Source organism: Pipra filicauda, unplaced genomic scaffold, assembly GCF_003945595.2.
Source record: "Pipra filicauda isolate LSUMZ 115617 unplaced genomic scaffold, ASM394559v2 scaffold196_size3971931_pilon, whole genome shotgun sequence".
Classification (NCBI taxonomy): domain Eukaryota; kingdom Metazoa; phylum Chordata; class Aves; order Passeriformes; family Pipridae; genus Pipra; species Pipra filicauda.
The window spans coordinates 1,792,932-1,936,553 of NW_024104305.1; the positions used below are offsets into that span (position 1 = coordinate 1,792,932).

Consider the following 143,622-nt stretch of genomic DNA (forward strand, 5'->3'; position numbering starts at 1 on the left):
ACATGTTTCTTCCTAACAAGAACCAAAGTTCATCCCATCCGGTCCTCACCATCTTTCAAAGCCAACTGGATTCAGAAGCTTTTCTGCCCAGTTTAATTCCACGGTTACAAGTAGGCAACCACACGCAAAAGCACCTTCAGAGCACTTCTTGGAGCCTTCTACTCTCCATTTTTACCGCTAGAAAACTTTGGGAGATGCCTGTCAGATCATGTCACACTAGCTCAGGGGTTATGACAGTGCAAATTTGCTCCAAGTATTTTGCAAGACTTGGATGTATACAGGCTCTCCAGTATGGTGTTTTCTCCTACCAAGATCACTGTTCAGATATAGATCACAAAAGGTGCTATCTCTCTGATTTCTTCCTAACAGCATTAATAGTATTATGAACTTGTTTATGACTTTACACAGCTTTAGAATTATGTGCAATGTGTTCGGCCCTATCAGTGCCCCAGACTGAACTGTTAATAAGGGTAGCTGACCAAGTATTCAAAAGATTCATATTCTTTATCAGTTTTGTTGGCTACATTCATCACAGGCTAAATATTCCTTGTTTTCTTAATCACTTTTCCTTGCATTCAATACACAAAGTAAACAAATCTCCTGATGCTGGGATTTTAAAGTCACAATATCATTTTCTGGGATAACTTTCTGATCCAAAAAACCCCTTTGTGCATTGTAGCAACTGTTGTTGGCTTCCCTTCAAATTTATTTACCCAAAATACATCACTAAAAGATACAAGGAGGCTCAGAAATCATCTATTTAATCTATTCAAGCAGTGAATTATTATTCCACTACACAGAATTGGTCTCACGACTAGATTTGAATGGATTTACATTAATTTACATACTTATTAAGCCTCCCCCTTGAAAAAATTAAGAGAATGCATACCTATAAAAACACATGCACATAAACATCTTGTGTAAAACACGGTGGTTTACTATCAAATATTTAATTTTGAGCTCACACATACTAATTTCTTTTTAATAAGAGATTAAGAAACAATGTTTAAATTCTCAGAGAGTTTAGGAGCATTCACAGAACTGAGTAGGAGGAATAAATTGATGACTTCCTTTGTATCTAATCCTTCCTCCTATTTTCTGTAGTTCAGGGAAGATGACTATCATCAAAGGCAAAGGCCAAATTTCCTAGTAATATGGAAAAAGTTCTGCCATTTGCCTTAGTTTCAGAGCAATACTCTAACCCCAAGGGCATTCCCAGCCTGCATGCATAACCAGGCACCTGGAAATGGCCTTGTTAACTGGTAATACTAATGAGAGCAGTGAGCAGAGTGCAAGTGCTCCAGGAAATGTACTGATCAGTAGATTTCAAATCTGTTTTACCTCTCTCTTGTGTCTGTGTATAATACCAAATAGTAAGTTATATTTCACCAACAGACACATTACTTGGTAATTGCAATTACATTACCTGGTAATTGCAAAAATTTTCATTGACATTTCCAAAAGTACTTATTTATAGACAAACGTACATATACGCACAAACATATATATAATATTCATATATATTTACAGGTTACTCCATTCTTTTGGCCAAATAGAATTTGCCTATTCAAATTTTCTAAAACTTTTTACTTGCCTGAATCTGTCTTTTTCAGCAAATCATGTTTCACCAGGAAGTATGTAAATAAATTTTCCAAAATAAACTTACACTCACAGAATTTTGCTTAAAAGACTTGAGTAACTTTGCACCTTTTTTATTTGTGTAACAAGATATTTGTATAACAAATAGCTGACGCAGCTATTTTCTTTTATTACTCAAAAAGAGAACCTTAAAGCTATGTCCATTACAAACAATCAAAGTACATTATGAACAACAGACATCCTAAAACCACTCTATGATGGAGATTAGATAGCATTGTTAATAAAAAACTACTGTTAATACTTACACCAGAGAAACACTCACTAAACTTCTCTGGTTTATATTTGGAAAGAATTGAGAAGGTGCACTATACTGCCTGGGGAAGACACTGTTTTCTAAAATAGATCCGGGCAAGTAGGATGATGAATATAATGCATAAGGGAGAATGCTTGTTCAGATCAGCAAGATCAAATCATTTAAGCCCCCATCTGAGAAGGGGTCTCTTTGGCTTGCTAATAATCCAGTCATATTGCATTTCTGAGCCTTGGAAAAATTCTGAAAGAATAATTCAGGTATTAACACTAACTATTGATAATAAAACTCCAACTATAGATCATATATGTCCTAAAAGACCAGGGTAAAGGCTGGTAAGGGTTTCAGTCAAGAAATTAATGCTAGGAATAAAATACCTGCAATCAATTTAAAAGAGAGAACAGTTGAACTCAGCGTTGACAAATTACTGGGCAAGTAGGTAGAGATAACTGTAGCTGTAAGATTTTACAAAACTTATCAGAATGCTGAATATATACACATATACTACACCTGGCAGCTCTGGTCACTTGAAGCTATGTCTTCAAGACAGGAGCTTCTATTACCAACCTTCAAAATGTTTTGCACAACTCAGTGGTCTATTTCTTGCATGCTTGCAAAACAGGGTTGAGATATGGAAAGTTGCAGGAATAATAACTGCTCTTGGGTGATGATAGGTCCTGGACACTGATCTGGAATGCTGTTTCTGAGAGATGCTATAGCCTGGCTATGGTGCCAAACACTCTCACACAGAGGAACTGCTATGCAGGATCATTGTGAAGGTTCGCAAGACTGGCCGACAGGGTTTTTTCAAAGTGATGGGTCATGATCTTACAGGAGTATTCTTCTGCTCTTCTGTAGGGACTAGTATTTCAAGTCCAAGCATTAATTGATTCTGTAATTACATAAATGTGAATCAAAACTGATTAAAATTTGTGGATGACAAAGAATGGTGAACAGTAAGGATATATAGCAGCTCTGGAATGTGATTTACTTGATAAGTCAAGCACATCTAAATATTTCAGAGGAGTAAACTTCAAATTACACTTAAGAGTAAGAAATATAAAACACATTCATAACAGTCTGGCAACAGTATTTCTAGAAGCATCGAGAGATCACAAAAGATGGATAATGACTATATTTTCCAGAGCAATGCTTAGAAAGAAGGGTAATGGTTAAGAGCAAGGACATGATTATATCACTAAAGTGATGTTAGAAAGAACAACCCGGACACACAGTTCTGGTATCTAGAGCTAAAACAAGACTGTGAAAACTCAGATACAAGCCACAGGAGTGATTTGAGAAACCGAGGAAATGCCTTACTGCGGAGACGATACAATCTGGTCAGATGGCGAAAAATACATCATCATGGCTGGGCTTCGCCAACAAAGATTTGGGGAGGGCTCTACCCACGTTTGTTACAAGTGCGCTGTGGCTAAAAAGGCCAATACGAGACAGGCATGTCTGGTTGCAAAAGGCACAGTAGAAAGACTCCTTAGCTGGTATATTCTGCAAGGCACAATTCTTTCTGCGTTGTCTTTTCTCCTCGAGAGTGATCCTGCGTGCGTTCTCAAAGGCATCAGCAGTGTTATAGATGGTGTGTCTCCAGGCCTCCTGATTGGAGGCCAGATTAGACCAGTTATGTTGATCAATATGGCCAAGGCTGAGATGTTGTTTCATATTGATCAACGTAACTGGTGAAAAATACAATTGAAAAGCAATTTAACTACTGTGTTTATTACTTTCACAGATAGTTTCAATAATGTAGTTTTTCAACAAAAATGAATGTTAAAAATCTAGAAACATATCACGTTTTTCTTTAAGATTATCATAAAACATGCAGCATTTATTAGAAACTGTGAAGAAAACAAATGAAATCATATGATCTGCAAATATAATCATAATACCAATAATTATTAGTGTCTTCTGGCAACCTGTGCTTTAGTGTAAAATAAACTGCCTTCGTTAGTATTTCACATCAGCCACCAGAACCAGTTGATTATTTTGCAATCCTAATCTTAACAATTTATTACACTTTTCAAGTTTCCATGTTTTTTGACATAAACCCCCCAAAATTAATTCATTGCTTTCATAGGACTTACTTATTGCCATATCCAAAGGGACAGTACAAACTGTTATTTCCCATAGATGAGCTTTACTTAAACTAAACTGGACTTTCAGGAAAAGATTATGTGATGGAAAATGTTCCTTCCACACTTATTTGCCTATCTTACCATGTTTAAAATTGTCTCCATGTTAAAGAGGATGAAGGACGACTGATTGTGTAAGATTTTGTTGTGTGTTGTGAAGACCCAAAACTGTTACCCATACGTTGCTCTCATTTTTTTCAGTTGCACAAAAACCTCTTTGTTTTCAGAACTACTTTACTGTCTCTCTCACTAAATATGGGAGAAATCAGTAAAGTCTTATTTAATAAAGGCCTAAAATATCAAAAATGTAATTGCCTAACACAGTTCTTTAAATGCACAAAAGTTACGAAGCAATGAGATAGATCGTTTACTCACCATACATTCAGTAAAAAATACAAGGTTCTACATTTGAAAAGGTGGTGAGCCGGTGGTAAAATGCAGCTCGACCTAGTCCTGCAGCAAAACAAAGTCCGTGGTTTTCAAATGCAAATTCCTGTGTTGAGAGTTCCAGTACACTCTTTTTTTTTAGAAAAAAAAAATTTATAAAGCAGAGCTTACAGAATTCTCTAGGGATTTATTAAAGAAAGAGGATAAAAGGAATTATGTGATCGCACTGTACACTAAGGATGTACATAAAATAACCAAAAAAACTAAAATAGCAACGGCTGTGAGAAAAACATGGATTCAAGTAATGAGCAAAGGTCCAAAAAAACCCCATGCATGCTACCGCAAATGATAATATAACCATTACAATTGCATTGTTTTTTTTAAACCTCTTAAAGAATGGAATATACATTGCCAATCCTATCAAACTTTTAGCACTCCAGTGAGCTTTCCAATAACTGAGACACCAGGCTTTTACAAATACCTTTACTGGAATATTTCAGAAAGTGGTTCATGGGTTTGCATAATTTTGCAACAGTGTGTGTGTAGGCACAAGCCAGTGGGCTGAGAAGCAGTGAATAGAATGATGCACACAGGGAAAATCTGAAGCACTGAAAGCTCCTTGTGCTTTTAGGCTAATGGCTCAGTAAAATAAAGCTAAGTATAGCTGCAGCTGCAGGATGGGAGTGGGAGTTTATGGGTTTCCCTTTCCCCATCCTCGACGTGGGGGAGCCCAGCTCTAGTTCCTTCTCCGTCTGAAGAACCATTTCCGACGTCTTGTGGGACGGGGAAGGGGAACTCCATACACAGGGTTTTTCAGGCCCCGAGCCTGGAGGGGAGAGGTGCCCTCCCCTCCCCCCCCCACCCACGTGGCTCCATGGCAGGCACAGAGACAGCACACCGGGCGTGGAGAGGAGGCAAGAGAGAGTTTATTGTTGGGAAGGGGTTTATAAGGCTTTTAGGAGGGTCAAAGGGGAACCAATCACGAGTTCAGGGTCACACAAAAGAAACCATCAGGTAAGGGGTCAACAGCCAATAGGAAGGGGTTTAACAAAGGACCAATGGGACACCTCAGGACACCTTTCCCAGGACATTGCTGCATGGGAGATAACAGTTGCTGTGGGGGGTGTTGGGAAGAAGAAACACGTGTTTGCAAAGGGACCACAAAGAGCCATTTTAAGACATGTTTAAACAAGTTTCTCATCAGGTATAGTGCTACAGGAGTTGACAAATCAGAGGACAATGGCCATCTTTAAAATCTGATTAAAGAGGTCACTTCCACCATGGAGAGTTCAGGCTGGCAGGGCATATGGATTCAGCAAGTCTTAAGTAGCAGTTCCCGCTAAAAACTGAACAATACAGGGATTTCAGCTTCTGTTCACCTGCCATAGTCAAATATTTTTACTTCTTTTTAGAGAGAAGAAGAACACTGAATTTCAACACTGGGATATAGGTAGAGAAGTAAAAGCTTGTACAAAAGACATGCAGAAGAGGAATCCGAATTACTGCCATATTTCAAGTAACATTTGAGTCATTCCTCATGTCATTAACACTTTGATTTTTGTTAGAAGCCTGATCTCATCTGCACTTTCAGTGGAGTACCTGTTTTGAGTATTATACCAGACTGTGTGTGAAGCAGCATGAAAATTCAGGTGTGGTCTTAAAACACTGTAAAGTTCTCTAAAGGACTTATAGAGTAGATGAAGTGGCATTTGAAGACTAAAGAGCAGCTGATATGACAGTATAAGATCTTTGCAAGGGTTTAAGCCCTTCTCAAATACTTTCACTGTTATTTTCTGTGCAACAGACAAACATTTAAAGTAGATTCAAAAACATTTGACTACTGCTTCTGTTCCGTACAACTCAAGTAGTAGATTTTGAGATTCTGCTTGCCATCAAGCTGTACCTTGAGAAGGCACTCGGCTCAAAAGTTGTTGCTACATTGAGCAGTTACGTATCCAAGTCCTCCAAAGCACAAACCAGCAGAATTTACATGCTCTCCATTTCTTACTGCTCTCTCTGTAAGTAGTTTAACAGACAGAACTGCTGCAAACTGTACTAACAAATAATGCTTCTTCCTTAAAGAGATGAAGAGTAAGATACTATATCCTACATGGGTTTTATCACAGCTTTGTATTAAAAAGCATATGAAAAGTATAATTCATAGATCAAACCAAACCACATTTATTTCATCAGTCACAAGTGCAAATATAGCAACAAGTCAGTTCAGCAAATTACAACACATAGAGAAGAATGTAATGTAAATGCTAAGTACACTGACAGACCAACTTCAAAAGAGCAGCAAAAACCAGTTTATTCAAATAAAAACTTCTATTCTTTTTACCTGTAATCTAAAATAACATCATAAATCTAGATCAGGAATGTCTCTGCTAACTCATGTTTAACCAGATATTCTGTTATAAGCAGTTCACATTATCCAGTGTGCAAAAGACCTGTTCAAGCTTCCTAGTAACAGATGTTTTGGTTTTAAGCAACTTTTATTCAATATTTAAATAATGCAGTGATTATACTAGTTAATATCTCCTGCTATTTCATATTACAAATTTAAGAATATATATTAAAAAAAACTAAGACCAACTTCAGTGTACCTGTACAATTCTACCTGGATCCAAAATGGGTAATATCATAGATAAAATTGATTTTTTTTTTTTAGTCAAAAAAAAAAAAAAAAAAAAAAGAAAAAGATAGACACAAGTCATCTTGGGGTTTTTTTCCATCATCTTTAAATCTGTAGTTAAAATATATGCAGTACTTATGTATAAAATAGAAAACATTCCCATTAGAAAGATACTGCAGTTTAATTAGCTGTTTTCCTCTACAGCTTAGCCAAGGAACAAGATTTATGCTAAACAACCAATGACTATTTTGCTTTACAGAAAAGCAAAAGTTGATTTTTACACTGGAAATTTAGTTAGCCTTCTTCTTTGTTATGAATTGTTTCTTCTTCTCTTTTTCTTGATAGGCAATGAATTGAGAGTCTGTACCAAAGATTCTGTCCCACCACGTGAAGGTTGAAGCATAGTTGCCAATAAAGTTCATGTGATGGAAATCATGAAAACGGGCCCCAGCGTAGAAAGGCACCAAATGAAGAGGGTTCAGCGGAACATCATAACCACTACAGGGGGGAGAAAAAAAAGAAAAGCAGCTATGGTAAGGATTTTCCCAAGACATAGACAAAATATAGACACTAACTTGTAATTTTTATAAAATAAAAATGTTTTTTTGGTATTCTAAAGCCCTGAGGTAATCACTGTGATATTGGCTCAGTATGAAAAAAAGATTCCTCCAACCCTAGCCAAATGATTCTGTAAACTATCACACAATGGCTTTGGCACTTGCTTTTCAGCTCAATTTACTAGGCAATACAAAAAAATTTAAGCAATTAACCTAAAAAAATCACAGTGGCTGACTTCCCACCGGCTTAGCAGTTTTAACTAAGAGTGACACCGAGAAGGAGGAACAAAAAGTAACACTATCTTTTAGTGACAAGCTACGGACATCAGCTCAGCAGCTCATCAGAGAGCACCTCAAATCAACTACAGTTATGCCTACTCTTATTTTCAGCTTACTGCAAGTTCTTCAAATATTTAAAATTCAAATATACAGCTAAAGTAAAATTAAAGCAGAACAGTTTAGAAGGATTTCAACTCTTTTGCTTAGCAGTACTGGAAAGCAACCTACTACCACCTAGTGGGGAGAGCACAAGGTATTTGTCATTTTAGTTCATTGTCCACAGGAGGTGTTTGTAACAATTACCAGAGGAAATTAATGTTTCACATCTCCTGCTTTATGTCTCAACATATACTTTGATAATTCTACAAGCAATATATAACTAAACAAGCAATGCTTTATATGATGCGTGTACTAGTAGTTCGTGTTCCACTAAAACACTTGACACTCAATTTGCAATAAGACACTATATGCTTCATAATATATTTACAAATACAAGGTCAAGTGTTAATACTAGCATTTCAAAAATGAACTCTTAGTGACCCCTTCCTTTTGAACATAGGAAAGAAAGCTCATTCATTTGTAGATGAACTAAACTAAGCCTAGTGGGATTTACCCTAGCATTTTGGAGCCAAATTTGAAGTAAGTCAGTTTTACTACAGAGACATGTCCTTTTTATCTACAATAAATAAACAAATAAACAGAAGAAATTTATGCATTTATTTTAAAGAGAATCAGTGGTCATATAGCATAAAGTTTCTCTTGCCCAAGAAAATAGTCTGACAAAATATTAAACAGAGAGAACTCTTGGCTGGAATATCACTTTATGTAATTGATTTTTGGTGTTCTAATGTGCATAAGATCACTTGAGATAGACATACGAGGCACCTAGCTTCTCAAACCCTCTTTGAGATGCTCTAGCTGATAGTCCACACCCTTTTAATCAGCAAAACCTGCTGTTAACGCTACCTCAAAACAGAAAACAGTGATTACTGTTCAGGTTGTGTCATTCTTTGTAAGACACATAAAGGCATTTCAGTGCAAAATAAACAGTACATCTCAGTGAAAGAGACAGGTAAGTTTGAGACAGACTCAGGGACAAGAGAAAAAGCAATCATTAAGAAGCAATGAGCATTTCACCTGTGTACATCAATGGTTTCCATCAAGCGACATATCACCCATGCCCACAGAAGAACCACATGGTTACAGAAAACAACAATTCCAATAAAAAAGCCAGCTCCAAGGATAAGTGTTTCCAGAGGATGAGCATATTCCGCTTGCATTCCAAACGGAGACTAGAAAGAGAGAACATACAGAAACAGTCACCATTTTCAACTTTATATACCCCCAAATCAGAATCACCATTTTTTGACACTCTCCCCTTCCCACTACTGCACAAGACTACAATAGGACACATGGAATGATGTCGTGGGCAAAGAAAATGGTATGACTGAGTAAAGGCCGTAACACATGTACTCAGCTCTTCATAGGGAAAACAGTATTCCAAGGTCAGAAGGATTATCATTCCATTAGTAATTCCACACACTTCACTACTAGTTGAAAAGTTGAAAACTTTTATTTAGGCTTACCATTACCCCAGGTCAAAGCGTTATTTCAGGAATATTAAAGTGTTTGGCAAGCTCCTATCAGTTTTGCTATACATCCAGTCTTGGAAGCAGAAGAAAGAAGGAAGCCAAAATATTCTCAGAAGCAGGACTCATTTAGAAATTTATTATAAAAATTAAAAATCCCTCACCTTTGATCATTTTTTTTAAATAAATTCATATCACTCAAATGTTATTTTGAGATTGATATAAAACATTTTCTCTCCTTTACATATATATATGTATATACATACAGACACCAGTCATTCCTACATTTGATTTACCAAAAAAAGACACTCCACAGAATTTTCAAAAGTAGAACACAGAGAACAATTTAAAAAAAATTAACCTAATGCTGAAGGTTATAAATAAAATAATCAGAAAAAAAATAAAGTCCACTTTGTCTTAAGGGATCTTTTAAAATCACCCCTTTTTACTGTCAAGAAAAGTTTTTAGTGAAACAGCCATTAGCCAACAGATCACTTCTGTGAGAACTGCTAACCTCTCTCAAGAATAATGGCCAAAAGCTGCTCCAGCTAGAGACCTGAGGGGCTGCCAAGAGCAAGAGGAATAGAGCAACTGCTGCAGCAGATGTCTGTACATACGCATGCATCCATCAATACCAAGCTCCTCTATTACTGGCAGCATGTATAAACCATCCCTGACCCAGCAGCTTGCAGTTTACTTTGGCACAGTATAGGTTATACACTGAAACACAGCAGTGCACAAACGCAGTAGCACTGACCCCTGTGATCCAGAGGCAGTGCCATCCAAACAAACACAGGATATTAACTGTAAGGTGCAGGTACTGCTGACCCTACCTGTCTCACAACAGTGTCTCCTCCAGCCAAGCGTGGCTCATTACCTGGTGCTCAATGCCAGCTCCAACACCACTAAATTGCAGAACCACCCAAAATCTCTGTGCTACACTGTGCTCTTGATGCAGTATTGCACCAAGGGCTATATTGCTCCGGAGGCCCACACCCGAAGTACAATCCTTCCCTGAATCACACGTATGACACACACGCCCAGGTTGTGCAAGAGCTGCCTGTCTGATCATGTGCTGGGGATTCATATGCTCTAGATAACAGCACAGGTGGTAGGAACTGACAAACCACCAAACCCAGAAACTTACTACTTTCCTTCTCCTGACAATGAGACCCACATGTACACTTTTAAAAGGCTTCTTCACCTTGCTCAACAGATATGATCAAACTTCAGCAAGAATGTGATCTTTCATTCCCATGAAATGAAATAAAATTACTGGAAATGTTTTCAGAAACAAAATGGATGACTGTTCTTGACAAAGAAGTCAAGAAAAGACATATATCCAGCTGTCAGAGGGATGCAAATTTCTTAGGTCTTCCAAATAACATGTTTAAATAGGTTGCATGAAACATACACCATAAACTATTATTAAAGAAAAAAAAAATCAAGGAATACATACAACAAATTCATGGTGAACCTTATGGATATACTTGTAAATTCTCTTGTGATGCAGCAATCTATGCAGGAAATAGTGCCAGGCATCCTCAATCACTGCACATCCAAAACACTGGGCAACCAGAACATACCTTTAAAAACAGAAAAGCTATTATCTATAGAATACTCTAGCAGATGCACAATCCTGGAAAAGAAAATCCTAGTTTATATGCTAATAATGGTCAGAAATGGTTATACCTTTTACTGACTGAACAAGAGCGCACTGACACTACTTTAACATGCTAAAAATACCAATTATGAGGTAGAAAGGCTATTGTGCTTATCAACTCATCTGTTGATACGCTGAAGTGAGTTAGCACACAGTGTAACGAGCTGTCATTTCAATATTACACATGCAGTCTATAGTCTAAACACAGACTGTGTGAGACCTTGATATAAAAATACAGAGCTGCATCAGCTCTCTAAACCAAGAACAAATGGCTTTCCAAGAAAGATGACCTTGTGTGGTAAAGAACCAATATCAAGGTGCAGAGTGGGGGAGTAGGGGGCACTAATAGGTAATTCAGTTTTATTTAAAAGTGTATCAGTTTAGCGCAAGAAAAGAAGACTGTGAAGCAGGTGGTACATTCTCTCCTCTGAGGAACATCCTACTGCTATGATATAAAATAAGTGAAGGAAAGAAACACCTAGAAGAAATAAAAAAAATTGGATAAATAAAACCCCCAGAAGTCCAACATTTAAACCACACCACCATGAATCTTGCTTCACTTCCATAAACTCCTCCTAATTCCCCTTCTTCTGAGGATTAGAACAATTTGGGGCCATTTTAAAAAAAAAATCTAGAAAATTCTAATTATCTCTTATAGCAGTTAATCATCAACAGAAGCTTGACTAACACACAGTTTACGTTGCCAAGAAATTATTGTGTATTAGACATTAATTGTAATATTCTGCCTCCAACTGTATGTAACTCAGGACTACCATATCAGAAAAATCTACGTACCATCTAGGCATCTCTTCCCACTCATATGGGATGTTAAAATACTCTGTGAAGTAATAGGTACCACAAATCAGAGGAAGCTGAATGAAGAAGTGATTGAAGATGAGTGTTTTGAAACACTTCCACTGTTTTTCCCAAGTTTCTGGTTTATCCTAAAAAGAAGCAAAAGGAATCACTTGTGTTACATGTTTTTATTACACATAACTAAAGTGCTGCAAAAAATTCCCTTGGAGTCAGTTTCATTTCACCTTGGAAGACAGACAGTACCTCTTCCAACAATGCAAATTAAGTTGGGCAACACAAATGACAAAGGACTAGATTCAGTTTCATCAAAATCTCTCATTTTTCTAAGGTAGTGTTTTAATATAAGTTGTTTTTACCAGTCACCCCAAACTGTTTTTGTTATTTCAGTGTTTAGAGTTAGCAGGAACACTTCATACTCAACAGTTTAACACAATCCAAGTTTGCTTTTCTTCTTCACACCACAGAATGCATTTCCATTGCTAAAATAATACAAAGAGAAGCTGAAGAATAAATAAATGGTCTTGAAAACATCAGTTTTTTGCAGGAGACATTTTACTAACCCCTGTAATAATTTCAGAAGTTGGTGTTATTAATTTCCAATTCAGATTACAATGAACTGGGAGAAAACCTTTAGATACTCGTACACACTGTTATTTTACTCTGTCATTTTCAGGATGACCAAGTGACAGATAAAATGGGGCCATATACATTGGAAACTAGGATATTGCACTTATATGCTCTACTTGATGTGTTCGAAGACAAATCAGGAAGTGTATAGTTCACAACTTTTTCTTACCTGCTGAATTTTATACTTTTGCATGTACGGTATAAACTGAAAGACAAATCCAGGTACACAGAGCAAAAAGTATGAAACTTCATGAACTATAAGTGATCCCCAAGTTGCAATCTGGAACTTCGTGTAGTTATCCAGCATGTAATTCCAGGCATTTTTAAATGGTTGCTGCAGGGGATTGTCAGGCAAGAAAGAGTCTATATATTCCACTGCCAGATAAGCAGAGTTCAAGATATTAACACTGTCGTTCATTGCCATCGTTCAAGCATAAAACATCACAATTACAGATCTTCTATAGTTGTAAGTAACCTGCAATTTAGATAAAAAATTACCAGCAGTTAATCTTCAGAGAAAAAAACACTACCTGTCATAGCTGTTCCATAGTTCTAAAGTAAAAACTGGGAAGTGAGGGGAAATATAGATTCTCTTTCTATGTAATAGTCTGAAAGTACAAGGCTTTAGGTTGGTTTGAGAGACAATTGGCTCAAGTTTTGACGTTATGTCAAGGGAGCAAAAGGATAAAGAAGTATTAATTATTAGTCAAATTTATTTCAATGTTTTTGTGGGATAATTGTATTCTATACTAAAAGAGCAGATAAAGGTTCACATGAGATTTAATAGATGAATTAACTGTGATCTCTTGATTATCCAGTCCCATTCTTCTCATAGCTGTGAGACAAAATCCATGCAAATTACATTAACACTCAAACTGGCTTGAGGCAATTCACCTTTCTCTAAGTAATGGACTTCCATCACAGCTCCCAAAAGCATAGAGATGCATTCCTGCAGGTGCCCTGAACATGTGCCATTTTCACAGACTAGGCTGCTTGTTGGTTTGGGTTGGAAGGGACCTTTAAAAGTTATTTGTAGCCCAACCCTCTTGGGATGGGCAGGGACATTTTTCACTAGATCAGGTTGCTTAAAGCCCCATCCAGCCTGGCATTCAAACACTTCCAGGAATGGGGCATCCACAACTTCTTTTGGCAACTTGTTCTAGTGCCTCAGCACTCTCATTGTGAAAAATGTCAACCTTATGCTCAACTTAAACCTAATCATTTTTAGTTTAAAATCGTTGCCCTGTGCCCTGTTGCTACAACCCTTGGCAAAAAGCTCCCTTTGTGTACCAAAAGGCTACACTACAGTGTCCCTGGAGCCTCCTCTTCTCCAGGTTGCTCAACCCCAACTCTCTCAGCCTCTCCCCATAGGTGATGTCTCCTCTGACCATTTTCGGGGCCCTCCTCTGGACCACCTCTAACAGATCCATCTTCCAGTCTCAAACATCCTTGCAACTCACAGGACATGGGTCAGTCCCCAGCTGTCAGGCTTAGCCTGGGTCCAGTATAAATCAGAGAATCAATTAGGCTGGAAAAGACCTCTGAGATTATCGAGTCCAACCTATGATCAAACACTTCCTTGTCAACTAGACCACGGCACTGAGTGCCGCATCCGGTCTTTCCTTAAACAGCCCCAGGGACGGTGACTCCACCACCTCCCTGGGCAGCCCATTCCAATGTCTAATCACCCCAACATACCGAGTAACATACTACGCCAGCATCCAGAAACATTATTAATTTTTTTGTTTCTCAGCAACAGCATCACGATGCTGCCATGTCTTACTACCAGCAGAAGCATTCCAGCAGAGGCCAAGGCAGCTCGCAACCCGAGCTCCTGAGCCGGCGGCAACCACGGCAATGTACTCCCTCCCCCCGACCCCCGTACAAGCCCCCTGCCAGCCGAGGGTCCAGCGACCAGGCCGCACCGGGACCAGGCTCGTCCGTCCCGCCGCGCCCTGCGAGGGAGCGGACAGACGCGGGCACACGCCTCCAAGCGCGCGGAGCGCCGAGGGGAGACGCCCGCCCGGCGGCACCCGCGTTCAGCCGGGGGCGACCCCGGCAGGAGCTGCGCAGCCCGCCTGGCCCCCCCCCCCCGTCCCCCTGGGCCGAGCAGAGCCGCGCCCGCCGCACTCGCTTCTCACCTGGTGACGGTGACGGCTGCGGCAGCACCGGCGGCAGCAGCGCCCTGAGAGCAATAACACCCGCCGGGCCCGCCCGCTCCCCGGCCGCGCCCGCCCATTGGCCGGGCGGCACCGCCCGGCGCGTCGCCCATTGGTCGGCTGGGGGCGGCGGCGCAGGGTCAGGCGGGCGGGGGGCGGGTCCAGAGCTGCGGCTCCCGCGCCGCGATTGGCTGGAGGGGTGGAGTGAGGATAGTGAGACCGCGGCGCGCGGCCAATGGGGCGGGGGCAGGCGGGTGACGCACACGACGCGATGGGGCGGTCCCGCCGGTGGCGGAAGCGGCCCTGAGGTGGAGCCGCGGGACTGGGGGAGGCGGCGGCCGCGACCCGCTGCCCACCGGCTCCCGGCGCTGCGCTTAAAGCGCTCGCCTGCAGGAGCGGCGTGGGTGCGGCCGGACGCATTGTCATCCCTCCAGGTTCGTGCGCCCGCTTCCTGCTCCAGCGCTGATGAGAACAGTGAGGTACCAAGGCGACGGTGTCGTCATGGTAGCAACGGCCCCGAGCGCCCCATTCCCCGAGGTTGTGTCATTCGGGTAAAATCCTACAGTTCAAACATGAGGTTTCCAGTCCAATCCCGCACCGCGCCGCAGCCAGCACAGCACAAGGCAGTCACACACCTCGCTGAAGCGCCTTCGTGCCTCTCAGCCCTTTCACCCGTGTCACAGCTCAAACGCTTTCACGGGGACTGAGCGGTGGCCGGACAACCAAAGCTTTCAGAAACAGGCCTGCACCAAACCAATGATGTTGACATGACTGCTTCCTAAACCCTTTTTTTTTTTTGCATTCAAATCTTTAGAACACTAGCCCCCCCCTCCAACCCCCAATTTTTTTTTCCCTCTGATGTCAGGACTTGTATCGAGAAACACAAGTTTTAAGCGACCTGTTGGCATTAGGAAACAATGTACAAACTTTTATTTGAAGAAAATGTCCCAAATATGACAGTAACTTTGGTCATGTTAAAAGGAGGCCATCCAAGAACAAATAAAAATGAGCTGCTTTACAAGCATGGCCACATACAGTATATTCAGATACTGGCTAATAGAAGCTGAGGTTACACGCATAAATAGGCCTTAGTACCATGCAAGTTCAACGCAATTGCATACATTCACTATAAATTTTCAGTTATTCTCATGCCAAATCACCTTTTGGTTAAAAAGGTAAAAAAGAAGTAACATCTAAATGTGACCAAAATTGAACAGGAAAAAGATTAAGTACAGACAACATTTTTATTAGAAAGATCTTGAAATTACACCTGTTCAGGAAGTGTTATACCATCTCTGATCTCCTTCAGTGGGAATTAGTAGTGTTAAGCATTGTTACATATCAAAAAATACAGCTCTGTTTTACAACATAGTACTGACATATTCAAAGTACTGTGCCAAATTATAAATAGTAAAATCAGGTTTTGAAGAGTTTCAATGGAGAGCAACAAACATATGCACATAGTATAGTTAGGTAACAAAAGTTTTATAAAAGGAAACAAATTTACCCCATGCCAGCTTGAATTACTGAGGTGGGATTTAATACCTACTATGAAGACTGACAGTTCATTTCCTTAAATATATTTATTAGTCTCTGGAAAAAATAAGACAAAAATTTACTTTCACCAGAATACACACCGTTCTTCACTGACAATCCGTTTCTCAGTCATGACTGACATAAGTCGGTCCTTATGAAAGGTGGCTTTTTTTTTTTTGAAGATCTTGCAATTAAAAAAATGGTCCACTAGACTTCAAAAATTCAATCAGCTTCTGCTCAGCTGCAGAATAATCCTACGCATTGCTTCTACCTAGAGTAATCTTCATCATCTGTCATCTGTAATTGTAGACAGTCACATCTTCCACTGTGACTCAAGGTGCAGCTACAAGTAGAGAAGTGCTTAGATACTCAGTCACTTCAAATACACTTGCTGAAGACTGCTCCTAGTGCATAATCAAGTTGAAAATCCCATTACTGATCATAATGGTTTGTCAATAACTGTAACACCTAGAGTGGAGTGAAAAAGGTATAAATCTTTAGGTAGTATTTTTTTTAATCATGAAAATATATATACATATGTACCTATAATTTTAATATAATATGTTGCAATTAGCATTTAGCTGTACACCAGCATCAATGTACATATTTCCCCCTAATATATCTCTGACACAAAGCTGTCTGAATCAGTGCAAAATTCTGAAAGTTTCTGTGACTTGAAAAAACTTGCCATTAATCAAGTTTAATTTATTTTTGTCATCAGTGAGATATATCCTTAACATTCACTTAGATAACTCAGTTGAGAAATTGCAATTATTGAAGGAAAAGATTCCTGAAACAGCTCGTTTTCTAAATACTAAATCCGAAAGAACTTCCGAATTGGACCCCTAGATCGAGACAAATTTCTTGTTAAAAGAACTGATCATAACAGAATCATCTTTCTGTCTCACCACCTTTGTGCTAAATCCCTTGAGTACAGTTTAATACCTTTTTTTTTTCTTGCAGTGGATAATTGTTTGAAGTCACCATTCAAAATATGGCTTCAAAAGATTCTTCCTATCCATTTTAGTATCTTAGGTTTTACCTTAGACAAGACTGTTTGGATGCTTTGCTGAATTTCTTGTCCTAGCTGTTATACTGTAAAAAGTCTATTAAAAATATCTATATGCATTACCTGCATAGCTCCTTCCTGTACTCATACAGGATGACACAACTGTCCATTTATCAGTTGTTGGATTATAATACTCCACTGTTGATAAATTACAGGAACCATCATCTCCTCCAACTACATACAACAGACCATTTACAGCACAAACACCTAAAAAAGGACAGGAAACCAGTATGAAAAATAGCAATGGACTTCTTCACCCCCCAAAAAGCACAGGTTTTATTCTGCCACATCATGAAAGCAGCAGAAATCCAGGAACATTGACATCCAGTGCCATTCACACCAAATGACATTAGCAAAATTTTAAAGTCATTGTTGCACATACCTGCATTCCTTCTGCACATGTTCATGTCTGCGACCTGCTTCCACGTACTGGCAATGGGGTCAAACACTTCAACACTTTTTCTTACCAAAGGACCATCATGACCACCTACTGCATACAATAAATTGTTTAACACACCGACACCTGCAAACATATGAAAATACACAGAATTAACCAGAGAATAGTTTGAATGATACAAAAGAGAAACAACAAATATGTCCACTAACATAGACCCATCATTAAGTCAATGCTAGAAACTCTTTCAGAAAACATTTGGGTCAGGATGCATTAAAGCAAAGAGACAGTAACTATAGCAGGACACCGATAAATATAATATAGCAGGACACTGATAAAGTGCCTTGCATGCCCATCTACCATATTGCACCATACAAAGACCAGAGCTGTTCTGCAACGGAAGTTTTAGAAAATTTTGGACAAAAAATGATGTGCAGGAAAATGAGGATTGTTGAAATTTAGGACTAATTAGAAGTGACAGTAAATGAGACAGTGTGCTCAGCCAGCATAACGGAAATCTGACAAGATGATAAAGTGTAAGTGAATTTTTAGAAAGTAAAAACTGTGCAGTACAGAGGATAAAAGCTGAATGGATAGACATTATACAACAGGGATGTTTCCACTGAAGTGTTGGAATAGCTTGTAAACATATATACAAAACAGAAGGAAACAGTTAAGAGTGAATACCTTCTCTGGGATTTGAAGGAGAATACCAAGCATCTTTGAAACAAACTTCAGTTATCAAAATATCCAAAAGGATATCAAAGCATGTCCTTTAATCCTAAGGTCTCCTTTACTTTACAACAGAAGTTCATAAATCTGTGGGCTTGGAACGAAGGAGTGAATAAAGCTAGTTCTATCTACTTGCTAATTGGGCTGCACATACTGAAAAGATGGTAATGGGGGAAGCAGAAAGAAAGGCCTGTTTATTTATTCCTCATTTTATAATGCATTATTAGAACCCAAAAATAATGAATTTAAGAAATGTAGAGGGGTTTTGGATTAAAACTTTTGTGTGATGGACCATAAAGACAACCAAATGGCAGCACTATGGAAATATATTGGAAAATCTAATATATGTCACATTGGAGATTATGAAACTCAAAGCTGAGATACAGATTTGCAAATACAGTTCATAAAGGATTCCATGGAAAGGGCACAGCTTAAAAATCTTTTTTTAAAGGGAAATAACAAATATGAATGCACAAGATCAGTTAAGTCCTTTGGAGGAAAAAAAATACTCCTTCAAAAAAATAAATAAAAGAGAACCCTGAGACCTTAATAACCAGCTGAAGTATCTTTGAAAACATATCACTAATATTGTATATAACAGCCATTCCTATATGGGGAGAGAAACAACTCCTGCTGAAATGCCTAAATTTTCTTATTAAAAAGATTGATTTTAATAATTAAAGGAAGAGAGAAAGGAAACATGGAAGTTAACTGGTAATGTAAATCTGAAAAATAGCTTTTTGATAGGACACTTTTATAAATCATCCTATCTAATACTTTATCAGTGATACTCACTACTAACATTTCCCCATATCCTTTCCAGTTCATTTAATTCCTCTTTTATTGCTATTATTTCCAGCTGTCATGTCACAGTATAGTACGACAACTTTTCTTTCTCCCACTCTGATCACACATTATTAGACAGGATAATACAACACTCAGCTTTTGTAGAATCAAACATTACAGAGCTAGAAGGAGGGCTACGATTTTCAGTTTAAATATGTGATGTGATATAAATCCCCCCACCCATGCTTTTGATGTAGTTACCAACCTTCCTATTCAGTGTGTAGAATATTCCCTCTGCCGCATTGCCTTTTTTTTTTCATAGTTCCTTATTTTTAATAATGTCCTCCACTCCTCCTTGGTGCTTCATTTTCCCTTAATCCCACACCCAGTTTCCAGGTCCTACCTTATTTCTTGCTTCCGTCTGTATCCTCTTGTTGCCGTCTTCTGAGTTCTCCTTTCTTTGTTACATTTCTTTCCTGCCCATTTTTCAGGACCCTGTCTTATATCTCTCAGCCCTCCCAAATGGCCTATATCTGGATCTGAAGTTCCTCATCCCAATATGTTGCTGGAAACAGATCTGTCCCCATATTGATCAACTGAGAAGCAGTTGGTACTAAAGAAGAGTAACTGAGGGTTAACCTCTGAAAAGTTGCTTTTGAATGAAGCTGAAGCAGTAGGAACAGAAGAGATGAGCTTAAGTTCCTTGAGATGACCAGAGATGCAAAACTTGAACACAGGAACAAAATTCTTTTTAGTTAGTACCCATAACACCATCAGCACTGATCACCAGTTGAGACAGTTCTGGTGGGTTTGGATATTTGGCCTTTACAGCCAAGCCAAATCAACAGTCACGATTTTCACATTACCACCCACTCCTCTGCCACACAAAAATATAATTTTCCATATATTTAACAGAGTGGCACAGAAGAATGTTCATTACTTTACTCCGTTATATGAATCTGAAATAACTGACTATATTTACTTTTCCTTTCCATTTTTTTTTTTTTTAATCAGAGGACAAGGTAAAAGGCAGAAGAGAGCTGAGTAAGCAAACACAGTCCTGAACTCAGGGACAAGGGAAGAGAGGAGAGGGACAGAAAGATCCCAGTAGTCAGTGTATCTAAAGAACTAAAAATTTCAGAGTTGTAGAAGAAATTCAACATTAAAAAAAATTCTGAAAATATCTACTGTATAAATAGGCTACAAGCACAATAACAGTTTGCAAAAACAGAATATCAAAAAATAAACCCCAAATGCTGAAACAAAATGTGTGTGCGGGCAGACTGCAAAATGAAGCTTTGTCACAACACACCAACACTCTTTGTCTTTATAATGATACTTGTAATTTGCCCATTTTATAAAAATATTTTCCTCAAAAATTGCCAATATTACACAGGAGTATTTAACAATACCCTTACTGCAACTCTGTCCAGTTTTAAATCTAGATTTACTTCCAAGATGCACAGACGGAGTTACTAGAAGTTTCACAAGACAACTATGTTTTCTTGAGGTACAATATATCATGTTTCCTTCATTAACATCATAGTTTTAGTTTAGAAACACAATCAAAACATGACTTCTAGTAATAAGAGAGATCAACTTGCTGATTTTGTAAGGCTTTAATGGAAGTAACACAAACTATCTTAATTTTAGTAATGAATTTAATATTTTGATAGATTTCTTTTGAAATTATTTAAACTTAATTTAGACGTTATACAGATAAAAACTGTTCAGAGTTAACAAAGAATAATGAAAGGCAAGATGAAAAGTTGGGATAACTACTAATCATCTACTGAGCATACTAGAAGTCCATCCAGATTTATTTGTAGCAATAGCTCTTCCAATTATGAAGCACATTAATGCAATCACCAGTAGATACTTGAAGGGTGTTGCTAAAAACCGCCTTTGAGTACTTGGCAAAAAAAGTGATTTAAACTATTAAAAAAATTAATGCAGAAAATAATATCATGGAATTTGACTTGAAAAAGTCCTTGGGAATGCATCTAGAGAAATAAAATAACTTCTGCGAGTTGAAAAAACCTGAAATACCAAAAGACAAATAGAGGACAGTGAACAGTAAATGAGATTCAAGTCCATAATATAAATAGATAATGAAAATGCTAAAGTCAATTTGGAGCTGTGGAAGCATCATTTCATTAAACAAAAGTGTAATACCACAGGCACTTTTGATGTCTTTAAAGAGAAATATACATACCCAGAATCACAAGAAGTAAAAAAAATCCATAAAAAATAAAGAAGGGATTTTTAAGGTTATACAGAAATAAATGGATATACTTAGGCTAAACAATAAGGAAGGATAACATGTAGTAGGCTGTACATGTACAGAGGATGTAAACACCAGGTGATGAGAACTACTGAAGGTGAAATAAAGGGTACGTAAGTGGAAGTAATAGGATGGAATCAGTAATACAAACTTAAGAATGAAGAAGGACAAAATTTCCTGAAGTGAATCAGAATGCAGAACAAGTCCTCCAAAGAGGTGGGAACCTAGTCACAGTTCACATGTAAAGTCAACCTGAAAAATCAGCCCTACACTGGCAAAGAGGTATCTTTGAAGAAAAGACATTTTTTCATCCTAGAAGTATAGATTTTGATACTTCAGTATTTAGGCGACAGTGATTGTTACAATCCATGAGTATTAGTCTGTATGTTAAAAAACATCAGAAGTCATGGAAAGAGGAGGAATATGAAAGTATGAAAAAGCAAAGAGAAATATTTACTATTAACAGACTGAATCTTACTCTGTAGGACAGTTTTGTTTTTATAACCTGTTTTATATCAGCCATTTAGGACTAGTACATTCCATTAGATTCACAAAAGCTTACCTTTTATATTCTTAGATACATTTTAAACCCACAGATTTTCAGTTTTGCAAGGATAGTTGATCCTTGTCCACTCACCTGCTCCGCTCCGTCTAGTGCTCATTTCTGCAACATAGCTCCACTCATTCGTATTAGCATCATAGCATTCTACTGAACTAAGGCACTGACGTGATGCTCCATCGTAGCCACCAACAGCATACAGTTTACCTAAGAGGGTAACCAACACAAAGTGACAAATTTCTAATGCACACAGACTGTTTTGGTACACAGGCAGAGAAGAAGTCCTCGTTCTCTGAGTCAGCTACTAATCAGTACTTGTCACCAGTCAGTTACTGAGTTTCTACTCTGTAAACAGTTTAAGTTAGCAAACCACAGTTCTTGTCATTTTTAGGATGTAAAAGGCAGCCAGTATCTAACAAGAACAATGCAAGTCAAAAGATTTTAAATTGCCTCGCTGAAATACAAACGTAAGGTTTTTAGTTAAGCATTGTTCAAAAGCAAGCTAATTCAAGTATGTTTAATACTGGCATCTCACAAATAGGCTTCCTAGAAATATCAAAAATTCAGGTAAAAATTACTTGTACAGTCTGCATTTTCAGATTTGACACAGCAGTGGTTCCTATGCAGTTAAAACACAGACACCTAAAACTTTTAAGAGCCAGCCCAGGCCTGCATTGTGCAAGTGACATCCAGGCTGACTGGAAAGTCAGCAGTTTTCCTGGCACTGTCCTTAGGATCATCCCCAGCATGCAGCCAGCAAAGTCAGCCACAGACAGATAACAGAGCTGACAATACAACAGTGCTACATCACTAAAGACCAATTGATAAGGTCATCACTTCAGCTCTCTGACCTTGCTGACATACATAACTGAGAGTACACATGCTTAGAGAGCTTTTCCTCAGTTAGTGTCAGGCACTGTTGAAGCTCTGAAAAAAAATTTAAAACTATTATGCTAAAAACTGGTCAAACCCAAGCGGAGCGATTACATATTGTCCATTACCATTTGAATGAACAAATTACAAGGTTGAGCAAAAACATAAATCCGAAGCATGTTTTCAATAGTAAGAAAAAGTAGTAGAGTAAATGATTGCATTTCCCCACCTGTTCTTTTTAATATAATTTGTCAACTTACCTCCAACAACACCTACGCCAACACTACTTCTTCTTGTGTTCATTGGAGCTACATGAAACCACTCGTTAGTCTTTAAGTTGTAAACTTCGACTGATGATAAACCTACGAACACAACAGAACATTATTTTCTCTACAAATCTAGGTGCAACATACTGTCTAGCTTTCAGAAAAGTCTTCATATCTCAAAATTCAAATTATTTCATTTTAAGGACTGTTAGTTACTGTACAAAAAGCACAAATGATGTCCTTTAGATAGCCAGTTACAGTCAACATATTCTTGGTGTTTGAAAATGGACAAATTACTAAAAGCTTTTATTGAACTCTGAAAAATTCTTCCCTGATTTTTTTCCTTTCTTTTTAATTAAGTCACATGGTTTATCCCACATATGCTTCTACAGCAGTTACTAAGCAGAAGGATCACCTCTGGACAAATGGTTTAATACATCTGGGAAGAGAATGAACAGTGTATGTCTAAAGCCTTCCTACAGGTCAGAAAAAGCTGTTTATAATCCTATTTACACTACATGAAAAAGCAGAAATAACTGCTCACATCCTCTAGAAGTTAAGGATTCTGACTACAGAAGGAATACTGAATGGGAACCTGTCAAAAATTCACTAGTCATTAAATCTGAACTCTTAGATGGGAGCAAACAGTCCACTGTTCTGGTAGAGGGATGTGACCACTAAAGTGCATTCCACATCACAAGACACCAGGCTACCCTCATGCTTCGTTTCATCACAGCTACCAGGAAAGAGACCTTCAAATTCAATACAATTATGTTAAGAGTAGTCAAAACTATTCAGAAGTGTATAAGGCAAATATACCTGTACTCCCATCAAATCCTCCCACAGCATAAAGAAGGCCATTTAATACAGCTGCTCCCAGTGTGCTTCTCCTGTCTTGCATGTTAGCAACACTTGTCCACTGGTCCTTCACTGGATCATAGGAATCCACTGTGCGAACTCTCAAAGAACCATTGAAACCACCAACTGCGTAAACCATGCCTCCCATGTACACCATTCCTAGAGCAGGGAAGCGGGGAGGAAAGATGAGTGTTTTAGTCTCTTTGTCAATTAATTTTATTGCATACTGTCCTGAGTTTGCAGATACTTGACACAATTTACAGTACTCAATACACTTGTCCTGCTTTTGACAGACTCCTAGAGCCACACTTCATTCAGATTAAGCACTAGATATTCTGACACTTTTTGTTACTAATAGCTCACACTTCTGAATACCATATTTGCTGAAATTCTTCTTGCTCAGATAGCTCAGCTGCTTTAAGATCACATTTTCATGTTTTTAATAGCAGTCGATCGCTTCTTCACATTCTTGATTTCATTTAGTAATAGTAGGGTATTTTAATAGTAAAATTAGTCATTATTACAATGCATTAATATTTAAATTTATTTATCCCTTGTGTCTAATGAAGGCAATAAAGCAGTTTATTCTACAGATTACAAACTGAAGCACAAATTAAGCACAGTTTATCAAACTTGCATTGTTCCAGATTAGCAAGTAATTCAAATGTTGGAAGTCAAGGCTTAGCCCTTCTTAGAAAAATATCTTTGGTACTGTTCCAAAGAGCATACAATGCTTTATACCGATGCCTAAATTCTGAAGCATTACCAACCACAACAAAAAAATAGGCATTGCTAACCTGCTCTACATCTTCTGGAAGGCAATTCAGCCACCTGATGCCAGCGTTCTTCTTTAAAATCATAGCATTCAACACTTCGAATTGCCTTTGGTGCCTGTCCTCCAACTACCATCATCAACTAAAAGGGAGATAATAATAATTGTTAATTATCTGCATTTATGAGAGCACCTGAAAGATCAAAAAAGTGTTAAAAAAATAAAGCAAGCCTCTGTACAAGAAATAATTAGAGGATGGTTTTCCTAAATTAGAAATTTGAGTCTTGAGAACCAGGCAACACTAATTGTTTGGAGTTTTTTTTAAACAAATGTAATTCATAATGATTGTTTTCAGGTGCAATTCATGAAGTAGAAAAGCAATTTGAATCTAAGGAAACCTCCCACAAACAAGGCAGATCCTTCTGTATCTTCACATCCTACTCTGACTTCAGGTATAAGAATTCAATGTCTGTGATGTGTAATGGAACTGTGACCATCCATCTGCTGAACAGAATCTCCTATTCCATTATTGCAGTTGTCACAACAGTACTATGAGAAAACTTCTTTACTTCACTGGAAAGAAGATAATCTCTAATGTTTGTTTTGTTTTCCCCTAAAATGAATGAAAGGCAACATTTAGCTAAAAATTGAAAAAGATGTCTCAACTCAGAAGCTTTAGTCAGTCTTTGTTTTGTTTCAGTTTTGGTTTTTTTTTTAAACAGGCCTATTTCCCCATAATTGTATATTTCTCAAATGCTGAAGCACTTATTAAAAAAATGTTTTCTGGGAGGGGACGTAGTGGTGGTGCTGTGTGTAGGTTGGAGACTAAAACACCTATATCCTAAGTAGCATGGAGTGTAAAGCTAATTACTTTTTATATTTTTGTGATGAGCAATTCCGGTACAAAATTTTTACTGTAATACCCCAAGACACAGTCATGCTCTTATGAAATCTTTTAAAATGGAGTTTGAAATAGTAAGTACATGGAAAAGTAAGAGTCTTACTTTTGGGAGGCTAGCAGGTGTTCTCAATTTTGTTCGAGTGCTTTTCATCAATGCTCGTTGCTCAGTTGGTAGCAAGTGATACTTCATAGCTTCAATGAGGTAATCTTTACAAGCACTGCTGTTCTTAACCAATATTTCTTCTTCAACTCTCTGTTTATTAATAGAAGTTTAACAAGGTCTGAGCATGTTAAGGAAGTAAAACACAAATCACAATCTGAAGTGTACTAAAGCACAAATGCAGATTAATCTAATTGTTTAGATTATCATTTAACCAGTTAGACACAAATTTATGTGTTGGCAATATGCAATCCCCAAAAAGAAAAAATAAATTAGGAGATGTTAATTCTCAATTAGTAAGTGGAAGAAACAGTATTAGGCAAGGTACAGCACTTTTCTTACAATCCAGGCACATTTCTTGAATTTTCAAATACAGAGAGTACAGAATATTTTAAATAGTGGAGAATAATTTAACAAACTAGTAAGCCACCCCACAACAGTAAAAAACACAACAAAAGCAAAGGGCAAAAAACCTCCAAAACTCATCCAAAACAACCCACACAAAGTTGAGATTTGTATCACAAAACTAGAATTTCTAAAATAAACACCTACCAACATACTACTGACCAATGGTAATACTGAACTCAATTTCAATTACCAAAGTATCAAAAATGAGCTTATAAAATTGGAAAAAATGTATTTTATCTGAACCAGGTGAAGGAATGTTTCCTTTGTCATTAATTCCCAATCAACTTAAACAATAGATATGATTCTGAAGTTGAAAATTCACTTATGAAAACAAATCTTTTATACAAGATTGTGTTACAAATGAAAAGTAACCTGATCTCAGCAAATTGCATTGTTGAAATCATTAGTGTGATTATGACATGTAGTCAGCCAAAAAGATAAACTACTTATATAAGCCATCTTCTAAGTGGCAATCCCTCACCTGGCTCAGTATGTGCATGTGCACGTGCACATGCATATGTGGTAGTGGCTGTCTGTTCAGTTTTACTGTCAGTAACAAACTACATTACACTGCTGCTTAAATTTAAAATTATCCACTTGGCATTAAAACAATGAACAGAAATTTTCATGTGCAGAATAATTAGTATTCCTTTTTGCTTACCTGAACTAAATATTCCCGAGAAAGCAAAGGCAGCCGAACGTGCTCCATCAGACGTGCCATCAACTCCTGCCTTACATCTTTGTCATGGTTTACCCAGGCTATCACTGCTTCAAATACCTTCCAGAAAACAAACAAATGCAAATCCCCTTACTTACAAGTTCATAAGTATGAAACATCAGTGTGCCTCCAAAAACAGTTTTGCTTATACTAAAATTTGTAACATAAGAAAAGTTGGAGCAGTTACAACTCCCATTATTTCCATATTTATCAACTAAAAAATTAAAAAGGTGCATTAGTTAGTCTCTTTTTATATTGCTCCTCTACTGGTGTTTCAAGGATAGCTGTGTTACATTGACAAAATGCACACAGTAACTTCACTGACACTAAAAATCCAGTAAAATTAGGTTAACAAATAACACAGCAGCACCAGTATTACAGTCCTCATACTTTTCTTCCTTTCTTGGAGAACTGGCCTGCCACATCACCATTCAAATGACTTGTCATCACTGAGTCTTAGTGGGAGAAGTTATCCCAAGCCTAGTTTTAATTCCATTGCACAGTAGCACATCATACAGTAGAACATTAAAACCTTAATCATACTCCACAAAAGCAGCATCACATGGATCAAAGTGACAGAACTGCACCTTCAGGGTATTACAGGAATAACAACAAGACTTTGCTAGTTGCAGTTTAAGCAGATAGTTCTTAGATTCAAAGTATCAAAAAGGTTTTAACATGAAACACTACCTAGCCATACAAATCAGTATTCAAACATGGTTTTGAACACAATTTAGCCTCATTTGAACAGAGGTGTTGGTACAACCACGTACTCCGTGGAAAAAAGAAAACCAACGTATCTCGAATAGATCATAACTGAATAAAAAAGCTCAAAATTAATACCTGAAAACCATTAGAGGTTTGCAGGGATGACCTGGGTTTGCTGAAGACCACAGTGTTTCAAAAAGGTCTTTAGAAGACTGAGATCTAGCTAATACACATTAAATTCAAGTTAGGTAATACCAAGCTGCCTAGTCATCTCCTTTGCAACCTACATTTGTTCAGTCAGGCTAAACAGCTCACATATATATACAGAGTTTTAATACCTCTGTGGGACTTCTGATGTTAAAGTTAGTAAATGGCATGTACTTGCTCTGCTAACTTTGAGTTATTTATCCCTTGGTAAATCAAACTCCTGTGTATGTGACTCAGCATGTGTTCTGTTTGTTCTGCATGAAGACGAGAAGGAATTTCCGTTTAATGTAGTTTGTTTATTGGGTTTTTTTCAAAGAACAAAGAGTTATATGAGTTAATACAGTTTGAGGATTTGTAAGAGTTGAGACTGATTTTCAACATCAGAGTGATAACACTTTTGGAAAAATTTGTTTAAACTTGAGCACAATACATGCCTAATTTCACTAAGGAAACAAAAAACACATCCAAAGAAGTGTACAAGAGCAATATGAGTAAGCTTGCTCTCTCACCCAAAAGGATAAAAAGAATAATGGGATACAGATGGTCTTACCTTCTCCTCTGAGGCAATTGTGAGTTTGTCACTGGATATAAGACTGCACACCTGCTCTACACCAAGATTGAGGTATTCTTCACTAAGTACAACATCGGAAAAGTGCTGTTCTGTTTGGAGAAAAAGAAATATGCTAACATACACTGTGACATATATCCCAAAACAAGCATTAATGCAGCAAGGGAAAGCAGAGGAAAAGGATTCAATATGCATGCTATTTTGTCATAGCTAGAAGCAATACCTTAACTTAAAACCTTTTCTATTTAAAGCTTTGTCTCACAAACAGTTTTCATACTTAAAGATCTTTTAAAATAACTGAAATATTAAAACACATTTTACTAAAAGTAGGAATTGTAGCAATTTTCAGCATTGCTTCATCTCAGTACTTGTCCTTGATAATTACTTGAATCTCATTTTGCTAACTTTGTACACGCAAATACAGCAAAAAAGATTCCAGATAAAGAACATGCTCTGTGTATTGTTGACAAACATGTTTTAAACCTATAGTTCCACATTGATTCATTAGAACTAACAGTTTGACAGTAGTGTGAAATAACAAGTCTGGATCCTCTGCATCTTTCAGAACTTCTCCTAGGTCATAAAATACTTCATACCCCAATCTCTACAACATGTAGAAGGTCTGCAATTTTTCCTCAGTTTTTTTTTTTTTTTTAAAAAGTCTCAACCTAAAGTAAACAAAACTGACAAAATTTAATACTTTCAGTTGTAGAACCAAATAATTTCTTTTAACACAGAACATATCTTTATCAGGTTGTTGTTCAATTATTCAGTTGCCCCCTCTCTTCCTTAAAATTGCTTTTTAAGCCGTTCAGTTGCTCTAAAAAGTAGTTCCATTCAGTTAGATTATTTTCTCCCCTTCTGCTATTCTTAATAGAAGTCAGAAGGGACAGCTATTACTGGGAATTTAAGAATTCACTCAAAATTAGAATAAGTAAAAAGAGGCCATCAAACATATTCAAACTAAAGCACATTTTATAACCTTTTTTCTCACTCTACTAGTGCTACTATGGTTAAGACTCCATACTTGAGAAATAGTTTTAAGCTGTCAAAAAAAAATTAAAGAATGCTGAATGTTTCCAGCTCAAGAAATCTAATTTTTTAGTTCAACTTTGCAGGGTACAACAGCTTTTTTGCACTGTACTAAAATCTAGATAGCATAAAAAGATAAATATAACTCAGTATAATTCTCACCCTTTATCTACTTCAGCATGCTGTTCCTAGAAATAGGCAGCACAAATTCCTTCAGACAGAAGTCCAAGAATTTATATGAATTTATATGAAAAGTATGATAATGAAACCTCCTCCCACAAAGGTCTCACTATAACCATGAAAGATTAGAGATTGCTAGCGAGAAAGATGGTATTTTGCCTTAATCACATTTTACTAAACAATGAGTTTACTTAGATAAAGACTAGTCTCCTTGAATCCTGTTAAATTTTTGACTTTATTATTTTCCCATAGTAATAATCCCACAGTAACACTGGGCAAAAAGCCATGCATATAAATTTAACACCCAGTTACTCAGTTTTCAATTTCAATCTATGCTGAATCCCCATACTAATGCTAATATGATAGGGAAAGTGGACCTGTCTATTCAAAATCATCCATTACTCTATTTCCTTTTCACTCTTCATCTCTAAAGTAGATGGTCCTTGTGTTTTCAGTCCCTTATCCTACCAGCCTTCTCATTCATGCAACCATCATCACTACAAGTCCCTCTAATTCTGCAGCATTCTCTTATGATGGACAGGTAGTATTTTCTGCAGTACTTCAGGCAACAGGAGAGAAAGGATGAGGAGAAATGCTATTGATTTTTATAACACCCACATTTCCACTCTTTACAAATCTTTTCATACCTGCTTTTCAGACAAAAAATATGCAGTTTCTTGAGCTGAATTTTCTGAGGTATGCTTATTGAAATAAATATCTGACAGGTTTTGCTGTTTGCATATGGCAAATAGAAATTGAGAAAAGCAATTTGCAAAAAATAGTTTTATCATAAACTCCAAATTTCAAGTGACACTGACACAAACCACAGGCCTGACTGTACTGAGAAGGTGAGTTAGGAAGTAAGCAGAAAGGGGAAGCAACACACATTCAAATCTCAAACAAATCTGAGGTTCTGAAGTGTTGTTCATCTTCCCTTGAGAAATCTGATCCAACAGTGGATCACATCCAACAGGATATACTTCATAAATTAAAAATACCCACTTGATTTTATAGACTCATATATAAAAGCTTTGCTTTTTAAAAGTTGTTTTAGATTTATGTCATGAACTAAACAGGAAGAGATTTAGCCTCTAAACCAGGAGAGTAAAAACTGAGAATTTTCAAAGTAATACAAGGACTGTCAGACTGTCTCCTCTACAGAGAGGACCATAGAAGAAAATCCAAAAAAATAGACAGTACTTGAACAAAAACTAAGACTGTTTTGCTGGATGTCAGCCTCTGTACTTAAAGTATAAAACAATGCACACAGTCAAGAGAAGAAGGAAGAGTGAAAAAGGGAGAAATTAAAACAAACTACTCAGTCAATAGCTACAGATTCTCAGCTGAAGGAATTACAGAAAGAGAAATAGGAGATTCCTAAATATATTTTAGTCATCAAGAAAAAGAGATAAGATGAAATAACTTGAATCTTATGAATCAGATCTCTTGTCGTCAAGGAAACCATCGTAACTAATTGATAGATAACCTTTGGGCAGAAGCCAATTGAAATTACAGCTAAATGGACTATTTCAAATAATTAAAAACTGAAAATGAACAAGGAAATGCAAAAACAATTAATTCTGCCAATGGCAATTTATGTAATGCTGATCAAATGTTGAAGACAGAAGGCTTTATTATATATAAAAATTATGCTCAAGAAAATCAAACTTTTTGCATACTTTTAACAATAAGGATATCAGCATCTTTGAAATAATATGATTCAGTACTAATATTTAAAAAAATCACACTTAGGTCCTCTTCCTAATAATGAGGAGAGAAAAATAGTATTGGATTTTTTTGCCTTCTGGGTTAGGATTTGTATGATCTCATATTATTGCTCACATCCTGAAAGCTTTGATAATCTGGAGGTATTAACATCAACCATGATGAAACTTATGACATGATTAAATATTTCATGCATCTGTCCCCTGTTAAATCTCAAATTAGCTTGTTTTTTATTTATTGCATTAGGTAACATACTTCTTTTTTAATGACCATCTCCTAGATGAAGCAAGGAGAGAACTATCCAGATGAAAGTTTCCATGAGAGAATAAAATAATTATTTGTTCCTAAATCAGAATTTTCCACGCAGTATGCAACTTTGACAAATTTGTACTGGAATCCTGTCCCCTTTCTTGCCTCTTTACTCAGACATTGAAGCCAGCTGGCTCCAAAGTCTGGCAGACTGGAAACAAGCTGGCTTAGGAGCTGCAGAGGCTTGGCTCTCAGATTCCCACTTCCTAAGCAAGTAGAATCCTACTTCTTTATTATCAAAACTAAAAATCTGTCTTTAAAAAAACCTTTCCATTTTAGGACATTTCTAAAATATCTGTTCCAATTGCATATGAAAACCAGATTTTCACATTTTCGCAACCGAGTCAGTTTCTATCTGAATAGCTGAAGATCTGTCCTTGTCTGCCCTGTACCAGCAGGATGGGACTTCAGTTTCAGGGACAAACTGAAAGGACTAAAAGGAAGCCCTTAACAACAGGAAAAGGGCTAGTAACAAAATGTTTGAAAGTACAGTAAACAATGCCAGCATGGAGAGCATAGAAAAATAATAGCAGATGTAAATATACCACTTTTTGGTATTTTTTCATTATGAGTCTGGAGCTATGTATGATACATGCACATGCAGCAAAAACGACTTGACACCTCTTCTATCCAAAAGGCACATAGTCTTGCTGGCCATAAACATATTGACATTAGCTTTGTGTTTTTCAATTACATAGGAAGGAAAGCTATATCTAAAATCTGCATAGGACATTTTATGCTATGAACATTTGTGGATTAATTCACAAATACTTTTTCACTTATTTGTATACCTGCAATCAGAAGAGATCTTCCCAAAGCCACATTAAATGAAAAAAAAAAGTATGAAAAAAATGGCCACAGCTTATCAGTGCCAGTCTGCAGCTGGAAAAAGGAAAAACCTCCTAATTCTCTAGATCTTTTCATGACAGTAATTGAACATGTATTCATGTGTGAAACAAAACACCATAACCGAACATATTGAGTTTCATAAGTGTCTTTTGTCTGGTTTAGGCCAATTATTTCTATTTCACAAAACAAATGATTATTTTTTTATAAACTAACTGGAGTATCTGCACCTTTCTGATGTGATAATGCTACAAAACCACTGGAACATTACAGCACTTTCTGTTTCCAGTTCTTTCTGAACTGATAACATCTTGTTTTAGACCAATGCATAGCTTGGGAGCTTGGAAAGGTCTAAGCCTTATGGTCACTTAAAAGAAAGATGAAAAACAGTTTCTCAAGCAGATGAAACAAAAACATTAAGAAGAATTAGGTTTTCTTAAACCACTGCTTCACTTCACAATGTCACATTGTGATTTTTTTGGCTTGGGAAAAAAGGTCTTTGCTAATGGCCTAATTTAAGGCACTGGTCAAGCAGGAACCCCAGCCTTACTGCAGAGGAATAGACACAAGCTCTGCCAGCTGGAGAACGAGCAGAAGCTAAACACTGCAGAATCAAATTCTTTTAAAAAACGTGATTTACTTGTCAATTTTATGCTTAAATAACTGGTTTTTAGAACACCATGAAACTCATAGAAGCCAAGGCAACAGCAGCATAGCAACAGACGTTGCTACTCAGAATAGAATCATAAGAAAGATTCTGACAACTACATCCTTTCAATCTCATGCATACGGATGTACACAAGAACAGTCGACAGAAGACATGCTTCCAAGTCTTGTCAGGGGTCAAAGTTTTAGTCTTAGAGCACCAGAATCAAGAAAACTGTTATCCCACAAACTTTTCTGCTTTGTTAAACACAAAGCAGCAATCCCTGCATTACAGCATATGATAAGATTTCCTAACAAAAGTATCTTCAATATCTCCTCAGCACAATTCTGTGTCAAGAGAGGCTGTGTCAAGCCTCAAAAGACACCTTTTCCACAGGTAATCCAATGTTTCCAAAGCTCTATGCAGTGAGGGAAATACATTATTATTCTTTGGTTATAACTAAGAAATATGTCAGGATATAAGCACAGAGCAAGGGTCTTGTTAGTCCAAGATGGCATATCCCTCTTCATTAGAAGGCTTTACCAATTTATTTTCAGGTTGTACATAACATTACAGCTATATAATGCACCACTTTCTCATGAAAATTTTTTATTTTGTGAACATCCTTTAAGACTATGTAAGACATATGCCAGGCTAAAACTGAGAGCAGACTAGCAATGCTCATGCCACATCCTCTTCATAGGAATCCTGAAACAAGAAGAATGAAAGGCCTCAGCTGTACGCAGTCCCTGAGTGTGCAAGCGCAACAAGACCCAGAGCAGGATTACTCTCTGGACCATCATGAGAACAAGTAGCTTCTTAAAGTTTAATTGCAACAGAAGCTCATTCGAAGTAACCTGTATCAATTGTCCACTATTTTCAGATCTCTCCATAGGCATCACAGATGCATCTAAATGACTCTCCTAGAAATTTCGCACTGTGCTACAGAAGGACCAATCCCACCATAGGGTTATGAAGCTTCAATTTTAATGAAAGTTGAGTTTTTACTCCCACTGGAAGGAAGTTCCAGAGTTTCACTTTTCTAATAACTTCTGATCCATTGGCATCCATTTGTTTTTATGCTATCACTGTCTATTAGCACAACTATCTCCCTGCCTCTTTTTTCTAAATATAAAATAGTAAGTGTAACAAAATAAAAACTGGGAGAAGTTAGAAATCAAAATGCTTTTCATTTTCTCTAGCAGGGTGTGGTGGGGGGAAAACAGTTTTCCCCCTGAAGTTATAAAATCGTAAATCCCCAGGGGGTGGTGACCGCCTTGGAACTTTGAACCAATGAGCGCTTTTGCAAAATATAAACATATCACAAGCAGAACGGAAGAGAAGGTAGTTGTAGTTGTTGTAGAAGAAGTAGCCATGTTGTAGAGCTACGAGGAGAAGCAGCAGCAGCCCCACTGGGGGCTGGGCCCCTCCCAGCCCCCGGGTGGGGGCTGCAGGGACTTGGAACAGTGTAAAACTGGGCTAAGTACCTGTAGCTAGAAAGCTAAAGAAGTTTTCTCCACCGTGAGTGAGCAGAGACAGAGCAGCAGCAGGAGCAGCATCCAGACACTGTGGCTGAGAGCCAAGAGATAAGGGAGAAGCAACAGAAACAAACATGCAGCCGAGCAAGAGAGACACAGAGTTGTCTGAAGAGAACGAGAGCCAGCAGCAGAGAGAGCAGACTAAGCTCTACAGAGAGAGAGAGTGTGTTTGGGTAAGAACTGAAACCAAAAAACCCCAAACTCCTTTGGAGACACCTCCTAGAAAGGAGGGGTGAAGTGCAGCAGCACTACAGAGAGGAGCTGAGAAGCTCAAAGCGTCCTGGAAAGCTGGACCGGGACAGAGAAAGAATGCAGAGGGGGTGACCTTGGCCCCCTCTCGCCGCTGCTGCTAAGATAAGCTAGCAGCCTGAGATCAGAGCCCAAGAGCTCTGTAGGAAACTTGAACCCCCTGAAGATAAGGACCGTCACGAAGACCCCTGCGCTTCGTGATATGATGTGGTGAAGCGCCCTTGTCCTGGGAAACGCAGCCCATGGAAGAGAAGACCCTTGCTTGGAGACGACGGGCCAAGGGGCTTGGATACCCCCCTTGTGTGTACTGGCAGAGATCCAGCTACAGCTGCTGCATGGAAGAGAGAGAGATAGACTGCTACTCTGAAGAGAATGCTGCTCTGAAAGTGGAAAGGATCTTTCCTTCTTCCCTCCTGGACTTTTATTTGGAGGGGAGAAGAGATTTGATCCATTGTAAATACTTTTATGTCATGGTAGAAATAGTTAAGATTGTATGTAATGTATTGTAGTACTTATTTTGTACAGTCATTGTAATATATAATTCCTTTCCCCATTCTGAGTTTCATGTGGTGTCTGGAAATCTATCTCACACTAAGTTGAGATGTGGGAGGGGGGCTTGAACCTGAGAATTGGATTTTGGAGTTCTCAAACCATGACACAGGGAAATATTTTCCACTGCTTTTTCCAATCTAATAATCCTTTTCTATACTCACTCTAGTTTCTGGAACCTTAATATCAAAACTCTAGGAGTTAGGCTGCCTGTGATACAAGGCCTAATTCTGAAATGGCACAGCCACACATCTTTGTCTCAGACTTTTGAGAAATTTTTTTCAGTTTTAAGAAAGCTTTGACAAAGCACAAAGAGACATTTGAGATAAGAACAGGGAGAAAATGAGCTATGATGGCTGAGATACAGGCAGTAAGTAGCCTGAAAATTCAAGAGGAAAAACATTGACCCAAAAGGTACAGAATTGTATAGAAGAAAATCAGGGAGTCAGCAGACAGAAATTCAGCAAGACTGATGATCAGCCAGTTACAGGGAGAAATGAAGGCCAACCCTTACTCCCTTGATGCTTTTACCAGAGTACTGGTGCTCAGCCTAGTAGCTTGCATGTCCCAGCTGGGACCAACAAATAACTTCCCTCTTCTTTTCACTTGGCTATATCCTGCTTGCAGAGTCTCCCTGAGCACAGCAAAGGATGCCTGAACAAAATGACCCAGGGAGGGAGAGTTACCAGCTGGACACAGTTCCTGTGCTCTCAAAACACATTTAACCAATATTGCACTCAAGGTCTTGCCAGGGTCTTAGAATTTATATTTCTAGAAAGTAATCTGTGCAAATATTAGGTTCAACTACTAAACTGAACAATGATTGTTTAGAAGTAACTGAAGTAGTTTAGAGGTTTGGTTTAGTTTGGTTTAGAAGTAACTGAGACCCAGAAGTCAGAAAAAAAGTTGGAAAAAATAATTTAAAATTCAAAATTAAGCAACAGCTATATCAAAATGGGTTCCCTAAAACATTAAATATTAACTGTTGTTAATAAATATATGTCTTGCTTCCTATTGCACAAACCATAAAAATATAATAGCTTTTTGGATTTGATATTGTATTATTCAAAGATGAAATGATTTAATTAAAATGTTTTGCATAATAGTCCAAATACAAATATCACAAAGTCAGTCACATACACATCACAACTTCTTGAGTAATTGTATGCATTACAAAAACTAGTACCTCCAAAAACAATCTGAAAACCTTTTCAATTTTTTTTAATTGATACATCAATAATTTGACTAAAATTTCACTAGACTGAAAACTTCTGAGTATGGCTGATGTGGATACCCCAGTTGCACACTTAAGACAGCAAACACAGATTCTGTTGACAGATACCTAATCATATGAGTTTGCTGCATATCTGTTTTTGCCTGAAACATCCATTCTTGATAGAAACAATATAATCTCCTGGGAGTTAAAAAAAAAAATAATCTATATCAGAAAACAGATTTTCTAGAAATGAAGACAACTGAAAGCATTCATCAAGATCCTTCTGGTTACGACATTTAAATTTACTTAAGGCAATAACAAGCCTATTATTTGGACCCAGACATATGAGTTGAAGCAGTTAGTGCTCTATTTCAGGAAAATATTAAATTTTAACTCTGTAGTAATTGTTAATGATGCTAATTGGTTGCTGTATATTTTAGAAAAGTTATGAAAAGTAATGCAATCACATATTTATTTTTTTTCTATAGCCTTATCAGGACATTTCAGTTTTAATTCTCTTTTTTTGTATTGCTCTTGTACTAAGCCTGACAGTGCTAGGGATTACGGAAGGCAGTGCAGAGACTGGACCTGACTGTGCACCCTGACTATGCACAGCATATTTATCTCGAGAGTAAGAACAGAGTGTACATTGCTTTAAAATCCACCATATAGATATAGCAAAAACACAGTAGGAGTTGAGCTGGCAGTTTGTCGTATGGGCTAGCAGTATTCCAAGAATCCAATGACAATAAGGGAAGCATAGATGAGGAAAGTGCTTTCTGGAGGAATGTGACAGAAATGGAAGGCGGCTTGGTTGCAGAGGAAAGAGAAGGTTAGTACCAAGCATAAAGGTAGTAGAGAGAAAGAGATGAAATACACCCCTGTGGATGGGGTGGGCATGGAATCCATGTGTGTTGGTACCCACACATACAGATATCAAGCTCTATACTACACTAATGGTAACTTGCCTGCGTATGTGTTGGCCTTGTTCAATAGATCTGTGCAAGCATGCATGTCAGCAAAAGCACGAATCCCCAGGCAGTTGATAGGATGAAGCTGGGATTCCAAAAATTCACAGCAAGTCCTTTTCACATCCTGCAGTTGCAAGAGGCCAGCTGCTGGGAGCAGTACCTGTAAGAAGAAGCAACAGGTGGTTAATGTCCCAATTAAATTCCGAGCATTTACAAGAGTATTCTCAATATTAATAAGGAAAACAAAATAAACAATTAAAAAATTAGGACTAAAACAGAGAGGAAGATTTCAGCATTATGCAACTAAAAAAGTTAAAACACAACATTAGCATGACTTTACCTCCCTACAAATACCATTTAAGATTTCAAATAACAAGCAACATCTGTACCATTGTGTTCACTGACAAAATCATTCCACAGACTATAATTCTCATACTTCATGTAAACTCTTTCCAATATTCATTCACAAGTTCCCTTGTTACTGTTCCCAACACTCCATAATTACATCTCATTTCCAAGCCTTCAGCATTAGATATTTCTTTAAATCAAAGTTTTCTAGACCATGATAGAATACATAAATCTTGTTTGCATGCAAACACTGGACATTGTACCATTTTTTTGTTAGCATCAGAAATTATGTGTATTGTATATAATTATGTAACTGGTTCCAATAAGGACAGAATTCAGCTTCCAAAGAAGTCTTTGACCTTCTTGGAAGAATGATAATTCAGGCATTTAAAAATCTGATCATATAAAATATTCTATAACTCATTAAAAATCCATATCAATAAGGAATTAGTGTGAATAATCTATTTGTTCTTCAACTTTCACAAAGTAAGCAGAAAGTAAAGAAGAATTTTAAAAACTTTATAACATACACTTTATTTGTCCACTAATACTTAAACATGAGATTTAGGTGAACCATAATAATGCCTTTGAGCAAAATCCTATATCGCTGTCTTCAATTTCTTCTTCACAATTTTCTGTGCCTTTGACAGTTATTTTAGTGAGACTTCTATTTTAGAACATTCAAGTGTGGAATGTTAGTTTGCATCTTCGGTGACAGAAGACAATTGGACATGAGCCGGTAATGTGCACTTGCAGCCCAGAAAGCCAACCATAGTCTGGGCTGCATCAAAAGCAGTGTGGCCCAGTGGGTCAAGGGAGGGGATTCTGTCCCTCTACTCTCCACCTGGAGAACTGCATCCAGCTCTTGGGTCCCCAGCACAGGAAGGACATGGACCTGTTGGAGTGAGTCCAGAGAAGGGCCACCCCAAAATGATAAGAGGAACGGAGCACCTGTCCTATGAGGAAAGGCTGAGAGAACTGGGATTATTCAGCCTGGAAAAGGGAAGGCTTCAGGGCGATCTAATTGTGGCCTTCCAGTACCTGAACGGGGCCTACAAAAAAGATGGAGAGAGACTATTTACAAGAGCATGTAGTGACAGGACAAAGGGGAATGGCTTCAAACTAGAAGAGGGTAGGTTTACATTAGATATTAGGAAGAACTTTTTTACTGTGAGGGTGGTGAGGCACTGGAACAGGCTGCCCAGAGAAGCTGTGGATACCCCATCCCTGGAGGTGTTGAAGGCCTGGCTGGCTGGAGTTTTGAGCAACCTGGTCTAGTGAAAAGTGTCCCTTGCTCATGGCAGACAGGCTGGAACTAGATGACCCTTCCAACTAAGGACCCTTCCAACCCACGTCATTCCATGCTTCTATGATTCTGTGAAGATTTTAACATGGACATCTTTCAGCTGTACACCTCCATATAGAGAAAACATACTCTAGGACTGCATCAATAACAAGCAAGCAAAAAACACACCAAAGACACTGGCTGCAGTACCCTTGCTAATGTTTGCTTTTCATTTAAATCAGTACTTGCATAGAATTAAAGAGACTCAAACAAGAAGAAAACTGGAAAAACAAAAAGAGAGCTGAAAGAGCAGAATAAACCAATTTAGAAACCTGTCTAACATTTACTGCATAAAAGCTGCAGAATATACTTCTATTTTATTGCTCTTTGAAAGAAATTTTAATCTTAGTAACTGTCTGTAGAATCAAATATTTGTCATCACCTCTGTAAGCATCCATCTACTTGGCTTCTAACAAGTTACTGTTTAATCTTTAGAATTTTTTTTTTTTTAATAAAACTAAAAACTATGACCCAAAACTAAAACAAAAAGAACTTCGGGTGATACAACCTTGTAGAGTTAATGCCTGCTTTAAACTTATTTTTTTGATCCCACTTCAACTATTTATGGCCATTCCTCTCCCTTGAGTGTGCCATATATGAAGCCTGCTTGAAAACAATCTTTCTGTTCCTCAAGATGTTAAACCCTAATTATATAGTATCACTTTTTTTACACATTTGACAATCAATACAGACAGCAAAAAGGAAGGATCATACATATAACAAGAGTTTGCTTTGAATATCAACTATTAATGAAAGAGAAATTAAGAAAAGACAATGTGATTGCATTGAGATACACAGACTGCTGCTAAGCAACATAACTAAAAATTAGTTCAAACCATAGGTAATGCTTGAAAATATCAAAGTCTAACAAAGTGGAGAAGATCTGTATGTAAGAGGCATAAATGTAATAGTCACACAATTCAAAACAAATTTAGAAAGCTTAAAAGGTTATCAGTGACAAAGCTGAAACAGTACAGTGAACTTAAACTTTATTTTAGCATATGTTTATATAAGTGTGAAGATAATATTAGTATACAATTTCTATTACAAGAACTTGTAATAGATGATTAGTTGTAACAGTGAGTGGATAATTAATTTGATAGTTAATGCTATGATAAGTTATAATCATGACCTTACACAGCAAAAATCAAGGCTAGAAATCTAGTACAAATATTTGTTTACACAACTTGTCCCAGTGCAGCACACAGTGTTCACAAATTCAGTAACTAATTCAAGGACAGTCCTAGATAATTTTCGGCATGTTATCAGCATAGTTGAGCAAATAACTCTGAGGACAATCCTTGACTGCATAAATGGATCCAGTAGAAAAATACATAAAATCATCATCAAATCATTCTTATACAAAATGGAAAGGTGAAATTTGAGAATGGCATGCAGAAAATAATTTAATATTTGTATGTACAGTTCCACTGGCACACTTGCTCATTCATACTTGTTCGTATGAAGAGGAAAGCAATGTTACAAGAACTAGAAGATCACTCTTCATTATGGGAAATTTACATCAGCTCTTAAAGCATTGTAATTGAGTTTGCAAAGTTACAGATTTCAATACATTTTAGTTATCAGACAATAAAACATTTAAATCCAAAAAATATTTGTATATTCTGCAACTCAAAAGGAAAAGAGAGGCAAAATGCATCAAATTTATCCCATTCAATTATACATTGGGCTTTGGTTACTAGGCAACGAGAGCTGTGACAACATCTAGTTAACTTTCATTTGTACCTATAGAACTGTTAGCCTCAAAGCCATAACAACCTGTGTTCAAAAATACAGCTCCATCACAGACAGATTCATTCTGTTGAAGCCAGGGACAGAATTAGACAGGGAAAAACTACCAAAACAACCCAAACTCCTCTCAAATCCATTAAAAAAAACCCAACAAAACAACAACAACCCAAACAAACAAACAAACCAAACCAAACCCCTACGTTAGAACCGCAGTGCAGATTAGGTTTAACTGCAGCTAGCTCTAAACTGGTTGGCTATAGCTTAGATTTATTTCCAAAAATAGCCAGTAGAGGGTATCATAACCTTCCTTAAAAGATCAAAATTACTTGAATACTGCTTTGTATTGCAAGAAATGCAGAGGTGAAAAAAAAATCTTCAATTGCTTATTCTATGGAAATGTATCCTCATCACAGCATTTGTTGTTTTTATAATCAAATAAACTGAACAGATTATTATTACAGATGGCAAATAAGAAATTATATATTCTCTTTTTTTGTGTCAAAACTGTGGTGATGAATGAGTGCTAGATTTCCTAAAGCAGATGATTTAACCCCTAGGAGCCTTTGAAGACTCTTCCCTGCTTATCTCCTCTGGACATATTGGCTTTCATTGACTCAACACATATGTGCATTGAACTCCGAGGTGACGAGCAGTTGGTACAGGCAGTCATCTCTCCAGCCACCTGTGTCCCATCAGTTCACAGGGAACACGTTTACAACAGTCTCAGGAAGATACAGCCTGTGTGACCAATGAATAAACTCCTACAATGAAAGAAGGCTCAGAGGAGATGGGCAAGGGTGATGAACTAAGGGAAGAAATGTAAGAATGAGCATAAAGTGGCATAAAGAAAGTAGAACATATCTCAAAGGGGATTGAGGGTAGCTTTTGCTGTACCAGTTAGTCATCAGCTTGTGTAAACAGCCTTCTCTAAAATAATTAGTAGCATTAATAGCATATAAGGTCTTCCCCAGCTAGCCAGGCCAGCAGGTGGAGAAGTCTATACGTGACATAGCTCAGTCTCACAAAGTATAGAACTGAAAAACCAACAGAAGAAGATCTCAAGAGAGCAATGGGCTTGAGATGGCTTTAGCCCATATATTCCTTCCTGGTCATCTGGGGATGCCCACCATCCTGACAGTGGGCATACAGAGATCAGTAATGGCAATCACTTTTGCATGGTAATCCAAACATATATTTCAATTGCTATATCACGCTTGTGTTGTGATTTCAGCATATTGCAGTATGCCTCTGCTAAATCAAAACATAACACTATGTTGTACCAAGTATCTTCAAAACAGTAAATTTGATATCAAACATTAAACCGTCCTCATGGACTATCTAGAAGAATCTGGTCAGAGTAGCTGCCCTGGAGTGCCTCCATACCAGACAAGGGTGTCCATCCTGCCTGAGGGCTGCTGGATGACCTATCAGGCACCCCTTCACAGTACATTTGCTTCACAGAGTTCAGTGCTACACTCCCCTTCCCACAGCCCCTGGATTGGTACCATTTTATGCAACACACAAGGTTTTAGTAACTGTCCCACTAGTTGAGAATGGAGGAATAAGTCCAGTGGAAGGAGCAATCAAGATGATCAGAGGGCTGGAACATGTGATACTACAAGGAGAGGCTACAGAAACTGAGTTTGTTCAGTTAGAAAAGAAAAGAAAGAGGAGATCTTATTACAGTCTACAGCTATCTAATGCAAGGGTAGAGAAGAGTGAGCCAGACAGCTCTTGAAGATGCATAGCAGTTGGACAAGAGGCAAGCAGGAACACAGGAAAATCTGGTAGGAAAAAAAGGAGTTAGGTTGCTTTTTTGTTACTTTGTGTTGTGTTTTGTTGGGTATTTTTTAAACGATGAGGCTCCTTAAGCCCTGGAACAGGTTGCCGTAAGCAGCTGCAGAATCTCCAAACCTGGGAGATAGTAAAAATTCACTGAACAGGTCCCTCAATCTGCTTTAACTGGACCTGCTTTTAAAAAGCTCAATGCAAAGTAAAATTTAAATTGATTAAAGCTTTCTGCCTGCTAAATTGAACCAATTTGATCCAGTAATTTTATATCAATACATGCTATCCTCTTTGCAATCTTTTTATACTGATAGATTCTACTAGAGAGAACATATTGTGCTATCTGACATATGAAAATGCTTAAGGCAATATTTTCATCTCTACTGGTTTTAAATTTCTTGGAATTTCTTTAAAATTTCTCTCAGGAATTCTTGCTCAAATTCAAATTGACACCCACCAAAACCACATACATATGCGTATCAGTATAATGCCAATATGAAAATAATGAAAGATCATATTGCAGGTTTTGAAAACAAGATCCCACAGCATAAACAAAACCAAAATTTCTCAGAACATTGAAGTACTTCGCAAGCAAATAAGCCACTAAAAATCAAAGCAGCGTATGCCAAGAGAACTGAATAATGTGCTGCCTAAAATAGAAAAATTCCATTCTTTGCTGCATGGGGAGGAAAGCAAACCAATCTGTGACACTAGGAAAGACACTAATCTAGGAAAGCAGATGCGTAGGAATCCGAATACACTACAATGCAACATAGAAGCATACAGAAGAGCAAGTTACATCCTTGCTAATCACAGATATTGCATATTTTCAGTTATTAAATGAAAATGAAATAAATTCCAGAGAACAGCAGTTATGTTAACGCCTGTAATAAAAAAATCTCGAGGAAACAGAGTAAGGTTGAGCATCTATTTCTAAGTAATCATTTCAGTAAATTAAACTCCTTCACTTCCTGTTTATACTATCATGGCATAAGGAAAAAGGAAATGAACATAGTAGTTAAAGATAATCCAAATTTTTTTTTATTCTCATCTACATGCATCTGTGCTGTAATTAAAACTGTGGTTTGTAACTGAAGTGTAGTTAAATTCTAGTGAAATCATTCAGCACTGCATTGAAATTATGTTATTTAGGAGTATGCATACAAAACCACTGAAACAGATACAAATATTTTAAGGCATCTGTGGAATAAAATGTAGAAGTTCCAATTTTGGAAAATTCAACCCTGCTAGAATTTCTGTACGAACAACATGTGCGTGTTAAGCACACTGTTCCAGTGTTAAAATACCAAAGTAAGAGGCTGCATTGGATTTAAAGATGGGCATAAGCTGCAAGTTTAGAACATGATATCATGTATCTTATACAATATACCTTCTAGATATCTTAACATCCTTGACTTTATAGGCTATTGCACAATGAAGATGTGGATGTATAAATTTATCCTTTAGCTTAATGAGCCCCATGCAATTAAAAATCAGATGCAGGTGGCAGTTTTATAGTATCACATGAAGGAATCAGACTACTAGTAAGAAACAGTCCTATTCCTTCACATTCCCTTCATACTAGACACAAATTGGTAGAGCATCATTTCAGCAGAAGCTAATAATCATGAAAATGTAATATTTTAAATTATCAACATGATCTACAAAATACTAAGCAGCTCCCAACTTGGAAATCAGTGTGACAGATTAAAATGGAGTGTAAGGAAAAAGGAACTGGTTTACATAACTGCTGTTTAACCTGCATCACAATCTGTACTTAAGAGTCCACTTCAGTTAGTGACATACTATTGATAGGAAGTAACCAATTTGCTCAAAAAGCAATTTTTGAAGGGATATCACTTTAGAAAATTAGTCTGAATGAACTACTAATTATTAATTAAAACATCTGTTGTGGAGGTGGGTGTTCTGTTGCTTTCTTGGGTTTTTTTTGAAGGCGGTAGGTGTGGAAGTTTAGGGAGGGATTTGGGATGCAGTTAGGGGTTGCTGAAGTACAGAAACAAGATTCATGAAGCAAATGAAATAACAGAAGAGTTACTTTAATCAAGTAATACACTATAATGAGTGACGTCCATCTGGTCTACAAGGGAGAACCATGCATGCAGTCTTGCTTGGCTTGAGGGTTCTGCTACATCTTCCCTATCAGAAGAAGGCCCTAACCACCATATAATAGTGCACTTTGGCATAAGCTTCCACACAAGAGAGACAGACTGATTTGCTAGTCTGAAAGTTATTTTTGTTAACAGTCATGAGCTTAGCCTTTCATATCCTTTTCTTCTGTTCAAAGACACTGGAAACAGAAATGAAACATTCTCTCACTTGAAGTAAAACTTCTGGAATCTAAAATCATTTTAGCTAGAATTTTAGGTTTTTCTTTCAGTGAAAAAAATTGTAGACATTTTGACTGTATAGGAACAGGGTTTTTGATTTGAAGTTTGGTCACTGAATTTAAGTACATGTATAGTAAGTAATCTAAAATGAAAGCTCAGAATCCGTCATCATACTGTAATTAATTCAGTGTTTAAAAGATTATACAGCTGCATTGAAAAAACCTTCATATTTTCTTAGGGACAGGATAATTTAAAACGAGACTAACTAGAGTCTGAACAAAGCCACTTGCTGCTGATACCATGTCATTCAGGAACTGGACAATTTGTTCTTTAATTATGGGATCTGAGATGCTAGCCAAATAATATACAAAGCTACCCCACAGAAGGATTAGAAGAAGCTGAAAAAATTAAGTAGGCAGGATAACATAACTCACACTACACGGTCTTCTTTCTTTCTGTAAAGGCTGACCCATATAAAGAATCGCTGCATCAGCTGACACTTTTAGCTACTGTGCTTCAGCTATAGGGTTTATCTGTAACATCTCACACCTCCAGTACCAGACTACCCTCAGTTTCAGACCCCACTGGCAGACACACTGAGTCTACCAAAGATTACTATGACCGAAACACTTTTAAAAGCTTGTCTAAAACTGAAGATGTAAAAGGTTGACAAACGACTAAAAATGTTCATTTGCTGTTTCCTAAAGTATACAACTTTGAAGAGGTTGGGAGTGGAGGGGAGTGGGGGCACTGAAGAAGGAATTGTTTGTTAGTTTGTTGAGGTTTTTTGTACATTACAGACTGACTTGTAACAAACAAGGTTTGTTCTCCTAGCACAAGTGCATATTTTCTGGCAATCTAAAAGAGAGGGCTTGAAACACCATTTGCAAAATCCTAAAGCCTGTGCTGGAAACAAACAGCAGCATAACTGGGATAGTAGACTGTGAACCTCTGCTTTCTCTATTATTCCATTCTCTGGTATAGCAGATGCATCCATACTACTGAGTTTTACAGTAATACAAAACCAAGAACTGAAGACAACAAAAATAGTATGAAGTAGAAATGTTTTCTGTACACGGTGCTTATCTTCAATATGAAAATTCCGTCAAGATTAAAACCTAATATGCAATAAATGGCCCTTCAGTGGACTCAAAACACATTTGATTACCTCAAGCTTTTAACAGTCTATGTTATGTTTTTGTAGCTTAATAATATAATCTTTTACTTAACACTCATTTTCCTACAACAGACTGTAATTACATTATCCTAGAAATATCACACAGCACTTCCTCAAAAAAAAAAAAAAAAAAGGCATAGGCTTAGTGACAAATTTCATAACCACTGTAATGTGGATGTTGTGCTTATAAAATTCAGGCATGTAGAGACAAATTTCCCCACGCTAATGGTATCGTGAGCCTCCCATTTTATTTTTTTTTTCAGATGAAGGTTTAATGCATATATTTCATGATTTAAAGCACGATCAGTATCTAGAAAACAGAAATGTTTTCAAGAAAGCCTTTATTCAGCTTCCAAAAGGTGTAGCAGGGAAGTGGATGGGAACATATGCATTCATTTGGGCAAATGACCTCTGCACTTTAGGTTTGGCAGGGGCTGCCTTTCAGGTTTTGCCAGGGGTAGCTTCATTGTCATACAGAGAAATAGATACATGGATGCCCACAGTAAAGGTCATAGTTGAGACAAAAGTAGCTGCTTTCATCCACTCTAACACAGCCGAGCAGCATGATTATTTTTAAAGATCACAGACTTAGAGAGTTGCGCAAGATGTTCAGTCTGAGAAAGCAGTTTACATGCAGAAGTTATTATTCATTAATGTCTAGTTAAAGGGCAACCACATCCTGGCAAGATGAAGGCATCAGGTTCTAGAATCGGAAAACTTGTAATCTTGGTCCTGATTACTTCTGACTTACACAGTGGTCATCACATCTGTTACCTTTTTTTTTTTTTTTTTTTTTTTTACTTTATTTAAATCATTGAATGGCCTGGGGGACCTTAAAGATGACATAGTTTCAACCACTCTGCCATGGGCAGGAGCACCTTCCACTAGACCAGGTTACTCAGAGCTCCATCAAACCTGTCCTCGAATACTTCTAGAGATGGGGCAGCCACAACGTCTCTGGGCATAGTCTTTTGTAAACTCTTTTAGACCACATCATAGTGGTAGCTTATTGCTGTAATAACTTTCATAATGGAATCTCAATCCCAGATGGGGCATAAAACAAAGAGTTAAAAGTATTTTCCAGGCTCGTCTAGAACTTCACAGTTTTTCAACTAAGTGTTCAAATAATGGGTAAAATCCATGTCTTCTAAAAGGAAAAAACAACAAACGCTTCCCTAGTCAACTACATGAAAAAAATTATCTCAGTTTCCTTCTGAATGCTTTCATTTTTATGTTCTCCCACCCTATTTTTAGAAGGCAAACATCGTTCTGGTGTAGAAGCTGAACACTTACAAACAGTTACAAGACCAACCTTAAGTCATGGTAATAATGAAATTACAGAGATAACTACATACTAGACCAAAGCAATAGTCAATACACCCCAGGCAGTCTAGGAACATCCACCTTCATCTGCTATCAGTGCATGAAACTCCACAGTACAAAGTAAACTAGCCACAACAAAGAATGTTTCCTTGCAACACAAGGAATAGCTTGCTCTTGAAGCACAAGGATGCATTTTACCTTTTAGAACAGCATTTCTAGTTAGTTAAAATCAAACTTCACTTGAGAAAAATTAGCAGTGTCCATTGCTTTGTAGGTAAATAAACATCAGGGCTGTCACAGGACAAAACCCTGGTCTTTCAGGTTTGAAAGGGGACAGTAAAAGACTATAGTGGTGGCTATGGTTCTGGTTGATGCATTGGGGATGCAGGCTTCCTTTAAGAGTAGGATGGGGTTAGAAGATAAAGAGGACAAAATGGCAAAAATTTTGCCTTTCTTTGAACTGTTTTTGTCTAGCTCTGCTGCAACCAGCTAGGGATCTCCTCCGCAGTCTGAGCTATGCTAGAAGCAAGTCTGGCCACTGGCTCAAGACAGAATCTGTTATGTCCTTCACCCTTCCCCAATATGTGGTTAAACACAGTAATTACTGAAATGAAACTTCACAGCACTACTGTGCTTCCATCAGCACCATCCCTTCCTCTGTCATCTCCTCTAACGAGAAGGGGAAAAGGAAACCTGGGATGGAGGAAAGTAGAACAGGTGAACCTAACCCAGATCTGGACCTTATATGTTCTCACCTAATTAGGAAGCTAAGCCTTAAGGGCTGAAAAATACCTGCTTTGAAACACAGTCTATCTAATGGTAACCCAAGGTTCACAGGTAATCATTTCCAAACTAACCAGCACAGAGAAAGCAGCACTGCTCACCTTGTGCATCCTAAGCAGCTGCACCCATGCATTTTGCAGCAATCCACACTAAATGTGATAACAACAATATCTACTCACACATATGTTTTTGGGCATTTCTCTCCTAAAAAAAAAAAGCTTACTATCTCTTACTATCTTTCAGCATAAGTAACTCACCCTTTTACCCATAAAAAGCATATGCGGAGTCTTTGAAACAAGTAAGACATTGGAAGAAAAATAGAGTGCTTTTTAGTCAACTCACAGTCACTCTAGAAAAGGCCTGAATTCTCTCCCTCTCTCAAATGATAGCTTTTCCATGCCTTTACTGGCTTTACACCTTTCCCCAAAGCATGCTATTTCTGTCATATTTTAGACCACCCAGCAGTGTTACAGGTGGTAACACAGATTTATACAATGACATATAGATGCTGCTGTGCCATTTTTAATGCTCCTTTTGAAAGACTATTTCACAATGAGCAGAAGTTTTTCTAAGGTGACTACAGTATGTTATTCTATTCTAGGAAAAGCTGTTAATGTAAAACATAGCAATATGTAGGAGTAATTCAAATTTTTCTTTTCATGCATTACTTTACACTTTCCAACATTAAATTTGGTCTGTGATCATTCTAGCCTGACATCTAGCTTAGCTAGAAAGCAGTGAAACTTTCTATTTTTGTCTGATCTTGAAGAAAATCCTTAAACCAGTTCATCACCTACATCTTTTGCTACCTACTTTTCAAAACCAAAGAAAATATGTCCTTTGGAAGCCTGCGACACATTACAACCACTTTGATACAGTGAAAACCAACTATTTATTCCTATTTGTCCCTGTGCTCCCTAGGGATTTTTGATCTATTTATTGCTCATCATGTGACAATTTAGGAGGGACTATAACTAACTTGACTTTCAAAAGCCTTTGATATGGTTATTTCTGGACCACTCAAAGAATTACAGGAGGTTTTTAGGAGCTAAGTATAACTCATAAATAGAATCCTGAAACATACTGAAAGTTTGAACTTTCCTTATTTCACCTGCCACTAACAAAAACCAAATCCTTGGTAGTCTCTATAATGCTCCAGATCACTAATGGCATTGTAGTGATTTACTAAAATGTGAACTGAAATTCCAAGGAATAGCCAGCTAGAGGATATAACATTTTCATAGTCTCAGCCACCTCACTTTAAAAGTTTCTTTTCTGTGGGTAGCAAGTATTATTTTTACATATATATCTTTAAAATCCTATTTGTCCTAGTGGTCAGATGTTTTCATTCATTTGCTTTTGCACTTCATCGTTTGACCCCTTCTCTAAGCCTGTCCTTGATCTGCAAGAGGATGCACCTTGCACAGTCCGTTGGCGTAACTGGGACTTTCTACCTTAATTAGTTTTTGGCACCTTGCTCATGCGTGGCTCTGACAGCCTACATACTCTCCTAAATCACTCATTAAAGAAAGAATATGCAGGAAACAAACAGATGTTATATTTAGAGCTGCAGTGCTGAGTAAAAATGTTTTATTCTTTTTATCATTTAAATTAAACATGCCTGTTTAAATCCCTCGGTGACTTCCCATTCACCTCCCACAGTAATCAGAATCACATGCTTCTGAAGTGCAGGATTACAGATCAGTATCTCCTCTGTAATGTATTCTTGCCTCAATCCCACTTCTCTCTCACCCCATCACCTCCTCCAAGAGTTTCTGATTCATTCCTTGGCTCTTGCTTAGACCATGCTGACATAGCCAAGCTACAAGCCTCTTCACCGCCTTTGCCTAAAGTCTCTCTTCCAAATAAGCAGAAGCAAGTGGTTTTTAAGCCCCAACACCTGCCCCCCTACTCCCCCTATAAAAAAACCAAAAAAACTACACAACACCCAAACATCTTCTGAAGCTACAAAGATTTGGGACAGCGAAAATCTGTGATTCAGTCTGTAAGATCTCAGTCTCTCTCCAGAAATACAAGACTCTCTGCCTCCCACAGACACTGGCACTTGATAGTCCAAGACAGACTTTTACAGCCTTGGGACAATTTTAATTCATTCCTCATATCTTTTGATCCATATTTTAGATTAATCTTTATCTCTTGTACTCATTCTCAGTTCTGTTTCTCCCCTAAGTATTTCTCTCTAGCACCTACAACCTGGTGTACAACAGCTCAAATGTCCATTCAGTTATCTTTTCATTCTTACAAGGTTCATATCCTTCTACCTACTCAATTTTCTTATTTAGCAAGGCCATTGCAAAAAAAAAAAAAAAAAAAAAAAAACAAAGATTCATTGGCTGGAAAGTGCCAGCAAAATGTGGCTAAAGTATCATTTGGAGGACAGAGAGAAAGAGCAGCAAGGTATCTACAGAAGGGAAGAAAAAAAGGCAGAACATAAAAATGTGAATACCTCAGGAGAGACTATCTGTCGTATCTGTGCAACATCTGCTTCTCCTGGTTCTGAAAGTCCTGCCACTGCTTTCCTCTGTCTTAATCACAGCTATAGCTGTATAGAAACAGCAGTTGGTTTCTCTACAAATTCCTTTTGCTACCTACCTCATGAACTTCACCATGCTATCTACAACCCAGGGGAGGAAATAGTAAACTTATCCTTAAGTGCAGCAGCATGAATCATATTTATTCAGCTTGGCTTAACCATACTAAAGAAGGTGTTGAACAGACATGTCCAAGAGACTCTTTAGGAAGATGGCCCAGCTCAAGACAGAATCGAGATACGAGGCGAGTGTTTCTGTCTGCACTAATCTGTGGGGCTGGCCGCATGTACATGTACTGTACATGTGACTGTGTGTGTACCTACTGGGAAGAGCGGTCAGCCTCACTGCCAAGCTGGAGCTTGGAGACACAGAGTTGCAGCCACCCAGCTGTTATCAGGCTACCAGATTCAGCACCCTTTAACACTTTCCTCACATTAAGCATACCATGTGATTTTGTTCCGCCACATGCCCCAAAGCAAGATAGATCAGAAAAGGAAATCCTTTCAGAGAGCATCAAACAGCTATCAGATGAATGCGAGGCTTTGGAATACACCTTCAACCACATCAAAACTCCAGTGTCTCAGTTAAAAACAAACATAGGAAGAGGAGTGACAATATCGGTACCATATCTATACTGCAGTGCACATAATAATCACGGAATATTCTGAGATAGAAGAGACCCACAAGAATCATCAAGTCCAACTCTTAAATGAATGGCCCATAGACGGGATTGAACCTGTGACCTTGGCATTATTCAGACCAAGTTCTAACTAACTGAACTAATCTCAGAGTCATAATGTACCCTCCAAAAAATGCAGTTCTACTTTGCACATACCTAATAGCTAACATTACAAAGGATATGCTATGAAAAAAAAATAGAAAAAAAACCATTTTAAATGGACCTAAAAACTGACAGAGAGCAAAATATTAAGCTTCTCTGCAAAGTTGTTTGCTTAGTACTTTGGTCAGCAACTTTTTTATGTGAAGCTCACTCATTTAAAGTGCAAATTAACAAAGCTTGTATTAGTAATAAAATATGCTGTAAACTGTAAAATATCTGTAAAAAGATCTCACTCCTCTTTTCCCTTCCCTCCTACACTCACTCTCCTGACAGGCAGGCACATATAAGCAAATGAAGAATGCATACTAGGATTATTTCACTAGAAAAATGAGATCATTTACTGTTGCCTGACATGTCCTAGAATGTATATAAATTCAAGAAGTGTGCCACTGTCTCTCCTCAAGCTACGCCACATATTACTTGTGCCTTCACATTATTAAAATCCTCAAAGCTGTTGTCATAAATACAAAAAATAGGGCAAAACGATGCAACCAGATTGTTGCTTGAAGCCTAAAGGATAAAATACATACGATAGCAAAACACAGTGGTACTCCTTAAGCACACAATCAAGGAGTATATTATAAGGCTGTTTAGTCCAACATTAATTTCTTGCCCAGTAAGACTTAAACATGTTTCTGTGAATAGGGTTTGTAATGAAACTCATGTCAGCTTGTATTTAAGTACCTCTCTGCAGTGTCAGCAAGCCCCTAACATTATTAGAACTGTGCTGGCATAAAAGAATAACAGTGAAAGTTTGGATTACATGTAAAAAGTGATTTAAACCCACATATGAATTTTAAAAAAAATCAGTTAATCCTGTTTTAATTATGAAGTCATTAGGATGAGCCAGTTTCATAAAACATTTTAACCTGAATGACGCTGAATCCAAGGTTTTGCAAAAGCTTTCATAATTTAGTAGCTATGCCACAGCAGCCATGATGGAGATGAGCAGAAAGACCAAAGGCTTGTTTATTTTTGAAGCTCTATAAGATGATCCAATAAAGAACTCCATCTCCTCCAAAAGCTTTAATAATATCTGTTTCAGGGAAATAAGATCACCGACCACCAATAGTTGTTGACACTCAATAGCTCTATTACATAAAACACTTTTGGTAAAGAAAAACTTCCAAGAATTAGTGCAGTTGCCTGAAACATATTAACAAAGAAAAAAGTGAGTTTATGGACAGAAGGTTTTAGGTCTTCATGAAGGCTAAGTAAAAAGTGGTAGTAAACTGAAATGTCGTGGAAATATGGCAGTTTCGAGATTAATTTAAGTCTAGAAACAGGCACTAGTGGAGGATATGGAAGATAAGGGAATCAAAGATCATGATAAATATTTTAATTCTCTCAGAAACAGGCAGGATTGTAATCTGTCATCTCAGGATTCAATAATTAGCACCATACTTTTCACATATTGAATGCAGGAAGCCAAATCTGTCTGAACTGTTAATCTTACAGGAGATTATTTGGGAATCATAATTCAATAGCAGTTCCAAAAAATACAACTATATGAACATCTTAAAAGATAGCTCTACAGTTTTAATGAAGATTTGCCCAACAGTCTGTCTAATAAAAATATGTGCTGTACCACGATACTTTGTTGAGAGCTTTTGGCACATTAAATTTAAGTCACAGGAAACAGAAATTGACAGATTTCAGCTCTAAAGATGCTATCAATGATATTTTTAAACTTTACATTAAAGTCAGAGCTATTTTCATTTTTTAAAAATCTATTGCAGCAATTGACAGGAAAAATCAATGCAATATTGCTCCATGTTTTTTTAGGGACAGTAAGAGAAACAACTTAAACTCATTCACTCCAAAATAATTATCTCTAGAAAGAAAAAGAAACCAAAAAACCAAAATAAGTAGCACTGTTATCTTCAACAGCGTTAGTATTGTTTGACCTAACTGCATTCTTCTTTAGGAGCAGAGTTTAGCAATAAATCAGTGCAGAAGAAGAGTCACACAGCCCAATAGTCTGTCTCTAGCACCTAACACGTCAGCAGCCACGTACTGCAGGAAAGACTTCGGAAGCTAAACCAAAATGAAGTGACTGTCTAGGTACTGTGGCGATGCAAGAGAAAAGCTGTACAGAGAACCAGGGGGGAGAGGGGAGACAGGACAGGGGGACGACATACAAAGATGACGACCCACTGGCTTAAAATTTACCTCTAGGAACTCAAAATTGTATTCAATTAATAAATAATACAGTGATGATTTTTAATGCTGTCACAAGACAACTGTGATCAGTAAATCAAGGCAAATGCAAGTAAACAAAAGGCCTTTATCAGCAACCGGTCAGCAACCTTCAGAGATGCCAACATTAACCTCTCATACAGCAGTAATAGTTTTATTAAGTTACTTGCATCTGCTAGAAGACTGTGACTGCTTCTAGTTAGAAAAATTGGTATCATGACCCATGCTGTCATCACCAAACTGCAGCGTCTAGGACATCATAATCTATTTGAAAACCATCCAGCAATTGCTGTTAACTCAGAATAAACTCTTCCTAAGGAGCCCTGCATTTCAGTAGAATGCATGATTGGGGAGGTACTGGACCTATATTAATTATCTGTTGGTCTCTTGGTGATGTGCAAGGTGTTAATCACGACCAACAGGGTTGCAATTGCCTAGATCCAGCCTACCTAGCACTCACTCTTCTCAAGATATACTTTCATTTAAGCTGTTTCACTTTCCCTCATTATCAAAAAGTACTTAAAGAAGAGAGGGTAGACGCACATCTGTAAATGCATCAAGATCAAACTTATTCCCTTCCTGCCTGTTTTAGGTTTCTAAGTGAGACGTTTTTTCCAGACATGTCTTTCACAGATTCTCTGAAGGAGAACAGCGAATTCCTACATAAGCAATTTCAGCATTACCTTCTCTCAAAGCAGTTTTATATCTAAAATATATATAATGTTATATTTGAAACAGGACCTACTGTATTATAAGATTCACTGAAAGCTTCACAGCATTCAGTTCAGTTGAATAAATATTTCTTTTATCTCTCCACCCACTTACACAGCAGCAGGCAGACTTCCAGGACACAAAATGCACGTCTCTGTTCAAGTATTGAATTCAACTCCCTCCTCTTACAAAGCCCAATCACACATTGGTAAAGGACAGTCAGCAGCATTTGATTCTAAAAAGGAAAAATCTACCCCAATTAAAACAGAAATTTTCCTATATTCATAAAGAAAACTGGATATAACCCTTTGAAAGGGGAGGGGCATCTTTTGATAAAATAATAAGGGAAAAAAGAAGTTCTTTTGTGTTCAAAAGAACACTTTATTTGCAGGCCTTACAAACTCTTGAAAAATATGCCAAGTTAGATATCAAAAATGAAACTAGTCTCAAAAAACATGCTTTATGGTCTTTACACATCAATATGTTGCTAACTCACATAAAGACTATTAGTCTAGTGACCAGGTCATATACACAAAACATTTGCTTTCAGGGATAAAGCTTGACAAGCATCACAATATTCTTAGGAGTATTTTGACTCTCAGCTCAGGTACAAAGATAGTATGGCTCTGAAGACTATTGGAATGTAATTAACGTATATTAATTTGATTTTGTAAGTGCTCAAAGATTGCGGCAAATTCTAAGTAAAGAGGTTGGACTTATAAACTGGCTTGTACTTGGTCATTTCATATTTTGTTCAAGCTAAGAGCACATAAAACTAGCTGCTGTTGTTCAGCTGATGTGCAATAGTAAGTTGTTAAACTGGTAATTCCATTGTGATCCTGAAAACCCTTTTTAATTAAACTCCTATAAATTGGTATACCTGTCCCTTAGTGGAAAGGGTACCAAAGGAAAGAATCTAAGATGATCAGGCACAAGGAAAAAAACTCCTTTACCAAATCTGATATTCTGGTAATACAATTTCAGAACAAACTGGTAGCCCCTAAACAGGTCATTTCACATGTCCAACCCACATAAAACTGCACATGGTGCATGATAGGCAGACCACTTCTAAGTACAAAACAACAATTTATTCTGAATATTTTTATCTGAGTTTATCCAAGTGCTCAACAAAAGAACAAATAAGGAATGTTAAATGCTGGACAAAATTTTATTTTTGCCTTGAAATTACTATCCAGTAGAACTTCATCTTACTGATCATACACAGTTGTACTACATTTTATTGGAACTAATATCTATCCTTGGTGGTTTGTTCGGTTTTTTGTCCTCCTCAACATATGCAAGCCTGGATTATTCATTATTTTACATTCTATTCTGTGTAATGGTCTCTCCAAAAGATATTCTACATCTCTCTTTCAAACATTTTTAAAATTACTTGTACACATCTTTCTCCTCTTCCCATGTCCTCCCACCCCTAAATTGGGTGTAATTTTATAAGATTTTCAGTAGGTCATTCCTTTCTGTTATTGGTGAGTTTTAAACTATAATTGCACAATTCTCCAAAATGAAAATAATTTCTTAACAATTTTATTAAAATCAATTTTAACATGTGGTTGTACTCTGGAAACAGACTTGCAAATTGGCACCTCTGGTGTGAAACTGAATTCTTGCCCAATAAACTTACTGAAAGACATTCTACTACTATTAATAACCAGATAATGACTTCCACTGGTTGCGGTTTTGGTTCACTAGAAGTATTATGCTAATAAGCTTAAATACTTACAACAACAAATCACTTAAATTGGCATTTACCAAAATAAGAAGGTACCACAATTTCCTTCTCCCACTGTACGATGACCGCTTCCATGTTCTCGTTCTTACTCTTTCTACCAGCATAAATATAAAGTGACTGCTAGAATAAATGTTATGTTACTGGAAAAGCAAACTCACTCAATGACATAAAGAAACAAACACTATTTTTTACTCACATGACAATAATTGTACTCTAGTCTGCATTAACAAGGCCTCAATGGACCAATTTTGGCCACTGCATGTTAAAATGTAGATACAGGTGAAACTGAAAGTCTTGAAGAGAAAGAAGAATGGTAAAAGATTTAGAAACCATTGCCTCCAAAGAAAAGTCTACGATGTTTAGCCGAAAGAAAAAAAAGTAAATTACTTTAATAAAAACATCAATACATAAGATTGTTACAGCAAGATTAGCAACAAGTTGCTTCAAAAGACAACAGAAGGAAGTATCAGAAATTTGTCTAGTACAGACTGAGATGATTTAAGTCAGATACTACCTTATGAACTGTAAAAACTATTAAAGCAACTGGAACTAACCACATAAGGATTGTTATCAAGTTTCCACTATTAGATGAAATATGTTCTGCCAAGTCTGGATACATTCAGTCACTGTACATTCAGTCACTGTTTCACTTTACAGAGTTCAGTAGCAGTTATCTTTTATGCTATTCCCTGTAACCTCACACTCCTTCTTCCTTTGTGCTACTTTAACATACCCCCAGTCCAACTTGGTCATGCCACAAACATAACTTAGAAGTTGACCATCTTAAAAAGAACACATCTGTTTTCAAAAGCTGTGGGACTTCTCTCGGTTTTGGTGTGAAGAACCTGTTCATTTTCAACCTAGAGCATTTTTCAGGATTCAACAACCCTGCAAAGTTGTTCAACCAGTAGACTCTAGAGGTGATGAGGAGCAGCAGGAATAGTCAAAGCCCGTATTACCAAACATGGTACTGTAGAATGACTACCTTAGTAAATAGCTAGGACAACATGAGGATCTTCTTTTTTGAGGATTTCTTGGGGAAATCAGTTGCTTTTTCAGACCTTTCTTTGACAGCACCTCAAATCACATGTGCTGTCAACTCTTATGCCCACAACCCATGATACTATACAAATAGAAGTGTGTTTGTTGTACCTTTTATGGCAATTTGCATGAACAGTAAGAGTTACAAAGAAAAATGTATACATACTGTGTGTTCATAATATGCTTACTACTATGCTAGCATTGTTCTTGAATAATTTCAGAAAATGAACACAAAAAACGATGCATCTTAAAAAGGACCCTGTTCTGGCCTTTGGACTTTGTGTTGGTTGTATCTAACAAAATTCTTTAAAGGGAAAATATGCTAGGACAGAGTTATGTAAAAGATCACATTTTTTGTGATCTTCTCTTCTGCTCTCATGCACTCATCTTTTTCAAAAGCGAGACAGCAGTAGGTCCAAAGTGAAGCTATGTGCAATGTTTTCCCCAGGCAGCAGGGAAATGTTTACTCCCAACATAGATGTATGTTCCCACACTTCAATACACTAACCCAAAGTATTGGGTGAACTCAACCACTGGCAGGGCCATGTTATAAAACAGATCCTTGAAGCAATCCAAGTTAAGGATAACTGAAAAACAAACAAACAAACAAAACAAAAACAAAAACAAACAAAACCAACAACAACAACAAAAAAAACCCACAACAACAAAAAACCACACAGCATGAGAGTGGAAGTCCTGAGTGCTGTGTTGCTGGATGATTTTTTTAGTTCAGTGATCTGTTTTATAAAGCAGTCCAGCAAACAGTTGTATCAGCACAATTAAAGGAACAGGGAACTGCAGCAGGGGATCAGAAAGGAACTCAATCAGTTTTAACCCATGTTTATTCAAATCACATTTGACTCACCCTGTATCAGGCTGACCTCTAAACCCCATAGCAAATCCACAGCCCACAAACAACTGCAGGGATTTCTCCTCTGATATATTTGTGCTCAGTAGAGGCCCTAGGTATACAGCTGACTAAATACAGACTGAAAGACCTGTGTGGGAGAGTTACTCACGCATGAGCTTCTTATAGTAACTAACTCTCTCCCACACTGTGCACTGCATGTAGTTAATACCTATATGGATATCAAAAAAATTTGATGTGCAAGAGAGTTGATTTGCCTTTTGAAAACATTAACTTTGATGCTCCCTTCTTAAAATACGAAGAATGAGATATTGCATTAAGTCTGACATTTAATTGCATTCCTGGGGAAAAAAAGAAACAAAAAGGAAGAGCAGAGAGTTAAGAATGCAGAAAAACGTGACATAGTATGTAAATATAGCAGAAGCACTGCTATAGCATTATACAAAGTGGGTGCCATTAGAGATGAATTATAAAATAACTCATTCTAAATGAAGAACAAATACTAAAGAAATGAACACATCCATATACCAGCTGTCTTACTGTTGGGGGCTGGAGGGAACTATTGAACCAAGAAATGAAGACAAGAACAAATGTTTTTTTGTATCTAACTAATGAAGTGAACACAGCCAGTGAAGAGGGCCTCCCATGTTGATAGTTTATGCACTGAATTTTCTCCTCAATCACTGATTTCACCTGTCTTTTCTATCCCCTCACCTGCCCGAAAACATGCACAAGTGAGAACAGGCTAGTAGGGCGAAGAAATGAACAGCTCTTACTCAGAAGCTGCAAAGGCATGGTAAGGAAGCAGTCTCCTGTCCACATCTAGATCAAGTAACATCCTAATGAAAGAGGCTCATAGGTAACCTGCCCCTCGAGAAAGACCAGTGAACTTGGCTATACCATTATGTATTAATTTATAATTAGTTTTCATAAATATACACTATAGCTATTTTAATACCAAGGATTAAAATTCTACATTGGAATTACGAATTTTACATTACTTAGACATGGAGCGTACACACCCTCTTCAAATATTGTATCACATATCAGGAATTAGTTCAATACCTATTATTACTATGTATAACCTGAAGAGACAGAATAAGACAGTTGAAATCCCATGAAGGGTATCAGAATAAGAATCATAACTAGCTAACTAGAAGCTGAAGTTGCAGTTTAGCACATTAGTCCAAATATAAAAAAAATTTAAGAGAGACAATATTACATGGCCTTTCAGGTTTTCATGGTTCTGCATTCCTACAAGACAAATTCTTGACCATTACTAAAATTTCACAATACCTTCTAGATAACAGACAGGAAACTGAAAGCTTAATTAATTAATCTCAAGAGCATGCAACGCAGCTATGGAAAGAACATGGTATTAACTGAGGCCTGACAATCTGCACTAGGTTTCTAAGTTTCCAGAAATTCACAGTAACAATTTTCCCATCTTGGCTTTCAAACTTAAGGAAAAGGTCTTGCATTAGTATGTTTGTTTTTATTCAGTGTTTATTTCTGCTGTACAAATAAATACTACATATTGACAAAGTAAGAATAGCTTTACATCCATTATCAGTCATATTACAAGTATATTCACTATCAACAGTAAAATGTAACTATATTGCAATAAATCAAAATGCAACTTAAAAGCTTGGCTGTCTTCTCAGTTCTCAAAGTCACCACAAACTTTTAACATTACTCACGGGGCCATATTATTTATATTAACATCCCCAACATTATCAGATATATCTTCAGACAGACAACCTGAAGCCATGAAAATTTAAGCCATATCAGACTCAGGAGCTTTAAACACAGGTATTTCTGGCCTTTAATGACTCCTGTATGAGGAAGAAACGTAACACTGGCTTTTCCTCCCCATAAACAGAAGAGTTAGCATTGCCAAGGATAATGCTGCTCCCTACGAAGCACCTACAGCCAAAATACAGTAGGCTGCCTGTTATGCTATGTTATGGATCAAATATACAAGATTAAGGCCATTAAGCTCTGTCAGCAAGACAGAATATTCTATTTTAAGGATAAAAACCAGCATGATCAAGCAACAAGAGGTCTATTAGAGAATATCTGACAGCTCTGGATTTTGCCCAAAGTCTTCCACAGCAATAGAGAGATTTGTGCAATCACCAAATTGGTTAAGACACAACATAATTTCAGTCAGCTTTTTCATTATGTACATTCACCATCAGATCAGAAGTAAATAATTCCTTAAGAAGCAGGTGACAAAAAATTAATCATATAGAATTAAATGACTTATGGTATGACCTAAAAAATGGAGGGTCTACTAGTAGGATATTTTGTTTCAAGTTGTCAATATTTCTCATTTCTAGCTCTTCAATCAAGCATAGCTAAAACTAGCAGTGTCCCCATTGGATTCAGCAGCCAATAAAAACCTATTAATTTCAGCCTAATGCCCAGTAAAAGCAATTAATTTCAGAATACACAATTGCAACAGAATTTTTCTATGCCAAATACAGCAACATGGTTTTGCACTCTGCAAAAGCAGCAAAATGACTGCTAATAACCAGTAACTTGGCATTGAGAAAGAACAGAAAGAAGAGCATAGGAGCAAGCAGAAAAACATGAGAATTAAATATATCACCTGTTATGCAACTAGTTTTAAACTTGCTAAACATATATACCAAATCTCAAAAGACAGTTGAAGGAAAATCTGCTCTGTCCATCTTCAGGGTTTGTGGTTAGAAAACACTAAGGGCAGGAGGCTATGTTTTTTAGGCTTGTGTTTGTTTTATTCTAATTGAAGCTTCAGCTTAAGGTAAAGCCAATTGGAAAAACTGATTAGCTCTGTGTGGGATGGGCAGAACTATCATGCTATATATTGGTTAATTAAAAAAAAAAAGGCAGTAGCTAAAAACTTCTGCACAGTTGGCTACTGGCAAGTTACAGAGACCGAGCAGGAGAAAGTACTTTATTCTGCAGGATAACAGAGAAAAAACCCAACCAAACAAACCAAAAAACCAAACAAAACAGCTTAACTGGAGAACATGGTTTCACATTTAGGAACAAATCTATTTTGTTTATGTAAATTGCACTTAAGTATCAGAGAGGGGGTGGTACAGAGGTGGCTGACAGCATTAATTTTAGGCAGAGTAAACCATCTATTTTATTGCATTACATAAGGTTTGGCTGCAAAGCCCATTAAAGTCAACTGACTCTTCATTTAGTTGAATAGTCTTCGAATTTGACCCAGAATTTAAACAGCATGACTACTTGCTTTGTAAGCACAAGGTCTGAAAAAAATCCAGTTTGCAGATGAGATTTCCTATGTCAGAGTTGAACCACACTGACAAAATAAATTACTCTGCAATTACATCTCTTTTCTTGTAGAAAACATTCTCACTCTTACCTGCACATTTTCTTCTGTAACTTGAATTTCAGCAGTGTAAATATAATCAATAAGCATCCTTAGAGTCCAGCCATCGACTTCCTTTATTCGAACTTTTTTTGCTCGGCTTTCACTCATCTCACCTACAAAAAACAATTTATTGGTCAAGTAAATTAGATAGAAATACAGCACAGATGTAGAAGTTTAATAGCAGCAGACATTTTGTGTATGATCAGCTGTAATAGTAGAACAACTTTAATAATAATAATAATAATAATAATAATAATAATAATAATAATAATTCAATTTCTTTCCTTTCTTCCTTCCTGCCATGAGAAAGGAAGACGTTGTTGTTATCATCATGTGAATGCTACCTGGGTTGATACTTTTACTGCAGGTGACCTATTTTCTCCAATGTACAGTATCAGAAAAATATTGTTATCAGCCCTAAATGAGACCCTTCAAATGCATACAGAAACATTTTGCTGGCAAAGCAAGCTCGTAAAATACTCTAGTTTTATTAACTTCTTAATTGAAGGAGAATACCAAACACAGTTTGGAGTAATTTTATTTAAATAAGAAAAATTATGTTCCCACAGAAGAATTAACATAACACATTTCTTTGCTTGCCTACTTATTATTCTCTTAGCAATTTCACATCTTTTACAGATATGATTTAACAGCTAAAACTCAAGCTAAGATAAAATGGTAAGCATACAAAAACTTGTTGGATCTCATTTTGTGGAGGCTGACATGTTGGACATATGCCACAACTGATCTTCATAGAAAGACCTGCAAAATAGTTTCCACCTTCCAAAATATGATGTTTCTCAAAATGCAACATTTTCTTTATGTCTGAAATAATTGTCCAAAGATTATAAGCCTCTTCATGATTTCCAACCACGCATTTGGTCATCTCAGACCTTTAAACCGTTCTGCACCGACTTGCACCGAGAAGCAAAACATGAACTACACCGGTTATGCTGGAAGATAGATAAACTTGGACTTTGGAAAAGTATATCCCAGTCTCTGAATACATTAATTTATTATTCTTCTATGTTGGATATTATTTCTTTCCCTTAGGCATAGGCATCTAGAGATAAGGGTATTGATGATGTAATAAATTTAATGTATACAACAACAAAAGCAGACAGGATGGGGAAGTGAACAAGAACATGCTAATCATTGCTGATATTTTCTTATGAAGTACATACACATTTTCATTGTTTGTTATCCTTTGGTCTCTAGGGTTGGTACCAAGCAATGCATTTTACCCAGTGCTTTCAGCAAAGGGGTCATCACTGAGAAATCTGTTACCACTATTCATGCCTTTTTTTGAGCTGAGGGGTTTGTAAATCAACCCTTTAAGTGGCAGAAAGTTCAGAAGACCATCTACAGCAACACATTAATGGCAATATAGGTTGCTAGCATTCTAGAAAACACTGATGAAGGCCCACATCAAAACCAGCAAAATCCAGCCTCAACTCTTTTCACCTGCTCTTCTGAAACATTTCCCTACACCTTAGCAGATTCCCTGAAGGGCCCTGTATTCCAAATTTCTACTTCTAGTTTGACACAGATTAAACCCCTTGATCTTCAGAGCATGTATGCTGCAAGTTATTTATTATGCAAGCTTCTGTGGAGGTGGTCCTTTGGGAAAATTGTGTGTGTGGGAGAGCAGATTTTGATATTCTGCAAGCACATTAGGTTTGTTTTCAGATTTTGTGTCAAGTCTTTAGAGTCATGGATAGGCACCTTCTCTGTTTAGCAACGGAGCTCAGAATATTTAAAAAAAACCCACAAAAAACAACAACGAAAAAATCCACACACAAGCAAACAAATTAAAAAAAAACCCAACAGGTAAGATAAATCCAAAAATACTTGCTCCTAACTTTCATGCTAAACAGACATGCAGTCTTACTATAATGCTAGATCAAGCCATACTTTTTTTGATAGATCATATGCACTCACTAGGCAGTCTCACCCTGGAATTCAACCTGCTGAAGAACTCAGTTCATGACTAGGAAGTTGCACCACCATATCTCCACAGATTTCTTAGTGACAGGAAAGCATATCGTGAACAGAAATGAAAGCACTGAGCTAATCTAACCATCCGAGCAGGAGCAGCAATGCACCGGTTGACTTGAAGATACTAAAGGGGCTAACTAAAAAACTTATATGGTTCCTCACAAAGTAATGCAAGGCAGGGGTTTGGGTGGGTTTTTTGTTTGTTTGTTTTGTTAAACAAGATTTTTATAAATGGAGACTGGAAGCTAAGAGAGCAGGTAATTCCCTAAGGATAACTGTCATTGAGGAAGAGAAAATTAAACTCAGGTCACTCTTGTCCCAAGTCAGGCCCTAGTACCATTGAAGAATCCCTTCTCTGATGTTTTGTAATCCATTCCTCTAAACATTTAAGTATACGTAAATCATATTTCTAAATAATTCTACTGCATAAGAAGAAAGAAGTATTTCCAGTAACATACTCCCAGCTGTTTAATCTTTCTTCCCCCTACCTCTCCATAGGATAATTGGTTTTGTAACTTTGAAAGGCAATGTAGTAACTTTTTCTTTCTTTCTGGATATTCTTTAGGGCTACCACTGCAAGTGCAAATTGGGGGGGGGGGAACAACAGAAAAACCAAGCAGAGGGTTTGAACCCAGCTAATGCCACATCCCGTGCTACACCAAAGTAGTTCTTAATGACTCCGAGAAAGATGGAAGCAACCTACAAACATATGCCTAAATATAATCCTCTAATTTCTAGTCAAGAAGTAACCTTAAAGTATAAGAGTGCAACTTTTTTTACTGTCTTTTCAGTCACTGTTTTATTCTGCATGGAAGAAGATACTTTTCCATTTGGTTGTGGCTGGTTAAGGGATCAAACTTGCTTATTTGAACTTGCTGGATAAGAATAAAAATCCACCTGAGAAGTGTGAATTGCAAGGTCTATGAAGATAATTATAATGAATTTCAGGATTTTTGTGGGTAATGTGTGGGTAATGGCTGAAATGCACCAATATCACAGCTGGGCCTTTCTATAAGCAACCTATAAGCATAGTATAAAATCCATTGATAAATCTTGAAGCCACAGCTGAATTTTATTTAAACTCCAGTTTGGTTCACCATCTACACAAACACTGCCACAAACGTATGTATTAAACACTTCACACCCTTTACTCAGGTAAGCATTCCCACCTCCCACACCACTGGGGGTCAAAGATCACCTACACTTAAAAACATAAAACAAGCAAAAAATGTTAAAAGGGATTGAAGCAAGGAAAGGGAAGATTTCAGCAATTCTGTCTCGAGAGCAGCCACAAATACTGCTGCACTGGCACTCTGAATAGGTAATAAACTTTTTCACAAAAAGGGCAGTGAGGGCATGCAGAAATGTCTTAATCACAGAAAGGATAATAAAAAGCTCTACTCAGAGAAAAGAGTATTTTCAATGTGATAGTCAACAACAGTTAATCTTTGATATAGAACTAATATAAGAAGCTTGTATTTCTCTGTTACTAAGGTGATAAAAAGGAACTGTAGAAGCATCTGTTTTCTTTCTAACTTTAAGATCAGTAGTAAAAATTAAGAAAGAATGTATCAGTCTCTACCACAAATGCAAATGTGAAGAACTACTAGCAGAATAGATATTTAATTTTAAATGCAACTTTAAAGCATTGGTGTAGAAGTGATTCCACTTCTAGCTTTGGTTATGTCAAAATATTTGCATATAAGATCAAGAATAATCAACTGCTTCCCCAGTACACAACAGTATTTGAAATGTCATCAATCTTCCAGTCACATACAAATAAAGTTATTAAAATGCCATCTGCTTGCATACAGGCAGGCCAAGAGTCACATTTCTGCCTCCATCTGAGCTGGTTGTCAGAAGCAATGCATTACATTTAATTTCAGACAGTCAACTACAAAGCTGGCATGAGATTTGAGGAGGAACAGACAAAACCTCAGAAGTTAATTTTAACATGCATTTAGTAGCATTCTCACTTTAACACTGAATTTCACATTATTTCAATGTGATTTATAACCATTACGGAATTAAAGCCACAACACAGGATTTAAGCTGGAGGCTCCTGTGAACCTGAACCTATCTTAGCCTTGCAAGCCCTCAGCATCCCTGCTGTAGCAGTAAAGCCGTAACATGGCCAGCGTGGAGCGAGCAGAGGCAGAATCAAGCATGCACAGAAAAGTTGTGGCAATGATGCAGAGTACATGTGTCATGGAGAATTACCCTAAAAATACTGAAATGCGCACTCCAGCTATGGGCTGCCAAAACCACAGGAAGTTTTCATATCTACTAACAGCCTAGAGCATTCAGGGTCTGAAGAACATAGCAGCAGTAGTTGTTAAAGGACATAATTTACTCCAACATTCACATGAAAGTTATTTTAACCTTCTTTTGGACAAGTGAGATTACTAGAGCCTTAAAGGGTATAACAACTCTACTATTCCTTGCATACTTAACATCTAATTTTTTTTAAATTAAGGAGATTTTTTAAAGCATTCGTCATGCTAACAAAGAATAAGTTGCCAGTATGTCCTTAGACTGAAAAATTCATTAAGAATCCCAAATGTTCCTGCAGGCTTATCTAAAAACTAAATAGATCCTAAAAAGCAAAAGTCATGTAATTTTCTGCTTTATACAGTTGGATTGGATTAGAACAAGTAAGTAAGTATTGAAACATTTGGTACCTGTAAACATGGCATGGAAGTAGGGGCTGCAGGCGGCTAACACAACTCTATGCGCTGCAATTTCCATGTCTTCAGCTACTATCGTCACATCACACAGCAAGTTTTGACTATTTAGAAATATCAGAGAAGGTAATTTCACATAAGTGAACTACAACAGAAGAGTATATAATATCACATACAATTTGTTTTCCCATGCCCTCAAAAGAGGCAGACAATGTTGATGAAGCATTGTTTGTAAATGTGTTACACAACCACATGGCTATTACTCAATCAGATTACAGACGGTGCTTCGGTACACAGAACTTTAAAAAAAAAAAAAAAAAAAAATCAAACAACTGAATTGTGATTCCTTGCACAGAAATCTTCTGGATTGAATAACCATAATTTGTATCAGTCAAGTTTAGAAACCTTCCCCCTGGAAGGCTGGACCTCTTTGAATAACTATGATAGAAAAAAAGAATTTAATAAACACAAACACTAAAAAGAACAATGAGGTAAGAAACAAGACCTTATAGACAACAAAGAATCCAAAGTTCAATTGTGATGCCTGTGTCACATTACATTGGAAGCTCATGCCTACTTAATTGTTCAAAATCGCTACTCCATCTTCTCTGTATTTACTGTTTTCCAAGCATTCTTCATACCCAGCCCATGCACAAAATAACAATTATTTTTTCTACTCTGAGCAGTTTAGAATTTATTATGGTTAATTTCATATCTTGCCTGAGTTTGTATCTTCATTTGCATTCTTGTCCTTTGTAACTGTAATACATAATTCCTCTCTGTTGCAATAAAGTAACTTCTTATTTATAATCATTCCTAACACTGCTGTTTGCAATGCAGTTTACAGCTATTGGCTAAACCTCTTCCAGTTAAACCTACAACACCATATACTCTTTGTATTGCAATTTTCTAGATTGAAAGAGGAGGGGGGGAAGAAAAAAAAGAAAGAAAACACATCAACACCAAAAGGCTGCAATTTCCCAGCATCTGAATAGCCAGTCACAATTGCCTTTTATTTCCTGCTCATGCTACCACTGTCCCTGTGGAAGCAGTATACAATCCCCAAAACTTAGAGCCACTGCAACAGACAGAAGAGGGAAGAGTCTGATTTAACAGAACATATTCCTTAGGGATGGAGCTAGAGCTGTATATCAATCCACTGATCTCTATTCTCAGTACTTTCAAAAAGATAAATTTTTACCTTTCCTGGATATATATTACAATTAGAGTGCAGACTTTTAGAGAGTTTGCAACTACCACACTGAGTTGTAGCAACGACAGGTGAGCAGTTGCATTTTCTTCAGACAGAGCTAAAGCTGTCAGCCAAACTGTTCAGATATTCATTAAATCCAAAGAAAACTCTGTGATCTCTCAGCCTCTGCAATCATCCTATTTCTATAAGCCCAGACTCAAGTAAGGTGGCTTTGTGGGGGTCACACACCAAAAATTTTGGTGGCCATGACTAACCTTTGGTGTCATATTACAATCCTGGTACAACATTATCTTTCCCCTTTCAGGTCTTAACACCTACAGCAACTATCTAAATCTCGTAAGTTTACTCTGCAATAGCATTATTATCAAAAAAGATGTATAACATAAGTAACGACCATATCTAGATGAAATGCTCAATTCAGAGGATCCTGAAAACAACCATTACATTTATTATAAAAAAATTGAAACAGAAAGCTGCACATAAAAGGGCATCAGATACTTAGCATTATCAGACATCTGCACTTATCCTGACAACAGGAACAAAAGGTTTTATACTTAGTAGCACAGAAATACCAAAGTTAACAACAAAGCCAGGAGCAAGAGAATTACATCAATACAAAACTCAGGCTAACTAATTACACTGTGCGTATATAGACATAGTAACTCAGAGGTGGTTCAGATACATCTCTAGTCTGGAACTGCATTAGACGAATGAATATACTCTGCATCACTACAAAGCTGGGAAGCTAAATAAACTACTAAAGAAATGAGCTTATAAACTTAATCATGTACTCTGCTGTAAGCAACTCATGAAACTCAGAAGCCTCATTTCATGAGGGCACATCAATTTATTGTAGAAAAGCTTGTTCTGAAGTGATATTGCACTAATTTGCTTGTATAGAGTGAATGAAAGAACAGAACTGTGGGGAATACACCATTCATGGTAAAGAAAATGAGAAATGGGGGGCAAGAAAGCATACATTTAAGAAGAATAACTGCTTACCAGCTTGCAGGCTATTCTTCATTGGTTCATATAGAGAAAGTTCATTACCCACATCTTCAAAAGGTTTTGGTAAAGTCTTGTTTGTAAGAATGAGGATTTTAACAAATGTAGGTAAGGTCAAATTCCATTGTGATAAAAGCAAATTATAATGAAGTGAAAAGATAAACATCAGAGAGTAATTTCTTAGTATGTCAAGAACTAATTAACTATCCTAATGATCTCTCTGAGGTGATGGTGAACAACGAAATGACAAAAACTAGAAAGGACAAAATTACTCAAATTTGTCACAATTTGAAGGCACAGAAAAACTTACTTATGACCTACTAGAGCCAGCCACCTTGACAGCAGCCAAAAACAATACAAACATATAGACTTGATCATTCAAAACCAAAAGTATTTTAAATGCTTAAACAAATTATTTTTTCACAACTTATCCACTTCCTGCAGAGTATACCTCTGGCAAATACCTGTTTGTGCTACGCTAATAAAAAGAACTGAGATAGAAACCACTTTAAAAATGTATTCAAAATTAAAAATATCATTTACTTGATTTGTATTAGATCTTCATTTTGAGTAATGAAGTCTGAAACATTTCTAAAATATTTCAGTTTATTATTTCAAATGAATGCAAATAGGAATGTTTATAATCTTATCTAATTATCACTTACTTTAAAAGCTGTACTCAGCTTAAATTATAAACATTGCTGCATCAACTACTTTATTAAATAAGAACTAGTTAACGTTTGCATAGCATTGCTCCTGTTCCAACTTCATTTATACATGTAAGACAAAATTGCTCAAATTGCTTCTACAAGCAATTTGAATTTAAGTAACCATGGAAACTAAAGTATGTTCTGAAAATAATCCATGGCCTTCAACAATGCACTCTGCCGGAAGACCACATATCTTTTACTTGCAACACAACAAAACACAGGTAAGGTTTCTGACTTCTGAAACTATTGTTAAGATTCATTCTGAAAAACTTTCGCCATTTAAACTCTTGCTCATCCTTAGGGAGTCATTGCTACTGGCTCTAGCCAGGCTCTATAATGTTCCTTGAGACACTGAATCTGGTTACTGGGATACTTGAAAAAGCAAAGGGCATATATAGGTGAAGCAACAAGTGTCAGTCTATCCAGCACACAGTATTAAGGATTTCCCTATAAGGAACAGTGAAGATCAAAGGCAGACACATACTTTAAGTGGGTATAACTTGCTGTGTTTCTTTCAGGTGAAGCCTCTCCAGTTTTTAATCTTATACAGGAAATAACAAAGAACGACAAGATTTTCACAGCCTCCAGTATTGTCTATGCTAAAGAAGCATTTTAGTTTTTTAATTTTTCCATTCCTGCTGTTAGTTACAAAACTGAATTACTGTAAGTGATAGTTGTAGGTCCTGATTTCCAGAGCTCTACCTACCAGCTGTCACAGTTTTCAACATCATTTTACCTACTCATATGTAGAATATAAATCAATACGGATGCTATGAACAGCATCAGCACCAGCCTCCCAGTTTTGCTGAAAATGATGGTAGTATCACTCAAGGTCTTACAAAACTTTATTGAGAAAAGTTACTTTCAACATTTGATTTGAGAGTTCATCAATTTCTCCCAGAGGGCAAGCAAAAGATAACTAAGAAAGAAAATGTACTGACAGTTGGTTTATATTTGTTAAGACTGTGACCTGTGTCTCCAGACTAGAAAATTTTAAGATTTTTCCAGTTTGTAGCCTACCACAAAAATCAACAAGAGGCACAAAAAGAGCCTTAGGCTCAACTAAAGAGTCACTTTTCATCTATGCAGGATCAACTACACACGAGACAAAACCAGTAGCTGTAACTCCTTAAATACAAGCCCTAAGTATTTTTTAAGTCTCACAAAACTAGTTTTGATTAACTTACAAGGGACAAAAACATACTGCACATATTATAGCTATCATCACACAACTATCATTCAGCTATCACTTCATTGTATATTTAATCCTTCTCTTAATTAGATCAGTTACACTTCTGAAATTGCATGTTCTTATTGAACAAACTATTATTATCAACTTAATAAATGCAAATGAAAATAAAAATGTATTATGGACTCCAGGCAGATGTATACAGTGAAGTAATACCTTCTTAATTCATTCATAATTTTAAAAGCTTTCTTCATGTGCCATGGATTTACTGTAACAGGACAGTGAATTTCGGTGTTATCATCTTTCAGATCCAAAGGCTTCTGATGGCAAAGTTTGGTACAACTGGAAAGAAAGAGGAAAAAAAAAGAATTAATACTTCTGTCTAATCTCTAGTTCTGTCACCTCTTATTTTCTCCACCTTCATCTTGAGGAGAAGATTTGCACTTGAAACCTATTCTTTACTCCAAGCAATTTTGGTTTCCCTATTACCAGAAGTGTGGAGGAGTAGGTAGAATTGCCGTGGAAGTAATAAGTTGGTGACCAACACTAGTGAGGTTGACAAGAGGCACTCAGGGCTAATAACAACCTCCACTACAGAAAACATGAAGATGTTTTCTGGTTTTGTGAATATTATTTTATTTCATGGAAAAATATTCTAGAATATTTCCAATGAGCCCTGAAGTAAGAGGAGAAGCAGAGTTTGGGGAACTTTTAGCCTGGTGGCCATACAGATCAAAGGTAGAATGCAGCATCCATCACCTTTGTCTCTTCATGCCTTCACTGCCTGTCAGAAAAGAGCTTCTCTCTGACCTTCCACCAGGACCTTAACTACTGGTTCACACTCCCAGTTCACCTCTGACAGGAAGACCACATGACAACTACTGTAGTCGTCCAGGCTTTCCCTAGCAGCACCATGAGACACAGGTGACTGAGAAAAATTGGGTTGTTTTGTAGAATCGATCAGTGTTTTGAAAAGCGTAAGTGACCAACCTCTTAATTTTTCTTAAGCAGTGTGAAAAAATCATTACCTCTAGCTACAATTAATTCCTTCCATAAGAAATACTCAAGTTGTATAGACACTAGCTTCTATAGAAAAATTGTTATACACATTCCTCAGTCACTAGGACTATCCAAACAGCAAGTAGGTTTTTCAAGGCAAACCAAACCGACGAGTTTCCTGTTTAAAATCACAATGTTATTCTTACAAGGCAAATTGTGTTGTCACAGCACTTAGAAAATGCTTAGCATCAGCGATGTTTTCTTCTACAGTATTGTAACTGTATTCCTGAACCTCTGAGCTGGAAATAAGCAAAGTCACTGAAGTCACTTGGTGGGGCTACCTGGTACATCAAAGATGTGATTTCAAAAGAAAATTCAACTTTGCTAGCTTTAGGTAAGCACAGTCAAACTGAACATATTCAATGACTCACATAATTGCAGTCTCTCTTCTACCATACCTCAAACTTTACTTGGGCATGTCTAAAGAAGCTTAAAAGAAAAATCCAATGATAATTTAAGAATTTAACCTAAAACTCTATATTTCTGTTCACTACAGCAGTGCAAAGCCAAGTTATTTTTATTTTTCATTATTCCAAAACTAGCTACAAAATTTTGGAGCAGAACAACACAAAATTGCATCAAACAACAAAGAAATGGAAAATGTCTCCATAAAACACTGGCTAACAAAATAACATCCATCCACAGAACTTAAACTACTACCAACTTGCTACAGTGTACCATGAAACTGATATGAATTAAGAGTTTCACACTCAATTTTGAAAATTATACAAGTAATTACTGAAAGTGGACAAGTAATGGACAGGAATTTTGCATCAATCACAAAAAAAAAAAATCACATTACATGCACATACATATGCTGCTGCACAGAGGTAAAAAAGAAAAAGACATCCTATCTAGCAAACTCCTTTAGACTGAATATTACTCCTCTACATTATGCAACATACGTAGTGTTCAGCATTCAAAAATATTATAGAGAGAAATCAATGACTGCAGAAAATGCTCAAAACACCAAAGACCTACGAGGAAGGGACCCAGCTTTTAATGATACCACTGACTTACCAATTCCAGGACAGAACACTTCTGTGGCATCTTTTTACATCCCAAAGCAATGCATCAGATACTGATGTCTACCTACCTACATACATATACAGGCTACATACACATCGAACACAGCATGCAAGGAAAAAAAACAGTAATCACTGTTGTCAGGCAACTTGGACTAGACAGAGGAGTTCTCATGAAGCATAAATTAATTTGCTGAAGTTTCATTTGTTTGCCACAAAGGACAACTTTGTTTTAAGGTAATGAAGCCTACAAAACCATCAGTCATATGCTTTCTGTTTTGAGAACTACCAGTCTGCTTGAAGTTACTGGAGTATCTCTTACCATTTCACGAGTTGGGTCAAAGCTGTCTGCAACTGGTTTCCTTCGGTTTGTTCTCAAGAACCTGACCCACAGCGTGCCTGAAAACTACCTCCCGAAGGCATAGGATGAAGCTGCACTGAACATGAGCGTGCCAAAGGCGATGAGCCCAGCTTAGATGCAGCTGGAGATACGTGCATTGTCTGGGCACTGCCACTAAAAAAGATGCTTAACTAAATAACCAGAAAACCGAGAGCGCGGTGAGCACGACTGCTGAGTCAAACAGGGAATAATTTGGGACCGCAGATGGAGGAAGCAGAAGGAGTGAGGGGGAGGAGGGAAAAAAAAAAGCCCGCCTGTCCCTACAGGCTGGAAGGCACCCGGCGGGCGGCGGGGCGGGGGTGCAGGCAGCACTGCCCGCCCGCGGGGAGCCCAGTGCCCGCTCCCCCCGGAGGATGTCACCGGCGCGGGCACCGCCGCGGCACAACGGGGCAGCTCCGAGCACGGGCGGCCGCGCTGTCCGGGGTGCCCCGGCCCGCCGGGCACCGGGCACCGGCTCCGCCACCAGGTCGCCGACACGACGCCCCGCCGGCGCTGCGCCGCGGCTGGTTCCGAGCCCCCTCCCGCCCGGGAGCACCGCTCCCGCGGGGCCCGGGAAGCTCGGCGGGGCTGCGGAGCCGCGGCGGCTCTGCTCCTGCTCCTGCTCCGCGGCTGGGCCTGCCCCGCGCCCCCAGCCCGCGGACCGCATAGCGCTCCGCTCTGCTCCGCTCTGCTCCGCACCGCCGTCCCGGTGGGCGACGGCAGCCTCCCCGCCCGACCCGCCGCCGCCGCACTCACACGGGCGGCAGCAGCATCTCCATCGCGGCTCCGCTCGGGCTTCCTCCGTGCAACGCGGGCGCGGCGTGCTGCCGCCAGCACCATGCCAGCTGCGCTGCCCCGCCACAGGTGCGGGGAGCGGTGCCCGGTGCCGGCTGCGCCCGCCCGGCCGAGCCACCGCCACCGGAGCCGCCGCTTCCGGGGGCCCGCCCGCGGGAGGGCGCGGCGGGGACGGGCCGCTCCGCGCAGGCGCGGCGGGGGTGCCTGGCCCGGCCCGGGCGGGCGCTGGTCCGGCGGTGCTGGGGAGGCCCCGATACCCGCGGTGGGCAGGGGCCCTACGCTGGAGCCTCCCGCTCGGGCACGCGAGGGGCTTTAGGAAGAGGATGAGGCGCCGCTGCCCTTTGCGGGAAGAAGCGTAGCCTTCGAGGGGGTGAGCCCGAGTCCCGCGCCCGAGTGCGTGTTTCCCGCCTCCCAGGAGAGCGGTGGCTCCGGGCGGGGCCGGAGAGCGAGCTGCCCTGCACAGGGGCACGTCCCGCAGAGCGCCCGGCTCAGGGTCCCTCAGCATCAGGGCAGATGGATGCCTGGTGGCGCTCGCGTGGGGACACAGAGGTGCTCTAGCCCAAGGGAAAACAAAAATACTTGAAAGTGGTCTCAGGTCTCCTCAGTGAGAAGACCCACCGGCAGGTGCACGCCATGAGGGGCATCCCCACCTTCTTCCTAGGCCGGCCGAGGAGCTGGCCTGGCACCAGCTCATGCAGGTGGTTGCAGCTAAAGCAGAGCCGAAGCGAAGAACAAAACCGCATCGGGGTGGAGGAGCTGCATAGGCTCCAGTTCGCTGTGACCTGTTGGATCTCATCTTCTTTTATTTGATCCAGTCCAGTGGAAACACTGCCACTCAAAACAGCTGCCCTTCTGTCTTTTGCAAACGTTGCTGATGATGATTATTAAGTACTTGACTTGTGTTTTAATGTTTTAATGTGATGCAAAATGGCAAAAGGAAATACGAACGGATCTATTTCAAACGTGTCTTTGTAAGCAACACAAATTCAAATAGTAATGAAGAATATTACATTTAGCAATTTCTGACTTAGGGCATTTGAGAAAAATTTAATGTACTTGGACTCTGTAAATTACCTCTAAATCTTAGAAGATTGTGTAGTGCAAGATATGTTTAGTAAGCTGAACAAAATTCAAGTATTTAAGTCTGATAATGCCTAAAAATAAAATGCTTCTTCACTGGAGTAAGAGATTATATTTTGGAATAGTATCTCTAAACTAATAAATTATTTCTAACTGACCAACACTATTTCTCTAAGAGTGAGAGAAATTTAAGGATAGCATATTTTAAGTAGAAGGTAAAAAAGAAAATGGCAGATGTGTTTTGGGTGGAGAATACTATAAAATGGATACATAAAGCCTTCACCCATGTTTCTAATCACTGGCTATTAAAACTAAATGTATTTTAATTTGTTATTTTCATCTTTGCTAATCTCCAATAATACTCCTCACTTGGAAAATGCCATTTTAGTTTTCTCAGTTTACCAGTTCTCTTTTACTACACTGCGATGTTTGATTTGGGAACACTTCAAATTTTTTTTTATGGGTTTCCACTGGAGGTTTTTCTAAATTAAATAGTCACAATAGGCAGTGCCTGTTTTTATTAAGTCTGTGCTTTGTAACTGCTGAATTTATCTCTTCTCGAGAGACAACTAGGTTTGCCTCTTTGTTGTGTTAGAGAAGACAAGGTACTTGTTAAAGATTTACATGCGCAACAAAACCTGCTTGCAGGGAAGTCTGCTGCAAAGCCAGCAATAATGGCCTCTGAAATGGAGGTTTAAAATTCAGCCGGTTCTGTGTAGCATAGCATTACGGAGGTCTGAGTTCATAAGCAGGTCTGCCCTAGGTAGATCAGAGAGTTGATGAAGAATGTCTCATCACACTTCCAGGCTTCTATAACTTAGATTAAACTCATGTATATGTTACTTTGTAAGACAAGGCTCCTAACTTCTACTGATCCGTAAGATCTAAGTGAGTCCTACTGTGCTGTGTTTAAGGGTCTGTATGAGATTATTGTGAACTTGTGAACTTGTCCAGAAGCTGATGAGGGATTTTGCACAGTATTTGCATATAGATCCTGCAAGCATGTAGGCAGCTGCAGATTCTGTCCCATGCTAACATGGCAGAACTGTTCAGTCATGTTGTTATGGTTTAACTCCAGCCAGCAGCCAAGTCCCATGGAGCTGCTTGCTCTCTTCCCCAGCAGTAGGATCTGGGAGAGAATCATAAGGCTAAAAGCTAGAAAACTTGTGAGTTGATATAAAACCAGTTTAATAGGGAAAGCAAGAGCTGTGCACGCAAGCTAAGCAGAACAAGGAATTGATTCACTGCTTCCCATGGGCTGGCAGGTGTTCAGCCATCTCCAGGAGAGCAGGGCCCCATCACAAGTAATGCTGACCTGGGAAGGCAAACACCATCACTTCAAACATCTACCTCTTTTTCCTTCTTCCCCACACTTTATATACTGAGCATGATGTCATATGGTCTGGAATATCCCTTTGGTCAGTTTGGGTCACATATCCTGCCTGTGTCTGCTCCCAGCCTTCCATGCACCCCCAGCTTCCTTGCCAGTGTGGCAGTACAGAAAGCAGAAAAATCCTTGTCTCTGTGTAAGCCCTGCTCAGCAATAACAAAAACATCTCTATATTGTCAACCCTGCGTTCAGCACAAATCCAAAACACGGCCCCATACCAACCACTGTGAAGAAAATTAACTCTACCCCAGCCAAAACCAGGACAAACATTAATTCTTAAATGAACAGTAAGCATTTCCAACCTGTGACTTCTCTCTTTTTCTTGCAGTCTTGCTTTGGCTTCTGAGCCAAATGTTCAATATTGGTTCAGTTAACTTCTGTGATGCGGAAGATCAGAAAGAAACACAAATAGGGCAGCATTCTATATTTTTTTCCCAAAAATTATGTCTTTGTACTTCAGTAATTCCAAAAGGAATTATAAACAGCTGAAACAAAAATGAACTGCATCCAAACTACATCATGTGATTATGGCAAAACAGCTTGTGTCTCTAACTATGAGAAAACACATCCTTTAAATACAATGTCTGGATTTTTACAGGATTCTGCTTGATGCAAGACCTCTTCTTAGAAAAGAGCTTTCAGAGAAAAAGCTTATTTATATATGTGTGGGGGTGTATATATGTAGTTTAGAAAGGAGATGGGCTATGTTTCCTAACTATGATGAAACAGCTGTCTTTTTTGTTTATGCTGCAACAATCTGAATTACTGCATTTACTGAGGAAATTCCCTATTGTGTTTCAGGCTATCCCTGTAACAACTCTTGGTCCTTTCCCACTTGTTTATTAAGTTTCAAACAAATGTGGCCAATGCTTACTTAGGATCGCATGGTTCTTCAGATGTATTGACACTAAAAGTACTTTGCTGATATAGAAACCCTGATACTAACCATCAGTGAAGTACGTCCACTGAAAATGAAGCTATGCCAGCAGAGCTCTGCTGGCTAGCAAGATAGTTCCACAAGTTACATGGTCCTACAAATGGAATAAAGAACCCTGGTAAAAGTCAATGTAACTGCATACATACATGGTGTTTTATTAGCATCTTTAAGGGATCACACACCCATACTGAGGTGGTCACGTTAGAAGAAGTCTGTATTAGGTTTAGCCAAAGAGGACATTGAAATAAGTTCTTACTGGTATTTTTAATTGACAAACAGGTTAGGAAGACATCTACAAAAAGGACAAAAATTAAGTTTGTAAGAACATTTACTCTTGTCGAAGATATTAGAAGTTATAGCTTCTGAAGGATTTGGGCAGAAAGCTTATGAGGACATGCTAAGGCTGGGATTCTTTTCAGGAATAGGGAATAAGAAAGGAATGGGTCTAGAATCAAATACTTAAGTACTCTGTCCTGCTTATTGCTTCAAACAGAAAAACAATGTGCTTCCTCGCTTTGTTAGCTGTCAGATTATCCATTATATTTGTATCTTACTGAATTCAGTTGTGGATAATTTATGTATAAGATTTATGTAAAAATTAATATGTATTTATTCAAAATCTGTGAGGGCACACATCCATTTTTTTTCCCTGTGCATTTCACCCCCAGTAACATTACCATCCAGCAGCAGACCTTTATACAACCAAGGCCACTGTATCTGAACAGATCCACAAGGACCTGTGTGGAATTCATGACAGGACTTGAGTTCAACGCATAATTAGTTATTACTACATTGTTTTGTCTAAGACACTAGCACTAATATCAGCATTAATCCAGCATTACCTAATCTTAAAAGGCCTCACTCTAGTGGAAGAAACTCCTTTTTCTTTCCCCAGAAGCATGGAATATTTAAAGTTTCAGAGAATCACTGAGCTAAGGTCATGAATGCATACTGCAAAGTAATGTGAAAAGGAAATGAAAGAAAGTGCATGCAGCAGACTGAGAAAGGGACCAGATTGCAGAGGAATATGTACTGGAGAGTAGGCAGGGAGAGAAAAAATAAGACATGTAAATTGGGAATGTGAAATAAGGAATAGCAAAGCAGCTGCTATCAAAAATAAATCGTACTGTGACCACAATCAGTTAAATACAATTAAGCATGCATGAAAGTATTTAGTCTTTTCTAGTGTTATTCTTCTGTGTAAACAATTGCTGGAGCACTAAGAATGATACATACTTAATGAAAACAGGTGAAGGGTAGGATTTATTCTGTAAAACTCATGGACCTTATAATGATGATGAAAATTAGTAGCTAAGAACTCTTTTTTTCAGTGTTCAAAACCAGATATGGTGTAATTTCCAAAATGACTTGATATGGCACATAGTCTAGTAAACAGGATTTAAGTACTCTAATCCTAGTTCTGGAAAAGAAGGGCCACATAAAAAGCAAATGGTATGATGCTTCTGAGTTCTGCTTGATGGAGAAGCGAGATACCTGTGGTCAGTGCTGTGTTCCTTCTAGATTACAGCTTCCAAAAGGAAGTCCTAGCTCAAGTAAGCATTATGACTGGAAGACAATGTAGGTCATGGCTGTGATTCATATTAGTACTGCAAACTACCAAGACGCAAAGTAGATCTCTTGATGAGCTGATCTAAGGCCCAGTGCTGCAGAGGTTTAGATTTCACATAAGGTGTATCCGTGAGATAACTGTGAAAGAGGTGGACCAGCTCCTACTCTCATACCTGCAGACTTGTGTTGCTGTATAAGGCAATCACGTCTCTATACTGAGTGGGTTCCATTCACCAAACCATACCAAACTACCAAACCACCCAACCAGAAGAAAGCCCATCAAAAATTATGAGATTTCACCTTATAACCATGTGATCACTTCGATATGATGCAAAGGTAGCCTCAGTAACCTGCAGCAGGGATGTCTTGGGGAAAACTGGACCATCCCAATCAGCAACGTGCAAAGCTGATAAGGAGATCCACCCTTCAACACAGAATTACACATTACTGAAATAAGTTCTGCACCATTTTTGTGTACAGCCTACAAGAGAAAAAAAAAAGGACTTATTTAAAACATTCAGTTTTTAGCAAACATATGGATAAGCAGTCACTGGTGTTTTTTTCCTGATAATTTTACTTTAAAAGAGTGTAGAAAAGACTTTTGTTTATTATTATGTTCTGTCATACTTGTTCAACTCATTAAAACATTATTTTCTTGAAAAAAAAGCAGAAGTAATTTTCCTCATAGATAATAACTGTCAAGTATAATACTAAATCTATTAGATGCAAGCCCCTCGGTCCATATACTTCTCCTCCATCATATTCCCCACTCTGACAGCAATATTGTGAGATAGTCCTAACCCAGTCAATCAACTAACACACCCCTTTCTCAGAAGAAAACGGGTGCAGCTCATTAAACTCACATTTAAACAACTGATGCTGCCATCTAATGCTTACTGAATGCACAACAGACAGAGAAATGCTGCTCTTTTCAGTAGTCCGGAGTATCCATCATCGGCCTATTGCAAACCAACAGTAAAATCACCAGTTTGCCTGTAGTCATGCACATAGTGAGCTTACCTAAGAACAGTAATTGGAAGCAATTTACACTGTGAAAAGTGACACTATGCTGAAGGAATCAATCTAAATATATACTGTTTCATATGCATATAAACAAGACAGGATGAACAGTATTTGCAGAGTCTACAGCGCTTAAGGAGGTATTCAGTGAAAATGAAAAATGCTGTACACTGGGAAAAAGCAAGCGGGATTTAGCTCACACATTATACAGATTCTTTTGTTGCAAAGAGGCAATGAAATCAAAGACATTAAAATATTAAAATGTTATATTCAGGGAGGCATAAAAATAACAATCACGTAGCTATAGTTACTGATAATTTTGCAGAGAGGTTGTTCAGGGAAAGTGACAAGCATATCATGCTGCTTTTCCAGAAATGAGTAAATCTTCATTTGGAATAACCTTTTTTGTGTGTCTAAGACTAGAAGGTATTGCAAACTCATTATAAATATTAAGAAAAGAGCTCAGGATCAGTACATGGAACTATTCAGAATGTCTGTTAAAACTGGACTCAAATTGAAAAAAAAAAAATGAAGGGGAAATTTAAGTCAAAGATAAAGATGTGAAAATTTTAGTCCAAAGATTCTGGTACAAGCAGATGCTCATAGAATGAGTAGTTTGTTATGGTGTTCCTGGGGTACAATTTTCACTGGTATCAAGGAAATTCTCTTGCTAGTTTTTCTATTCAAAAGAACATTGTGATCCACACTAATATACTGGGGTAATAAAATTAGGTAAACTCAGAACCTTAAATATTCAAAAGAATATTTGTCGGAATGCTAATATTTAACCATAGAGCTCAAAAAGTTAGTTTACACAAACTAGTTCTTGAGAAGTTCATTTTAAGACTTTCAGACAAAATAACCATAAAATTGAGAAAAAAACTGTGGGGAAAAAATCTCGAATTGTTCTTTGAAATTTTATCTTCTGTCTTTATTTCAATTTTATCAGTAGTTTTTTAGAGGTAATTATCTCAAATATTTCTCTTTTTTCATTAAAATTACGCTAGAAAGTATATAATCTAAACTCCAATATTTTCAGAAAAAGCTCTGCATTTCCCTTTATTTAGTTCAAATAAATACTTGTCATATTGTGACAGCTTTATAACACAAAAACCCCTAGAAATGTGATTCTGAAAAATCAGAAGAAAGTAAAAAGAATTACTCTGCAGAGGCAGTACTTTTCATCCTGCAAATTAAACATCTGCTTAAGCCCTAAACCATTTAAAGCACTCAAATTCATCTTTAGCACAAAGTAAATAAGATACATTGTGATACTTATTTCCAAACTTTTATATTTGTAATGTATATTTCTGAAAATAAATAGGAAATTGACAAGTTGTATCCTTTCTTTAACCTCAGTTTATGTGCTTTTTAATATATCTGGAAAATCAGTAAAATTTAAAAAAGTGCCCATTCTGTTTTTCACAATTCTTCCATTCACTATTACGTTATGCCCTTTGTCTCATCTGCATAAAGCAGTCCAAACTCTCTCTCTACAGCTGTATTAGGTACCTGTTTTCATCAGTCCTATCTCCGGACACCATTATGGACACACTGGACATTTTGCTAAATGATTTGTATTAATAGATTAGCTGAATTAATCAACTGCCATACTAAGCCTCCAGCATTCAAATTTATATATAATTGGTGAAAGAGTGAAAGAGTTTTTATCAATACCAGTGTTACGCTCTTCTCTTTTTAACAGCTTGCCTTTAAAGGCCACAGAATTTTTAATGGGCATATTACTTATGAAGCCAAAGCTGCATAGCAAGTGGCAGTTTTTGACTACATGATTATCATGCCTAAATAGCCCCATGCTGTTCAACACAAAAAGCTTACACTTGCATGATGTGAAAATCTGAAACTACACGTGGAGAGAAAGTTTCCTTTATAATAAATGTATTCATCAGTGAACTGCTTTTTTAAGCTTCATAGGATTTAAAAAACTTACGGAAGCTTGAAATAAAATGAACACTTCTGAAGTGTCTGTAATCTGGAATATAGAATGCACTTACTGCAGTATGATTTTCAGGACTATTACAACCAATTCATGCAAATAAAATTGTCTACTGTTATTTTTACCTTTTCACTTCCCATTTGTATTTTTAGTAATGCTGGGATCTGTCACAACCCCATTTTCTCAGAGCAGAGGCTGTATTCTTTACGAAGAGCTGAGTACAGTTTAAGTACTACTTGTAATATGAATAAGAAATAGTAATAATAATTATATCTTACAGTTGAATGTGAAAAAGTTTGTGAGCCCAATCCTGTTTCCATCCATGACAAATTTTAAATAAAATGAAGAGGAAGAAAAGTAGATATTAGGCCTCTTTGTGAGGATACAATTGTGAAAGTTAGTCCCCAAATATTGTAATTATTACTGATATATAAATGGTAATGCCTAAGTATAGGGTTTAATCATGGGTATCTAATCTACATGAGCTTTCCTTAAGGGCAACGAGCAAGTAAGGACATCATAGCATAGCATTGTTGGGCCATATCAGATCTTTTTAGCTTATCCTTATCAGATACTTTCATCGTTACTGATGGGATTGCAGCGGAAATAATTTAAGAACAGGCCATATCTTGATCTTTTTTAGGTTCCCCAGCAGTGGATCATCCCTTGGGAGCAGACTTTCAAGTCCTGGGCACTAGAATGACAGTGCCTGCAAAATTGGACAGGAGCTGGAACAGGAATTGAGCAGAAGAAAATCATACTTCATTAAAACCTTACTTACATCATTAAAGCATCTCTCAATAAAAATTACCTGTGAATCTAGTAATTAAAACAATATATCAAAACCAAAACAAAGACTGGGTGATCTAGTAAGAACAAGAGGAGGCGACTACTATAAAGATTACATACATATTTTAGATAAACCAGTTGAAACTGGCACTTACATACTTCTAAATATGCTAACTGGTGTTCTATACAGTAAATGAGCGCTTCAAATATTTAAACTTGTAATTTTTCCCCCAACCATGTTCTTCAGTAATCCATTGAGAACTCTTCATTTTCCATTCAGTAGAAACAATGTTTACAGTTATATATAAAATGATACAAATTCAAATGAGTGCTAATAAATGTAAACTTACTGTGACTTTAGGATTCTAAAATTATACTTAGAAGAATTTATTCTTTTGAATTTATCCTAAACACTGGTCTAATGGCATGTCTCACACACACTCCATGTATGTATGCAAAACATCGAATAGAGGTGTTTTTATGTGTACAGCACCTTGCAGTAATGGATTATACATTAGACCAAATTTCTAAAGCTCTGAATAAACAGACATTATTACAAAATTATCTTTGAACAAGCACAGAGAAATGGCAACTACTTAGCAGCAATTGTGTTCACTTTTTAAATAGTACACTGCTGATACAATGCATTGCATATCTGAAGAAACAGGCTAAAACCAAGATTACAACTAGCATATAGTATTTTATGGAGACAGGCAGCAGGACGAGGAGTACTTCCTCAACTTAAATTATTATGCTAATAAAAAAACATAGTTACTCGAACTTGCATATCCAAGTGATGAAACAAGTCCCTGGTTCTTAACACTTTGAACAACTGTTCTAAATTGCTTCATTTTTTTAACCTTTTTCCCCTCTACTGTTTCCCCTCAAATATCATTCTTGACAAATTCAGAACCCAAATCCCTCTGATTAAAGGACAAAAAACACATGTGCATTCCTAAGCATGCATGTAAGCAAGCCAACAAAATGTGATGAGAAATAAATGTGTTGGTGGTCATAAATGAAAACAATAGCAGCTAAGCAACATAAGATGATATGTGACTTTTTGTGAAAGACTTTTTTTTTTTGTTGCTTTTTTTATTTGTTTCTTAAAAAATATAATGCTATTTTAATTATTTTAAAAATAAATGGCTATAAAATATTTTTAATCAATATAAATGTATTTGTATTTAAAAAAATATTCTTACAACTGTCAGTAGTTGGCACTGTTATTAGCTTCTTGGCTGTGAGACTAGGCACAACACACTGCACACTAGCATTTCTGGTTATTCCAGAACAGAAATGTTAACCAGGACACAGACATTCTTGCTCCTTCCAAAACAAGCATGCTTTTCAAGCTCAGCAAAAGCTCAGGCAAAGGTCCTGTGCAAATAAGTTGTATAGTTATACAAAGGAAAGGGAAATTCTGGTGGTCACACAGCATCTTCATAAAAATTGCACAATCAAGTTGAAGACTGATCTGTTGAACCCTTAATCTTTGATGGTTATTAGATCTGTGTAGGTGTCAAGCACACCTGCTAAGCTGCCTATTTGGCAAGACAGAACACCTTACAACAGTAATGCTTGAACAGCTTGAACAGATTACTTGAACAGCAACCAGTGAATTGAGGCCTCATTTCACTGTCACTGAAAACTTTTGTCCCCTGTTTGCTGATCAGTAGTACTTGTGTTCTTGTCAGGAAGGAAAGAAAGAGGCAGTGCAATAAGGAAGAGGAAAAATGAACATTTAGGCTAAGAAACTGGAACAGAGCATGCTTTTATCACAGGAGCTAGACTTTACCTTACTGAAACCAGCAAGTTTAAGGCTTGTTTTTCATAGTTGTCCAGTTCGTTTAATGTGTGTATCTGTGTAAAACAAGAACAAATGAATGCAAGTGATGAACGTAAATGCTTTGGGTGGGAGCTTTCAATTTGGGTATTTTTTCTACAAAAAGATACCCAAGAAAAGTCACAGAAACTGAGATCGAAAACTCGGAACAGCCTGAAGAAGCTCATACCTCAAGAGCAGTTTTCACCCCTTGGCACTTCTACATGTTTTCAAGAAAGGCAGAGCTATGGCAGCTGTTCAGGGTGACAATCCTGGCTTCTCTTAAATAGTACCCAAAGAACAATTACAACCTGGAGAGAATACAATTTTTCTGTCTTTCAAACCCCCATTACAGCTTTGATCCTTTTCAGTATCCTCACTAACATTAGCTCAAGGTTCAAGGTTGTTCAAATAGAATAGAAGGTTAAGAAATATTAGCAGATGAACAGAGAACTTGACAGATAATAAAAATGATGCTTTGGAAACTCATACTTTACACATGCTTTAACAGTGTGTCATTCTGATCCTTCACATTTCAGAAATGATACAGCTGAAAAAGGTTAGATACGCTAACAAAGATTACCAAAGACTAACCAAGTGCAACTAATTGGTCAAGGAGTATCCAGAACACAAAAGGTTGTCACAGAATCACAGAATCCACTAGGTTGGAAAAGACCTCTGAGATCATCGAGTCCAACCTATGACTTAACACCACCTTGTCAACTAGACCACGGCACTAAGTGCCACATCCAGTCTTTTCTTAAACATCTCCAAGGAGGGTGACTCCACCACCTCCCTGAGCAGCCCGTTTCAATGCCCAGTCACTCCCTCTGTAAAGAACTTCTTCCTAATGCCTAACCTAAACCTCCCCTGGCACAGCTTAAGATCATGCCCTCTTGTCCTACTGCTGGTTGCCTGGGAGAAGAGACCGACCCCCACCTGACTACAACCTCTTTTCAGGGAGTTGTAGGGAGATCCTTAAAGTGAGATCCATAAAATGAGTAGTCTGGACACTGTGAGTGGCCACAGTCTGTCTCAGTGTGAGCACAAAGGCTTATAAAATGAAAGTAGCAAGGGCAAGTTTTAAAGAAAATGTGTTTCTTCACAAAATATACAACTGGGGCAGAAATATCTTTGAAAACTTATGAAGTGCCTTGTGCACACTAAAACCGTCCGTGATCAGAAGGGGCAACCAGACACGTTCACAGATAAGACATCCACATTATATAATAATAATTAGCTGCGTAGACTCCATCTTTTCCTCAAGAAGTCCCTGCAAGACAAATTGGAGGTGGGAAAATACTCCGCCCAGCAAGCTGACAGCAGCACCACGCTGTGTTTACCCCCGCATTTTCGCCAGCCATCTGCTGCTGGTGTACTTTCCCCACCCGAGCCACTGGCCCCGCGGGGACACCATCCTGGAGCCTGCTGTAACTAGTCCCCGGTTTAAATCAGTGCTGGACCGAGTCCCCGGTTTAAATCGAGAGCGCTGGACCGAGCATCGCCACGAGAGCGGGAGGCTGCCCAGGGCAGGCCGAGGAGCCCCCACCGCGCCAGGCTGACCCTCAGCCCCGCCCGCGGGAGAGGCCCCTCAGCCGGCAGCGGCGGCGGCCCCGCCTCGGGGCGGAGCCGGGCACGCCCCGCGCCCAATGGTGGCGGGGAGCTCACGGCGGGAGGGGCGGGGGCGCCGATTAAGCGCCGCCGGGGCGGCGGAGGCGGGAGGGGGAGATGGCGCTGACGGCGGGGAGGCGGCGGCAGGACCTGGACAACGTGAGCGTGGGCGGGCGGGCGGGAGCGGGGTCGCGGCCGCGGGGGTCCCGGCGGTCCCGGCTGGGCTACGCGTGGGCGCTGCCGGGAGAGCGCCTCATATTCTGTACCGTCTCTTCCTTCCGCTTCTTCTTGCTGTTTTCCGTCCTGAGCGCCCAAGGCTTTATCTGCTTCTTCCGGGGGAATCCGCCGGCCCAGGCGCTTCCCAGGTGCCCTTTCAGAAGTGAGGAGGCCGCTGGGCCTCTCACTCTCCGCGCTGCCCTTCCCTGGCCGGGCTTGAGGTACCCCCGAGGCATTTGGGCCTGGGGTTGTTTCTAATCGAGATTATTAATCTCTGATCGAGGCTACTCCTGTAGCTCCTTCAGTATTTCTGGGTTATTTTATTCTCAGACGGATCCTGTCAGCGCAGTCTCTGGTTTATGTGCTGTGCGGTGGCATGGCCACGGCGTTCTTCTGTTTATTTGGGTGTTTTCCGCCGCCCCAGCTGGAAGCCTGCGCGGGCAAAGCTTGCTGGCTGCGGCTTGTTCCTGCCTGCGGCTTGTTCCTGCCTGCCCTCCTCCTTCTCCTGGTGCTGGGCTGCTGCGGAGGTGGTCACATGCTGCAAGTGGATCAGGGAGCCAAGAGGCTGAAGCCTTAACCTGTGCTCATGACAACAGTAATGCCTAACAGAAGTCCGTTTTTAAGGCGTTTTGGCTTTTGGCAGCAGTGGTTTGGCTCATCTTAATTAAATGAAACCTGTGTTTGCTCTTGTTAGGATGCTTACTAGATTTTAATCTAGTAACATCTTAATGTTGCATTGACTGCATGGGTTTATCATCTCCTATGCTTTAATTCACCTTCTCCCTATGTTGTCTGTAATAATATCTACTCAAGGAGTTTGTCATCCAGTGCTTCCTAACGCTAGCTGTATTTCAGGGTGCAAAGATGGATTGTAGCCAGTCTTGCAGAAAGTAACATGGTCATACATGTTGTGATAAACCTTTGTCTGTGAAGGAGTGCCCTGATCTGTCATGGTATTGCAGAAATGGTGAGTTCATTTGTTCCCATGAGACAAAGGATATTGTCCTAAGGAGAATTGCTGTCTTTGTGGGAGATGCGAAGTGTTAACCCTGCTATTAATTCTGTGATTGTAGAATCATGGAATGGTTTGGGTTACAAGGGTCTTTAAAGTTCTAGTTCCAAACCCCCCTGCCATGGTCAGGGACACCTTCCACTAGACCAGGTTACTCTAAGCCCTGTCCAGCCTGGCCTTGAACACTTCCAGGAATGGGGCATCAATAGCTTCACAAGAGAAGTGCCATTTTTAAATATCTAGGTCTGCAGTAAAATGTCATCTTACCAGGCAGGTATTTCAGCAAGGGTCACTTACAGTCAAAGGCTAGGCTAATTAAAAGGTATCAAATAGGTGAGGAAGGTCTCTTCGTGCTCCTGTGTGGTAGAGGAAGTGTGATATTTGTGGTTCTGTAATAAAACTGATTGTTAAATGAAATAACTCTTGATGACTCATTCCTTTGCTGTAGGCAGCTGTCTGTAGGTGAAATAACACTGGGGGCCAATCTATATTGTCCTCATTAACATGAACTATAAACCTAGGTCTAATCCCAAAACTTGCTTATCCCTCTCTTCTTGTGCTAGTTTAGAAGAATGCCGTGCATCGTTTGTCTTGAGGCTTATGCTGCTTTCTCCTATTGCAAAGAGAAGTCGTGGGTTTAAAAACAGGAAATAGCCTCGTGAATCCTAGCATGTCTCTAAGCCATCAGAAGTCTGGAGTGGGGTGGGGTCTGCCCTTGTCATGTTGCTCTAGGCTATGGTTGGTATCAGTCAGGAGAAGAGCAGTCAAAACTTGAGTGGAAATCTTGAGCTGCCTTATCTTTTGAAGCAAGCAAGTCATAGCTTGGGACTTAACAGGATGCTAGGAAGGAAACTTGCAGTTTTGCCGTTCATAATGGCTGTGTATGTTTCACTTAAGATGTATTGAATGACTGTGTCCTGGCCTGGAAGGAGCAGAGGTGCATAGCACTGGAGCAAGTTCCTTTTCCAAGGTTTTTCCCTCCACTCATCTTCTACTTAGTAAAAGGTACTTCTGGAAACTTATGTAGCTAAAACGTCTGAGCTTAATGTGGAGTCAAAGACCTATTACTTACACCAGCATGTCAAGTATGGGCTGCATTCTCTCTAGTGTAAGCTGAGAATGCCTTGCTCAGCACTTGGTAGCATCTTCTTTCTTCTGTGAAAGAAAATGCTTTCCTACTGTTTCCTTCTTGCCTGAGTGCAGTTCTAACTAATGCTGCAGTCATTTAGACATGTCAGTAGTGTCAGTGGCTGAATCCCTCAAAACTGTTACTGTTACACTGCAGCTTTGTTATTGCCTCCAGCTGTAGTTGGACAGGAGTAAGAATAACAAGGAGTTTCGCAGTACCTGTATAAAGTATGTGAGAGACACTTTAATCATCGCTTTTCCTACTTTTTTATATAAATATGCTAGTACTTGTGGCATCTCTCAGGACTGCTCAGATACTCATAATACGTTTTAAAACCTAAAATCCCTGAAGGCCCAGGGTGATACTGGGAGGTAGGTTACTGTTGGATTCCTCAGAGATGAGAGCTTACCTAGAACTTAAGAGCTTGTCTCAAGATATTGACCTAGTGGGGTGGTTTTCCCACAAAGCTTGATTTACTAACAGAAGATTGCTAAACCTTTGTACTTTACTTTTAGAGCTTACCGATTGATATTCTTTCCCCCCCCTTCTGTTCCAGGGTTCCTTGGAAATAACACAGAGTTTGGAAGATGATCCTCTACTGGATGCGCCACTCATTTCGTCTCACACATTACATTCCCAACTGAGGCCAAGATTTCATGCTATCCCAGCAGTTCTCCTTGCCAATTTCCTGTTGCTAATACATGTAAGTTTAAGAAGCATGATTTCCTTAAGAAAACTTGCTATCTCTGTTCTGAATTCTACTGTTCATGTAACAGAATTCTCCAGGGGTTTGCATGTGCTGTTCTTCTAAACCAGTGAAGTCCCATTTGCCAATGAATTTTGATAATGTGTGTGCTACTGGATAGTTGCTGCCTTCTCATTCTGATTGTTGGTGCTAACATGCTGTGACACATCTTGTTAGGTGGAGAAGCACTTCAAACAGTAGTTTTTCTATGCTGTTGGAAATGTACTTTAAAAATAATATTACTACTGTAGAAGTGCTATACTAGTTATAGAGGGCTAAGATAGTTTTGATGCCGTATCTTCTGAGGCTGAACTTAATTTCAGAAGAAGGTATTTCTTATGGTAACTAAACAAGTAAAGTTGGACTTGCTTATGAGGGGTTGCATGGTAGAGATAGAGGTGTGGATGGAGAGAGAAAGGAATCCAAATGTTACTTCCTCCTCTCACTTCTGGAGGTTAAGGGCAAGAAGCACAGATACTGAACAGTATGCAGGCCTTTGAGGCTGGTAGACAGAAGCAGAGAGATCCTTGCCTAATAGTGTGTTTATCCTTGATAAGCTGCAGAGGCTTATTGTTGCCTATGTGTGGCAACCAAACATGAAGAAGGTAGGCTGAAGAGGTCTGATCCTAAGATCTAACTGAAATGGTACTCGCATGGTGTAAGGACTTAAAGAGCACAGTTGCTTGTCTCAAACACTGCTAAGGGCACAGAAGGATTTTGCCATGAGATAAGCACAGAATGGAGCAACAGGATGCTATTAACTCCAAGCCTGACAGAAATGAGATGTGGTTAGCACATCTTGGGTGATGCATCCAGACAAAACTTCCTACTGTGGCAAACTGTGTAAAGCAACTGCTTGTACATGTGTCACTGGTCAAACAAAGATCACACTTGGTTATGGAACAGATGGCATCTGTGACTACCAAAGCCCCCCTGCCCCCTGAATATGCCTCTGTGGGTACCTGGAACTTGGACTGTAACTTAAGCCACTGTGACAGGAACTTGAGATAAGATAAAGGTGGTACTATTGTCTTAGTGTTATCTCAGACCTAGGGGGAGGTTAACAAAGTTGGGGGACAAGAATGTATCATTGATAATGGACATAAAGAATGTGGAATTTATGGGCCACAAGGAAAGCCAAATCAGTGACTGCTGAAATTGGCTTGGACTGGATAAAGGATAATTCCTTTTAATCCCCTTTTAAAAGGGGGAGATTGTGACCACTGACCACAACCCACTGACTCAAGAGAAGAGAGACTGGACATGTGGTCTAATTAGCATTAGAAGTGAGGGAATCATTTAACCAATAGAATATAAGAGAGCAATGAGCATTAATTTCTTTTTTGTAAAAATGTATAAATAGTGAAAATTTTTAAATTACCTTGGGAGCCTCCCACCACTGAGAAGTCCAGAGTGAAGAAGGACTGCTGCTGGATCCACAGGTGGTGATTATCTTCTATTTAATGTATCTCTCTCTCTCTCCTCCTCTCTTCTATTTCTTTCTATCTCTCTACCTCACATTTTATTGTTAGATAAAATCTATCCTATTAACTTCAACATATGGTCTCATTTTCACCTTAATTTAGGCAGAGGCATCTCTCAATAACACATAACTCTTAGGGACATGGATTAGTGGTGGACTTAACGATCTTAAAGGTCTCTTGCAAACTAAATAATTCTATGATTGTATAATGCCACCGACAATGACCTGAAGGTAAAGCCGGAAAGTGCACAGGACATGTACATATGTGTCACTAGCTATTTTAGAGCTTCATTTCATCTCAAACAAAAAATGCAGTGCTCAGTGCTCTTCAAAACATACACTCTTGCCAGAACTTTAAAAGCATATACCAACCTCTAAGGTCTCTTTTTGGGCAGCTGCATGAAGCTGTTCAATATGCCCCAGCCTTCTAATTTTGGGAGTAAGTGTTTGTAGGCCTCGTGGTAGTATCAAGAAATGCCCCTCTGTCTGTCAAGTAGACTTAAGAAAGACTTCTGCTGTTCTGCAGAACAGACTACCAAAATTCCCAGTGGAAACCATGTATCTAGCCTTATTCTATTCCCCTGCCAGACAAATTCTGGTGCCCTTGAACTCTGTAGTAAATATTTTTCTGCCTAGCCTTGGGGATTTACCATCTGCTACCATAACTGATGCAGCCAAATGTCAGGATTGTAGGAAACTCCTTCCTCTTCTGACTCCACCTCTTCCTCTCCTGCAAATGATGAGAAGTGTGGGGAGGGGAAGAGGGAAAACTACTGAGGGATCTGTCAGCACACACTTTTCCAGGAAGAGTCTTGCTGCTGTTGCTGAAACTGCTGCAATGACCACTTGGTCCTTGGAGCAGAATGGAGAAGGATCCTTTTCTGTTGGTGAAATACAGCTTTATAATTGTCACCTGAAGTGGCGCTGTCTTTCTTACTCTAAAAATGGATGGGGAAAACAAGCATATTGGATTTTCTTCCCCTGTGCTTCTGCAAATGTGCACAAATCTTGCGGAATGCGGAGATGCCAGCTTAGGTTCTGATGGTTAGGCCTGCCGAAGGGATGAGTGTCCTGGAGAAGTTAAGCCATTGTAGTATTAAGCAGTAGAATTGTAATGAATCTCTAAAATAATTTGTAAGTAACTTGGAATATTTCTTCTCCACCTTCCTGTGTCAAGAAATGGAGTTAAGTAGCAAAATAGCTGCTTTGGTGCAGCTGCCTAATTACGCACAATTCTGGAGTGTGTGGGTAGGCCATGCCAGAGTGTGGTAGGGCTGGGTTTTTGAGTGCCTTTCCTTTTGCCAAGCCTTGCTTTTCTGCGGGCTTCTGGCTCCTATCAGGAGATTGGAGAGCAATGTGAAGTGTACAGGCTAGAAATAATTTCTTTATGTTAACTCCGTCCTTCCCTAATCCCTTCTGTGTATGCACATACACAAAACTGAACTTTAAATACTACTCTTTATAAGAATAACTTTTTGTATGTAAAATTCCTTTGTGTTGAGTTGAAACACCTGTTATTGGACTGCCCTAAAATGGAAGCAAAACATACTTAATAAATACCACTCTTCCAGCCAGCTACCCGTTTCCTCTTGTATGCGTTGCTATAGTAGGTTAGTAGCAATGCACTGCTAGGTCATTCCTGCTTGCATCAGTTTAATGTAGCCATTTTCTCTACTGAAATATATTCCTAACTCCTGGAAGGAATAGAACTAAATATGTTACTGTTGAAAAATGGCAAACCAAACAGTAAATGGACCAAATAAAACATCTGAATTATTCTTAATTTTGTAAGAAAAGGAGGTGGTAAAATAATAGATTAAACAAACATTTTGTTGGTAAGCCTTCCTCTTAATTAACTACTTAACCTGGTTACTTAACCCATCTCAAGGTAACTTGGTATTTAATTTACATTGGAAATGGTGGTCTTATGGATAATGTAGGGCACATTCCTGTTTTATTTTGTCTGGGTTTTTTTTTTTTCCTCTCACCTTTTATCCTGTTTGTCCTCTATAATGTCTCTTTTAGGTATTGATGACTGTGTGAAAATTATTTCCCCTTCTTCCTCCCTCCCCAGTTACCTAACTCTGGCCACAATCAGAGGGAGCTAAGGGCAGTTTGTATCAAAAGTAATTTAGTGGTTTTGAAAAGTTAATTTCCATGAAGAGTGTTGCTTGAAAAACTACAAAAATACGAAAAATAAGTTCAAGAGAGTGGAAAGGTCTACAACTTCCTCATGAGGGGAAGAGGAGGAGCGCTGTTCTCTTCTCTGTGATGACCCATGACAGGACCTGAGGGAATGGCCTGAAGTTGTGTCAGAGGAGGTTTGGGTTGGATGTTAAAAAGATGTGGTTCAGTCACAGGGTGGTTGGACACTGGAACAGGCTCCCCAGGGAAATGGTCACAGCACATGGTGTGACTCTTGGGGATGGTCCCTGTGCAGGGCTAAGGGTTGGACTCTGTAATTCTTGTGGGTTCCTTCCAACTCAGCATATTCTATGATCTGTGAAAGGGACTGGTGGGATCTTAGATATTCGTAGAATTAAGTATGGAAATGAAGGTAGCGAATGAAAATCAGATATTTTGCTCTATCTTCGATTCTGATGTGCTGTTTTTGTCAGTTATGAGATGCAGAGCATCTGATACTTTTTTAAGCCAAGTATATTAGAGGTGTTAGACTTTTTCAGACTTGAGGGTTTTTTTATTTTTGTCCCTGGAAGCTCTCAATTTACTTCTGTAATGGTGGGATTTGCTTTTGTTTACAGTTCTGTTTTAAAAATATTCCTGTTCTGTAGAGTGAACCAGGATGAGAAAGTATAATATTTTCTTTTTCGCTGAATGAACACAGTAGGGAAAACATTTTTTATTACAAAAATATCTCTAAATATTAAAACCCCATGTGTATACATATACCACAGGTAATGTGCATCCAAAACTTTGCTTCTAGTTGGCATAAAGGTTGCTCATGCTCACTGCTGATGCTGAAAATTTCTAGAGAAGTCTAGAAGACAGGGAAAGTTATGGCATAGTGGCACTAGTCTGAAAGGATAAGTATATATACAATCTGACTGTCAATCTGTCTGGTTATTCTGACATAAGTAAAAAAGGAAAATGAAAATATCTGATGGCAAATATACTAAAGAATGATTACCACCTGACAAAGGTGCCTACCTGGTGTTAATAATTCAGTTTTTAAGTTACTATGAGGATTCACTTGTCTAATGTCATAACCTGGAGATGATCTTCAATGACTGTAGTAAAGGGTTGATTTTCACTTAGCTACTGTCAATTTAAAGAAACACAGACTATACCAATAAGACAGGAGGCTGTCTCACAGAGCAGCATCAAGTGTAATTGATTGAGTCTAAAAAGATGTGATTTTTCTTTTGAAGAGTATAAATCAAGTACCCCTTAAAGTAAAAAGACATAGTAAAGAGGGTCCAGAAATTAAATAAGTTCACTATGAAGGAAAGACTTGGAGAACAGTGAAATTCCAGGAAGACTGATGATTGTCATCTCTGTTCTGCTGGACACTGGCTTTTCAGTCTGCACTAGGTTCCCAGAGTGACATATAGTGGTTGTAGAAGTGTCTAGTGTTTTATATGTTATCTCTAATAAAATCAATTCAGAAAGTAATGCATAATGAATAAACTACATAATCATGTATATAGCTAAGTGTTGACTTTTATCTCTCTTCCTTTCTCTTCCAGGTTGCTTTTGTTGTTCTAGCATTTTTAGCAGCTATGTTTTGTTCTTACCCCAATCCAAATCAAGATAAGTGCCCTGGAAACTACACTCACCCACTTAAAGTGCAGACTGTCATAATAATTGCAAAAGTAATTCTGTGGATTCTGCATGTGTTTTTTGAACGCTATGTCCAGCACCACCATAGTCAAGTCAGAAGAAGAGGTTACTTTGCAATATACCGATCAACAAAGCATCTAAAAAGGCTTCCACTGCTCATACACTCCACAGGTGAAGTTGTTTTTTGTTCTAAAGCCCTAAACTGTGAAGCAGTAAAAGACTGAACAGTTTATATATGATTGTATATTATGTATTATGAACTTCTAAAAACCTGCCTACGAGCACTTACGAACCTCCTTTGACCGAGCTTTCTGGCCTGCCAGATGCATGTTGTAAAGAACTCTTTGTAGTGGAAAAATGCTCAGGAGTGTGAAGTTGAGTAAAACCTTTAGTCATTAGCATTTAGTCTTCAGCTGTAAAATATTCAGGTCTGTTTGACTGCTAGTGATCTTGATTTGCATATTCATTTGTCTATTTGGATATGTGGTAAGACTGCTAGTCCTTCCAGGAAGTGTGCTGCTCTTCTCTTTTCACGCTCAGCAATTCACATAGAAACAGATGAATTCCTGTTGCTCAACAGCTGTCTGAAATCAGTAAAATAAGCAATTTTCCTATCTTGAGTAGGGCTATGTGTGACATGCAGCTCTATTTCTGACTGCCTTTCTATGGACAAAAGGTGGTGTATGGGAGTGATTTAACTCTAAGTTACATCACTGGCCAGTGGAGCTGAAAAGTATTGGTGCAAGTAGCTGGTGTAACCTTTCTAGAAGCTGGCTGAACAAATCTAAAATCCATCTAACTTGAGGGGTTTATTCACATAAATAGCAGTGGAAAAGGGACCAGTAATGGCTTTTACAGTATTTTTGCCACTTAAAGTCTCACCTCCCTTCTGTAAAGCTTCTGAATAACTGGAGTAGACTTTTTGCACCAGAATTGATAAGTCAAATGGTCCTGCTCTATATATAAACCTAGCTTTTTTTTCCACACAGTCACTAAAAGAGCTAGTCAGCTTGATGAATGTGCAAAACTTCAGGCTCTGACCACTAGATAGAGCTCTGAAGATGAAGAATTGTTTGAAGTGCAGAGACAAAATCAGGCTACAGCAGGCTTAATGATGTAAAAGACTGTTTCCACCTATTGCAGTGTAATTCAGAATACTTAGCCCTGTTTTAGATGGAGCTCACTTCTCCCCTACTAGACAAACTCTGGGCATGTGTGAATGTTCAGGTGCAATCAGGTGTGTGCTGTAGGATTTTGGTAGAGATCATCTGTATTTCAGAAAGTAGATAACTCCATTACTGCAAGCGTCCTGTGTGGTAATCACTGCCAATACCACTTCCATCCTGACAGTTCAGTTGCCTGACACAGTATGAAAGAGAACTGCACTGTTCCCTAGCTACATTAATGGTCTTGATAAATTTAGTTCCTTATCCAGACACTGGTTATAGCATTTCTACAGGAAAAGGACATTCCAAACTCAGTATCAGAAAAGAGGGTGTGTAAAGAATTAAAAATGCTTTTTAGGTCTGTAACTCTATTTGTTCTCCTTGACTAACTGTGCTCATTTCAATTAAACTTTCAGTAACTTGCAAGTATTAAAATAATAGCTAGACAAGTGGAAGCCTGTGCAAGTGAGGAAGGTATTTAGTTTTTGTTTTGCTCTGTTAGCCTCACTAATATGACCTCTTAGAAATTGAAAGAATAAGATGGATAGCAGCAACAAAGCTAGAAACTGTTTAAGCCCATATATGTATGTTAAGTATTTCTAGTGTTTCTTCCACTCATTTTTTTAAGCCAGAAAAATCTATAAGAAAACTTATAATTCTCTACCATTACAGTGAAATGCTGAAATAAAACCTCATTTTGCTGTCAGCAGTTGTAGGCTTGCATCACCTGTGTTAAGGAAATTAACTAAAAGGGCAAGTATGATATGAAATGAAAAAGCATTACTGAAAGATTGCAGCCTAATGCAGATACTGGGGATGAGAAAGTACTAAGTTACTTTCAACAACTGATGAAATTGTTACACCTGTAAAATATAACCTTTGCTTTCTAGGTAATACAGCCCTGCTCTTGATTCTGTCAGTGCAGCATTCCTTTCCTGATCACAGTAAAGTGTACCTGTATCTTATCCTGGGAGTCCTGGGCCTGGAGCTGATTAGCTCCCTCACATGCTTAGTGATTTACACAGGTGAGAGAGGCAAGTTTTGCTTTCTTGAGACTTATTATTATAGCTGATATTCAAGTGTTATGTTTGCCCTCACAGTAGTTCACTTGGGGTACCCCAAGACATTTAACTGCCATTATAAATAACAGAATGATTGTGTGCTTGTAGAAGAACTAAGACAAATTCAAAACAAATAGGAAGGTTGTCAGGCTTGATTTGGTTCCAAGTGCTGCTAAATGAAAGCTCCATGTTATCTCAGAGCTGTTAATCCAGCGAAGTGGCAATGAATGCCTAATTGTTTCAAAAACTGTCCTGTGAACAGGTTTTTCTCATATGCATGCACCACAAGCTATGAAGGAGTAAGAGCTAGCTGGATTTGTCAGAACTGCTTCTGTGATTTCCATATGGGACTTGCGTACCTGGTAGTGTGATTATGCCTTATCCAGCCTTTTTGTCCTTCCCTGGTCCCATCCTCTTTGTCACTAAAATGGAGGATTCTTTGAAATGAATGTTTATAAAACATGGCTATTGAAAGCTGTAATTTATATTAAAATAAGATACTGGTTCATAAAACTGAGGCTTTGCTTTGTGCTACCACTGTAAGTTACACCAAACCTAAAGCAGATAACCTTACAAACCAACAAAGATTCGATTAACCTCTTTCCATTAAACCATTGCAGAACTACCTAAAATGTTGGTAAATAAATGCTTGAAAGAAAATTTTGGTATGTATGTGGTAATGTAATAGCACACAGAGAAATACTGCCGAGGAGCTTGCTCACCTAGGAAATAAAATCTATTCTTGACTCCCTTGCAACAGCATCAAAAATGGACCAAGAAATAAGGTCCCAGCTCTAAACTACATCCTCCTCTTACAACTATGCAGAGGGCCTGAATGCTGTAGGCTTGTCAGGCTTTCCCCTGAATGAGCCAGCTGGCTCAAGTAGACTAACTGTCCTCTGGAGAAATAAAGGCAAGGATGAGGGAACACAAACATGGCAGTCCTAGGAAACTATTCCAAGAATGCTAGAGATCATCCCTTCTTTGCATATGCATACTTACTTTCCTGGGAAACTCAGGAAATAAGAGATAAAATGGTGAAACTTTAATAGAACGTCAGGAATTTCAGTGAAATGCTATTTCTAGCCCTGAGGCCTCCTGGAGCTCAAAGAGCTACATTGTGTGTCTCTTACCTTGGCTGAAAAGGATAAGAAAGTGCTAGAAAATTGACCTTCATAGTGGTAAGATCTGAGCCTGGACTTCTGTAAAAACTCTCAAACTATCTGCTTATTTGTCACCCAAAGGGTCTTGTTTCCTAATTTGTACTCTACCAGTTCCTGTGATCATCAGATTCATTAACCAATGTATACAAGGATGTTGTTGGGTGCAATGTTTTGCTTTCTAGCTGAAGGAGGCTTGAAGAAGGGTTCAGTGAATCCTGGAACCAAGGGAGAGAAGGGACAGAGCTGCATTGCTAGGAAGAAGTAAGGCAATGTCTTTTAGTAACAGCTGCCTTATCTCCTGAGCAGCCCCAAAACAACAGTCTGATTCACTCTCTGAAACTTGGTGTACAAAGCTAGAGTTAATTTTTATGTAACTTAACACTTTCCTCAAGGTGAGGAAGACCTCCAGTCACCCTAGATTGCCTTTTCCATTGGGTAGTATACCTTGTTTTCCGTTTTCCATCCCAAAGCTTGAGCTAAGCTAAGAGACTGCTTGCACGTCTGTCTTGTGTATAGTGCTGGTTTTTAAGGTTTTTCAATATTTTAATATAAAAATTAAGCTGTATTGGAGCAAAACAAATGTGTGGCCAATTTTTAAAATACCTTGAGAATCTGTAGTAATAGTGACATTCACATGGGTTTTCCTCTCGCAAACAGAGTATGTGACTGGGTGGAAGCATGAAGCTTCTTTAGTAGGACAGTTTTTTAAGGGCAGCCCTCTGGTTAGGCTTGGGATTCCCCTCTTCAAGGCAAGCACTTAGCAGATACTACTTACTGTTAAGATAGTATCAGCTATTGTAGCTGAGCAACAAGGGGAAAATTAACACTAAAAATAACTATTTTTTGTGTTAGTATGTTACTGCTAAATATTGGAGAGAAGGTAGCACCAGTTCATACATTGTTTCTTCACAGTGAAATAGTTATTTCTTAACTATGAGACATAAATACTTGTCTGCAGAAGTTTCATATACCTGATTTACTATCTTTTAAATATTACTGTCTAAAAAGTCAGGAATACCTGACTGTAATTCTAGACATTTCCTCTTGCTTTTTGGAGCTATTTTAGGAATTGTATGATACCCAGTGTCCTGTGTAGTACTACTGCCTTTCTTAAGAGGCATCTCCATGCAGCAGTGTGTGTGTATAGAGCTGTAAATGCAGAGGCAGGGACTCAGAAATTTACAAGGAATTGCTGTGATTGACCTATAACAGGCTCGACATATATAAATTGCTCAAGTGAGGTAAAAGTGCACAGAATGAAGTATGATACAGAAAGCTCTAAATGTCAGCTTACTATTCTAAGTTTTTTACTGCTAGGATAGGGAGTCAAGCTTTAAAAGATTTACTAAATTTATGTATTTAATTACTTTCTCACATACTTCTAATATCACTTGAATAAAAGACTAACATTCCCACAAACAACACATGTTAAGAATTCCACATCCATTCCTTTGTGGTTTTATTTGTAGAGAAATACCATCATAGAAATAACTAACCTTTGAGCCTAACTTGTAGTTAACCTCTGGAGGGTCTTAGCATTGTTTTAGCAGGGTGGCCTGTAATAAACCCCTCATGGTACTGATTTGTAAGGACAGTCCTCCTCTGCTGCAGTGGTGTGGATTTCTCCCAGAGCTGGACTGTAATGTTTTTAGTGGCATTAGAGTATTGCTTCGAAAGCAGCCCTAATTGCAGAGTCCTGAAAGCATGCTTTGGATATTTTGATATTTTCTCTGAATCAGGATCTGATATTGAATGACTTTAAATATTTTCAGCTTCCTTTCCAAAATCATGCAGAGGATGCCTACAACTTTTCCCAGCTCTCCCCATCCCACACCTGTTAAATTTAGTCTTAAACTTTATTCACAGGTGCCCAGGAATGACTTCTGGTTTTGATAGCCAGCACTGCAAGGTTCACAATGTGAAGCTGCTCACAGAGCTACTCTGGTTTGAATACTTAGTGGCTTTCTTTTGCAAGTCTGCCCTAGTCTGAGCAGACAGACAAGCTGCTACTTCCTTGCAGGTAGTCTAGTTAAACTAGTACTTTTGGAAGAGCTTAAGCCAGAAGTTCTGACCTAGGTATTAGTAACAAAACTTCTGACAACTTTTTTTATGACATGTTGTTTAATTGACGGCCTGAATTTGGAGACTGAACCTCCGTACCTTCTAAAAGGCAACAAAGGTTTCACTGTCTCTTAGGTGACAGATTAAACTTTGCAGATGTTAAGCAGTATGTTCAAACTTCCCCATTTAAGTCTTCACGGTGATCTTTTAAGCAGCAGGACTGAGGGGAATTAAAAATAAACCAAAGCAACAAATAAACCAATTCAGCATATTATCACTAACTTGTAATCGAAGCCATTCCAGAAATGAGTAGAAATAGATTCTGCTTTTGCTTTCCCTCTTCCTCACTCCTCAGATTCCTTTATTGTCTTTCCATCTCCTATCCTAAGCTAATCTTAGAATCATCTGTTACAGATTTTTATAACTTAGAATCTGGTGATAAAGATTTTTTTCTGGTTGCTTTCCAACTAATTTATAAAGCTTTGTTGCAGTGAAAATAAGCAACTTCAATCGTGCCAAGCCAAGACCTGACATAATTGAAGAAGAAAAGATGTATGCCTACCCTAGTCATGTTACCTCAGAAATTGGATTTAGGTAAGATTTTTCTGTGTTAACTTTGTGCGGGTTCAGACATGGTATATAGGTAACACTATTGTAATTGCATTACTTCATGTAGACTTATGTAGAATCTTACATCTCTCAACTAAGCCAGAGATGGGAATAACAGTTGTGAAGGAAACTGTATGCTTAAGGCTGCCATTTTAGATGCACAGATGAGATACAGCACAGTCTTGTACCTTCTACATAGTAATGTCAATTTACTGTGATACAGAAATCCTCATCCATACAGATGGAGGTGATTTGACTATTTATGGCTGGCTGCATGAATCTTTAATATAAATAACTGTGCTTAATCTGGTTTAGTTAATTTTGTATGGGAGTTGGGGGAAAGATACTGGTGTCTTACACTGTTTAACTTTAAAAGTATGCCTGAAGAAGCCTAGCTGCTTCAACCAGTTTTTTCAGGGAAGGAAATATATTGTGGTCAATTAGTAGACAAAGAAAACTTGACAGCTCTGTTCTGTGCCAGCAGTTGGACATGAGATTCTAGCAATGGATTTGCAATATGTTTTGAGTTTGGGAAGGAACTTTAAAGGTGCAGACGGCACTTAAGGGGTAAAGAAGGTCTCAGTGAGACAGAGAAGCTGTCCAACAGTAACTGAAGCTATCCCAAGCACTGAGACTTATTTTTTGATTGTCCTTTATGTACCTTCCGACTGCTTGAACATCTTCCAGTTGATGAAATCAGTCTGGTGTGACTTAACAAAAACAAGTAATTGAAACTAACATCAGCTTCCATATAAGAATTTAATTAGGAATTTTCTAATACGCTATGACTTGCTTCTATATGTTGTGCCTTGGTGAAAAGTTGAAAGTGCAGAAATGACTAATACTTTGGCATTTCCTCTGGTGTCACAAATGCAGCATGCACGTGCTTTTATGGAACTTGGAAGTAGGTGTCCAGGATACAGGAAGGATTTAGGGTTGTCTTGAATTTTGATACCATGTCTGACTTCCATTTTGATATAAACACCATAGTGATTGCATGGTGGACCTCATTCCTTTCTCATTCAGCTTCTCCCCTGAGAAATTCTCAAATGCCCAGGGAATGAGTCTGCAACAATGAGCAGCTGAGGAAAAGACTCTGATTATTTTTGATTAAGGAGTGTAAACTTCCTGTGAGAACTGATTGAAAAAATGTTATTTTAATTTAGCTCTATACAACTGTGACTCTCTTTCCCTTGAGAGTTAAGGTCTATTGAAAAGTGAATCCTGTCAGCCCTTCAGTTGACCTTGTTAGAAGAATGTTTTTTGAATATCATGACCTCTGCAACCTGAGTTACTACCAAGACATCTTCAGGAGCTTTAAGTTGGGAGTGCATATTACTGGTTAAAGTTGCAAGCTTTCTGTTTACAAAACTTGTGTTCTTTATTTTTTCCAGTTTAACTAAAGTAGATTTTTAATTGGACCTAAGCTTTTTTCCACTTTCGGTATCTTCTTTAGCACTTTCTAAGAACTATGAAAAGGGCAGTGTTCCTCCACAAAAATGCTGCAAGGCTGAGGAGCAACTTTTTAAGCTCTAAGATGCTCATAAGTGTACTAACAAGGCAGATTGCCAAGTCAGCTAGGAAGAAATTATGTGTAAGGAAAGAGTACAATACACTCAGGCATTGATACTTCATCTTGCTGTTTTCTTAAAAATTCTTAATTAGGTTTGATTTGATTAAAAATTCTGTATTTTTATAGACTTTTTTTCTCATTTAACTTGGCTTTATTTAAATGTTGCAATGTTACTATTGAAGTTAAAATGAGGGATATCTGAAAAGTGGATATATTTTAAGGAGGAGGGTAGCAGTGCATAAAGTTGTTGTAGATCTGAAATAGCACAACTTTTGGTACTGATGCTCTTTAGGTAGGGACAGATATCACTGTATATAGTAGCATATCATGTATGGTACTCTAGGTTACTCAAGAGAGTTCTGTCTTAAACAACTTATGATCCCTCACAACTGAACAACAATACTATGCCTGCTCAAAATAAGCATCCTAATGTATGTTTAAAATGTTCCATGGTTCTGAGGACAATTCCAACATGTTGACTGTCTTAGTTTCTTAAACAGTAAGAATCCTCACTCTGAACTGTCTACCAGGAAATATGTAACTTGACTATGTATACGTGGCATGAAGTTTAGCTAAACTTTCTCTTCCTGCCTTCTCATAAAGGTGTTGTAGATTGCCTCTCCCCTCAAAAGTTAGTTGAGCTTGGCATAAGTAAAACTGAGGGAAATGACTTGTTTAAGTAGTGTTTATTAGCTCTGACATTTCACGTGTTAGAAAGCTGCTGGCACTCACTGAAACCCATATTCACTTTTGTAACTTCAAGGGAAAATTCAAGTTTAGAAGAGATAGTTGAGAAGCAAGGAGATGTAATAGAGTATCTTCAGCGACACAATGCACTGCTCAGCAAGAGACTGTTGGCACTAACATCTCAGCAAATCAAAACTTAACAGCATTTGGAAAACTGCTGCTGGAGCTCTGGAGGGAACATGAGGTAATGTAATATCCAGACTGATTTTTACAGATGACTCTTCTTCAATTGTCTTTCACATTTTGAAATAGAAGTTCAGCTGGAAGGATAAGCTCTGCATACACTATAAACCTGTTACAACTGGACACTCTCTTCAAATCATCAGTTCTGGGAAAAAAGTTCTGCAGCTTCAACAATTTTTAATTCCTCATATATTAAAGTTGGACCTGAGTTAACGGTTTAACTTTGCTCAGTTGTTTCTATTATTTTGTACTGCTGTAATCTTTAAGCTTCAAGCTACCAAAGTATTTTACATTTCTAGAACACATATCTGTTCTCTAGAAAAATCTGACTTTGTAAGGGATGTCTTTTCAGTTTCTATTGCTGAAGCTGGGACTAGATATATTATGTCACTGATTCCCATTACTTCCAGTGATAGAGGTGGTGTACTTCACTAATCTGATACAGATACTTTTCTAGATCAGTCTCCTTTTCTCCTTTGTCAAGAAAGTGGGGAAAATTGGTGTCTAATTTAGGATTTAAAAAAAGTAGTGGGTGTCCTAAAATTGCAAATCTCACACATAAGTGTGTGGTACAAAACAATGTCATGATAATTAATTTGAGCAGTTGTTCAGAATTCTGGCTTTAAAACTCTGAGATCTTCAGGGCTCATGCCTTTCCCATTACTAGGAATTTGTGTCAGCTAATAACAAGATTCCTTCTCTGCTGACTGAACTAACTTAATACAAAAATACTTGAGAGTAAGCTTTTTCATTGACTTAGCAACTAATTTATGGTGAATGGGTTTAACAATTCTGTCAGAGATGCCCAAGTTAACGCATACTTGCTCTTTACTTTGGCTCCTCAAAAAAACAGCATCTCGATACAAAAGCTAAAATGGTGTATGTGGGGAAGTGAAAAGCAACAGAAGACAGGTCTTTCAGAACTTGAAGAAACAAAAATTTTTGGTTTTAATTTATGGTGAATAAAGGCTGGTGAAAGAAACCTCTTGTTTTGGGTACTACTTTGTCTACCAATGTAGGCCAAAAATTATTTTAGAAACCAATACCTCTGTGGGAATAGGGTAATCACTAATCAAAAGTGGGAAGAAGACTGTCATTACAGTCGAATATAGGAAAAGAAAATTAATTCATCCTACTTTAGTCTTGGGGTACAACTTCAGAAATACCTGAACTGTGTAGTATGCAACAATTATTGGTGTTGTCTCATTCGAAGGAAAACAGTAAATAGTGGAGGTTTTGCTGCTATCCAATACTAGACTGTTCTCCTTAACTGTTGTTTCTTGAAAATGCAGCCAAGTTTTTATAGTATACATGTAAGGAATAAAAATGTTTGGTTTTAGAACTCAGGTTTTGATGTGATTGTGTTTATCAATTTATATCATTTCTATGAAGAGCAGTAAAATGTGACTGTGAAGTTCATGCACAATAAATGCAACCAAGGAAGAGTGTGAATTCTGTCATTTCTAAGCTCATGTAAATCCGGTTCCAACAGGCAATCTGTGCAGGTTTTTTCTATTACAGTGAAGTTCTCACAGCAGTGTTGGCATTTAAAACGAGCAAAACTAGCCAAACAAAGATAGCTGTGCATTTGTTTCGAAGCTTTGCATTTAGTTTTATTTTCTGTCCTGGGTAATGTTTTTTTCTATCATGCCTCAGATTTTCCCTGCTAACTAGTGTTTCTCTCCAACACAGAGAAATAGGCTACATAGTGTAGCATAACAACTTACTGTATTTTGAGGTAATTTCTCAAATCTTCCACTTCCCTTCCTTGACTGCTTAAAGTAAAATTTCAATCAACCAGTTGTATTGCTTTCTGTGGAACATGGTAGCTGGAAAGCAAAGTGGGGGTTGCTGTGTGAGAACTTTGCCATCTTCTGCCCTTTAATTGTGGCTTTTCATAAGTACACAAATGATAACTCAACAACCACTCACCTCTTGCTCCAGTTTTATATCTTCATCGTAACCCTAACTCTGTCTTGTTTTCTTAGTATCTTTAAGCTTTTTCTTTGAGGTGGCGGTGGGGGTAAGGCTTTTCACATTTGTGTGGGCTCCAGCTAGGAGCTGACCCTCTTTACTGTTCACGCCTCTATACTGTGGCCCTGTTAGAGCTACAGTGAATTGTCCTGTCCTGCTCCAGTAGCTCCTACTTGACAACATGCACAGCTGTGTGTGTCAGTCCCAAGGCCCTTGTCTGCACCTGTGCAGGCCAGCCTTTGCCCTGCTCAGAGGCAGAAATACTCCTCAGCCCCCTGGGTTCCACTGGTGCTGCCTGCCCCGGTGCATGGTGTGGCACTGCTGGGTGCTGCCAGGGGCACCTACCTCCTCCTGCTGGCCAGCCTGCCCTGGCCTGCAGAAGGGGACTGCAGAGCTGCTCAGGAAGACTGTGTGCATTCAGGTGCTTGATGTGCAACATGAAAGGGCTGCTGCTGTGCAAGAGAGATGAAGCTCAGCTGCGACCTTGCTCAGTTGTCATGCCACAGTGCTGAAATTGAACAATAAGTCCTAATTGTTCTGGTTATACTGTGTCTTGCTTTTCGGAAACCTCTGTGGGTGCTGGGTTTGGTGGTGGCCAAAGCTGTCTGACCAGCTTCGGAGCAACCCTTGGTCCATATCATCAGTGTTGCAGCCGGGGTCGCTGCAGTGTCAGCACCTGTTCCTGAGCTGGATCTTACAGCCTGAAGTAAAACCCATACTGTGCTGCACATGCAGTAGGCAGTGAAGCATCAGGTCCAAGTTTCAGGGCAGGGGAAAAGTACTGCCTTGTGAGCACAGGGGTTTGCACGTGCTCCACTGCAAAGCAGCGCTTTGCTAACCACCATCACAGCCCTTCTTGGGGGATGTGTGGCAAATGTGCATCACAGCCCTTCTTGGTGGATGTGTGGCAAACGTGCACGTAGGTGAATACATGTGACTGTGAACAGCTGCAGTGATGCTCTTTATGTAACCACAGCTGCTGAACTGCATTGGTATTTGCAGGTTCATGGTCTTGGTAAGATCTACGGGATTGCAGCTGGGGCAGCAAGAAGATAATGAAAATGAAGGAATGTTTCCTAATATATGTTACAACTGTACATTAAAATAAAAATTAAAATAATGTATTCTGGTTTTTATTATCCAGGTATTACCCCAATAGCTTTGTTTCTCTAGAAAAACAAGATACGTGTTTCAGGTTTGGGGAAAGTATTTCAGACCACCTAAGAAACATAAAGGATGGAGGGTTGCCCCAAAAATGTTCACTTTCTGGGTTTTTAATAATTTCTGGATAAAATGCTACATATTTTGTACCTATGAAAGAAAAGATGTGATGATATCTTGTGAATACACATCATATATAAGGGAAAAACTCTGGGTATTTCTGTTTTGTCTTTCTGAATAGCTCATAGTGGATATTCTAGATAAACACTTTAATATTTCACCTCACGAGGGAAATTACTGATTGTAAAAGATTTGAACAGGATTTTCCTGCTTTTAAGGTTCTACAGTAACAAGCAGTTAAGTGGGCTTCCTCCACTGAGTCAATCTAAAAAACATTGCAGCAAGGACCAAAAGGACTTGGGCAGACAAGAGTTTAACAGATAACTCTCAAGAGAAGAGGAAAAGCATCTTCAGCCTTGGAATGAGTTAGGCTCTTAGGCATTCTTTTAACTCAAGACACATATTGCCCTGTTTGTGCTGTTGGAGTGTTTCCCTCTTGGAACAAATATTTTACAGCTGATCACTAGTAACAAAGAGAAAGGCCATCGGAGTAGTATCAGTATGTTAATTGTATTTGTCCGATGATAGTTGAACATTGGAAACTTATTTACCATGCTAATGTTTCTCCTAATGTCAATATAAATCTTATGTGACATTTATATTGACGTTCTCCTAATGTCAGTATAAATCTTATGTGACCCTTGGCTTTGTGTACAGACACCGAGATATTTATAGCATATGTATGTGGCGCAAGGGAAATATTTCCAGTCTTTATTCTTCTATAATTTCCTTTTTTCCATACTGGAAAGGGAAGAGGTGAATTGTTTATTATCTTTTGAGAACATGCTAAACTGCTGTTTCTCACCAAAGCCTTGCATTTACCTCTGTTTCCTGTTGACCTGCTGTTACAAGACTTAATGAAGCATACTTTAAAATAAAATTTTCGTTTTTCCAACGCAACAGCTATAAGGCAAAGAGTTAATTCTAAGTTTCAGAGACTCACATTTTGCCCTTCAGAATTTTGAGGTATGAATCTACCTTGGTATCAGGTCTTGACTGTTAGATTGCATCCATGCAAACATCATCAATTCTGATTTTCAGTACACAGCAATTTGTATTTGTACAAACTTCCTTTCAGTGTACACTGGTACACACACAAGGAGAGGTCAGTCAATGTGCCTGTTGTAGCACTGTGTCCAAATGCTTCATGTTTGTATGTGTAAAAACTCTTATCATGCAAAACTGTTTTTACCACGAGCCTTACATGGCACACGTTGGATGAAAACAGTTTCAGTGAAGCCAAAGGCAAATCCAGCTCTTCTGAAAACTAAGTCCTCTGAAGCTTCCACTGAAGGTAAAAGTCAATGTAGTGTTGTGCTGTAGTAGGATGCTACTACTCAGCTCTCTTAATTCTACTGTGCAAGGCATCTAGCACTTAGAAATGTATTTACAGTATCCAACCTTTAATGAGGGAAGTTACTGCACATTTTAGCTTCTGTTATGCTCCAGACTGCTGCTAAGCTCGTTTTTGTCCTGAAAAAAGACAATTTTTTTAATTTGTGAGAACATTCAGATTTCATTCTGAGAGGTAATTATAAATGTTGCTTGTTCTGGGCTCGGGGACAAAGCATAGTCTGGTTTTGCTGTAATCCTAGTGGGGTATAACGATGTCATGTTACAGCATGCTGTGATTATACCAACCAGTAGTTTTAAATTAGCATGTTTTGTACATGACTTTTATCAGCATTTTGCATTTTGAAAAATGTCAGGAAAATTTTTCCATGAATACCTATCATTTATTTGTGTCAAATATTGAGTAAGAAAAATTTTTACACACTGATTCCATATGCATCCACAGGAAAACTAGGCAAATTCTCCATTTTCTTTAAATGCATTGACTTTGACAGCTGAAGAAAATAGATTTTGAGAACTGTATGAAGTTTATTTTAAATGAGATATTATTTGAAATGCATACTGTCTTTGTACAAAATATACAATCAACCAACCAGTTGATAAACATATCTATCAAAGATCACAATCAATGTCTTTTTCAAAGATTTTATGGTATCAGCATGTCTTAAAGAACAGACATTTAGAATAATTTTGCAGACTGACAACAGGCTTCCTCTGTGAAGGAACATGCATATATAGCTTCTTATTAGATACATTATGTTTTTCTTACAATTTTATCAAAGTTAATTGAATAATTATGGTTATATGAAATATCCAGTGCCACATTAGATCCATTAACTCATATATGACATAACTGTTAAACAGCTACTCCTTTTCTTGCTTTCCCACACTCTTTACCTGTACTTCTAAACAGAGATAGCCATTGATACGGATGAAAGCCAAGTTAAATAAATAATTTAAAAAATATATTAAGCCTCTTTGGAAAACTGCTTTTTTTTTCAAGACTCCAAAGGTTTACCTGCAGGACTATTGGTTGGTATAGACAAGTTTGACCACCTTTTTATGATGGTTTTCCACAACTCTGGAATAGGGTGTGATGTTATTTTTTTTTTTTCTGTATGCAGAGAAATTTGAAACTCCTGTTAAGTTATAAGAGTATGAATTCAATTAAGTTTTCAAGTTCTTAGATATAAGGGATTACATATAGACATCGATTAGGAAGTTTCAACTACACAGTTTTCTTGATTGCTGTTCTTTCATTTATTAGAAATTAGGTGTTGCAAGAAGAAAATTTTAATACTGGATTTAAACCATGACAGTGTTATCTTTATCTTTGCTCATCTTTATACGTTTTTTAAAAAATAATGACATTTCAAGTCTAGTGCAATGACTTAAAAATCTGAATATGTTTTATTTTAAGGTTTGTTTTAGTTGTGCTAATGAAAGGGCTACTACATTTTCTTTTATATATAGGTATGTAATTTCCGCTGATATAAAAAGGAGATGTGAAACGTGTATTTTTAAGAACAAAACTCTAAAGTTAAATGTCTTGTCGACCTACAGTGCTGAAAAGAACAGGCTGTTTTCTGTCTGAAATTCTCATTCATTGTAGTGCCATGTTCAAATATCCCATTCATTTAAATTACAGGAATAGAGTACTACACAACACTTTGGTTGATCAAACAAAGGTTTCTTTTCAATGGTCTATTTTTATGCTCTATTTATAATACTGCAGTGGGTATTTTAGGAAAACTACTAAGCAAACAGCTCTGTAGTACTGTTTTAACTGTCTGGTTTGGCAGCCCAGTGTAAGAGAACAAATGATAGGCTTTGCAGTAACAGCTCATTAGACAACAGGATGGGCTTGACCTTAAGGCCTGACTTAAGAGATCTGAGTTATCAGTTTTGCATGACCGTTGGCTAATCTCTTATCTCTGTATGCTTCAATTCTCTATCTACAGAATGAGGAATAATACTCTCTTTGCTTTCTTATATTGTAAACTCTCACTATGCTTACTCTATGTGAAGCCAGTAGGACCTGCTGACTTTGGTACTATTACAGTAACACATTCTATGTTATTGTTAAGGTAATTCCATAAAGATGTAATGTTAGGCGTTAAAACACATATGTATATATTATTAATATATAAAACTACAAATCAGAAGTGGACACAGTTCTGTGCTGGAGTCTGACATTACTTCACCCTAAATACTGCCCTATATACAGGCTGAATTGAGTAGTTAACAGCACATCCAGTTTCATTCAGTCTGAACGTTACATACCATTATGAGTCCCCTTGGATGGATCCTTCCTTCTTAATGCCACTGGAACCCCAGCTCAGGTTTGAGTTTAATTTGGTTTTTAACTTTCACTAGTCATTAGGAGAGTCAAGGAATTCACCTCGAATGATTCAACCCGGTAAGTTTCATGTACATCCTCCATCACCACCCTTCCCCCACCCCTTCCAGGTCCAGCAGAATGTGACAGACAGGATTGCTGAAGATGAAACTCTGGGGGCTGCCAGGTCAGCTGTTGTCGATCTGGACTTTTGACTAATTTAAATTCTCTATCTGTTTAACTGTTGCTCCTTTAAAACACTGAAAAGCCCATTATGAAATTGCTAGGGAAAAAAAAAAAGGAGAGAAATAGTCATTAATGAGAGATTTGGTAGTCTAAATTAGTTTCATATGAAACAGAATATGTTATTTATGAAATACATGGGTGAAATTTGGAGTAATGTTTCTTAATTTGGAAATTTCATCTACAAGGTTTAAGGGAAAAAAAAAAACACAACAAAAAAAACCCAAACCGAAACCAAGAAGGCTCCTAATATAAAATTTTCTTTCATTTTTTTCTCCTGTGTTTTGTCTATGCAACTGATAAAAAAAAAAATCAAGTCCAACCCTCTCCTCATTTTAAATGTTGTGAGAGGCTGCTGTGCTCATTCTGAGTTTCCAACCACTAGTTGAAATTCAGGCTTAAGGGTCCGTCCTGTTTGCATCTGCAAATAGCTTTATCCATATGTACAACTCCGCTGAGATCAATAAGATTACTCATGTGAGTCAAGTTACCCAGGCATGTAAATATTTGCTGAATTAGGACTAAAAGTGGAAGGGAATGTAGGTGGTAAATCCTACTTAAGATAAAGGAGCTGAGCACCCACAATGATGACTCAAGAGACTTAGTTCAGGTGTCTGTTACCCCTTACTCCCTAGTCAAGCTTTATTGAGTTCTAAACAGCTTTATAAAGCAGAAGCATCTTTAGCTAAATGTTTACAAAATGTCTTATGAATTAGTAAGTACACTGTTTTGCTTTGTTATTGACTTTTGTTACAAGAAATCAACTCCCCACAGAAAAGGAGATAACCCTGCAAATACCTTTTATCTAGATATTCTGTAGGGAAAGTAATTCCAGTGTAACTGCACATGTATAATGCACCTACTGCAGTTTCAAGCAAAATGCATTCATTGTACACGGTTTCAGAACATACAAGAGAAAATGAAAATGCTTTCTACACAGACAATTTCCAGATATGGATGCTGAATCGGAGGAAAAGGGAGTTAAATTTACTTTTCTTAGGAGCTGAAGAAGTAATTCAGAATCGATTTAAGGAGTCTCTGGGCCTAAATTCCACTGTCCCTCTGTCCATTCAGTCTCTGCCTGCCGAGAGAATTGATCTGATTGCTTATCTTTTTAGGTTTCTGCTTAAACTGATGATGGAATCTCATTTAATCTGTCTCTTGTCTAAATGTAGCAGTGAGAAGACATGGCATTCAGTAGTGAAGCATCCTTCTGGCATGCCCTCCTTTATACTTGCAGCTTATTTCTGCCACTTGGTATGCAAGCCCATCTGAGATTAAATTTAAAGTATGTTCATCTTTTTTTCAGCTTCACAAACTTGCCAGTTTACCATCCCATATGCACATTCCACGTGATTATAGGCCAGCACTACAGAGTGGAATGGTACCTTTTGCACGGCTGTTTGGGGAGTGGTGTAGGCTCTTTTCACCAAGGCAGTTTATGCATTGACAAGATCCTTGGTATAGGGTTGTTAAAAGTTTGACTTTGGTCTCCTTTTCACTGTTAACCACTCAGTAAATCAAAACATCTTGGTTCTACAGAGGGCAGGTTCTGCCATCATTTACTTAGCATGCTGTCATGCCTGGGGGTACAACATTATTTTAATATATAATGAGTTTAGAAGATGCAAAACTACTGACTACATGTTTTATTCATTCTTAAATTGCAAGAGCCCTGGTTTCCTTTTGATGCCACCCTATTTGCATATGCTACCTGTGTGCTTCTGCAGTCACTTAGTATTTGAATGTATATGCCCTCATCAGCTATAAAGCATTAATGTTTTGCACTTGTATAGCCTTTCATCCAAGGAGCTCAAAGTCTTTTGCTGACAATGATTAAGAATTACAGTCCCCTTTGAAGTGGGTGAATGCTACTACCTTCATGTTACTGATGGGCAGAGTGAGGTGACTTCGCCCAGCATCCAACACGAAGGAAGTGTCAGCGCTTGAAGCCCCGGAGCATCCTCTGCAGCTGCCGCTTTGTCCAGCCCTTACACTAATTACACTCTTTGCCCCGCAGCTTTGCCAACAGCCTTGGAGGGCAGCGTTCGGCCCGTTTAGCGGACTCGGTTGTTGTTCACCCTGCCTCACGAAGGCATTTGCGCGGGGGGCGGTAGCCTGGAAGGGGGACAATGCGGCGGCCGACGGGACCCGCGCACCGGCCCCAGGGCAGCGACCGCCCCGCCGGGGCCGCTCCAAAGCCCCGTTTTCAAACCAAACGAGGGAAGCCCGGATGCAATCACACCTGTGGCCTGGCTTGGTTCCTTCAGTGCCTCGTGCACTGTTCCGAATGGCAGGTGTGAGTTCGGAAAGGTGCTCACTGCGGGGAGCGCTCCCGGCCGCAGCCGGCACACGCGGATTTACCTGGGCAGGCTCGGGCGGGGGTTCAGGGGAAGGGCACCCTGGAATGGAGCGGCATGCAGCGCCGGTGGGAGCAGCCGTGCCGGTGGAGCTTCCTGCGCAGGGCCAGGTTGGCTGCGGAGAGAAGGACGGAGGGAGGGAAGCACGGCGTGAGGGGGGCGGCCGGCAGTGTGCCCCGGCGGTTGCGCCGCGGGGGCGGCCGGTGTTATCTTCCGCGGGACGGCAGCCCCGGCCCCGCCGCTCCGCTCACCGAGAGCTACCGGTGTCCGCCCACCCCGTGCCGCCGGTGCTTCCCGGTAACAGGTCTACTACAGTTGCTTACCTTGGGTCCCTATTTATCCCAGCCCCCCTCACCCTCGAAGTTGCCAAACTCCTGAGATAACCTGAGGCATCCTCTCACGCTGCCGCTACGCGTAGAGATGAAGCGCACAGATCGATGCGCTAGGTAGAAACTCGTCTCGCGAGTAGAAACTCGTGTTGGGCGCGATGAGAGAAACACGCCGGAGATGCCCACGGGAGGCACGAACCCCACGCTCCCGTCCCGCCACATCCATCACGCTGAGGCATCGCCTACCTGGCCGCTGTCCGTAGGCTGGGAGGAGGCTCGCCAGGAGCAAAAACACGGTCCAAAGGAGCAGCTGGAGTCTCATGTCTGCAGTCAGCGCAGAGGCGAGCTCGGAGGGTGTGCGTATGTGTATATAGGCGAGGAAATGTAGGAGCAGCCGCCCGCGGGGCTGTAAGGGGCCAGCAGGGCGGCAGGAGCCCCTGTCCGCTCACATGCCAGTGACAAACCGGGGAGCCAGAGCCAGCCGCCTTCACCAGCAGAGTTAATTATCAGGCAGGGGCAAGGTTCCTGGATTGCGCTGCGATCTGGGCCTTCCTCTCCTCTCTTCTCCTCTCCCTTCTCTCTCTTTTTTTTTTTTTTTTTTTCTGTCACTCCCCCTTATTTTCCATAAGCAAACAGCGCAGGAATGAAAAGCCCGTGTAAACAGCAGCTCCTGTCAATGCGTAAGGGCAAGGAGCCTCTCGAACAATGCGGCCGCTCACTTTAAATTCAAGCCGGGCAGGAAAAAAACATATGTAAAACAAGCCACGATGTTCCCTCCCCCATTTGCAACTGTTTAAACTTTACATTGCCCATATTGATCCCACGTGCAGACAGCAATGGCAGGGGCAGGAAGTGTCCCCCCGACCTTTGTTTCCCCCTCTACCCCCGAAAGCGGGGGCAGGGAACCCCCACCCCCCCCCCAGCATGGCCCTCCTCGCAGCTCAAATGCTTTCTGTCTTCTCTAAACTAGCTGCGAAGTTGTGGCTATTCAAAGTGCAACTGACAGTAGTTAAGGCTAATGGGTGTCTTTTGTACCCTCCATTATTTTTAAAGGATCAGAATATTCAGGAATTAATATGTGAGATTTTTTTACTGCGTGGGGTAAAACAGATGTATCTGTTCCAGCAGTTTGAGGGGAGCAGTTTTGGATGGGACATTGGTTTGCGTAACCCACCTGTACCTTGCAGTGTATTTGTTCTAGATCATGGTGAGAGCTCGCTATAGCAAACCACGCTGAAAACAGCTGGTGCAGATACCCAAGCCTGAAGAGAAGAATGACAAAACTTGCGGAATGTGGGAGCAGCAGTGATGGCATTGAAATTCAGTGAATTACTGGCATCAGTTGAAATTAGACTGGTTCTTTTCTTATTTTCAACCTGCTGATTTCTTGTGATGGAATAGCACCTAGTGATTTGAAAATAAAAAAAAATTAAAATTTGTTCCTTTTTGGGAAAAGTTTCTCTTTCAAAATATGCAGGAAAGAGTAAATTTCTATATAGATTAAATACTACCATCAGTAATAGATAAATATTATTGAAAGTTTTATAAAGTTGTTTTTTGCCTAATTTCTTAAAGAATAGAATATATAATTGTTGTTTTATTGGGGTTTTTAAATTCAATTATCCCTGTATTTTTTCACTTGTGGGCTTTCCCATTTTCTTTAAAAGTATATTTAACTTTAATAGTGCATGCTAGTTCCTCCTCACAGAATTACACATCATTAGTAAGTTACTTAATTTGTCTGAGTATGTCCATATGACTTAAAAGACAACTTGCAGCTTGAATACATGGTGAAAATAATTATTAAATGTTGTTTTGAAATGATGTCAAGACTGTTGAGGAAGGTGTCTCAGACAAAGGAAAATCCTCCAGCAAAGGAAATCCTCTGCTGGTTGATCACATTCCTCCGTCATGAGCAGCAGATGCTTCCCAATGTTCTCTACAGCTTGGTGGTCATTAAGTTTTCTCTTTAGGATCTCTCACCTTTAAACTACACTTCTCTTTAATATTGATGCCACTAGCTCAGCTGAAATCAGGGTCCCATGGTACCAGTGATGGAATTGTCATAAGTAGAGTATAATTTTAAAGAGAAAGAGAGGAATGCTGTGGCCAAATCACATAACAAGTTTGTGACAGAATCATGGTTACATTCTCAATATCCTAAATTTTCTGACTCCACCAGGACACATTTAGGGATGTGTTCTGTTGCTCACCGTGAATGAGAACACACTGGCAAACTTGTTCATACATCCCTGCAAATGATGATCACTTTCATTCAGCAGCCAGCTATGTAAGGTTCAGACTCATAACCCAAAGGTGGAAAGTAATACAGACTTCAAAGTGATAGAGACTCTGTAAATAGCTAAAAGGCAGAAAGAATGCATAGACTGCTGTCAGTCCCTCAGGCTATCTAGGCCTCTTCTGCACCTGAATGTGGTCAAGTTTACCGACATTCTGAGGAGACATTAAATTTTAAAGGAAATTGAGTAAGATACAATAGTTAAGTGCAGTATTTATGTCTCTTTTTTTGTAGTTTGTTTACTAGTTCCACTGTTACCCTGTGCAAAAGTTTACAAAGGTTTATTTGACTGATAAAATCCAAGTCACCACGTCAGGATAGATCACATATTTACTGCAATTTTCATGTAAGCTACAGTAGTAATTCAATGCCTATCCACTGAAGAAATTTCTAAAATGTGTTACAGCCCTGATCTAGAACTTGTAGTTCTTTGGCAAGCAGCTTTCCTTCAGGTACTTAATTTCAAGTGGCATACTGCTGCTTGAAATTAGGCAAATAACAACTAGCCAAAATGTAGTGATGTAATAGTTCTGCCTTTTTCACAGTATTTGCTGGTGGGTTTTGTGTTGGCTTAAGAGGAAAGGGAATGTAAAGTATGTAGGAAAGCTGGAGGTCTGTAGATAATGCTTTATGAGCTAGAAGAATTGGTTCTTTGAATCAAAACTTCCCTTCTCTTGCAATCTGAAAGGAACACAATAAAGGAATGATGATTTCAGCATTTATCACCTATGTCATTGCTACTTTTCCAACAGACTTTCTGTTCCCTACTTCCTCTTTGATAGGATCAAAATAGTCAATTTATCAGTTTACATCCAGAAAGCAAAAAAAAAAAAAAATACTTAGCATATTGCAGAAATAATCTTAAAAGTTGTGAAAAGGAATATTTAGAAGTGCCTTTCCTGAATATCAAACATTAAGTAACATGCATGGCATTATCTTCTGCTTAACACATTTCAGTAAGTACTGTATCACTTCACTGGATAGAAATTGTTCTGTGTTACATTTTCAGTACAGAGTGACTGTTACAGTCTTTTTATTTGGGGAAAAAATAATTTGAAATCATTGTGCCATTTCTAATAATAAAACTGGAATAAAGGAATAGTCACTGAGGGAATATCAAATTATTTTGTCATATACAGAAAAAAAGTATTTAGATAAATGAGAGAGCAAGTCACTGCAAGAACAAAAGATGAAATAATGTGAAGAAACAGTAAAATTCATATCACTAAGAAGTGGAATAAGCAGAGTTGCATTATAACAACAGGCAAGAAAGATAAGTGGGCACTTCCTAGTATGGAGTAAGAGATTAATTAGCATTCCCTATTGGGCTGCTAGTTAGAAAAATTGAATCCTACCTTTTTTTTCAAGGCCAGCAATAAAGTGTAGTGTTTATTGTTAATATTTGAGAACAACTTTCAAATGCTATCAGTATAAAATGTTAAGTGAAGCCTCTCAAGTACAGGAATTAATTGTTATATATGACAATACTGGTTTCATCCCTGTATCCCCTTGAATAATAGTTCTTCCCCTGCTAGTGGCCTGTAAAAATATATTGATCATTGTGGATCTCTACTGTTCTATAAGAAGACATGCTGAATGCTCAGCAGTGATAGTAACTGATAGTAATTGAAAATTGTTAATTGACTTGGAAGTGTCAGATGAGATATAATATCAGAGTTTCTAATCAGATTTTCTAACTTTGTGTTCCCCAAATTAATCCATCCTACTGATCCAGAAGAATTATTTCACTAACCATCTCACTAAGATCTAGGATAAAAACCTTTAATTCAAAAGAATTTGGTGAAGCACACCATCAAGTCCAATTGCAAATATCATTAGGTAAAATCTAGGCTTTTCCTTGTTCCTTTCTATTACATTGCAAGATGGTATGTCATCTGTGCAATAGACAAAATAGAAAAATGCAAAAAGATTATGTAAGTTGCTGTTTGAGGGGAAAATGTTGGTGAGGAATTGCTCAAGGGGATAAATTTTGAAATGGTGTCTGGGCATCTGTGATTTTTTTTTTTTTAAACCACAAGTTTCACTGGGATTATTATGTCATGGTTTTGTAGGGTCTGTGTGCCCTCCACGAGTAAAAAGGATGTTTTTTCTTCAGCCCAGGGTACAGCACCAGACGCCAAATATAATGTTTGCCTTCTTCATTTACTATAATAATGAAGACTACTTTTTCTGGACAAAACTAATTAGCTCAAAAATTATGATTTTAGGAGAAATCTCTCTTTCTGTCATTATTTTAATCTTGGAAATGAAAACCGACTCAAAACCTAAACCCTGTTCCTCCTGTTTGGCATTTTATGCTTTTTCTGGGAAAAAAAAAAATCACTTTTCTGCCTATTAGTTCTCAGCTACCTTTCCTGCCTGGAGGGAGACAGGATTTTTCGGGAAGAAAATGGTGGTCAGCAAGCAGAAAGAATGCACACTGGTAACCTGACACTGGAGACAGATGTGCTCAAGGAAAGGAAATGGGGGACACATTAGACTAGGCTAAACCTTGTATTATTTTTGTTTTTCCAGTTTGAGAGGTTTTCCGTGTGTGTGGCAGAGATGCATAATCTAGAAAGTACATTTTGTGAAATTTTAAACTGGGAAGAAAATATGCTGTGTTCATGGCATCATCTCCAAGTTCTTACTGCAGTATAAGTAATAATTATAATTATTACAATAATAATAGAAAAGGAAAAACATTCTCTGTGGACTTAGTCTGTCTGACTTCTGTAACCCTACAATCTGTAGGGTTGATTTTATTTAATACAATGAAATACCAACCATGCACCTGAATAATCATAAATTATGAAGTCCCTCCTAGACAAAAGACGGTTTCATCAGTTACCTACACACTGTATTGATGAATTTGCCTTTTTACTTAAGGAAAATACATTTACATGGGCTTGAAGGTGCACTTATTTTTCAGTTCCCTTCCATCTCTAACAAGAAAATTTGATTCTAAGATTCATCTAGGGAATACATATACATATTTCTTTTTAATAGGAAAAGAGAGAGGTCAACTCTGGAGCAACAATGCCTGTGATCCCCACCAGTGTGGCCACATGTTCTATTTCAGGGAACCCATTTGGGGTCAGATTCCTCTCTGCCACTGGTCATAATTTCAGAGCTTTTTTAATTTAAAGAGTAATTTATATTGTCTTGAATTAATGATGTTCAAGGAAAAAAACTTGGTGCTTGAAAAGCTCAAAGTTCTATAATTAATTTTTATTTGCTGGTTAACTTTTAAATATGTAACTCCCCTACACAGCCAGACCTTTTGTGCCCTGGGTTTCAGCAGTGAAAATCTTTTAAAAATATATTTTCCATGTTATAAAGAAAACTCTCATAAGTGATCATGTAAATAAACAAGTTTGTACTTTCTGCTACAGCTTTAACATACTCAATTAGGAAAGAGAGGTGCTTACTGCAATATTTAACATACAAGTTACTGTTTATATTTGCTCGGGAAATTTCAGGAAAGATACACAGATATATTTTTTTCCTAAACTCTAAGTTTTAGAGCTTCACATAATTTTCATGGAAAATTATTGGTCTTACATAAATCTGTGCCTTTAGCTGTACAAATTTCAATAAATTTTTCAGACAGAAAGAGTTAACTTCCTGGAGATAATTTTCTACATAATGGATCTTATGTCTTGGATTTGAGCAGCCACCAGCCACAGTAAAATTTTAATGCAGGAAGTGTTAGGACAGGCAAATTTCTGTAGAGATTGGCTGAGTGATTACTTGAGAGAGAATTTCAAATGACCCTCCAGCTCTTCGCATATTTATACTTTTGACTTCAGGTAGTAAATTTGCTTTGCAGCTTCAGTAGATCTGTTTTCTGTGTTGCTTGCAGTTTATCATTAGAGATATGGTGAAGCATGAAGGAACTCTGCAGTAACAGTGAGCACAAGTTCCCATAAGGGATGTTCCCATCTAATGTAATGTAATGTTTTAGTATTCCAAACAGTTGACGCTATTATTAACCCTCTGCAAGCCTGGTCACCATCTTGCAAAAAGGTGAAATGTACACTTTATGTATGTGTTTTATTACAAGGGTTTAGACCTGTCTAGTACAGTCCTTTGAACTTTGCCTCCTGGCAAAAAGATTGCAATGCTGCCTTGCTTTTCATCAATGTCCAGACTGTGATACTGCCTTCTCAGTGTTTCCTCTTTAAATTATTTCTATATCTGTTATCAACCTTGCTATTGCCAACACAACTGATGAGAGGTGGAAAAGCAGAGAAGGTATGAGTTCTTCACTTTTCTGACCATCAGGCAAGTTGAAAAGCAGGAAGTGCAAGCTTACATTCAAATAAAATATATCAGTACATGAAAAAAGAATTAAGACAAGAAAGTCAAGCTTTTATTTAGGAAAATATTGGATTTCTCACTGAATTCCTATGTTGTTTGTCCCTTGACTGCTGTATAGGAAAGTTTTTCAGTTGCACATCATATAGTTTTGTTTATTAAAATGTTTTGTGGTGTTTACTCTTAGTTAAGATAACAGCATCTACATGATAACTAGCCTTTTTGCTAGCTGTTCTAGATGTTGTATGCTTCTAACTAATAACAGATTTTTTCAAGGGATAAGATTTACATTGTAGACTTGTGAGACCTGTCTATGCCAGCATCTTATTTTTAATTACATACAATGGGTGATTGAATTACTGTGTTATGATAACAGAGTCCACCTCACTGAAGAGATCGCCTTGAAGAACCTATCAGTGCTTTAACTGCTGCACTTGCTGGGTGACTGCTCTGATCAATGCTTGCTGTGGATCTCTTACACTTATGATCTTACCATTTCTCCCACTGTTGAAGCTGCACTGATAGCAAAGGTGGAAAATTTTGAGGTAAAAAAAACCTACTACAAAACAGGGCACTGTAATCTGTCACCCACTTCTGGTGATTAATGGCTGTACAACACCTATAACTATACCAAATAAGGTCCTGTCTTTTTTTTTTTTTTTTTAATGGAAAAGTGCTATCTCTATCAATGGAAAGACCAAAGACTAAATTAGCAGGAATGATGTAGAGGAAATATTTGCAAAGCCTGATATTAGGTACAGGATACAGTGAAAGAATATCCTGTAAAAGCTAAAGCAGCTAAGCACTAGTGCATGATTTATACTGGTCTACTTCTGCAATATATATATTAAATAATAATAATAATATATATATTAAATAATAATGACCAAAACGCGCAAACAAGACTCAAAATAAATTGTGTCGATTTCAGTGTTCACCACAAGGATCCTTGTGTTAAGCCCTCAAAGATCCTGAAATTCCAGGCTCATCAAAATTTTGCAGAGGATACTGTACTCCCTCAAAAATAGATGAATCCAGTAAACAAAACAGCAGCCCAAACCACCAACCCTCAGACAAAATACATGCTTCATGGAAGAGAGGTTACGTTAGGTTATGTGCATAATTTAAATGTTGTCAGAAAGTGCAGTACATGAGACGTATTGCATCACTGCTTTAGAAATTCTCAGTTGAATTTGGCAGTGTGTTTATTTGCTTTTGAGGCTAGTAAATATTTTCAGCTTGCACATTTCTACAAAATAGCAATAAATATCTGATGAACTTTCCTTTTGAAGTGTGCTATTTTACAAGAGATGTGGTCCTTGCTCCATTCAACTTACTCCTCATTGCATTCGAATCCATTAAAAACACAAAGATAATGTTATTGTAGATGCAGAGGTGAAAATGCTAATGTATCAGGCCTTTCAAAATCTGATTCATTTTGAAGAGTTCATCATTTAGATAATAATTGCTTCTATGTAGTTGGATATCCCAGTCATAAACTGCTGTATTTATACTGGAAGTATGCTTACACAGGGTGAGAAATTCTATTTTATGTTCAGTAACAGCAACTTGTTGTTTATTAATGTGAAAAAATGGTGTGCATTTACTCACTCTCAGTAATAGTGTAATAGAATTCCAAAATTATAACCTGATCCGGCAAAAATTTATACACTCCGTGAACTTTCATACATCAAATTATATCAAGAATAAACCTTTCCAAAATGGAGACGAGAGTCCTGGCAAATTTTGGACCAGTGTTAGTAACATGCATACTCCATATTTGTGATATTTGTGCCATAGATAGCTAGTACCACTTGCATTAGATTTCAGGTTGGATATAATGAGATGTAAGAGTATAGTGGGATGAATATATCTTGGAAAATATGTTAGTCGACCAGTTTAGGGTTTTGTCCTTCAAGCTGCTACAATAAATAGGTGTAGAGGGTCAAGGAGTAACTAAAAATTTCCTTAAATTTCTTAACTAAGTAACTTTAAAAAATGTTTAATTTATTTTAGCTGTGTGGACTGGTTCTGCAGTTGTATTGCTCAGTTGCAATAGCTTGTGTAAGATGATCATCTAATTTGTTTTCCATTTTTATACACATAATATTTTCTCACAAAAAATAAACTTGCCTGAAATGCTGTTTCTAATGCTCATGAAAGCAGCTATATATTGTTTAAATGTTTTCAAGAAGAACTCTGTGTTGAAAAGAAGTTGAAATTGAAGGTAACTTTAGAAGTACATCTCATTGAAGGTTGACTTTTGGTGTGCCTTTGAAAACTGGCCTTCACATTTAGATGTTATTGTGCATATGTATGCATACTACAGCTACTTTTTTGCCCCTTCCTCTTTTCTTTTTTTATTTTTCTTTTTCATTCTTCTTTTTTCTTTTTATTCCTTTTTTTTTTCTTTTTTCCTTTTTCTTTTTTCTTTTTCCTTTTTTTTTTTTTTTTTTTTCGCTATTTGTTTTTAATGAGCCACTGAGATGAGTAGTGCATTACTAGTAATGGACTTGGATATACTTGGAGACTAAGTATCTTTGTAGTTGAATAAATTTGCTTAATGGTTTTCCAGCATGATAGCTGCAGGATAGAGAAATCACAGCATGAATGTCACAGCTCAAGAATATATTGTGGTTCTGATAGGCAGTAAATCACAGTTTTTCATTTTCATAAACTAAATATGGTGATCACAAAGCTTCCTTTGGCCAGTCCATAGTCCTTCCATGCACAGTAGGTGTGAGATGCAGAGTCCTCTCACTTTCAGTGTGGAGAGTCCTGGCTGCCAGAGCTGCGTGGGGCTGCTTTAGCCCCCGTTATACTTACTTTTAGGTTTGACTCTCTTTAAAAGCCTCCAGGGAGCTGTCGTGACAACAGGGATTGATGGCTTGCTGGAGTCCAGGCTTGTTTCTGTCAAGGATTTTGAGTGGGGAGTGAAGTGGCAGAGACAGCTATCAGTAGTTTTGCCATTCCAGTGTTGTGTGAGTCTCCAGATAACTCACAGGGGCTTAGTAACCTTTCCCTCTCACCCTTGCTCCCAAAGGGTTGTCCCACTGCTACCTGGGCACTGCAGCAAAGGGCCACTGAATATGAAATCACACAATGTCGTCTTTGCAAAGCTGCTTTATAGAATGTGGGCTTGGCTTCAATGTGACTACAATTATTCGCAGTATTTTTGTTTCCCTTTTATAACTTTTGCAATGAAAGAAAGAAACCTGAAGTGTTTATACATCTATCTCGTTTTGGGTACAAATGGCACTCATAGACTTATTCCACATCCACTGTAGATTTTGGGGATGCCCAATGTTGAAAGCCTGTGGAGGTCTCAGCACTCCACTATCCCATGTTTGAACCTCCTGCAGAGGCTCAGATTTGCCAGTCCACACCTTCATAGATGGTGTCTTGGAGGCACTGGACTTTGTATGTGTTGCACTGTCCATGACATAGGCAAGTGCCTCATGGCTCCCCAGCTGCCTTAAGCAAAGTGGCCACAGATGTGGGCCACCACTGTCCAGGCATTTTTTGCAGCCTGTTCCTAGTTGTCCTCACTCTTGGGAAGGGTCAGGATGGAGAATACCAGCTGAATTAATTGGGTTTTTGCCTGTAGCATCTTGGTTCTGCCATCTTTCCTGGCAGGCCCTTTGGTGTCCCATCTGTTGTATGGTGGTTGTAGAGTTTTCACAAGGTGTGAAAAGTACTGTGGCCTGAAGAGTAAGAGCAACTGAGAACAGGTTACAAGCTTCACAGCTTTTTCTGGCAGACAGAAAATGTCGTGTAGACTGAAGCTTGGATAACTTGCAATGGCATTTCAACTGGAAATCCCAATGAAGAATGAGTATATAGAATGAGTTTCTTCACAAGACTCTTATTATTGCAGTGATTTACCCATACCGGATTTAGATGTGCTAGTTCAGGTAACCATAGCAGTACAACAGTGAAATAGCCATGCTCCTGAGTGTTTGCTCAAGTCCTCTGATGAGTTTACAACCGGTTCTTAGGGCCATGCTGCCATGGTGACAGGGATAGCCTTCCTGAGCTAACTGATTTAAGGCCATCATTGAATTAGTACTAATTTCATCCTGACTTAGAAAAATAAATGAATTATATGAGGGGTATCTATATTAATGTATTAATGTAAGTGCATTCATTTGAAGATCAGCAGCTACATCTGCTGTCCATCACTGGCATGTAGCAAAATAATAAGACCATGATCTACTCATGTATGATACTTCATATTTCTCTGTGCCAACAGCAGGGTTTCAGGGCTCTAAATATTTACAGTACAATGCTAGGCATATGAAAAGCTGTGAATTGAAACAGAAATTGACTGCAGTCATCTTTGGAAGGCACTGACAGACTTGGTATTCCTTGTCCCGTTTTTCAAAGGATTAATGTATATTTACTTGGACCTTTGTTATGGTTTAAACCAAGCTGGCAACTTAACCCCACACCACAGCTCAGGGGTGGGGCAGAGAATCAGAAAAGTAAAAGTGAGAAAAATCATGGGTTGAGATAAAGACAGTTTAATAGGTAAAGTAAAAGCTGGGCATGCAAGCAAAGCAAAACAAGGAATTTATTCACCACTTTCCATGGACAGAGAGGTGTTCAGTCATTGCCAGAAAAGCAGGGCCCCATCACATGTGACGGTTACTTGAGGATATAAAATGCCATCACTCCAAATGTCCCCCCTTCCTTCTTCTTCCCCTCTCTGTATGGTGAGCAAGATGCCATAGGGTATGAGATATTCCTTTGGTCAGTAGAGGTCAGCTGCCCCGGCTGTGTCCCCTCCAAACAACTTGTGCATCTCAGACTCCTGGCCAGTGGGGTGGGATGAGAAGCAGAAAGGGCCTCTGATCTGTGCAAGCGCTGCTCAGCAATAATGAAAACATCCCTGAATTATCAACACTGTTTTCAGAACAAATCCAAAACGCAGCCCCACACCAGCTACTATGAAGAAAATTATCTCTACCTCAGCCTAAACCAGCCCATCCTTTTATTTGAATCTCCACAGCAACAGACTCAGCTTACAGTTTTATAGATAAAGAAAATACTGTACAATTTTGTCAGAGTGTATCAGTAATAATAAGAGGTAACATTAAGTTAAGGTAATGTTCATACTGCAAATATATTTTATTCCTCTGTGTTTTTTATAAGACCTGAGAAGAACCCAAATAAAAACTTGAGGTTTATTAAACTCTAAATTAAGCTTGAATGACTTATTGTGTCATATTTGTAGCACTTTGACTACACTTTTTATATAGAATTTCTGTAGCAATTTTAAATAGATCTTAGAGATTTACATCTATCTTGTTGAGATACATTATTTTCAGGGTTTGTTGCAGTTGTTACACATTAACTTACAGTTTGCTAACAGCTAAGTAAATGTTTGACTACTGATCAGAAGCCCTAAATGAGGTCATAACTTATGGAGAGGTGCTGAGAGGTTACAATTCCTGTGCATCTTAATTAATGTTGTAGCTAGTAAGCATTCTTTGCAGCTCATAGGCTCTGATCCAACAATATGCTGGAGTGTAAGTGTGTATTTAAGCCAATAAGTAGATCCATCATCTTCACTAAGGCTTTTCATCTGCTTAGAAAGGAATGAATAATTTGCTGGGCCAAGGTGTCTTGGAATAAATAAGTATTCGTTGGGAAAGTTTCAGTACAACAAGATGAAAGACTTGAAAAACATCTTTGTCCTGAATGCTAAGTTGCAGCTCATTGATGTATGTTAGCAGCAACAGATTTCCTTTATGAAAAGTCTTGTTTTCCATCTGATTGAAGCTCATTTAAGCATAAATACATTTAATATATTCTTGATTTATCCTTGCCTAGAAGTTATCCTTGCCTAGAAGTAGCTGGCATGATGAATGCAGAATTAGAAAAGTAATGATTTTAGGCTAATAGGCACGTTTCTTACAATGTCAGGCTTAATTGAAAGTTATTCAGCCCAGTATTTCAGAGGGATTAGTTTATATTCCCTTCTCATCATCTCTCATTGTTTTAATATAATTTGGATTGATGTATTGACTGCACCACAGTGGCCACAAACTGGCATGGCATGATAAGTAGAAATGCATAAAAAAAGAAGTACATTCTTTTATTTTTCCTATAAAATACCTATGTATTCTATAGAGAGAATATCGCCTGAAGTATTTTGTTGCAAGTAGAGAATATCTCAGTCTTTGCAGTTTGCACGGGAAAGCTGGGGACCAATTCTTAATACTGAGCAAACCTAAGAGAAATGAAAATGTGAGTTATTTGGACATTTGTGTGAGGTGCCTCTCCTAGTGTGTGGTAGGGACTATTAAGAAATGCTGTTATAAAACACAGAAAAGGCGAAGTATTTTCTTGTTGGTTTTTTGTTGTTGTTGAAATACTATCAGTTTATTCAAAGTTTTGTTATCTCTTCTGTTATCAAGCAGGAAGTCCTCTCTTTGCTTTTAATGCCCCTGAAAGGTAGTCTTATCAACCAACCATTCTTCACATTTGGCTCCCCAAAGTTTCTTCCACTTCTGGTATCTCACAAAGTGATTAACTCTGAAAGAGGCATGTAGAGCCAACCTGTGTTTAGCATTTGTACACATCATTGGATATTTTATTTGTGTGAAGACAGAAAAGATTAGTCTTGACTCAATGAGGCTGATAAAAAAAGTGGCCTGGTTTTCAGTTTGTTCAGGATTCCACTTACTGAAAACATAATCACTACTCAGAAGGGACCCTACCTGCAGTGATGTCAGAACTGTGTTTAGCAACACTATCAGCTTTATCATAGATCACTATGATACTAATGATATTATTAGGTATACAAAACCTACTTATCTGAAGTTAAACATCTTGAACTGGAATGATTTGGGGAATGTGTTTTGGTTTTTGTTGGGTTTTGGGTTCGGGGTAGGGTTTTTTTTTGTTGTTGTAGATTTTTTGCGGGTGAGTCTTTTTGGTGAAGGAAAAAGAAAAAAATGTCTTCAGTGTCAGGTCATTTTTTGGGCCCCCTTTTTAATAGATTTTGTTAAAATTCAGATTTTGTCCTTTGCTGGAGGTCCAGAATGTGATTTGAGGGGTTTTTGTATTGGTTTGTTTTTTTAACCAAACTTAAGAAAGTTGTCATTGACTTACAAGTGGTTTTTTCCACTTGTAAGATAATCCCAGTGACCTTTATTTCTAAGTAATTTTTCCGAGGATCAATATGTAAATATAATCCCAAACTAAATAGCAACCATGATGCAATGCAAACTTCAAGGATGAAGATGAAGCAAAATCTTTGTAATAATTTGGTCGAGATTTTAGTAGGTAATGCTCATATTTTGTAGTTGCTTGTAGCTCCTTTGTTCATATAGAAAGGCCAGCAGAAACAGAAAATTAATCAAATGTGTGATAGAGCATAAACTCATTGACTGCACGAAGATTGTCCCTTTACTTAAAGGAATTATAGAATTGTGATTTTCACCAATAGATGTATTTTACTTTATACTTGTAAATTTAAAAATATCTTAATTCTGTAAAATGGCATAGTTGTTTGCCCATTAACCTGGCATTTAAGAATGAGCTTATATCAGATTTCAAATACTCACAGCAAAGCTCTAATTCTTTTCTTGTTTTCCCCCCACTCCCCTCAGTGTTCTCCTTGTCTAGCCGTAAACCCAATGAGTATTTTCAGATAGCATAAAAATTTGCATTTGTTTTCAGTTTATCCTGTAGATGTTTCCAGGTGATGATAGTAGACCTTTTGAAAATTGCCTGCTCCTTTCTTTTCTGTTAAGTGATGAAAAGCACACCCTGATTCTGACAGAGACTGCTTTTGTCTCGTTGACTTGTACGAGTAATTTATAAAGCCTTATAAATCTTGGCTTTATGGGACTTATATGGCTTATATTGGCTTTATGTGTCTTATAAATGAGATGAAGAGTGTCCCTTTCAGAACGGATTTGTTAATGCTGAGAGAGAGTGATATTTTCTCCCTTTAACCTCTTGACCACCCCTTGGTAAAATAGCATGGTTTAGAGTTAATGGATTAATTGCATGTATAGTGAACATCTTCATTTTCAAAGTCAGTGCAAGCTGACACCTGTATTGTCCTGTACTAAAAATAAGGTATTTCAGAGAAAAAAAATATGGACAAAAATTTTTTGTAGGGTAACTTATAAAGAAAAGCATATTGTGTTTAACAGAATAAGCTTTGAAAGGCCTTGATGTGTTTATATCCGTTATAGTAGTTATAGATGATTATGGGTATATTATACATTAGACAACTATATCCCTTCTAAAAATATTTAAGAACTTTTTAGAAACATTTCCATTTCTTGGTATTTTTTTAGGTTTGTGCAAATGGTAGCTTTGTGTAAACGGTAGTACTTTGGAACTATTCTTCCCAAAACTAGCTCTTGTATTTGAATTTTTACTTTACTCAGATCAATTTAGATCAATTTAACAATCATTCTGTATGGAGACAAAATCTATCCAAATAAAAATGCATTTTTTTCCTTCTATTTAAAAAAAAACAACTAAAAGAACTAGGGTGTCCCTTTGTTTTTACATTACACAGCCTTTTCTTTTTTGGCCAGAATTGTCTTTGACAAAAGTGGGGGATCCCAGCATTGCATACCAAGGAGAGTACTCCAGTTAATCAAACACAACTATTTTCAATTCAAAATATGTACTATTATTTTTTGTCAAAACAGATTTAAAATTAGCATGTTAAATTTGCCTCTGAACACCTACCCATTAACAAGCATAGTAAAAGACCTTTCCAATACTCTTTAATAAATCATCAAAAAACTGCTAGACAGGAGCTATCTCCAAAAAGTAAACATAAGTGAATATTTGATACCCTGTGTAAGCAGAAAATTAGAAAGAAACAAAATCATTAAACACAAGTCTTTTATTAGGAAAAAAATACCCCACATCTAATTAGATAGTCAAATTGTCAAAACCTAGTTATCATTAAGATTTATTGAAAAAAGAGAACTTGGATTCATTTTCTCTATCACTTTTTAAAACTCACTTTGTTACTTTGTCACACTGCTGTGTGAGCAGATAAATATATTTAGCAGATATGTTCATTTGGTGTGATCCTGGTTTATACACAGCGGTTGTCCTGCTTTAATTTATTTAATTAATTAAATTTATTTAGATTCTATTGTAAAGTGACACTGCTCCTTTTTATGATAATAACAGATGATTTAATGTTTTCTCATAACATCTTAATGACAATTAGCTACTAATTTATGCAATTCCATGCATTTTGCATTAGATTAGGCTTTGATTTTTTTGTCATAGTTGTTGGTCCGTGGCTATAAAAATCCAGAAATTTTCATTTTTGGAAGAGGTAACAGATTTTGAAAGAACTCTTCCTCCTGACAGCGTTGGTCCATCTAATTCCTTTTCATGAGAATTCTATCTTAGACCTGGAAGACCAGTAAGAATTAGGAGAGAAGTGATTAATCAGTGTTAGTTGTATTGGCACCACAGTGCCCAGGCAGCCTGGATGTGTGTCACTGCCTGTTGCTCCAGGCACCAAACAAAACCAAAGCCCACTAAAACCCTGCTGTAGAATCATAATGTTATTGTGACTCCAGATGATCTAAGGCAAGTTTCACTGTGAAAAGGATTTCTCATCAGATCAGTCCATTTTCTGAGAAAAAAAGGTGAGTTTCAGGCACACAAGCCCTAATTCAGGTTTGAGATAGAAACCAAAATGTTGTATATAAGAAATGCAGTAGAGGTATAGTATTATAGCACATTGTGTTTTCCCTGTGTGTTTCACCATCACCTAACAGTTTCGCATTTTAGTCTATGTCCTACGAGAACTAAGAATCTTAAACTCTCTCCTATTCCTAATATCCCCTTTTGTTATACCTATTCCAACTTCTTTATTTGCTTGGATTGTCTAGTTTATTAACATAGTTAATATAAGCTTAAAGGAAATTTTCTCAACCTGTGGCTTTTATTTAAAACCTTTCCTAAAGCTTGTTTGTTTCTCCCACTCACAACTGTCAGCCTTATAAAAAGGTATCATCCTTTCTGAAATCCAGATCTTTTTATAATATAAATAAAGAGACAAACAATGAAACAGTATCAGTAAGTTTAAAAGATAATGACAAGCAGCCTATTTATTATGTTGATTTTCTACCTCCAGTCAGTTTTGGATGAAAAAATTGCAGCAAAACTAGATTTTTGTGTTTTGTAAATGACAGTTCATTTTTAACAGCATGTTAAAACAGTTGTAACTGCCAGAGCTCAAACTGTTCTGCATTTTCTAAAGCAAAAAGATGGAAAGTGGTTATCATTAGTTTTTGTGTATTTAAGAAAACCAGTGCCTGAATATATTCAATGAGCATCAGGGGCATATTTGCTCTGATGTAGCAAATACTCAAGCCCTAGCAAAGACAGCTGAGGAGGTTTTAATACTGTGATAAAACCTCATTCAGAACAAGAGCTCACAGCAAGGTCAAAATTTCTGATGGTATTAGCAGCCTAATACCTCTTCAGCATAACATTTTATTACTGAGTATTGAAATGTGGCTCCTAACTTTTCTAATTATATGCAGTGCTCATCTATAAGTAAATGAGATTACAAGGAGGCAGCTATAAGGACTAGTGTGGCTGGATGCAGCCAAGGCACACATGACTGGCTACCTAGGTCAGTCCTTCACCCAGTTCATCAAGGTGTACTTACACTTTGAGCTACTGGGCTAGAAGTGCCCTCAGAAAAAAAGTAACGAAGTTCAAACTTCTCTGGCTTCCAGACCATTGAATCCTCTTCTTGACTAGATGAGGTGTCTTCCTAATCTGTCCTCGCTATCTCTATTTCATCTCTCTCATATTACAAATTTTTCACGAGGTCCACTGTGCTACCTCCTTCATTTTCCTCTGGATTTGTCTTTTTCTGCTTGCTCTTTCTAAACTACTCCCTAGCAGTACTGTTACAGCTAGTGCAGGTTCTGCTTTTTCCTCCCCTTAATATCAGGCAGCACTCTGCGGCTTGTGTTCTGAAAGCACCATAGCTTAGGTTATGTAAGCTCTGCTTTCAGGCTACTAATCCTCACCACTCACCTGTACTAATGTGACCTCACTACCTGTAGTTCAAGAGCTTGTTTGATCAGACCTGTGTTGGATACTTCTGCCTGTGTACCACAGCTCAGAGCAAACATGCTCTTAATTGAAGAGATCATATTCTATCCTTTAATCTTTTCTCGGTTGTTGTCACATGGACTTTTTTACTCCAGAACATCACAGCAAAGACCAGTGCTAGTCTTCTAACATGGCTACAGTTTTATCAGTAGAGAAGTATTTTCTATTGACATTGCTGTTTCTTTATTCTTCAGTGAAGATATTTTCATAACAAGTTGCAGTGTCAACCAAAATAAAAGATAGCAGTAAAATCTGCTGAACAGCTTTCTGAACAGCTCCTGCAAGGTGGTTTCTAAGTACTTGAGATAAAATTATGTGAAAAACTATTATGTAAAGCAGCCCTGTAATCATCATCCATGCCAAAATGTGAAATGCTTTCTCTAAAACTATTTTTAAAGTAGGGTAGGATTTTGTGGCTGTGTCATGAACTGTTCTATGTGTGATTGATTGGATATTTTAAATTTCAGATTTTCTTTTTTCAATCTAAGCATCTTGTTTGATAGTGACTGGCAGATAAGAAGAAAAATAATTGTGAGAATGAAGTGTCTTTACAGTTATCTAGACTTTTAGTTACCCCAACTAGAATACATGTAGTTCTTCATTTTGCCTTTTCTATATCTTATCTGACTGGAGATACATCTGAAATGTTCTGGATGCTTTTATTCCTACTCTGCACAACTGATATGTATTGGAGAACACAGATTAATATAGAGATACATGAATGTGTTGGTAAACACAAAATTGGTATGGAAACTTGTCATCATACAAACGGATATAAAATCTGAATTCCTCTAATCAAGTAGTATTGAACTTTTTCATATATACTTGAGAAGTGGAAGAAATACTTAGCAGTGACACATGAAAAAAACCCCTATATCTAACATCAGTCTGAAATACATTATACAGGAGTATAATTATTGGATATTTTAAGGAGATGAAAAATGTTAAAACACACAGCCTGAAGTGCAGAGCAGAAGCACAACAGGCATTTCAGAATAAGCTATGCTCATGTGTTCAGGAGTTACTGGAAATAACAGGAGTTACAGTCCAGCAGTGCTGGTCTTTAACACAGAAACCTCTTTTTAGCTTTCAGTAGGCAAACAAATGAAAAGATTTGGGAATACTGAACAAAAAAGGACAAAACCAGCAGATAAACTGTATTAGGATCCTTTGAGAAGGACTTTGATAGGACTTAGCTGTAAGGCCATCTTGTCATGGCACCCAGTTATGCTGGAGACAACTGATAACCTCTGAACATCTCAGTGGAGGTAAGATGAACAGAATCACCAGTGGTCAGTGGGCCACAGAAGGTGTTGTGAAGGCTGGCTTACCATAGACAGTCACTTAGAGGTCACCAGCCATATAAAAAAATGCAAAGAAACAAAGCCAAAAAAGTGAGCTGTGGAAGAGTATTACTTATGAGAAAATAAAGTCACCTGAATGTGTTGAAGTCTACAACTTCAAGCCTATGCACACAAGCACATTAGAATAAGATGGAGGATTAAGGGCTGAATTCTAGTTTATCCCATTTTTTGATTACTGCTTTGTCATGAGTTATTCCATTCTTTTCATTGAGGTGACTGAAGGCATTGAAGTAAAACACTACATGCTAATTTGTTGTTGTTGTTATTTCTTGAGCACTGTGATTCTGTCTTAGAGTGCTCTTTAAAATATCACTAATAAATCCTGTAAACAAGACATATATATGTTTTGTGAATATGGATGAAGACAATGTTTTTATCCTAAAATTCTTAATCTACTACAATTACAAGTTGCAGTTCAACATACTAAAATATTTGGTTTGATGTCTTAAAAGCAGCCCTTAAAGACTCATTAGGTTCCCAAATCAATGACCGTTTGAACTGAATGTTTGGAAATGGAAGTAATTTGAAATAACCTTCTGTTCTTAGCAAAGAGAAGTAGAACTTGGCTGAAGGTAAAATGTATACATTTTCAGAGGTACCTCAGTGAGCATTGAATCGCTTTGGCACTGAACTTAATTTTGTCAGTGTGGGCAATCTATATAACATCAGTTTCTGGTAACTGCTGTTGCATTAATTTTTTTTAAATATAATTAATTTTCTCTGTTTTGCAACATTCTGAACTTTTAGGGTTGATTGTGTTTGTTGGTTTCAGATTTTTTTGGTTTTTCTAATGTTCAACATAGTAGGACAAAAGGACAGTAGCAGATGAAAGACAAGGATGCTTCAAAAAGAGTCTAAAGATGGGAAAACAATTTCAACCAACAAAAGGTAACAACTGAAAATCTAAGAATCCTGGAAACTACCACAGTTTCAGTTATAGAAGTACAGTTTTGTCATTGTCACTAGTGAAGTGTCCAGTTCAAGTGGAGCTATGGTTTGCTCTCAGACCTCCTTTCAGTGAGCCGTCCTTGCTCAATAAGGCTTTTATTGTATACGTTCAAGGGCGGATTGCTGAAGAGAGATCAATTTAGGCACTTGCTTAACAGCTTTCCTTTATGAGGACTTTCAGTCTGAATCTTCATCTAGTGGTCTGGCTTCCTTTGCAAAGTTTTGTCCAGTGCTAGTTCCCTTCAGTGGCAAAGTTAAGGAGGTATTGTATGAACTTGTCAAATACGTGATACAGGCTCTTGGGGAGGACTTGTTAAGGTCTACGCACATTTCAGGTGGTCACTCTCATAGTTAGTAATGCTTTGAAGTAAGGGAATAGGATTCTGTGAAGAGAAACAGTGAGAGAGGAGCCTAAATTTGAAAAGACATGTCACAGATTGCATGAGCCTTAACCCCTTTTTAAGGAAAGGGGAGACTGTTCAGTATAACTCTTATCTACAGCCAATGCAGCTAAGCAAATACAGAGCAACGTTAGGTCACCTGTCACCAAAACACCAAAAGCTACCTCCCTGAAATAGGACTGCTTTTTAGATATCCACCTGAACAAAAACAAATTCTTTAAGAGCAAACAACACACAAATATAAATTAATCACAGCAGGAGGCGTAGACAACTTCTTTCAGTATGACAGGGCACTGATAAAAACACGATGTAAGAAAAATAATTGAGAATTGCCATTCATATTCCCACTGCACTTTTTATGTCTTCACAAAGTCTGTAGAACAAATCTGGGAGGAGGAAGATAAGTGTAATAAGAGATGACATGAATGCAAAAGATAAAGAAAGTGACACCTTGATGAAAGGAGGTAGCTAAACCACACAATAAGAAAGTTTTTGCCAAAAGCAGGGGAAAAGTATTTTAAAAAAAAGAAATGTAGATAATTTGATGAGCACTAAAGAATGAGGGGATGTTTTACTTTCTGCAAGCACTGAACTTCTGTGCTATGAATGAGCAGCAGTGGATGCTGATGTCTACACCATGTTTTCCTCAGCATGCAGAATGTATGCATCAATTGCTCTTATCATATCCTTTTCTTTATAAGTTTCCCTTTCTTTTTATAGTGAATTGTTCTTCTGCTTGAAATTCTTCTTCCATATTTTTCAATGTTGCTGAGTGTGTGTTCTTGAGCTTGCTGAGCTTGGTTGTGTTCATGTGACAAAAAGGGAAGCTGTTTTGCTTGCCAGTTGTGCTTTTTGCAAGCACTGTCAAGGAAATGTTATGCCATGTTGAAATGTATGAGAAGCAAACCAAATGAGCATAACATTTTTCTGTTACATCTATTTAAGAGCAAGTGTTCAGCCAAGGGTGGTAGTACAAAATCTTTCACTGAAGACTTTAAAAAAAAGAGGTCTAAGAATCTAGAGATAAAGATTAAGAGGCAAGTTGGAAAGAAAAAAAAGTTTTAAATATCTAAGTAATTTAAGTAATGGAGAGAGGTAGTTCTTGTACTACACAATTAAATAACTCCAATATAATGCCTTCTTTTAGTATAAGATTAGGAGTAACTATTGATTAAAGGAATACAGTGGAGTAAAACACATTTTGTTCAAAATCTATTTCTTCCTTCCTTGCTTTTCTACTTTCTCTTTGTGGTTTTTCTTCCTTCCCTAATCCCATAATTCTTTTTATATTTCTCTTTTATTGTTATCCCTCCTCTGCTTTCCTCATTTTTTGTCTCTAACTCTCATTCTTCTTCCAGACCCCATCTTCTGGTCATGCCCTTGTTTTCTTACCATTTTCTGTAACCAGTTCTAATGTGCCAAGGCCACAGCAACTACAGTGAAAGCAGCTTATACCATCTCCAGTAACTCAGCTTCGGGACCTTAAAACGAGAAGTAAAACCAAATCTCCAAGTTAGTGTCAATTTTGGGCTTGTGGCTATGCAGATATTTGTACTTCATTTGGTGTTCATTCTTTAAGATCGCATGCTATCATTCAAAGATAAGCACTGTTATATCTGTCAAGTAGAAGGGGAGTTTAAGGAATATTCAGGAAGAGCAAACTTTTGGAGTTTTCATTTTAAATTTAAGTCATCTTTGACTTTTTGCTTTTAAATTTACAACTAAAAAGTGTTCAAACTCTAAAGTGAGTTTAAATCAAATAAATGCTGACTGAAAGCTAGTTACTTAAGTTTCAACAAATTTTCTTCTAAATAATTAATTAGATGTCATTTATAACACTTTGAAGCATCTTAATAAATACAGTAGTTATAACAGCTCTACAATTTATTATTTTTTAATGCAAAAATACATAAACTAATTTACTTTTACTATCAGTCTGGATTTTTAAAGAAAGAAAAAGATGCTGTTAAAATAGGGAAATATTTTTCTGAGAATTCCTGCCTGCAGGAAGTTAGTGATTTATTGGTACTCATAGATGCTATGAGTGGGTTTGAGATAGTTAACTATGAAATCTATGACTACAAATGCATCTGACTGCAGACTTCAGGTCTGAAAAGGAATTTCAGCATGTGCATGCATAATTGATTCAGCACATTAGAATGTCAATAGCGACATTCTGAAACAAGTGGTAACAGGTAATTTTAAGAGGTGCTAGGTGTTCTACCATGGTAAATATGCAACATAGAAAGATAGAATATTTGCTGTAGAGAAAGCTTTGTTTCAAATACTGTGTTTAAGCAGAAAAACTAAGTCTTGAAATGATAAATATTGCACACAATAATTAAATGATTGGCAAAAAAATTACACACTTTTTACTTAAGGGTTCTAAAATAATAAATTTTCAAGAATTAAAGGATAATAAAATTATATGTAGTATCATTTTGGCAAATTATATATTTTATATTAAATATATAACACAGAAAAAACCCCCATATATCAGCCCTTTAAGTAGTGAAAAGTGTAGTAAATGTTAAACAAAATACATTCTTGTTGATTGGAAGGAAGAGGAAGAAGAAAGAAGAGGAGGAGGAAAAAAAAATAGGAAGGAAAAGGAAGAAGAGGAAGAAAAAGGAAGAGAAGGAGATTACTGGATACCCAAAAGCATCTATCCATATCATGACCCTTTAATACTTCTGTAGATATGTTTTTGTTACCTTCAGGTTCCTGGCCATAACTTGAAAGCAGACACCAAAATGCTGTGCCCTTAGCGCTGTCCTTTCATCTCTTCTGGCCTGGAGCAATAACACCATAGAATTTATATCTGTATCATTGTCCTTCTGTTCTGCTAATCTCCCTTAACAGGGCTGTAAATAACACCACTCAGATTCCCTTTCAAATAAAAAACTAACTGAAAAAGAGAGAGGGAAGATCTGCAAATAATTCCTCCCAAGGCCATGACCTCTTCCATCTATCACAAGCAGAGCAGGTAGATAAGGAGGTTTGATATGAAAGCAACCATTCTGAGTGACTACATGTTAAATCAGCTTGTAGATGAAGCTTTGACAGGCACTGATATGAAGGACTGGCAGAAGCCACATGAGGACTGTGTAGTACTTATCCATTATTTTCCTGTTTCCCCAGGGTTTTTGGAGAAAGGAGAAAAGATGAAAATCTTCCACCTCTATAAGAAATTCTTTAGTCCTTTCTCAGTCATGGCTGTGCAGCTCTTCCAAACCATTGTAGTGTTCTCCAGCCATATTTCTCTCCATATAATCCTTTACTTCAGAAAAAGACACTGGGTCATACAGCTAACAGCTGAAGAGCTAAGTTTTCATTAATTATAATTTCAAGTGTTATTTTGGACTTGCATCCAAGTATAAATGGCTAACATTTTATGCAGTTTCCATGTTAACAGATAATTAATGGCATATCTAATAAAGCAAAGATAAAATTATTAAATTCATAAGGACATTTCTTTGATGTATAGTTCAAAACTTTCTATGCTTTTTTGTGATGCTGTATTGAACCAATATGACCTTTACTACAGTCATCATCCCATTATAGAAATGAGCAAACATGGGTAGTAATAAAGAAAATTTCTTATCAACAAACCCTGCCACCCAGAAAAAAATGTCAGATTTTACATACTTTTCAAATTCATCTGTTTCAATCAGTTGAAAAGATCGCACCTTTTAATCTTATAAATTGTGTCTTTGCAGAAAACTTCTGTGAAGAAAGTAATAGGTATATGCAAATAGAGTTTTAAGCTTCCAGCATGACTGCTTCCAGGCCTAATTTTAATTCAGGTCTTTAGAGTCAGAATATGTGAAGCAGAGTAAAATGTCAAATTTTAGGGCTGACTACTTTGCCTGAATTATGACAAAGCAGGTAAGAATATTAATCTTCAAGTTTTTGTGCTGCTACACTAGTATGTTCATTCATGAAATCATACCCTGTCCAGCTGCTTGCTCAATTTGGGATTTATATCAGCAGTGCACTTTTAAAATGAATCTCCCACTCATTTCCAATTATTGGGCTTGACTTCATGTCATGAAGCAGTATCAGAAACTGTGAAGTGGATTCCTTTTGCACTAGTTATGAATTGAAGGTGAGTACAAGATGAAGTCCAACTGCTAATCAACATTCAGTCCACATAAGATGATTATCAAGTAGTCTGAGTAACCCACCTGAAACACACGTATTGTGGATGTTGCATTCTTGGTACCAACAGTTTTGCTATGCAAGTCTTCTTTCCTGGGGCTGTACTACTAGCTTACACAGACATGACTTCAATCTTCTGAGTTAGAACTTTGTCTTTTGGCAGTCAGCTTGGTTCTTGGGATTTAATGATGAAAGTGGGCATACTCCCTTATAGTCCAAGCAGCTCAAGAGTGATGCTCAAAGAAATGTAGAAAATAACCAGAAGCCTAGGTACATTATAGAATGGGATAAGAAAACCCCAGCAACAGTGTATGTTTTTCTTTTTTTTTTTTACACAGAACTCATTTTTGGTCTGACTTGAACAATTGCACAAGTTGTAAAGTTAGAAATAAAGGCCCATATGTGTGCTGCATGGCTTCAATATCACTGTACTTTAAGTGTTATTAGGAAAGGAATGAGACTACATCCTGAATTCTTTAATTTCAAAAAAATAAGTGAATCCTATATTTAGCACTTTAATGTAACCTTTTTTTTTTTTAAACATGTAAACATATAGTCCCATGAATTTACATCTGTTAATTACCTTTTAATAAATACAAGATTTACATGTATCATATGAAACAAAGAAAAAGGCTATATGGTGTATCTAAATCTTCCAAATAACTCACTCAGACTAAAATACAAAGTTTGATTCTTAGCTGAATTAGAGAGATATACTATTTGTGTCTAACCTCTTTCTTCTTTTGTGGCTTTTTTCTTCTGTGTTGAATTGCAACATCATCTTTGAAGATATTATTGCTGGAATTAATTACTTTGCCATATATCAGAAGACTGGCATCCTGAAATTTGTTACATCAAAGGATATTGACTGAGAAGACAAATAATTAAATGACCCGTAACACAGGTAAATGATACTCTTGGGATCAAAGGGATCCCCTATAAATACTATGTACTGCTCCGTTCTACCAGTCATAGAAAATGTCATTTGGTTGCAAAGGCTATAGTGAGGTAGCTTTTGTCAGTCCTTCAAAGTGAGGTGTTTCCAAACAGGATCTTCCTGTTTATTTTCCTTGTTTGCTAATTATTCAGAAAATACTAAGATGAATTTGAGACTTGGTCAAGTGTCAATTCGTATGACATGGGTATGTTAGTGCTTGTGGGCCAGACTTCTGAACCACTTCCAAGCGAAAGAGAGGACAGTTACCAGTAGTCTGTAATGGAAAAGGATGGAGCTGGCTGACTAAGAATTATCTGGTGCAAGAAAATAGCATGCTAAAGGTATTACCTTTAAATCTTATATTAAACCAAGACCACTATTTTTAGTCTTCTTTGAAAGTGAGTTAAGCTAAAGATGTAAAATTTCCCCTTCTTTTGGTGCATAAGTGCAGTTAAAGTTAGTGTAGAGCAGCTAGTGTAGCTGTCCCTTGGACTGTAAGAGCTTGGTTGCATAGAAATACTGTGATGTGCCTTCTTTAAGTATGTTTTCCTAAGAATCATGGTTATGCCTGTCAGTGCCTCTATCCTCTCTTTCTTTACTCATTCCTTTCTTTTTTTCAATATAAAGACCCTATTCAGCTGTCAGGGTTAATACTTTACGTATCATTAGCTTTGAACTAGGTTGCATATTTCACTGTGGTGCAAATAAAATATGAAACTAAAAATGAAATATTACTAAATGACTCAGTACCAATAATCAAAATCTATACATGTTGCCTGAAAATATAAAAATATTTCCATTCAAAATGAAATGGAAGTCTATAGCTGCAAGATTTTTTGGAAGATCTATGAAATACTTTCTATTATAGTAAAACATATATTCAGGTGTACATATAAATAATAATCTCATATGGATTTCAACTGTTAACCTACTATATAAAAGTTCTATACGGTTGCAATGATAATCTGGTATGATTAATTCTTTACACGATTTCATGTAAAATAATTGCTCACACAACTTTTTTTATTTTTATTTCTTAGTGTTTTTTATTACCTCATTAAAGCTCATGGCTTAGATCCACCTTTTTGGTAAGGTACTTTCCATTGCTTTCTAAAATTAACTTTCTCAACTAACAGTACTGTTTCTTTTCTGCTTCTTACTGTTAATAACCTAATAAAGCTTAATAAGGAGGACAACAGCCAGAAGGAACTATTCCTGTCAGTCAGTGTAGAAATAGTACACTTCATGAGTAGAACTAAGGAGTAATAACCGCTAAATCTCAGAACAAGAAAATATTTACTTCATGTCTATGGTATGTATTGGAAAGGGTTACTTCCCTTATGGGGAAATCACTCTTACGGGAATTTTTAATAAAAAATTAATTAACTTCAGTCCTGAGGATGTGGCCATTAAACTGAACAAGTCAATTCCAAAATTGCAGGTTCTCTTCCCTAACGTGTAAACATGAGTAGGAACGGGCTAGTAAGTCTAAGTTGTTCCCTAATTGAATTCAACTGTAAAAATCTTCCTGATTTCAACAAAACTGGATTTACATCATTTGAAAGACTTGTCTCATGCCAGGATCTTTACTTGGGTCCTCTACGTCTGGAAAACTTTACCATATGTCACAGAACTAATGGTATTAATACGGCAGGAGAAGGAGGATACTCATGAGGGGCTGAAATTACCTGCAGGAAAGTGTATAGCTGTTCAAGGTGGTAGGTCAAGGTGTTGCTCTCTTACAGAACGTAATAGAGCATAATGAGAAAAATAGCTTTGAATTGTCCATAATAACAGAAGACAGCACAGAATTTTAGTCCAGTAGTGTGTAACTGTATGCTCCTAGTAAAAGGCCTTCTGCCTCTTTAACTGTGTGTGCATAGCTGCTTCCTGTTTCTTAAAAGTTAGGTAAGTAATTAGGTGAGGATTCTATGATACCTTCAATGTTCCAATGTTTATACCTACAAATCATTAAAATTAGGTTTGTTGTGACTGGGCAAAAAGGTAAGAAGTGATTTTATCTCTGTATAGTGGTATCTGCCAACATGTCTGGGAAAGACTCAGTCTTTGCCTGTACAAGAATGCTAAGTTGATTTACTATGGAACATTTTTAAAGTAATACAGCTCCTTTGTAGATATTCTTATTTCGCAGTAGTTTCTACATAGTTCAGTTTAAACAGTTTTGCAATCAGATTCTTAACTAAGAAAGTGTATGGTGATCTGTTCAGAGGATCTCCTCAAGCGGACAGACATTTCTTTCTAGTATTTATTGTTAGTTTTTTGTCTTAAGAGAGCCTTCAAGACAAAGTTGAAAAACACCTCAGCAAGGAAAGTAGGACATAAGCTGCTGAAAATATAGATTGAGAAGGTACACATAGATGTTTTATTTTTTTTTAATACTGTAATTTAATTAGTACACATGACATTTTTCAATATACGTACTGTGCTGGGAGGTTGGTTCTGTATATCTTCTATTAATTATGAAACTGGAAAGTTCACTTTAGTTTTGGTTAGAATGTATACAAAAACTTGGACTGTAACTGCCAAGAAGGATTGAATGTTCGTGCCTGATCTGGCTCTTCCAAGCCACAATTCTGAGTTAAATGCTCTCGTATCTTTGAGTCAACACCTAATATTTTTTTTCCTTGCTGTGTCTCCCTCTAAACATGAGTTATTTTGGACAAGAATATTGGATTAGGAACAGTGTTTTCTTTTCAGTCAAAATGACTGCTTTGTATATTAAATGTCATCAAAACAATAATTTAAAAAATAATTAAATTAATTAAACCCCAAAGAAACAAAGTTTATGATGAAATACAATTTCCTGTTACTTTTAAATAAAAAGTGTTAGAATAGAATGACTTGTAAACAGCTCATGAAACCACAAATGTCTAGTAGAGCATTTTCTCATAGAAAGCTTTGTTTACACAGAGATCTTCCATTAAATGTTTTTATATGACACTTGAAGTTAAAACCAATTATTTCTTATGTTATGTGTTCTTTAGTTACTGAAGTAGAATTGGCTTGAAGGAAATTATTAAAGTAGTGGGCATTTAAAACATCATTCAATCTGTGGGTGGTTTATTTGCTATGTTGTATATGTTCTCTGAACACAAATTTGCAAAAATAATTTGATGTTTAAGCAAGGCAGAAGGTATTTGTAGCAAACACTATTTCAATAATTTTTAAATTTTGCTAGTTTTTAAGCTTCCCATATTATTTTTTTGCTAGTTTGACTGTGATTTCAATACATTTAATGAGCTCTAGGAAGGTTAAAACAAAAACTAAACAAACAAGGAAAGAAGATAAACCTGAACTTGTCTTATCAATAGTATGTACACTAAGAGTAACAGTTTCAGGGATTTTTATTACCAAGCCATTTAAAACAATGTAAGACTTTTTTTTAATTTTATTTGAGAAAACTTTGCTAGAATAAAATTAAGTGGTTTATTATTTAATCTGTTATTTAAAGTATAGAAAAAAAAATTTAATACAAAGCTCTGTGAGCCACTTCCCTTGAAAGACAACAGCTCCCAATGAAATCCTGCACCACAGACATTTCCATGTGCAAGACCAAACTGGACTCTTCTGAATGGTGGTTTTCTTTCAGTTCAGAGTTAAACAGGTACTGGCTGCTGAGGGTCTTTTTCTTCCCCAGAAGCAGGATGTGATCAATGACTTTTTAACTCACTAAGAAGAGGGAATTGGAATGCAGCTGGCCATGAGACATCACTCCCGAGCTCTTGCTCTGCACTTACTATCTTGCCTTTGCAGGTTTCTGAACCAAGCTGCAGGAACTCAGTGGCAAAGTCTATATGAGGCACAGGCTCCCACTGAGTTCCTACAAACAAAGCAGAATGTCTCCTGAATGTGTTGATGTTTTCTGCTTATTATAAAAAGAGAAGAATTATATATTTTACTGTAGGAGGCTTTGACAAGGGCCAAACTGGACAAGTGTTCCTGGAATTGTCTACCATTACCAAAAAGCAATGGTAATTTAGATATCAGTTTTCATAGGAATTGATTTGTTTTGGGAAAATAATTTTTGTACTAGCACTGTATACATATCAGACTTGGCTGACCAGTAATGTCATGACAAAATATACTATCCTTCCGACAAATGACTCTAGCATTGATTCAGTCGTGGATTAATATGCAGATTGATTAATTTTTAAATTAGTGGTCAATATCGAAAGAAGGTATTCTCTTTACTTTGCTGAAAAACACTGACAATCTGAAAGCAATACATCATAATTGGGCTTCTCAACAACTGCCATCTGAAGCTTTGTGATACAACAGGGTCAATTTTGTCATATTTTCATTCATGTTACTGTGGTGAGGAACAAAATGACTTCTTCCCTGTATGTATTATACCTTAAAGTCCATACCAGAGCTCTTCCAGTCATCTCCTACTATGCAAAAGGGAGTCTTCTAACAATTAATCTATAAGCTACTTTGTCCTTCCCCTTGGCTTCTTTTTGCTTCTGGACAGAAGAAGCAATGTGGGTATGGAATTGGTAGTCGAGACCTAAGGAAATGGGTAGGATCCAAAAACTGGATAACTGCAGAAATCCTTGGTCTGTGAGGCAAGAAAGACCAGTTTCAACCTCAGGCTTAGAAGTTCAGCAGATCTTCTGGACTTAGGGGAGGAAGAGGTATTGCTTAGCCATACCTGCTCTGTGAAGAAATTGAAGACTTCAGTACCAAGGCATATTTGAAAAGCAGCAAATCAACCTGATTTTTGTAGAGCACACTATTTCTAAATATCTGAAATCAAAGACAATACTTGCATATAGATGCCATTACACTGGAGAAATAAAAAAAAAAAATTTGCCTGGTACTTTTCAGTCATCCTCAGTAGCTTATTATGTTAATGTAGGCTAAATAACTGTTATAACAATGCAGTCTTATACAAAAAACCATTATCTTCCCATGTTCTGTTGACTGAAAGTAGA

The 143,622-nt window shown here is 37.9% G+C and overlaps 4 protein-coding genes across 8 annotated transcripts; 1 reads left to right on the forward strand and 3 right to left on the reverse strand.

Annotated features, from left to right (window-relative positions):
- Positions 1-6,600: 6,600 nt before the first annotated feature.
- On the reverse strand, positions 6,601-14,844 carry MSMO1 (methylsterol monooxygenase 1). The gene is made up of 6 exons (XM_027745744.2): positions 14,751-14,844; positions 12,779-13,084; positions 11,962-12,110; positions 10,963-11,089; positions 9,052-9,206; positions 6,601-7,576 (listed from the first exon to the last, which is right to left on the reverse strand). Exons 2-6 carry the CDS (start codon positions 13,031-13,033, stop codon positions 7,369-7,371), a joined length of 894 nt encoding a protein of 297 aa, XP_027601545.1. The 5' UTR covers positions 13,034-13,084; positions 14,751-14,844; the 3' UTR covers positions 6,601-7,368.
- An 825-nt stretch (positions 14,845-15,669) lies between these two features.
- KLHL2 (kelch like family member 2) lies at positions 15,670-74,216 on the reverse strand. 3 transcript variants are annotated; one of them, XM_027745756.2, is made up of 15 exons: positions 74,061-74,216; positions 71,058-71,183; positions 66,722-66,828; positions 62,034-62,155; positions 37,826-37,988; positions 28,550-28,659; positions 27,028-27,144; positions 25,902-26,051; positions 24,923-25,040; positions 24,087-24,284; positions 23,262-23,363; positions 22,207-22,335; positions 17,756-17,896; positions 17,437-17,580; positions 15,670-16,772 (listed from the first exon to the last, which is right to left on the reverse strand). In XM_027745756.2, exons 1-15 carry the CDS (start codon positions 74,081-74,083, stop codon positions 16,744-16,746), a joined length of 1,779 nt encoding a protein of 592 aa, XP_027601557.1. In that variant the 5' UTR covers positions 74,084-74,216; the 3' UTR covers positions 15,670-16,743. The 3 variants fall into 3 exon arrangements, with proteins under 3 accessions (XP_027601557.1, XP_027601559.1, XP_039236394.1); XM_027745758.2 differs by lacking the exon at positions 74,061-74,216 and adding an exon at positions 73,248-73,418; XM_039380460.1 differs by lacking the exons at positions 66,722-66,828; positions 74,061-74,216 and adding an exon at positions 73,248-73,420.
- A 12,158-nt stretch (positions 74,217-86,374) lies between these two features.
- Positions 86,375-104,678, forward strand: TMEM192 (transmembrane protein 192). 3 transcript variants are annotated; one of them, XM_027745762.2, is made up of 7 exons: positions 86,400-86,436; positions 87,349-87,460; positions 89,191-89,337; positions 94,570-94,834; positions 96,720-96,854; positions 100,606-100,708; positions 103,060-104,678. In XM_027745762.2, the coding sequence occupies exons 2-7, from the start codon at positions 87,458-87,460 to the stop codon at positions 103,181-103,183; spliced, it is 777 nt and encodes a 258-aa protein (XP_027601563.1). In that variant the 5' UTR covers positions 86,400-86,436; positions 87,349-87,457; the 3' UTR covers positions 103,184-104,678. The 3 variants fall into 3 exon arrangements, with proteins under 3 accessions (XP_027601562.1, XP_027601563.1, XP_039236395.1); XM_027745761.2 differs by lacking the exon at positions 87,349-87,460 and having other exon boundaries at positions 86,375-86,436; XM_039380461.1 differs by lacking the exon at positions 86,400-86,436 and having other exon boundaries at positions 86,729-87,460.
- Positions 104,679-108,338: 3,660 nt separating this feature from the next.
- Positions 108,339-113,704, reverse strand: APELA (apelin receptor early endogenous ligand). Its single transcript, XM_027745764.2, has 3 exons — positions 113,351-113,704; positions 112,780-112,890; positions 108,339-110,455 (listed from the first exon to the last, which is right to left on the reverse strand). The coding sequence occupies exons 1-2, from the start codon at positions 113,424-113,426 to the stop codon at positions 112,802-112,804; spliced, it is 165 nt and encodes a 54-aa protein (XP_027601565.1). The 5' UTR covers positions 113,427-113,704; the 3' UTR covers positions 108,339-110,455; positions 112,780-112,801.
- Between the last annotated feature and the right edge of the window lie 29,918 nt (positions 113,705-143,622).

Excerpts from the sequence above, each read along its gene's own strand:
- TMEM192 (XM_027745761.2), top strand. The coding sequence starts at position 86,395 with ATGGCGCTGACGGCGGGGAGGCGGCGGCAGGACCTGGACAAC. Across the intron at positions 96,855-100,605 it reads ATGCTTAGTGATTTACACAG|TGAAAATAAGCAACTTCAAT; the intron begins GTGAGAGAGGCA and ends GCTTTGTTGCAG. Across the intron at positions 100,709-103,059 it reads ACCTCAGAAATTGGATTTAG|GGAAAATTCAAGTTTAGAAG; the intron begins GTAAGATTTTTC and ends TGTAACTTCAAG.
- APELA (XM_027745764.2), bottom strand. The coding sequence starts at position 113,426 with ATGAGACTCCAGCTGCTCCTTTGGACCGTGTTTTTGCTCCTGGCGAGC. Across the intron at positions 112,891-113,350 it reads AGCCTACGGACAGCGGCCAG|CCAACCTGGCCCTGCGCAGG; the intron begins GTAGGCGATGCC and ends TTCTCTCCGCAG.
- MSMO1 (XM_027745744.2), bottom strand. The coding sequence starts at position 13,033 with ATGGCAATGAACGACAGTGTTAATATCTTGAACTCTGCTTATCTGGCA. Across the intron at positions 12,111-12,778 it reads AAAAGTATAAAATTCAGCAG|GATAAACCAGAAACTTGGGA; the intron begins GTAAGAAAAAGT and ends GCTTCTTTTTAG. Across the intron at positions 11,090-11,961 it reads TGGGAAGAGATGCCTAGATG|GTATGTTCTGGTTGCCCAGT; the intron begins GTACGTAGATTT and ends CTGTTTTTAAAG.
- KLHL2 (XM_027745756.2), bottom strand. The coding sequence starts at position 74,083 with ATGGAGATGCTGCTGCCGCCCGT. Across the intron at positions 28,660-37,825 it reads CAAGGCCAACACATACGCAG|AACAGCACTTTTCCGATGTT; the intron begins GCAAGTTACCAT and ends TTCTCCAAACAG. Across the intron at positions 16,773-17,436 it reads TACAGGAAGGAGCTATGCAG|GTGTTACAGTTATTGACAAA; the intron begins GTAATGCATATA and ends ACTCCACTCTAG.